The 144,168-nt window shown below is 45.0% G+C and overlaps 1 protein-coding gene across 1 annotated transcript; it reads left to right on the top strand.

Moving 5' to 3' along the window:
- The first annotated feature begins 34,794 nt into the window (after nt 1–34,794).
- On the top strand, nt 34,795–129,258 carry LOC311531119 (uncharacterized protein). The gene is made up of 5 exons (XM_084648235.1): nt 34,795–34,861; nt 35,267–35,390; nt 108,992–109,084; nt 123,628–123,692; nt 129,215–129,258. The coding sequence occupies exons 1-5, from the start codon at nt 34,835–34,837 to the stop codon at nt 129,239–129,241; spliced, it is 336 nt and encodes a 111-aa protein (XP_084504361.1). The 5' UTR covers nt 34,795–34,834; the 3' UTR covers nt 129,242–129,258.
- The last annotated feature ends 14,910 nt before the right edge of the window (nt 129,259–144,168 follow it).

The following is a 144,168-nucleotide window of genomic DNA, read 5'->3' as shown; positions in this document are numbered from 1 at the left end:
GGGTGACCTTGTATGGTCCATGTGTGCGAGGTCACGCTGGCGGGGGTGGGCCCATGCCATTCCCGGAAGTACCAGAATGTCCGGCACCTGGAAATACCTGAGTGGCCACTCTGGCTTATGGTCCCCAGCCCTGTGGTATCTAGGTGCAGAGCTGGGGTGTGGCACTATGGGGATGAACCCAGCTACCATGGTAAAGCAGAGAAACGAGCAATTTATTGAAATAAATGGGCTCAAATAAGACCAGAGGAGACGAAGGCTCCTGCAGCCCTGCCCAGCCCAAGTCATCAGCTGACATGTCATCTCATTATCTTAAAGGCAGTGGCCCTGTCCCCATGGGGTGGCCAGTGGATGCTGATCTCACAGGAATGTTTGCAGATGAGGTTTTTGCAGCAGACTTGGAGAGCAGTGCCCCGGAGAAGCACGGTTTGGCTGGCGGTTCTGCACACAGCCCTGTGTCTTGCTCGGGCCCTGATGAGGGAGGTTGCATGTGTGGCCCTGTGCACAGCGCAGACAGCCACGCTTGCCTAGGCAGAATCTATTCTCTCTCATGCCTGCACAGGCCAGTCCTCCAGCTGCATGGCCATGTGAAATGTGGTGTAACTCTGCCCCCTTGTGGTGAAACCTACCAAGAAGAACTCTGGGTAGCTCAAAAGCTTCTCTCTCTTTCTCCAACAGAAGTTGGTCTAATAAAAGATATTACCTGACCCACTTTCTCTCAGCACAGGCAGAAGCAGACTTTCCCCTTATGGTTGCTAAAATAATTTCCAGCTGGGAATAAAATGCCCCCTTTTCAGTATGAGAAGCAGATCTTAAAACACAGCCAGCTCTACTTAGCAGGCCTGAAGAGTTGGTGTGCATAGAGCAGAATAAAACACTGGATATGCTGCATTTTGTATGAATAACCTGTACGTTGACTGAAGGCCTCTGGCTTTTAAAGGGGATTTGCAAGTAGTGTTTTTTTAATGCACTCCTGAGAGGGTTATACAGTGAATTCTCCAAACAGTGCAGGTAATGGGCATTCTCCTCTGTTTGCCCCACTGTCCCATGGGGCAGAGCGGGAAGAGAAAGCACTGACTGCTTCCATTGTGAGCCACAGCATAATAGGTAGCAGGCCCTAAAACTCCCCAGACCCTACACACAGTATGTAATCTGAAACCACCTCTTAGACAGCAATACGAGAATTTCCCCTGCCACCACTATCACCTTCCCAAAGACTGGAGCTTCTCTATTCAGCCCACCCCTGCAGGGGAAGCAGGGGCCAATAAGTATGCCATGGAGTGTGTCCTGAGGATCAATACATTTGGGCTTTGTTGGACCAAAGTTCTGAAGCTGAGGGCCTTCTGGTGAACACACCCAGCCCCTGTAGACACATCGACCTACAGGGGGTGCTGTCTGCTTGAGCATCTTAGCGGTTGCATTAGGACCTGATCCACAAAGGTATTTAGGTGCCTAACTTCCATTGGAATCAGTGGATGTTAGAGGCCTAAATCCCTTTGTGGATCTGGGTCTTAGAGCACAAAGAGTGAGGTGGTCTCTGAGATACCCACATCCCAAACCAAGTGCCTAGCTTCGTTTTGGGTTCACATATCACCGGTGCCCACTCTGAGCAGCCCCCAGCAAGTGCTACAACCTAACTGCAGATGCAGGGCCACCAAGTCATCTGTGGGGCTTGAACCCTGGCTCTGCAGTTCAAGAAGCACAAGCCTCAGCCTCTTAACCCTGTACAGCCCCTGCCTGCTGTAACAGCAGGTTGTTGTAGCTACTGGGACCAACCACTAGAGAGAGATGAATATTGCATGTCAGTGATGTATGAACAGCTTCTAGATGAGGGACCACCTTAGGACGGCTGCAGCTGGCTTGGCCTGGGAGAGTGTCCCTTGGCTCATCTGCGAGAGATGCTACCTGGGCACAGCCAGGCTCTGTTTCTGAATCTCTGGGTTAGGGACTGCCATTACTGGGTAAAATCATTCTAAAGTCTGGCCCTCTTTCAGGGAAGTCGCTTGAACCCTTTCAGATGTAGCCTTTCTGCTTTCTGGTGGCATTAAAGCTAGTCAGAAAGGTGTCGATGTAACATTTCTTTTAGTCAAATTGGAAAGGTTTGGCAGAGACAATTCAGTTTTGATGAAGGTCTGAGGGAACCCTGACAGGGTTCTGACAGAAACACCACCTGGTTTCCTGCCAGTGCACCCACCTGGGCCATTGGCAGGGGGGCTGATGAGGCACCCACTCTTTGCCATTTCACAGAGAATTTCAAAATATTTGGGCTTTGTTCTAAATAGGAATGAAACTGCATTTTGAAACAGCTAAAACCCCCGCAAAAGTGAATCACCTTTCTTCATCCAGCTCTAGTTAAAATTTTTAGCTTGAGTTTCTCTTGGAGCATTTTGGTTTCTCCTAAGCGCTTGCCTACTTCTTCCTCTTATCTCAGCTACTGGGGTTGAGTCATCATGCAAGCGTTGGCTCTCTTCATATGTGTGATGTGGCACTAACTGCTACCTGCTTGCCATCACTTCCTTGGCTTTCCTCATGGTCTCTTTCCGACCTCCCTTTCCTGCCATACTATCTTCACCAGCTCCCCTTCATTCATCCTCTGCATGTGTCCGAACTAGTGAAGAAGTCACACTTCCTGAATTTTGTCAGCCACATCATGGACCTTGACTTCCAGCCTAATACTTTCATTTTTAAATCTGTCCCTTAATGTAGCTCCTCTTATGGGGTGAAGACATCTCATCTCAAACACCTGTAGGCATTGAACCTGCCAGCTCTTTATCACCCATGCTGCTCCAGCATATAGCATTGCGTGAGGCATCATTGTTCTACACAGTCGAGTTTTTAGTCTCAGTGGCATACACTTGCCATACACAACCCCTGAGATGTTATTCCATGCTCTTCCAGCACTCCCAAATCTAGACTGTACCTCACATTCATGCTCACCATCTTCCATGACCAGCCATCAAGGTACTTGAACTGGTCACCCCAGGCCAGCTTAGCTGGTCATAACATTAGTTTATGATGTCCTCCAGATCTTCTTCTGAGGATGCCCTTATTGTCATCCGCACGTGGCAGCATCTCACCTTTTCCTATTGGGATCTTCCTGCTGATGCAGTCCATCAATCTGATAAGTAGTAGCGGCCTGAGGGCCTGTAAGGAACTGAGGCCTGCAGCAAAGCCAGTCTCCGGGCAACCTAATGAGCACAGCTGGCCTGCAGTAGGCTGCCTGACTGGCTACATTGTCTGGCTGGTGGGAAGGGTCAGCAGACCAACTTTTAAGCCCAGAAAAAGTTCAATGACTGATCAGAGCATTCACCTATGGCTGTTATAGCGCTGCTCTTGCTTGTTCCCTGCCTTGGCCCCAACCCTTCTCCTGCCTCCCCTCACCCCAGGTAACCGGGTCCCTGACCTTGGCTCCGATTCCTGGCTTACGACTCCAGCTCTGACTGGGCTCTGATTCCTGCCTACCAACTCCTGCTTTAACCACTAGACCTGGTTCCTGCGCTAACCACTAGGCATGACCACCTGTTAAGGGCTTTCCCATTGATCTTCCCCTGGTTCTTGCCATGCAGCCAGAAAACAGAAGACCAGAAGTCCAAAGTGCAGGCAAGGCGATGTTTATTGGGGGTTAATCAAGCAAACTTATCCATAGCTCTACATGCCGGTCGAGCCTTTTCCCCAGTGTCCCGGTTTCCCCTTTCTCAGAAGGCATAATTATACCTGTAGTGCACGCCCCTAGTCCCATCCCTTACAATGTATGGTCATGTTCCATTTTGGAGGGTCTGGGGGCTTCGGTATCACCTCTTATGTATCCCATGGAAGGGGTAGGGAGTGAGGATGTGCTTCGGTCAGGGGCAGGCATTTCTTTGGCTTTTAGTGTTTCTTATACCTTACCCTCCATCCCCCTCGCCCATCCCAAGTGGTTGCTTGACCTTCTCTCGGTAGAGGAGTTGAGGCAGGACTGTCCTTCAAGTATATGCTCGTATATTACACTCCCACTATACCCAGCAATACTTTAGCTCTATTCCTTACCTTTTCTCATTGTGCTAAACCTGGTTGTGGGAAAGGCAATACACAGTATCTTTGTTCTTTGTTCACACATATTAGTAAGGATATAAAAGTATCAGAAATCAAACCCAAAATTCTATCTCAGGCTAACAAACAAGGCTATATACTACCACCACCCACCTCCCAGTCACTGACCCCTGGTGCAGTCTGATTTTCCCTCGACTTGTTTCAAAACCTGTCTGGCTCACTGTTTTAGGTGCTCTGCTCTACAGGGCATTCACTCTAGTTATTAACTGCTCAGACATTCCATATTTAGTCAGCAATGGTGTGAGCATTCTTCTGTCCACTTTATCTTATGCCTTTTCTAGGTCTATAAAAGCCCAGACGCTGCCCTGTTGGTATTCTAGCTGCTTGTCTACCCCTTGCCGAATTACAGACCTGGTGTTTGGGGTTCCTTGTCCCTTCCTAAAGCGGAACTGTTCTTGTTCAAGGAGGGGTTCCAGCATTCTCCTAATCCTAGCAGTCAGGACCTGTTCCAGTATCTTCATTCCATGCGACAATAGCTTTATCCCTCAATAGTTTCCACATTGATGGATGCTTCCATCTTATGTATTGGAACCAGGATAGACTTCCGCTGGTCTTTGGGAATTCTCTTGTTTCTCCATATGACTTTAACCACTCTGCTCATCCATTTTATGCCTCTCTTGCCCAAGACTTTTGCCATGTCCACTGTCACTTCCTCAGGTCCTGCTGCCTAACCGTTTTTCATTTCCTGGATTGCATTTCTCCCCTCCGTTTTGTCAGGCTCAGGTGCCACATTAGGCTCGTATGTTGGCAACTCCGCTTTATAGAGGGTTGCTTCATTTAAGAGAGTCTCAAATATTGTTCCCACCTCTCTTTCACTTGATCTGGTGTTACTAGCAGTCCCCTCCGATCGTCATTTACAAATCGTGTTACAATGCCAGCCTCCTTCCCTTTGCATCTCCTTTTTGTAATGTTATAGATCTTTTTGCCAGCCAACTACGGGTCATTTACAAACTCGGCACTCTCCCTGACCTTCTGCACTGCCCGCTTGGCAGCTTGCTTTGCCTTTTTGTATTTGCTTTCATTTCCACTCTATTAATTCCTGCCATTTCTCTTGGTTTGGATTGCTACCTGCACTTTGCTGATCCACCACCACTCCTCTCTGGCCCTCTGTCTTCCCCATCAGTATCATCCGCATACTTCTTCCGCTGCCACAAGCCACATTCTTTTGAGGAGGTTCCACTCCTTGTCAGCGGAAGCCAAATCTGTTTCCACTCATGTATCCTTTACTGCTTGCACAAACGTATCTCTCACACTTCCCTGTCACTTCCTGTACTTTAATTTTGCTTCCTTTGAGCTTAGTCCCCTCCTTGTCCAACACGCTACTGCAATCTTTGCCACATGGGGTTTGACATTTATGCTGCAGCTCTACCATCCCGCTGGGTATCACTTTGCAGTCTGTAATTTGACTCCACTAGGATTTCCTCACCAACATCCTATCAATTTCCCACCCCACCCCATGCCCTTCTCCCCCCACCCCCACCCCGCCATTGCTGTATGTAAGCAAATGACTCACCCGCTTTTGGAGCTCTGTATTGGCTTTCATCCATTGGATGGCTGTGCACGTTTACCAACCCCCTCCTTTCCTCTTTCATAGTGGCTAGGCTGCATTTTCCTAAATGTTTTTCATAGCCCCTTCTGTTTTTGCCTGTGTGCGCATTCAGATTGCTCAGCACCAACAGAAGCGAGTCAGGGGCAGCTGTGGCGGCTAGTGCCCGTGCAATGCATTCTCCTTTAAAGTCAGTGCATCGGCCTTGTGGATACAATTCTGAAATCCCTTCTGCTCCTGTCAGAGGGAGTTCAGCTTTCTCTCTAATCTCACCTAGGATGGTTTATAGCTCCCACCATTGCAATATCTAAGCCTATAGCCACTTGTCAAACAATTGTAAGCCCCATATCTGAGGCCAGGTTCAGAGGCATGTTGTTGCTATGATGCACCTTGCGCTGAGTTCTCATAGGTCTCCTTCCAGACTTCTCTGTTGCGTCCCTTCCCATCCGCCTCCTCCCATCTCATGAGAAGAGGCGCAACATTTAATCAGGACTCACCACTTGCAACCGGATCAGCTGTAAAGGACACTTTCAAATCAAATTGGCTTCGGGAATTTCAGCATGGCCTGCAGCTGCTGGCCTATTAAAACTGAACAATCCCATAAAACAGGCAGTTGAACAGGAGAACAACAACAATATGGTGGGGAGCTGCAAAGAGGGATGGGGAAAAAACGCTATTTGGAAAGTTTCTTTAATGGGTGTCATATCGTAAAAGTAATTATTTTAATGACTTTCCACTGCGCTCAGCAGTAAATATTCTTGCCATATGTGCCGAGAAAACCGTATCTTCCTCTTCCAATAACTACCTCGTAAATTCCAAAATTATAGTGGGAATTAAAAAAATACTTAAGGTTTAGAAAGCACTATTTAGCTTTTTGATTTTGATCAACTTCTAGCCCAGCCAGTTGTAGTCCCTTCCAGGACCACATGGTGGTGCTTGTGAGCTGTGTTTACCCAGAGTAGGCTGTTTCTCCTGTGAAAAGAAAAGGAGTCCTTGTGGCACCTTAGCGACTAACCAATTTATTTGAGCGTAAGCTTTCGTGAGCTACAGCTCACTTCATCGGATGCATACTGTGGAAAGTGTAGAAGATCTTTTTATATACACACAAAGCATGAAAAAATACCTCCCCCCACCCCACTCTCCTGCTGGTAATAGCTTATCTAAAGTGACCACTCTCCTTACAATGTGTATGATAATCAAGTTGGGCCATTTCCAGCACAAATCCAGGTTTTCTCACCCCCTCCCACACACAAACCCACTCTCCTGCTGGTAATAGCTTATCTAGAGCTCACTGAGGTGCATTGGCCATTTAGGGCTTGCTCCTGTGAGAGGCAGAGCACCTGCTGCAAGGTGCTGAGTACCAGTTGCTCCTGTAGAAGCCAATGGTAGCGGCAGATGCTCAGCACTTTGCAGGATCAGGCCCTTAAAGAACTCCAGCCAGTAGCAGGGAGACAAAGGATATTTTTACCACGGTAGGGAGAGGAGAATGGGGTTTGCGGAGCAGCTGGGGTCATATAAAGTTCCCCCTTGAGGCAGCAAGAGATGAGACATTTAAAGCGCCGCAAGGATGTTTGTTTCAGGCATTAACGTTCATGTCAGATTCAGCTTAGCTCAGAGGCTCTAAACTTTATTGTTGGGTTGAGCATGTAGTTCTGCTTGTATTACGCAGCACTAAAACACGGGCGAGAGCTGGGGGTGTGACAGAAAGGGTTAATGTGTTTCAAAGGCAGCTGCACAAGAGGTGATGAATGCACATTAAATGCATTGGAGACTGGGGTCTAAATCTTCATCTCAACCTATTGTTCCCATCACAAATCCATAATCTAGTTCAGCAGGAATGGCAGCCTCGATGCCTGGAACTCCCGGGCTGAGACAACAGGGCTGAGGACCGCGATGTGCTGAGCAATGTGTATGTATTTCTTGCACAGCACATGCATGTACTAGATTGCAGTCAAACCCAGGGCTCTTAGCTCATCACGTTCAGAAGCACTATATTGAATCAGGGCCAGATCCTCAGCTGCTGTAAACCAAAGTCACTCCACTGAAACCAGGTCAAGATCTGGCTCCCAGTTTTTTTAAAAACACATATTTTAAATGAAATTTCAGGTAGAAAAGTGTGTTGACAGACCAGATCTAAGGTCACTACGACCTCTTGGGAAAAAGCCCTCTGGACAGCTCAATGGAAATCTCTGCTCCATGAGTAGGGATGCTTTTAAAAGCACGTTGGACTGCATAAGGAATGGAATGGGCTGGAAAACAATACTGAGACTATGCTAATGCCATTGTATAAATGAATGGGATGCTCTTGTCTGCAGTACTAGATGACCACAACACAGAAAGGGGGGCGTTCAGAAAAGAACAAAGGAAGTGATTCAAGGCTTCCATAGGAGGAAAGCCTGGGATTCTACAGGTTAGGGAGGAGACAAATTTGGGGGGACGGCGGGGCATAACAGAGTGGGATACAAAATAACAAATGGAATGAAAAGGTCCTGTGGCTGCTCTTATTTCCCAGCTTTCATAATACAAAAGCAGGGGGACGTGCGCCATTAGCTTGGACAGTTATGTGAATAACGAGAACCAACCCCGTTCCATTAGCTGTAGTGAAAAACATATAAGGGATTTCGACCAGCATGTTTCAGGGCATAAGCCAGCCACAGGGGTGGGATGAAACTCCCCCCATAGGTGCAACTGTCCATTATGTAGGCTTACACTTTCCTCTACAGCCACTGCTACAGGTCCTTGCTGGAGACAGGATACGGACCTAGATGAAAAGAAAAGGAGGACTTGTGGCACCTTAGAAACTAACCAATTTATTTGAGCATAAAGCTTTTGTGAGCTACAGCTCACTTCATCGGATGTTTTCTTTTTGCACATACAGACTAACACGGCTGCTACTCTGAAACCTGATCTAGATGAGACAGTGTTCTGACCTAGAGGGATGCTAAATTAGGTGGGTCATTGGTTTGCCCAGTGTGGTGGGGAGGAGGGATATTAGCTTAGCTGTATCATTGGTCTGAACTGGTATGGCGATTCCTATGTTCCTGTTTCTGGAGGGTTATTGGCGGCCATTTCATTAGCTTGGTTCCGTTGCAGGATTCTATACGAAGTCACCCTTTGTGATTTTGTAACATCCTTTCTTTGTCTGACTCAGCACTTCTGTACATTAGTGCTTGTGCGAAGAATGGACATTCCATTTCATGGCGGATTTTGTACTTTGTTTTCATTCCAATTAGGAATGAGACCTGAAAATTCACTGCAAAAGAAAATTCTGGGGAAAAAAATGGTTTCAGGTTGATAGGGGCATGTGATTTTGACTATTTAAATGTTCTATTCTATTCTAATATAGAAAATGAGACAAAATGTAAAGAATTTCAAAGTGCACAATCAGTTTGAAAGGACAAATCAAAGCTTCAGATGAAGTAAGCTGTAGCTCACGAAAGCTTATGCTCAAATAAATTGGTTAGTCTCTAAGGTGCCACAAGTACTCCTTTTCTTTTTGAGAATAGGGCTGTGCATCTGATTTCTGCAAGGATTCAAAACGTCTCAAAGACCTCAGAGTTTCAGTTATTGCTTATATGTTTATTAGGCATTTCTGGGAGGTGGCGTGGCTGAAATAAAGTCCGATCTGGCCTCTTCAGGGTATTTCTACCACCCAGGAAGTCAGACATCACAAGGAGATCAGATCTGCCTTTATTTGGGTCTTTAGATGGTTTCCAAGGCTCTACAAATCCAGTGGAAATCCAAATATAAATGCTGGAACCTAAGAATGCTCCTAATGGAAACTCCTTGGTCACTGGACTCAGAGGATCCGTGTTTGCATTACAGTCAATCCTGACTTGCAGAGTCTGGAGTCCAGTCTGAATTTGCACTTTTCCTAGGTGGAGGGAGGGATCGGGGCATGAGTGAAATTTAGCTACTAAAATTATCGTTGCATTCAGAACTGCACAGTGGAAAACTGACACAGGGCATTCTTGCAGTTTTCACCATTTCTGCCTCCATTGACTCATTTGCCTTTCTGCTTGTGCGTTAATAGTACTTATACACATAACTGTGTGTGCATTTGCATGTACAACTGCCTGCTTAAGCTTCTAGCAAACCTAGCTCTTAAAGTGTTGCCAGTAAGTTCTAGAGTTAACACAATAATGAGGCAACTTTGTTCCCTTTACCTGTTACCTGTGTGTCATATACAACATTGCATCAATTTGTATTAGGGAAAGTTTCTTTCATGGCCATAAGGGCTAGTACAAATATCCTTTTTGTAAAGAAATGAGAGGTTTTTAGGCTGCAGATTCTGGGGCCAAGATTTTCCAAGGTGACTAGTGATTTGGGGTCCCTTAGTTTTGGGGTGTCAGTTCAAGACTCCTTCAAGAGGTCTAATTTTCAGAGCACAGCAAATTTCCAAAAAAAATTAGGCCTCTTTAAGGCATCTCCAACTGAGCACCCAAAAATCACTAGTTAGCATCTTGGCCTGAAACTATCATTGGCCAGATAAATACATCAAGCAACCCAGGCCTGGGATACCTCCGGCCTAAACCATTTCCAAACACCTTGCAGCGATTTGGGAGCAATGTATTGAAGTCAATTAGCAAAGCGGCAAAGTTTGTTCGCGATGCATAATTAATAATCCTGACCAAGCTGCATGGAGAAAACTGTGTGATCAAGTGATCCTTTGGTTTGTGCACGAGGCACAAATCAAGCAGCCCTGGTACAGATCATCCTTTTCGTTTTCTTTCCTGCTTTGGTTAAAGTAGCCGCTTACTCTGTTTTTATGAGCGAAACAAAAAGAAGCCCATCCACAGTCATTTTTTATTACTCTCTTTCTGCAAGAATGGAGGGTAAGGGGCACAGATTTTGTTGTTGCCGTTGTTTTATGTGACATAAAATGTTATGGGGGAGCTGACCTTGGACAGGGCCTCCCCACTGAAAACAACCCCAGCCTGTGATCTGCGTTCGGACAGTGGTGTGTGCGGTGGGGGATGGGGAGAAGAGGAGACTCAGGTTCTGCAGAGATCACTCATGTCTTGGACATTTTTGCACCTACTTTGCAACCAGATGTTATTAAAGTGTGTGTAGTTCTCACGAGCGCCCCCAGCTAGGCCAGAAGCAAGCCCCTCTTCTCCTGAATTCCCAGGGGATCGGAATTTTGCAAATGACCCTGACTTTATAATGGGCTCACCCGAAACTGGAGCTCTCGGTTTAGCCACCACGTCTGTCACTCGCGCTGTTCCCCACCATACCCAATCCAGTGCCCTGCCCAGCCAGCTGCTCAGCCCCTCAGCTCCCACCGAATTCAGGGCAAGGAAAGAGTGCTCAGCACCTTTCACTTGTGGGGCTCGCTAATTCATGCTACATCTGATTATATTTGTTAATTGTTAAAGAGACGCTGCCCCGCTTGACCCAGTTCCCTGGTTTGTTTCAAATAGGCCCCACGCAAGTGATGAAAGCATTAAAGTGGCCTGGAAAGCCCATTAACCCACTGGGCTGCACCTGGAGGGGTGTCAGGCATAGCTGGTGATCAGTCCCATCTAGTGAGGGGCTGGGAGTTCATAGAGGACGGAGCAAAGGGCTGTTGCAGGAGGGCCAAGGAGGAGATCCAGACAGCTGAGAGAGAGTGGTAGCTTTGTCTCTTGGGCTGAGGGCTGAGTGAGAGAAGCCTGGGAGGCTGAGTCTGGAGATGGAAACCTGACGGGTGACAGGGGTCAATCAGGGATTGCAGCCTGCTTCAATCCCTGGCTAGAGGGAGAGCGTGACCACCCTTGGGAGGTGGGAGGGAAACCCGGGAACTTGGGTTGCTGTTGGGACTGTTTGAAGCTGGGGCTGGCCTGCAAAGGAGGAGGCTGCCAGCTGATCCCAGCTGGGCTGAAGATGCAGTTGTTGTGCTGTCTACTGGTGAAATCTGTTGAGGCCCTGCAAAGGGCCAGGTCAAGCCCATGGCTGAAACAGGCACGGGAGAAACGGAGGCACAGCTGTCACAGCACCTCATATGGCCCTTCCACCCTCCCCTCACGGGCATGCTGCTGCCGCAACTTTGCCACAAGGCCACAAAACACTGCCCGGTTGCAACAGCTGGTATGTTCATGGGGGCTGCTGGTTCTGATCAAATTAGAAATGGGCTCAAGGTGTAAAAATGAGAAATATAATTTGATTTGCCCAAGTTCAGGAGGAGGGATTGGTTTGCCCCATTGTAAAGAGCAGGGACACTTCCAAGGTTTGAGTCCAGATGGGGATTTGTATTGTGACTCTCCCAAGTATTCCGAAGGGTTTGGATCCAAAGTTTTGCTTTAGGCAATTGGCCCTAGATTTTACCCAAACCTGGAATCAAATCAAAACCTAACCTGAGGTTCAAACAACTTTAACAACAATTGTTTTGTCTGACATTTTCTTTCCACCCCAAGCAAAAGCCAGATGCACAGGATAGGATTTCCAGGCCAATGGTGCCTGGCATCGGAGTGGGTGGCTGGAGCCTCTTGCATCTCCCTAATGACCTAGGCAGGCTTTGAACTGGTGAGGGGAGGTGAAAGGCTCTGTAGTCAGTTTCTAGACCCCAGAACTCTCCAATCCTCCCACCTCTCCAATACTCAAACCTGCCCTCAAACCTCTCCCTCTTGTCTCTGGGCCCTGACTTTGACCCCAGAGTCCTTCTATTTTCACATGGTCAACTTTCATCCCCTGTAATTATTTAATGTGATTATTACCGCTTCCCTGAGCGCTGACTCTTTATGCCTGTAATTTATGGAGCTTGTCTGCTTGCACCAAGTCTGGCTGCTGCTGAGTGTTTTCGGCTCTCTTTGCATGAAGGAAGCTCTGGAACGTGGTAGGGCCTTGAATGAGGTGGGGGATGTTCCAATACGGGGAGATGCTCTGCAGCGATGGCGATGGGCCTCAGGGTAAAACCCTAACGCAGACAGATTCACAGAAGCATGGTGTGCTGCCTCCAGAGCAGAAACACTTAGTGGAATTCGGAATGGGATAATTGCAGGTTCTGATGGCTGCTCCTTTGCCCAGAACAAAAACCCAAACTTTTCTGCTGTGTCCCTGGGCAGATCCTGCTCCCCTGAACTCCTTCCGCGCCTGTCCTTGTCATAGATATAAAGGGAAGGGTGAACACCTTTAAAATCCCTCCTGGCCAGAGGGAAAACCCTCTCACCTGTAAAGGGTTAAGAAGCTAGGATAACCTCGCTGGCACCTGACCAAAATGACCAATGAGGAGACAAGATACTTTCAAAAAGCTGGAGGGGGGAGAAACAAAGGTTCTCTTGGTCTGTGTGGTGTTTTTTGCCAGGAACAGAACAGGAATGGAGTCTTAGAACTTAGTAAGTAATTTAGTTAGAGATGCGTTAGATTCTGTTTTGTTTAAATGGCTGATAACATAAGTTGTGCTGAATGGGATGTATATTCCTGTTTTTGTGTCCTTTTGTAACTTAAGGTTTTGCCTAGAGGGATTCTCTATGTTTTGAATCTGATTACCTTGTAAGGTATTTACCATCCTGATTTTACAGAGGTGATTCTTTTACTTCTATTAAAATTCTTCTTTTAAGAACCTGATTGCTTTTTTCCTTGTTCTTAAGATCCAAGGGTTTGGGTCTGTGTTCACCTATGCAAATTGGTGAGGATTTTTATCAAGCCTTCCTCAGGAAAGGGGGTGTATGGTTTGCGGAGGATTTGGGGGGGATAGACGTTTCCAAGAGGGCCCTTTCCCTGTTATATATTTGTTAGACGCTTGGTGGTGGTAGCAATAAAGTCCAAGGGCAAAAGGTAAAATAGTTTGTACCTTGGGGAAGTTTTAACCTAAGCTGGTAAAAATAAGCTTGGGGGGGTTTCATGCAGAGTTCATACTCTAGAGTTCAGAGTGGGGAAGGAACTTTGACAGTCCTGCACCTAGCAAAGGCCCATCATGCTGGGCACTATGCACACACAGAGACTAAGAAACAGTCTTTGCCCTGGAGACCTTGCCAGGCAGACAGGGAAAGAGGCACACACTCAGAGGACACACCTTCCCCAGAGTCACAGAGCAAGTCAGTAGTAGAGCTAGGAACAGTAGTCAGGTCTCCTGTGTGCTAGCTTGGTGCTCTACCCACTTGACCACACTGCCTCTCAAATGCTCTTCATTACTTAAAATGGCTGAGTATGTTCTGCAGAGACTGCTGAGACACTGCTGCTGCTTCTGTGATTTGGAGGGCCACCCCAAGCCCTCGGCTTTAGATTCTGCATTCGTCAATGTCACTTTTTATCTAGGGCTATTTTTGCCCTTTTCTATTATTTGTTATCTAAAAAATGACACATACACACACTTTCATTGCAGGGATAACAGGCGGGAAGAGCAAAAAGGAAACACAGGAAACAAACCAAAAATCAGTCAGATTCCAATGGGGGCAAGGTGTGGAATCCAAACAGTGCCCGATTCCAGCACCTCCCGGCCGCCCCTCCCCTGGCACTTCGGTTTGAAATTCACTCTCATAATCACGAGCCTCCATCTGTCAAAGGGCACTTTTCATCTCTAGAAAAATGGATTAAAAAAAAAAAAGAAATCTCTGGGAGACAGCCCATTTCATCGGATTTCCAGCCCACCATGAGATAGGTCACCCTGCAATCACTGTGTGTCGGGCAGCTATTTTAAGGAGCCCATTTCAACAGATCTTACACAGCCTCCTCCTGGACAGCTTTGAGCCAACTCAAGCCTCATCGCAAGGTTGGGAGTTTTTGGTTTGGGGTGTTGCAGGAGTGCTCTATAAAAGAGATGTGGCTGTAGCCAGTTAATAGAAATACCATCATTTGCTGGCCCATAAAAATAGGGAGATGTTGCAGGGGGGCAGGCCCCTTTAAGGGGAGATGGGGCCAGCCCCACCTGTGCCATGATTAACTGGATTGTGGCCTGAGGGGGTGGGACTAATGGGTTAGGGTGTGAAGATGGTGAACACCTGGGCGTCCTAATAAAAAGGCTTAAGAGCACATACTCTTAGGAGTGACTCAGGCTTCTGGGGGAAGCCCTGAGATAGGTCTGTAAGAAACAAGGAGGTCACTGGGAGAAACTGCTGGAGTCCCTGCCATGGAGTGGCTCTGGGAATCTGCCTGGAGGAAAGGAGTCTCTGGAGAGACAGCGCTCCATTAAAAGGAGGAAAGAGCTCTGTGGGAGCAGGGGCCAAGTGCAGGGAACTTCAGTGAATTGCAGGCTATGAGAGGGACTCCAGCCAAGGCAGCCTGGGAGTCAGCTGTCTATAACAGAGTTGGAAGGACTTTCAGGGAGCCTAGAAGGGGTGAGAGCTGAGCCAAGGAGGGCCCAAGATGGGCAGACATCTAGTTTGTTTAGATGTTGGCTTGCCCCTTGGTTGGACTTTCGTTACTCTGGAAGGGGACTGAACTTAAATCTGACCTGACTGGAGGGCTGCTTCATGGAAGGTGTAAACAGAGAGGCCATCATGGGGCCAAAGAAGTGGTCACCAGGGGGTGCCAAGATGGGGGCCCCTGCAAGCCTCCCAGGGTGTGCAATCGTGGTGAGTGGCATTGTCTGGAAATTAGTGGATTCAGTAAAGTTGTTACCTGCGACAATTGACTTCCCGTGTACAGCTCCTAACACAGAGCCCTGGAGAACAGCCTGTAGAGCAAAAACTACTGGTGTAGATTACTTCCCCCACAGAACAGGGAGATACCTGGGAGACAGACCAGCAAAGCCCTGGACCTAGCCCTAAATATTGTAAGTGTTTTACAGTAATGTTTCCAAATGCTGTACTACAGTACTGTGAACAGTAGTTGATTTTAGTGCATGTAGGCCAATTCATAGGATCTGACCCTAGTGTTTTGCCATTGATTAGTCCACACTAGAATCTTTCATCAGAACCTTTTAAAATTTTATGGTCTGTATAAAATGTGACCTTAGATATGAACCATCCTGGGTCTGGGTTTCCAGAGCCAAAAACGAATCACACCATCCTCAGCAAACCTCCCCTCTCCCCACCATTAACTGTATTGCCGGTGTTCACAATTTCATTGCAAACCTTGTGCTGTCTGGTGTTTTTCTTAAGGCCCTGACTGCTGGAGTTATGTGAATACATGAGTATCTTAGCTTCCATGGGTGGGGGGAGTTTGTAGTATCATGACTGTGGAGAGACGTTTTCAAACTTGACCTGAGTAGAGCCCCCAAAGGCTCCCAAACCAGAAGCTAAATAAAAACGGCAACTCCTTTTTTTTAAACAATCTCATGATTTTTAAGCCAATCTCAGGAATTTTGGGGGACCTGACTCATGATTTTTGAGCACTTGTGGTTGGCAAAACTGAACTGACCGTTCTAATGTGTGTAGACGAATGCATTCATGAGGAACTTTGTCATTATTTGCAGAAAGTTTGGGAAGAGACAAGCGCTCTGGAAAGTGCTAAGGATTCATCATTCTCAATGCCCCATAGGTCTGCCTGCCTCTGGATCTGTCTTCATTGTTTACTCTGTGAAAACATTCACAGTCCAGTTTAGAGTTCACAAGCCACTTCCCCAGCTAGACTGGTTAAAGGTTAAAAGCACCGAGTTTCTGCTCTCCTTTCCCATTTATTTGCCTCTTGGGGTAATTAAACATCTTTAAACTTTCGCTCAGGGATGCACTTTCTGAGGGAGTCTTTGTTTAGCCATTTGCATGGTGGTTTTATTGCTAGGTTGCTGGTTCTGTGTTGAGACAGGCTTTATTTTAAACTGCTGTGGTGCTTTAATTTCCTTCTTGTTCTTTTTTCTCCTGCTTCCCACCGCTTCTCTTATCTGCCTTGTAAAACCCCTCTGATGCTTTCAGGAAAAAAGGAGTATTCTCCTTACCCCTTTCTCCAGGAAAAATAGATCTGACCCCTGCATATGTCCCAGTGTACAGGAAAGTCTTTGAACTAAATTAAACTAAATTAGTGTCTATGATACAGACTGAGGAACCCCCTGCTGTTTCTCTGGCCCAGCCCTTTACATAACCTTTAACCCCCCTCCCTTGCTTTGCCATTGCCTCTAATTCACCGTGAAGCACCTGGGGGTGATTTGGAAGTGTTCCCATCTGCCCTAGCACATGGCAGCAACTCCCAGCACCTATTCCCCAGCCAAGAAGATGGGACTATTTAATAGGCCTGAGAGTAAGCTGAGATAATGAATTACTTTTCCCTTATTATTCAGTGTCTAATCTTTTTTCCTTTCTTCCCCTTAATGAGAGACCCCCTGAGTGCTGGTGTCTCCAACTACATGGCTGTAGGTGGACCTGCACCTGACCCCTTTGCCACAGAGGAGCAGGTAGGGTGGCTGGGATATTTCAGAAGTGACAGGCTCAGCAGTTCATTGTTAAAGCTCCATGGGTTACCTTTTCCCAATGCACAAGCCAGCCCTGTTGTGTGAGACCCCGTTGCTCAGGAGCAGAGCTTGGCTGTGGGAGATGGGAGGGAGGTATACTTCAGCTTTGGCCACAAAATGAAACTAGGGAGCTTAACTTTTAACAAAAATGCTTGGGCAGGGACTGGATTGTCAGCACCAATAGGCACCTACCTTGTGCATGGAAAATAGGTACACAGGGTTTGCAGGCAGGTAGTTGCACACACAAGTTATATACCTGTAGGTACAAGGAGGTAATTGTATATGCAAACTATGCCTTTGTGGGCGTAAGCAAGCAATTGCATGCAAAAATAAACATGCATGGTATTGAGCAGACAGTTGTCTGGATCCCCTATGCATGCAAAAGCATAAGCCTTGTGCACATGCCAGCTATGCATGCGTGACTCCTCTTTTCTTTGGAGGCAAATTCACTGCTCCCAAAAGGTGCTATTTTCAGAGCCCTGGAGACAGGAGTTGTCTCCCCACAGAACAGAGGTGACTTAGGCTGTGGCAATGTGTGCTTCCTCCATAGCGCCTCCCTGCCACCATAACTCAGCCCTGAGCAGCTCTAGGACTGAATCTCCATGGCATGTTTAACTCTCTATCCTTCTGCTCCTCTGCAGGCCTATTGCAGGGTGGGAAAACTACCTATGATGCTCTATTTTTCAGGCAATATATATTGTGATTATTGTTAATTCCTAAAAGCATTCATGTGGACAGAGCTTTGTGCAATGGAAGCATGTTTTATAAATATAGCTAAAATGAATCGTGGCCAAATTAAATCAAGAGGCAAAACACTCCATGATCACTAGATGTGTTTGGCTGAGGGAGAACATAAGAACGGCCATAGTGGGTCAGACCATTGGTCCATCTAGTCCAGTATCCTGTCTTCCAATAGTAGCTTGTGCCAGGTGCTTTCAGAGGGAATGAACAGAACAGGGCAATTATCAAATGATCCATCCCCTGTTGTCCAGTCCCAGCTTCTGGCAGTCAGAGGTTTAGGGACACCCAGAACATGGAGTTGCATCCCTGACCATCTTGGCTAATAGCCATTGATGGACTGATCATCCATGAACTTATCTAGTTATTTTTGGAATCCAGTTATAGTTTTGGCCTCCACAACATCCCCTGGGAATGAATTTCACAGGTTGACTGTGTGTTGTGTGAAGTAGTACATGATTTCTGTAAAGGGTGATCATGTCTTACTAATCTGTTAGAGTTCTTTGAGGGGGTCAACAAACATGTGGACAAGGGGGATTCAGTGGACATAGTATACTTAAATTTCCAGAAAGCCTTTCACAAGGTCCCTCACCAAAGGCTCTTACATAAATTAAGTTGTCATGGGGTAAGTTTTCATGGACTGAGAACTGATTAAAAGACAGGGAACAAAGAGTAGGAATTAATGGTAAATTTTCAGAATGGAGAGGGGTAACTAGTGGTGTTCACCAAGGGTTAGTTCTAGGACCAATCCTATTCAACTTATTCATAAATGATCTGGAAAAAGGGGTAAACAGTGAGGCAGAAAAGTTTGCAGAGGATACTAAACTACTCAAGATAGTTAAGACTAAAGCAGACTGTGAAGAACGTCAGAAAGATCTAAGTGATTGGGCAACAAAATGGCAAATGAAATTTAATGTGGATAAAAGTAAAGTAATGCACACTGGAAAAAATAACCCCAACTATACATATAATATGATAGGGGCTAATTTAGCTACAACTAATCAAGAGAAAGATCTTGGAGTCATTGTGGATAGTTCTCTGAAGACATCCACGCAGTGTGCGGGGGCAGCCAAAAAAGCAAACGGGATGTTAGGAATCATTTAAAAAAGGGATAGAGAATAAGATGGAGAATATCTTATTGCCTTTATATAAATCAATGGTATGCCCACATCTTGAATACTGTGTACAGATGTGGTCCCCTCATCTCAAAAAAGATATATTGGCATTAGAAAAGGTTCAGAAAAGGGCAACTAAAATGATTAGGGGTTTGGAATGGGTCCCATATGAGGAGAGATTAAAGAGGCTAGGACTTTTCAGCTTGGAAAAGAGGAGACTAAAGGGGGAGATGATAGAGATATATAAAATTGAGTGGTGTGGAGAAAGTGAATAAGGAAAAGTTATTTACTTGTTCCCATAAGAACTAGGGGCCACCAAATGAAATTAACGGGTAGCAGGTTTAAAACAAATAAAAGGAAGTTCTTCTTTCTTCAGCATGCAGTCAACCTGTGGAACTCCTAGTCTTCACAACCTCCTCAAGCAAGGACTAGAATAGTTTAAAAGAGAACTGGATAAATTCATGGAGGTTAAGTCAATTAATGGCTATTAGCCAGGATGGGTAAGGAATGGTGTCCCTAGCCTTTGTTTGTCAGAGGGTGGAGATGGATGGCAGGAGAGAGATCACTAGATCATTACCTGTTAAGTTCACTCCCTCTGGCGCACCTGGCATTGGCCACTGTCGGCAGAGAGGATACTGGGCTGGATGGACCTTTGGTCTGACCCAGTATGGCTGTTCTTATGTTCAAGTGACACATTCTGTGACATGCGGCAACTCATTTGGGCTTTGATCAACACTCCCATTTACACTGGTTTCATTAAATTCATTTTGTGTTATAGGTTTAATTAAAGTGGGCAAAACCCCAGTGTGGACACTGATTTTGGTTTAAGAGTAGTGTGGTGTGAATTTTTTTTTTTGTTTTTGTTTAGCTTAAACCTGTTCTGTGACTTAAGCCAAACAAAAGTCAACCTAAAGGAAATAGGAGTGTCTACACAGCCTTTTGTGCCAGTTTGTCTACATCTGTTTAAAATCACACTGTAATTTACACTGGTGCAGTTCAGTGCATAGAATCTCTTAACTGCTCTGTGCCTGAGTTTCCCCAGCTGTAAACTGGTGACACTTAGCTACCTGGCTGGAGGTGTTTGACCTGAGGCTCAGTTAATTCATATCTGTGGAGTGCTTTGGGATGCAGGCAGAAATTGTGCCATGAATATGAAGTAATAGTTGATTTAGCCTGTGCCTCCAGAGAGACAGATGCACCCATCACCGAGTGCAAATGAAGGGCAAAGTTTTCTTCTCTGGGCCATGCTGCCTCTCTCTTTCCAGCTCCAGGGATTGTCTCTGCGCCTCCTTCCTACACAGAATTCCCACTGACCTCACACTGGAATACTAGGCGACATTCTGCCGGATGCTGCCTGTTTGCTTCTGCACAGGCTCAGACACCGTCAACAGCGCAGAGATGTGGCATAACCTGACCGCCCACTAGGCACTACTGTTGACACCTAAACATGACCAGCGGAGCCATGATACCGGCCCTCTGCACAATGGCAAAAGAAGCCAAACTGCAGCTTGGACTCCATTAGCCGCCCCCCCCCCCCCAAACTGATCCACGTGAAGGACTGTTTGCTTTTAAAAGCTTCTTTGGCTAGAGACAGCAAACTTACTTTTGTTATCTGCAGACTGACTGAGAGTAATACTCCCTGTTGCTGGCAGGTCTGTAGTACAGTTCTTGGACTGAGAATAAAGTTTCTCTTGAGAGTCTGATTTCCCGCTGATAAATTTCACCGTGTCAACCGATCATGGCATTCTAGATGACTGAAATCTCAAGAGTGGCCAAAGCCTTGATTACTGAGGTCCTTAAGCATGGTTGAGATACATCTCTGCTGAATTCTGCGATGCTGTTTGCACAGGTAGAATCCCAGCATCTTGCAGCCCCACGTTGCTCTGTGGTTGGTCCATGAAAAGCCAAATGGTCACAAAGACCGAGGAAAAGGGAGGCTGATGCAGGGCAAAAAAAGGAGGAACCAATAAATCTCTATTAATGTAAACGATGTGGTCTTTAAACAGAGCTGTGCAGAGGGGGAATCTATTAGCCGCAGTGCTGGTGGGGCTGCAGCAGACGGTTTAGTGCTGTAAGGTCAGACTAGGTCAGCTCATGCCCTATAGAGCTAAAGAGCAGACTGTCTGAGCAGGTTTCTATGGCTTGCCATTTCTCACCGCCCTAGGAACATTAGAAATGGAGCTAGAGCTCTTCCCTGCAGGCTGACTCAGGTCCCCATCAGGGGAAATTTAAGGAAGCCCTTTTTAGGAATGGGGCAGTGGAATAAGTGAAGGAAACTAGTGCTAATTGTATGTGATGGAAGGTGGTGCTATTCATCAGGCCTATTACAAATCTAGCCTCACTTTTGGCTGTTCACTGGCTGATCTTGACTTCATCTGAATTTGTTATTCTGAAGGGTTTTCTTTTTGCAGCATTTTTTATAAGAGGACACAACATGCAAGTGTAACCTACTGGGAATTGTGTAAAAAGAAAAGGAGTACTTGTGGCACCTTAGAGACTAACCAATTTAATTGTGTGTTACTGTCCTGGTCTGCAGAGGATATTATTATTTATTTATCTGGATTTCTGCAGCACTTAGGAGCCCCAGTCATGGGCAGGGACCCGATTGTGCTAGGTGCTGTACGATGAATCTGACACACACACACACACACACCTCTCTGCCCTGCCTGGAGCGCCCTCCTGTGGCAGGCCATGCCATGACAAGTGCAACTGCCATGGTTTCCCCTCTCAGGTAACCTGAGGACGCTCTGACTTCAGCAGTACCCTTCTTTGAGGTCAGCTTATTATCAAAACTATAATGCAAATATGTCCCTAACGAAAGACCCCAAAATAGTCCATTTATCACCCAAGTGTACAGAGTCCTTAAAATCCCAGGACAGGATGCCCTGTGGCCCACATGCTGGCACCTTGTGTCACACCTTGGCTCCTCGTCCATCCTCTTCTGGGCCAGTACTGGGACAGCTACCCCAGCCCTTCAACCTGCTCTCCCCAGCTGGACCCGCCACAGCCTCTCTGCTGGGGGATCATCCTTACCAGGGAAGCAGCCCTCATTCCCCCAGACCCTCTTGCTGTTCCACAGCTCTCCTGCCTCTGGCCCTGTCATGGGGAGGTCAGCTGGCAAACCCCTCTAGCTGCTCTCCTGCTGTCAGCCTTAGAAAACTCCTGCTTCCTTCCGGGACCTTCTACTGGCCCTCTGTCCGGATGGAGTGATTGCCAGGCCAAATGATGTTGCAGCCTGGCACAAGGAGAGTCTGTTTCTGTGCAGTGGAGCACAGGGGAGTCTCCCGAGAACTGGACTCCTGGTGGTACCAGCTCATACATTGTGTGGGTGAGAGAGAGGGGAGGGTCCCTAGCCGAAGGATCCCCAGGGTCCCTGAGGCGTGGGGTGGGGGAATGAGCAAGGACTAAAGTGGCATCCCTGCTGGGGCTGGGCCTGGAATTTTCTCCTCCCTCAACAAGAGATGTCTGAATCAACACCACTGCCTTGAAACCTAGCAGCCAGGCTCAGACCCGCTGGCAAGCCCCAGGCGACATCTTTAATGCAAAGCCAGAGAGAAGGCTGGAGATAAAGATCTGCCCTAGGTTTACAGAACTGCTGCAGTGAGTGTAAAGTGACCGAGGAAAGGAAATTACCCCTGGCCAGCCCCCAGAGGGAATATAGGTAACACGGCACAGTCAGTGGTCTTCTGGGCTGTGTCCTGCTTCCGAGCAGCAGATACAGCTGCTCTTTCCTATTACATGAGTAGCCTCCATTGATTTCAATGGGACCAGGCACAGAGAATGACAGAATGTACCCCTAGAAGAATGGTGCTGGGACATTCATTTCAAGAGCAGCCATCAGAGCGTCCTGTCCCTGCAAACCCCAGGCTCAAGGTCTCCACCCTTACCCCAAAATGTAGGTTGTGTGACCATTGTTTTTACTTTTCTACAAATAATGATTGCCTCAAGAGTCCCGTAGTCTGGAACCTGTAGATCAGGGAGCTAGCAAGGAGGGTATAAGGGTTTGTAGTGACTTCTAGGCCACTGGTTTGCAAGGAGGCCTAGCCAGTAGCAATGGAAAGTTGTTATCTTTCTGACTGTTTGGTGGCCACAGTGAAACAAGGTTGGTGGCCTCCATGCAGTTTCTGGAGAACATAACCTTCTATCAAATCTTGCCTTTATTACCATCCCTGCTGCCTGGCTAGTGAGGGACTGGGCCAAAGAGACCGAGGCTTTGTCTACACTACCACTTTTGTCGGTAAAACTTTTGTCGGTCAGGGGTGTGAAAAAACACCCCCCGGCGGATATAAGTTTCACCGACAAAAGAGCTGGTGTGGACAGGAGAGGCTCTCCGGCAGACTCAGCTAACGCCACTCGTTGGGAATGGTTTAATTATGTCAGCAGGAGAGCTCTCTCCTGCCGGCAAAGAGCAGCTACCCAGGAGATCTCACGGCGGCGCAGCTGTGCCGCTGTAAGGTTCCGTAGTGTAGACATAGCCTGAGCTACCCTTTAACACCAAACATGGCAGTGAGGGATGGGGGGTTATTAACAGGAATGGATGTGAACATATAACAGAAGGCTGAGCATAAAGCTTTCTCCCCGGCTTTGACTGTTCCTAGAGTTCCTGCATCAGGACTGTTCAGTCCAACCCCTAGCTCTTCTCTTTCTAGAGGGCTACTTCCACCTCCTTTGTACCTGGCTGTGGTAAAGAGCCTGCTTCTCCATTGATTAGTGCTCATTAAGTCTTGAAGAACATGGCTTCCCGTTTCTCCCCCCCCCTCCCTCCCCCAGCCCCCTTCTCAATAATTATCTTAGCTCATGTAATTGGGGCTATTCGCAAAGGGGACATTTTTGACAAGTCTTGTTTTCAAAGGATATTCTTCCCACCCCAAAGTCCTCCCAGTCCCGTGGTTGTGGGGATCTGGTCGTGGCTGGACCCAGCTAATGTGTAATAAGTAGAACTGGGTGGAGAAAGACCATTCCATTAGGGTTTTGATATGTTAAAGTTTTGGTTTTTGTTCTGATTTGGAACAAAAATCAAAAAATTTGAAATTCTCTGCAAAAGAGGATGGAGCCCTGGCTCCGGGCACTCTGTCTGGTGGGCTGCTCTGGAGCTGGGAGTCTGGGAGCCAGCACTCTCAGTACTTTGACTCCTGGTTCCCTGATGGCCTGCCTGGTGGACTGAAGGGGACCCTGGAAGCCTTGGCAGCTCCCCCCTGTAGCAGCCCACCTGGTGAGCTGTGGAGAAGCCAAAGAGCTTGACTACTTAGGAGCCAGGGTCATTGGCGCCACAGAAACCTGCCTTGGTTCTAGGGAAACTTAGTCAAAAATGACATATCCCCATAGGACATTTTGCTGTTGAAACTGGCATTTCCCATTGGAAAGATCTTCCATGAAGACTTTCCAGCCAGCTCTAAGGAAACTTGCTTCCCATCAGAAGTGACTATTGCTGGTCTACAGGCAACTGGCTTGCATCTCCCCCTTTCGTCCACTGCTTTCTCTCCCCCAAATTAGGGGAAATAAGTCCTGAATTAGCCCCTTTCCAGCGGCTGAAGGCTGCAATTAGCCTCTTTCTGTAAGGCTGCATTAGGAACAACCCAGCAGACTACCCTGTCCTGAGGGCAGCTCTGTAGTGCTCCCAGCTTCTGCTAATGCTGATGCCCTAGAATCCAAAGTTAACTGGCATTGCTCCTGTCTTGGGCCCTCCATATAGCCAGGCAACGCACCCACTGAATCAGCACCCTACCTTTCCCTTTACAGTGGACCAGCCTCGGTTGTGAGTTCAACAGATATAATAAACTAATCACCATACCTCATGGCCAGAATTCTCTCAAGGACCTCAGCAGGTGGGGTGCATGTGGGATGCTGAGCTCTCTTAGGAATCTAAGGATCTCACAGACATTATTAAACTGAAACTGAAAGAGGTTTGTGAGATAGGGCAGTATCCTTGCCCCTTGTTTTACAGATGGAGAAACTAAAGCACGCAGGCAGTGGATAGGGCATGGTCAGGAGCCATGAAACCAGGAGTCTAATTCAGGTTCTGCCACCTCCCTGATGTGTGACCTTTGACGAGGCACTGCCCCCCCGCCTCAGTTTCCCCATCTACACCACATTTATTTATATTACAAATTCGGCAGAGCAGGGACTATCTCTGACTCTGTACAGTACCGAGCTCAACAGGCCCCTGATACTGGTCAGGTACTTCTGGGCCCCAATCACATAGTATCTGAGCACCTAATCATCTTTAATGCACGCCTCCCCAGGACACTCCTGTGAGGCCAGGCAGTGTTCTCATCCTCTCCTGGACAGATGGGGTGCTGAGACAAAATAAGGCCAAGATGCTCAAGTGTGGTTAGGTGGCTAATTCCCATTGATTGATTTCAACGTTATTGATTTCAAGGGGAGTAAGGCACCTAAATCCCTTTGCACATCTGGGCCTAAGTGACTTGCCCAAGGTCAGAGAGGAGGCTTGTGGCAGAAGACCAAATTGAACATGGATCTCTTGAGGCTTGACCCACAGGCCTACCCTCTAGGCAACCCTTCCCTTCTAGGCATTATGCTATTATGAACAGAGGGGATAAGTGACTTGCCCAAGGCCTCACAATCTACCAGTGGAAGAGAATCCAGGTCTCCTCAATCCTAGTCCTGTGCTTTTACCAGAAGACCCTTCCATGCTGCATCTTACTCAGTTCCACGTTCAGCCATTGTCCATCCCGGAGGCTGAAAAGGGGTGATGCTCGCCAGTGGCAAAGCGAAAGATAGAAGGCTGGAAGGAAAAAGGTGGGAAGGGAGAGAGGAAACCGGAGTATTTATTTTAATCACTCTATCTCTGGGAGATAATTCTTTTAATTTTCGTCACACAAAGAACATGTCCTGAACCAGAAGGGGTTTGCCTAATTCATCATGCTTCTTTGCCACACAATACCAGGGGTGACAACCAGAACAGTTTAAAATGAGGGAAGCGGACATAATTAATGCTCATGAATAACAAACGCTTCTTTATTAAAGGGCTTTTGCTTGCCCCTGGACCATCTGCTTGATATCACTGGACCAGGATCCTGAGGCTATAATAATTTGCTGCTTTAATAATTTTACCTCTTAATTAAAGCTCAGCTCAGAGTGCGGCAAAAGCAGGCATGGCCCCAGTCCAGATTTGATTTGAACTGAGTCCACCTTGAAGGATGGAGAATAGAATTTTCCCCTATTTGGAACTATCCCTCTGACCCAGGCAATGGGGCCTGGGAACATGATGCCTTCTGTGTTTGAAGCTAGCCCTGGAAGTTTGGCTGGAGCCATTACGGGGGTCTTTGCACCCACAGCCAGTGTCAGAGGCGGCTGTGCGTGTGGTCGGAGTTCAGCTTAATGCTGACCCTTTTGTGATGGCTGGAGAGAGGGGAGCCTGACACATCCCCGGCCCTGCTTCCTCCCCTATATCCCCACATCCCCGAATCTCTAACCTAGCAGCATGAGCAAGGCCAGGAGAGGAGGCAGGGATGGAGTATGGGGCAGGAGCCGTGTGTGAGTTCAGGGGCTGTGCAACCCCAGGCTTAAAGAAGGGGCAGAAGAGGGCCCTTGAAACAGGAAACTCCAAGGACAGGGACATAGGCAGGTGGGGGACTCACCAGGTTCCCCCTCCCTCCCTGCGTTGCCCTCCAGAATAGAACTCCTTACCCCAGTCCCTTTTCATTAGAAACCTGTGGTTTTAGTTATTTATTTGTATTGTGGTAGTGCCTAGGAGCCCCAATTATGGCCCAGGGCCCCATTGTGCTAGGCACTGTACAACCACAGAACAAAAAGGCCGTCCTTACCCCCAGGGGCTTGCCATGTAAATCTTGCTGTTGTTTCCCCCCCCGCCCCCGAGTGATGGGGCAGCCCCTGTCGGCATGGGTATAGCCTGCCACGGCCTATGATCACATCCGTTCGCACGAGCTGAGCAATACCAAGCTCTGTCCGCGCTTTGGGGGAGACCGCTGAGGAGGTGCGGCAGGAAGCAGTGTGAACGAGGGAGATGTTAGCACTAAACTCGTCCTGTTAGTGGGCCCGAGAGGCTACCTTTCAAATGGACAGTCTGAGGTGCAGGCTGGGACTCTTGGTAAACGGCTAGAAAGGTTGGGATTTTCACACTGGCGGAGCGCGGTGGTCAGTAGAGCGTAGGACTCTGTCGGTGTTAGCAGGCAGTGCCAGATGTGTCACAGGAAGGTACAGAAGGCTGCATAATGGAATGACCTGCCATTGCTGGTCCCTTCCAGCGCTCTCTTTTCCCCAAAGGGTTGGGCCATCTCGGCGACCTTTCAGGAGAAGGGGGCTTTGCTGTGTTTAAATGTGATGAATTGACAATGCGTGAAATATGGTGAATTAATTCACACCTCACTGTTGCTAGACATGAGGCCGAAGGTCGAGGTCCATTAAGAAAACTATGTATGAATTAATACCCCGTAATTCACACATCAGAGAGCCTCTCATGGATAGAACGTTTTATTAAAAAATGTTGTTTTAATTATTTACATGTTAATTGATTGATATAGGTCTGGAGTTGCCAACGGGTCATTAACAAAGAGATGTTTGCTGTTTGCATCTTGAATGACATGCTATTTGAAATGTAAAGGTCAATAAATTACATAAGATGCTGTGAGACATCATGCTATGCTAGGAGACATTATGGGCTTTCTCACTGTCACAAATGTTCTGAGTCATCTGTATATGCCTGTGATTCATTTATTTATTTGTATTGTGGGAGCACCTAGCAGCCCCAACCATGGATCATTGTGCTTGGCCCTGTACAAACACAGAACAAAATGACACTCCCTTCCTCCTTCCCAAAAAAGCTTGCAGCTCAGTATCAGAAAAGAAACAACAGATGGAGACAGCCAGTGCAAGGGAATAGTGGGTCAGCCCCACAAAATACTGATTTACAAAGGGGATGGGTGTGATATAAAAACCAAAACTGATAGCTCAGGTCATTAAAACTCTCTAGAACAGGGAACCACTGTATATCCCAATGACTGGTCTGCATCTAAAACTGTGCCCTTGCCAGGCCACTTTCATGCAGAGTGTTTGGGTGCAGGAGAAAGCAGTTAGTTGATAGCACAGTTAAAATGAGGGAGGTTATTTTATATACAGAGAAATGTTGACATTTTGGATTTGGCTGATCACCGCCACTGTTTTCAGTGTATTATTAATTATGACCTAGCACCCCGAAGCCCTAGTCAGGGACCGGGGCCCCAGTGTGCTAGGTGCTGCACACATGCACAACCAAAAGTCAGTCCCTGACCACAAGGAGCAGCTGGCAAGGCCCACTGTGCTTGGGAGTACAAGGGGATTGTGCTCTGCTACCACTGTCTGTTATGCCTGGTGGTACAACTTGCACCACTTTTCAACAGCCTACTATGGCTGGTGGTATAGTGGGGCATGCTGACATCTCTGACCACTGCTCTTCGTGGCATAGACCATATGATCTGCCAGTCATACTCATTATGCCTGGAGATGCATGCCACAATGCCTGTGCATAATGCATGTTGTCTTCGTGAGCATGACCTGCCAGCCATGCCCACTCAGGCTGGTGGGTCAGCAGAGGAAACTTTTGTACCTAACAGCAGCACAAACGCTTTCAAGACACACTCCTAAAAGTGCAGGGTGGCTGCTATGTATGATTTCATGGCCAGTAAGATTTTTAGTATTATGTCTATTCAGTTCTTGAGTGATCTTGTAAAATTGAGTGCACGGCCTAACTGCAGTAGCTGATCTGACAGAATACAGTGGTTGCCACTAAAATGTCCATATGTGCCAATGGTGACAGCACACTAGTATTTGAGATCACAACAGATTTGAATGGGACAAAATTGGGGTGGTATGTGGTAATGGCTGGCAAATATATACTGTACACAGCAATGCCAAATAAATGGGATACCAAGTAAAACTAGTCAAATAATGCCAAAATGGAAAAAAAGAGGGATTCTTAATAATTATCAACAATTTCCATGAAAAGTTTTTGGTTTACTGACTAAAACTCAAAAAAAGTTGGACTTTGAAAGCTCTTTTCAGTAAAAATGTTCAGGTTTTGGCTTTAAAAAAAAAGTTTTCTATTACTCAAAATTTTTCTGTGCCCAAACTCTCTGTTTTGATGAAAAACCAGAAAATGTAATCAAAAGATTCTTTTCTTTGAACCTTTTCATTTTCAAAGAACCCACTTTTTCGTTGAATTTACATTTTGATGAGAAAAAAAAAAAAACCCGCAACCAGCTGTAATACATAGATCAGGAGGAATCCCTGTATGTCTAGTCAGACCCAGGAAATTAACTCATGTATGAGTCTAATCGGTGACCCTGCAGATTACTGAACACGGTGGGGTGCACACAATTACATGAGGAATATCCCAGGCCTGCTCCAATTAAAACTATCTGGCCGTACGGCTTGGTGTTATCAAACTGCGAGCATGGGAGAGATGCATGGTGGGAAAAGTGCACGCAGATGGACGTGAATGATCTACTCTCATGGTTTCAGAGTAGCAGCCGTGTTAGTCTGTATTCGCAAAAAGAAAAGGAGGACTTGTGGCACCTTAGAGACTAACCAATTTATTAGAGCATAAGCTTTCGTGAGCTACAGCTCAAGTGAGCTGTAGCTCACGAAAGCTTATGCTCTAATAAATTGGTTAGTCTCTAAGGTGCCACAAGTCCTCCTTTTCTTTCTACTCTCATGGATTTGTCATTGAACTTGTTTGTGGTTCAGAACTCATCCTTTTTCCTCAAAGGAAAAGAGCCTTGAAAAAGAAATGGACAAAAGAACCTTTCCCCTTCCTGTGCGGGGTCAGTTTCCCGTGGCCATGGGCACTTCAGCTGCAGGAGTGGAGATTTGCAGCAGCTGGCTTTAGTTCAGAATATCCCTCTGTGGCAGTCGAAGCCTCATGCATTATAGATTGAGCTGTCATGGGAGGGCCCGCCCCGCCCTGGGTGAGTTGTAAAGAAACCCGACGTGTGTCAATGTCTGCCTCTGCCTCTGCGCAGCTTCAATCAAGTTTCAAGGGAAACCTTCCCGCTGCATATATTTATTGTTTTAATCTGCCTTGACTAGCTGGACACCTTTGGTTCATTGTCAGGAGGAAGCCAGAGTGAACTGCTGGGGTAATATTCTCTCCGTGTTTTGTGGATGGAAACTAAATGGAGACAGATCAGCAGAGAGAAGAACATGGTGTATCCCGGTAAGCTTAAAGGTGCAGCAATGGAGGGATGAACAAGGAACCTCTCCCTCCCCTTGCTCAGTGGGCTGGGGTCCCACACCAGCACAGTCTCCATGTTCATTCCACTCTGGGGACTACAGGGGTTACGGTCTCCTGCTTCCCACCATTCCCAGTGAACAGGAAGCTGAGAAAGGAGCAGAGACAGGGAGCAGGTGGGGCTGTGGCTCCATCCTCCATCTGTAGGCTGGCACACTAGGAGGGATAATCTACTGTCATCGTCCCCCCCCAGCGCTGTCTCATGCCTGTCTATGGTGCACTGCACACAGCCTCCTGCTCAGGGCTTGTGGCTTAAAAGACACTCTCTAGACCTTAAAGCTTTGTCCCGAGTTTGAGATGTCTCAGGGATGAAGCTCCCGCCACTTCCCTGAGGGTATCAGTTGAGAGACTGTTAGCTTAGACTGTGAGCGTGCTTTTTTTCTCCATCTTCAGCCTTCATTCACCTTTTCCTTGATTTTCCCCCCCTCCCTTTCCTCTTGGTACCGCTCATACGGAATAAATATGCCTGTTAACATCTTCTCCTTTTAACGCACCCCAGTGCAACACAATGCACTTATAGTTTGCGTGACACTATCCAAAATGAATCCCCCAACTCTTTGCAGCTGCTTTACAGGGGATAGGAAAGAAAGGTGGGCAAGGGTGGGATGAGGTACCTTTTCAGGCTACCTTTCAGGATTGCCTTGCAGTTAAGCCACTAAGCTAGGCCTCGAGGAATCAATGTGCAAATTCTTGCCTCTGCCACACAGATGCCAGGTCCCGTGGCCCTGGGCAGATTATCTAATCTCTATGCCTCAATTCTAGAGTTAGTTAGAAAGTTTTCAACAGAATGTTTTTGTTTTGTCACAAAATGCTGATTTGTCCAAACAAACTTTTTGTGGAAATGGATCAGTTTGGATGGAACTTTAATCAGAAAGCTTTCTCAGATCCAGGGTGGAATTTCTGATCCAAACTAGAGAGGGAGGGCATAGCTCACAGATGCTATCACCTCAGGGTGAGGCTATTCAGCTGGGCTCAGATCCCAAGTCAGCCGGAGCAGAGAGAAAACAATTGGTTTTGGGGTCATCCTGATGTGGAATGAAAACAAATCCCGAAACCTCACAGTATTTTGGGAACCGGAATTCTTGTTTTGCTGCTGGCCCTTCCTAATTCCTCATGCAAAAAATGCTGATAGGACAACCGCCTTCCTGTGTTGTCTGCTTAGGCTGTGAGCTCTCTGGGACAGGGACTGTATGTCACCAGGTGTATGCATAGCACCAAGCGTAATGGAGCCTTGACCTCCCTTGGGGGCCTCTAGGTGCTGCTGCAATACACAGTAGGGCCGACCCCGAATGTTCAAAACTCCTGAGACTTTTGAAAAAGATAAATGTGGGGTTCTCTTTGTTGGCCTTCTGGCTTTGAAGACTTTAGGGTTCCCTGTTTCCAGCTTTTTGTCCACAACCACAAGGGCTAGAACTATGCTGTTGTTTTTTTAAAGAAACTGACATGCTAACATAGGACTGGAAAGGACCTCCTTGGTCAGCGAGTCCAGTCCCTTGGTATCGTGGGCCATGCTGGCATATAATCGCATTTTTAAATTGATAACGCTCCAATTTATAGCTAGGTTGGGTGTTTGCCCCCTCTCCTGCTCTTAGGTGACTGGTCGAGAACCTCTCTCCTCTGGTGATGATGCCAGGGGCTGAAACTTGAAGAAAAACCACCCCAAATCCCAAGACTTGCAACAAAATCATGAGGGTTGGCAGGCAGCCCTGGATATAAAGAAGAAGACCAGAAAAGGGGTGAAGACTCAATGAGGAGGCAAGTCAGAATGCTATTGATGGGAATGGGATTGTGACGTACGCCTCCCGAAAAGGATATTTCCAAAATTATGCTGATAACTGATCCCAAATGGAATGAAAACACAGATTTTGCAACAGCAGAAAGCCAAGACAAACACCTTTCCAGTTTCAATCTTAAATCTCCCCCCTCCCCAAATTTCAGATATTTGATCCCCATCAAAAATGTCCTAAATTGACAATTCAATTGAGGTAAAATATTCCCATAAAATGCAGGCAGCTTTTCTCCAAAGGTTGTCAGTGCGGCCCAATGAGGAAATAGGAACAGAGAAAACATAGATGTAATATATAGAAAATACAGCAGACAGTGGTATCTGCTTCTTGCTTCTGTATTGGTGAATCTTCAAATCCTTGATCAGGCCAATTTGTCTGGACAATTTGGAGATTAAATCTTTCACCACAAGAGGGTGCAGTTGACCTTTGTAGGCTGGTTGAGTTTAAAACTGCGGGGCCTTTCATGTTAAGAATAATCAATGGAGTTAGGACCTGATCCTGTAAAACACTGATCAGCTCATGAGAGCAGCCTCATCTCCCATGGAAGGCAATAGATGCTTGAGGACGCTGAGCAGCTCAAGTGGCACTTGGCCCCTTGCAGGATCAGGGCCTTAATGTCTTTGTTCTCCGTCCCAAACTCACACACACGGGCAAAAATCTGTTGTGGGCTACAGCCCACATAACCCCAACGAAGTCAAGAGAGAATTTGGCCCTATTGCCTCGATCCTGGTGTGATCAGAGCCACTGCTAGGCATAAGCATGCCAAGCAATTGCTTAGGGCCCCAAGCAGCTCAAGGGAGCCCCCTATTTCTTATAAGTATGTGTTGGGGGGGGGGGGGAATGTTCCTGCGTAGGGCCCCCAATGGGCTGGCACCGATGACGATGAGTGGTGTGCTGAGCTGAGTGCATTGCAGCGTGGAGGCCCATGAATATATATAATATATTCCAAAAGAAAAACCGTGCTTTATCCTGGTGTTTAGGTTACTGGGCACTGACTTCTAAATGATGCAAACACTAAATTGACAAGAAATCTGGCACAAAGAGCTCTTCCACCACACTGGAATCGTTTCCTCTTAAGAAATATTCCAATCAATGCACTCACATATAAGCATGCATAAGAAATGCAAACTCACGCACAGCCTTCAGTCTCTGACTACACATATGAATTCTGCTTTTCAGTGCACCCCATTCATTTGCCTTGTAAAGGGATTTGTAAAATATGAGGAACTGCGGGCTTGGGCTCACAGAGAAGAGGCCAAGCATGAAGTCTAGATCCAGACCCCAAACTTCCTGGGAATTTGGGCTGTATTCATATCCTGCATTTTGGTTCAGGCTGGTGGCTCGTTTTTCTAGAATACAGGGCATCATAAAATAACAACAGTTAGCGCCCATCTAACGCTTTTCATCAGCTCTCAAAATGCCTTACAAAGGACGTCAGGATCATTAGCCCCATTTTATAGATAGGGAAAATGAGGCACAGGGAGGTGACATGAATTGTCCAAGGTCACTCAGCAGGCGAGCTTGAGAGCCAACACCTGAATCTCAGTCTAATCCTTTATCCACTAGGCCAGAGTGTGAAAAGCACAAGACCCACTGCCTGCTATGTGCAATGATCCTAACCCCTTGGCTTTCAATAATTCCATTTTACAGGCAGAGTACTATGGCTTGCCCCATTCCTCCTGGCTCTGCCTCTACAGGTCACAACATGAGCTGCCCCAGTGCCTGATCCTTCAGCTTTCCATGCCTTTGAGGTAATCTGCAGTTCCAACAATATCTTAATCATTCTGGGGAAACATGGCTGAACAATTACCTCTTCCAAACAGTGCTGCTTAAATGGGGAAGGGGAAAGGTTTAGGGAACTCGTCTGCAACAGGCTTGGTCAGAGCAGTCTAAAACTGAGCATAGAATTAGAGCTGGTCAGGAATTTGCTGACAAAACCTTTTTTTTTTCAAAAATGCCAGTTCCAGAGAGACAGACAGACACCCACCCACGAATTGTCAATAAGACAGTGGTTAGGGCTAGGGCTACCAGCTTTGAAATGCAAAACACCTGGCACTAATCCTGCCCCTCAACCCAAGGCAAGCCCGCCCCAACCCCAACCACAAGGCAACCCCGCAACCCTCCTTCAACAGCCACGTGTAGGATCTAGAGAGAGAACACATCTAGAGAAGATTGATAACATCACACGTCTCCTCACTCGCGCATGAGTCAAACCCTTTCTCATGCACACGGACGGTGTGCTTGCGTGGTGGCGGGCAGACAGCAGCTGTCATGGGCTGCGGGTATAATAGGCCAGGGAAGGCTCTGGCTGCAGCTGCTCCCATGGGACACTGGGCTGGGGCTGCTCCGGCCGGGGCTTGGGTTGGTCAGCTGACTGGGGCTGGCCCAGGGCTCCTCTGGCGGTGGGAGGGGCAGGCGGTGGGCGCAGGGCTCCAGCTGCGGGGCCTTGTGTGGAAGGGGCGGGGCCATGGGGCTAGCCTCTCTAAAGCGGGGGGTCCACCCACTGCCCATGGCAGCTGTATTTTTGATCTGTTACAGCTTAAACTCTGGCAGTGGGAACACTGCAGCATCTTTAGCTGGACACAGAAACTGTGAACATTAACTATCCCAGTGTGTTGTGGTAATCCTGCAGCTCTTAGACCCACGTTAAAAAAAAAAAAAAAACAGCAGATTAAATTATTTTTCTGGCAACTGGCAAATCCATAAAAAACCTGGCCAGGCCAGTCAAATACTAGCCAGATGATTACCCTAGTTAGGACACTCCCCTGGGATATGGGAGACCCAGGTTTGTAGCTCCTGTTCCCTGAGCTCTGCATTAGCTTCACCTCTGCATTGCAATGTAGGAAGGAGGAGTAAAGGGAGATAGGAACCAAGGGCAACCCCCTCCCTTGCAGAGTGGAAACAGCAGGCAGATGCTGCAGACTACCAAGGGTCTGGGGGGGATTGCAGGACTGTGGAGCTGGGCAGTGGGGCTGGAGGAGCTGGGGGGTGGAACAGGTCTCACGCACCAACATGCAGGGATCAAGTGTGTTCAGGAAGGTAGTTTGGCTTTTTTACATAATAGCTTTATCATTAAGCACTAGGCTGAATGAAATAGAAAAGATCAATCTCGGGCTCACGCTAGACCTACTTGGGAAACGTTTCCTATAAAAAGTTTCTGTGGAAATAGGAAAAAAAATTGTTTTCTTCCAACATTTTCCAGTTAAAACAATCAAACCTACTGAAATTGTGTCAAAAATGGACATTTCACATGGAAACCTCCCTTCAAAAAGCCAGCATTTTTCCTTGAGATAACTTTCAGTGGAACGCTGTCTGTCAGTCCCAGCTCACAGGTTTCGGCTTTTCTCTTCTGAACCATTTGCTGTGGCTTTAGTATTTATTTATCCATTGCAGAGGGGGCTGGGTCCTAAAGGTTCATTTGTAGCTAAAATGTTGTTCTTACAGTTCATTGTTCTGAAGGAATCGGATTCCCCAAATCGGATTCCCCACAACGATTCCCCAAATTTCATCAAAATGGGACAAAAGGACTTCATCCGGAGGATAACAAGTGCCGAGAAATTACAAGAAGGTAAAATGAGTCATCCTGTTTCTTTCTCCAAATGAGTTATTAATCACACCTCATTTACATATTCATTAACGATAATGTGCAGGGTTTTTTTATTAATGGGGCAAAGAAACAATTGCAAGTGAAAAATGGGGGGGGGGTCTGTTTATATTGTACAGTAATCACATGCTTAATTTCCATGGTTTTTAAAACTGATGGTTTTTTATTGTCTTTTTAAAAGGAAATTCAATGTGGGTGAAAGAGGCCAGATTCCTAACTGCAGAAAGTGGCGTTCTGTTTATCCACAGAGCAGGGGCTGTAGTGGTAGTGCAGATTTCTCCCCCAGCAGCCCTTCATTTCTGGGCCTCTCTACTCAGACTGCCAGGAAGGGGGACAATTAGGACAAGGGTTCTGTGCTATGCACACTTGTCCCCCTGGTAGGGCTTGCCAGAAAACAAGAATTCCAGTTTGCAGTTTGGGAATTTGTTTTCATTCCACATTGGAACTGTGCACCAGTGGGGTTTGGAGGAGTCTGTTCAGCATGTTTGTTCTTTATTAATGATATTTTCTATAGACTTCTGCTTCTGCATCTCAAAACTCCCACTGAGCCCTGTAGGTGTCTCAACTTTCTTGGTGCCTAAATTTTTGCACTAGAAGTTCCGTAGGAGCCTATGTTTCTGCCTCTGAGCATGCGCACTGCAGCCCCATGCCAGACATCTGGATGTCTAAGGCCCAGGCGATTCATGAAGTGGGGGAAGATAGACGTTCCTCTGCCTAACTCATCTGTGGGGCCTGATCCTGTTGGTGAGGTTGGAGAATGCCTACCGAATCAGGCCCTGAAAACCAGCTTACACAAAATGGCACTGGGGGAGAAGGAGGGAGGTGGACGACGCTGACAACACCAACAATCTGCCTCATAACATTTTGCCCATTGGTTAGGGCACTCTGGTGGGATGTGGGAGACCCCTGGCTCAAGTCCACCCTCGGAGTGTGGGGCAAGGGAGGGTGTCAGAATATTCCATAGCTCAGAGGATAGAGCTTATGGGTGACCACCCTGTTCAAATCCCTTATCACCCTGGGCGGGAGGGGGCACTTGAATCTGGGACTCCCACATCCTGGCTGAGTGCCCTAGCCCTGGGCTAAAAGCTCTGAGGGGACATCCTGCTGTTTCCCTCTGGGAATCATAAGCAGAGGGAGGCACTTCGCAGCAGCCCGGCCTGAGGTGCTGTCACCATGCCTCTGTGGGTCACAACTGAGAATATCAAATTCAGGACAAACTGCTGAAAAATAAGGTTGACATACCACAAAACTGGTGGTTATTCTCCCACAAGATACATCAAACCCACAACAAAAGTAAACTTCTGTTTCACCACACTGGCTAACAAGACGTCAGAAAAGCAGTTCCTCAGGTATTCCAGTCCTTGTGTCACCGACAAAAACACTAGACTTAAAGATGAGTGGTTCTTTAAAACCAATTTAATCAAATAAAAGGTTCTTCTGATCCCAAAGGACCAGCCACACACCCAGGTCAATATATAACTCAGATCTTACCCACTAATCATGCTGTTGCCAATCCTTTAGTATCTCTAAAATCTAAAGGTTTATTTATAAAAAGAAAGGTGAGAGTTAAAATTGATTAAAGGAATCAAATACGTACAATAATTGCAAAGTTCTTGGTTCAGGCTTGTAGCAGATGGATTAAACTGCTGGCTTAAGTCAAATCTCTGGTTGCTTCTAAATCAGCGGTTCCCAAACTTGTTCCACAGCTTGTGCAGGGAAAGCCGCCGGTGGGCCGCCCCGGTTTGTTTACCTGCCTCTTCCGCAGGTTCTGCGGCCAGGGGCTTTCCCTGCACAAGCGGCGGAACGAGTTTGGGAACCACTGTTCTAAGTCACTGGAAGGACCTCAGTCCCTTGGTTAGAATGCTCCCATTAGTATAAATTCATAGTCAGGAGGCCTGAGCAGGAAAGAGGCAAAATGGAGGGGTTTCCAGGGCCTTTTATACCTTCTGCCATGTGGAGGGAAACCCATTATTTCAAACAAAAGCCCTCAGCACGGCTAGTGGAAAATCACAGGTGACAAGATGGTGTTTGGAATCACATGGGTGAGTCACATGTTCATGCATAATTGCTTAGTCACAGCAGCGGCCATTACCTATACTTCAGATGGAAAGTTCACAGGGAAGTCCATTCAGTGTAGATGGGCGTCTTCCATTGTGTGCTAAGTGTTCTTTTGATGGGCCACTTAGTTTGAATAGTCCCTTCAAGATGTTCAGCTATATACCTTGTGGGCGTTACCCCAGGAGCAAACATTTGAAATACAGGTATAGAGCCAATACTCATAACTTCAAATACAAAAATGATACATGCATACAAATAGCATAATCGTATTCAGCAAATCATAACCTTTTTATAGACACCTTACTTGGCAACCTTTGTACAAGATTTATTGCAATTATATAACAGTGGTAACAACCATGATCTGCGTGGTCATATTTTATCAGATAACGTCACAGGTGTCTATCTCTAAGAGGAGTGATGCTCAGCACACGCCCAATGGCTAACTTAGGTCAGGAGCTGCAGGGTGTTCTGGTGGTTGTGAATCCCATTCTGAGGTGCTGCCCTTGTCCCATTCAGTGTAGAGGGAGCCTGGGTTTGTAAATCCTGGTGAATTTTTTTTCTACGTGTCTGAACATTCGCACATCCTTTGTGAATCTCACCCTTAGTCTCTCTGTGTCTCAGTTCCCCATCTCTAAAAGGAGGATAACAACATTGCCCAGCCTCGCAGGGGGGTTGTGCAGATAAATATCTTAAAGATTGTGAGGGGCTCAAGCGATAGGGTGACAGAAATGGAGGATAGGAAATCTGAGTCTAAAATGAATTCACTTTTGAAGATCTCAGGTGTTCTAAGTGACACAGGTAAGGATGCTCGCATGTGATATTTATGCTAACAGCAAGAGAAAAAAACTTTAAATGGATCTGAGTGATTTAGGAGCTTATATTCCATTCACTTTCAGTAGGACTGTAGGCATTCAAGTTACTTAGGTGCTTCTAAAAATTTTATCCAGCATCTGGCCAATCTTCTGCACAAAAGGTATATTCAAAGGAGCCTGTGGGAGTTAGGCATCTCGATGTCTATCATGATTTGTGCCAGGCTGCCCAAAGGCTTTGTGGGCCTTGTGGCAGCCAGAAACAGCTAGTGTGGGACCACCCTGACCCCCCACCTTCAGAATGCCCCCTGTGAATTATGAAAATCCCCAGAATGCCCTCTGAAATGGCCGGACAGAAAGATCACAGCACCTAGGGTGTGGAGGTGGAGGAAGCCCTCTGTGCCAGGGAATTCCTGGGGGATGCAGGAGTGCACTTGAAAAGAGATGTGTCCATATATCCTTAGAGGCCCAGTAGATGGTGCTCTGTTGACTCCTAGGTAAATGGCGCAGTGTCTGTAAATTAGCCGGTTCAATACAGTTGTCTGAATAGCAAGAGGGATTCAGCTAGTTGCACAGGTTTGCCTGTTTTTGTTTTCCCCTCCCTCACTCCCTCTGCCCTGCCACAATCCGTTTTCTGGCTTGTCTGTTTAGATTGCAAACTCTTTGGGGCAGGGACGCTCTCAACTATACGCAATGGGGCCCTGGTCTTGGGGCTCCAATACAAAACACACACACACACATATATATACAGCATACAAAGGAAATATAAGCAATCTGACTTTAATGCCCATAGTACCTTAGGAAAAACATGTTTATACTACTTTTTATTCCCATTAGCTCTCACAGATAGGAGAGAGGGAGTTACTTTCTTCCCTCTTATGCTTCAGGGGTAGATCCTCCGCTGGTGTGAATTCTCAGATCTGCCCCTAAATTTCTCTCAAAATTTACAACTTCAGGCCCTGATTCAGCAAACTCTCATCTGTTTGACTCCAATGGTGGTATTAACATGTTTCAACACACGTGAACATTTAGCAGGATTAGGGCCTAACTCTAGACATGCGTTTGGCGTGCAGTTTGTATGAATGATGCTGGCAAAGTAAAGAACTGCTAAAGATTTAATTGCTGACTTGTGCCATTCATACTTAGCTGCCGTGACAAGTTGGGAAAACTCATTTATAACACCTTTTTATAATTGTGCTGACTATGCAATAATTTACCGTTAAAAGCAAGACATCTTTACTAAGGTGGCAAGTTGCATTCGTGCACTTATTTCCCCCCTCGTTTTCAACGCTCTTTTCTTTCTCGGTTGAAGCGTTAAACTGCCTTGACTGCAACTAGCTGGCGATCTGCAGAAAGCGCCATCCAGTGAAAATATGGATGCCTTCCCCTCATTTCATAACACATCTGTGGTCCCTTGTGTTTACATATCACCACTGCCCAGCAGGTCTGGCCAAGAAAAGCACAGGGAAGAAAAATAAATGTGTTGACAGTTGGGTTCTTGCAAATGAGTCTTGGGCTGAAGCAAACCAGAAAAAACGAGCATCATCTACAGACATACAGAGCTAGGAAAAATAAAGGGAGAGCATACCATATTCACACCTTTGGGGCAAAGGTCTGCGGTTGTTCCACCCAAGATATGTTCATGTATACCACGAATGTAGGCAGACTTCCTGTCTAATGGGCACAGTCCGATCTAGTGTGCTGCCAAGCACCAGCATCCGCCATCTGGAGAGGACATAATGTGTGTGCTACACCAGCCATGCGGCGCTGTTTCAGTGGAATGTCCTAAGGCCTTGGTTTTGAAGGCAAATTTCTTGCATTCACATACAGAAATTAGATTGACCTACCTATGTGGCTCAGGGCTGTAGGGAAAGTTAGCACCCTGAGCACCATAGTTAGGCTGAGCTGACCCCCACCGCACCGTAGACATAGAATCATAGAATATCAGGGTTGGAAGGGACCCCAGAAGGTCATCTAGTCCAACCCCCTGCTCGAAGCAGGACCAATTCCCAGTTAAATCATCCCAGCCAGGGCTTTGTCAAGCCTGACCTTAAAAACCTCTAAGGAAGGAGATTTTACCACCTCCCTAGGTAACGCATTCCAGTGTTTCACCACCCTCTTAGTGAAAAAGTTTTCCTAATATCCAATCTAAACCTCCCCCACTGCAACATGGCTAGGATGACAGAAGAATCCTTCCATCGATCTAGCTGCTGCCTCTCAGAGGGGTGGATTAACCCCATCGGTGTAGGAAGCATGTAATCGACAGTGGCACAGCTTGCAGTGTCCGAGCTCTAGCGGCTGTAGGGGGGACATGGCCTATGACTCGCCCCGCCATGCTCCAGTACAGCTGCAGTGTGATAGACTTCAGAAGGTACCTGACTTAGGAGAGCATAAAGATCGTTTTCTCGCTGGCTGGTTCTTTGGATAGCAAAACCACGAGAAAGTAGAGCTGGCTGGGAAAAAAATCCAATGTTGACATTTTTTGATGGAAAACGTGTAAGTTTAGCAAAAATGTGTGCAAAATATGGCCCCGGTTTTTGATCCTCCTTTTTAGAAAGGCTCCCGAATGAGGGCGGGCTCAAGCAAGGTGAGGGCTGGACATTGCTATGCTAAAGACCCAGAGCTGATTGTTTGTCCTGGTTTCTTGGCAAAAAAGAGAAAATGCTGCATTTTGGTGCATCCAGCTTCACTGTGCTCAATGCAGATGACTCCAGCTAATTAAGACGTGGTGAAGCCATGCTCTATAGCTCCCGCTTTCCACAAGTGAATGACCGTAGTCAAGGTCACTCAGGTTCATGACCATGAACCAGGGCTTCACAGGAGCAAGTGGGAAAGTTTGGGTGTGTTTATGGATTGAGGGGGTGGGGGTGGGGTGGGAAGCAGGAAGGATTCTCTAAATTCTGAGAGGGACCTAGAGAAAACCAGCAGAACAAAAAGAATCCTGAAATACAGTGCTTCCCATGCTTGTGTTGTAAATCCACTTTGTCAGTGATTCACAGCTTCTTAGAACAATTAATCAGTCATAATTTATGGGCTTGATCATGTGCCCAATGAGGTCAATGGCAAAACTTTCTTTAACTTCAATGAAGATTGGGCTCTGAATGATGTATGGGGAAAAACACAGACAGAATTTGGCTTAAGTCTCTCTTAAAACTAGCTCCCACCTGATTATATGGTGGTAGAAAAGAAAGCTTATGCTCAAATAAATGTTTTAGTCCCTAAGGTGCCACAAGTACTCCTTTTCTTTTGCGAATACAGACTAACATGGCTGCTACTCTGAAGTGTGTGACTTGTGATGAAAACATTAACGAAAGGGAGAATATCATCACACCTGATGCAGTTGCTTGTTTTAACTTCTGGGGGCAGGGGACTGGATTGGCCTGAAGTGTGGGAGTCCTCTGGGTTCAGATCTTTAATAAATACCTCCAAAACAGCCACTTAGAACATTCAGGGGTGTGAGAGAATTCATTGACTGAGTCTTCTGATTCCTGGAATGAGGTGTGGGTGGATGGGAATGGTGCTGTGTTCCCAAGATCCCCAACATGCTAACAACCTCCATCCTTGAGGCACATGTTGGAGCCACCATCTTTTCAGCTGAGGGGGCTGAAAATTACTTTCTGCAGATCCCATCCCTTAGACAACCAGAGAGGTGGCTGTTGTACAAAAAAGACTTGTAGGGGGTGGATCTCTAAAGGCTTGGTGGGTTGTAGTTTGGATAGGGATCCCAATGTGCTCATGTTTATCCAAGCCTTATCTAAAGACCTCTTGGATCTGGTCTGTAAGTGTCCTGAGAACAGGTAGCCTCATGAGGTTGTTGGTACTTCCTAATTTTGGTCAGGTAAAATAAAACAAAAAAAAAATGTAAATCCAAACTGGATTTTTAGAGGTTGGGTCAGTGCTGGCAACAGCTGCATCATGCCCACATTGTCTGAGCTAAAAATGGGCAGGAATCCAAATGTAATTTTGGGAACAAAACAATGCCTGTGCCTTAGGGGTTGGGCCAACTTGCAAAGTTCAGGTACAGATCTTAGTTACCCCTAAATTGTTTGACTGTTCAGAGCTGGGATTTTGGTTCAGGGCCATCTCTCCTTCAGATTAAAAATTATTAAAAATCCTATTTCTGTAACTGTTGCTGTTTGCACCATGACTCCCAATCCCTGATGATCTTCCCTTAAAATTGCCATGACAAATTGACAACCTCAACTAATAGATAATTCATGCACCACATTAAGGCATAAAAGGTGATTTTTGTGACACTGGCTGGAAAGCATCGTGCAGTCCACAAACCTGCAGGGACTCATTGTCAGAGATGCATCTTTCAAACAGCGCCACTTGTCATGTTTCCATGGCAGACTCAGTCAACCTGGGGTGACAAAACAAGGTAGCAGAAGGCAACTTAGTATAGCGTGACAGCAAGACTTGCAAGTCATCACCTTGAAGTGCAGCAAGAAGAAGGAATTGCAGATGCTTTAGTGGAAGTACAGAAATCCCACAAGCAGGCAACATGTGGTGGGATTTATTTTGCAATTTGCAAAATCCTTGTTAACCTGCTAGATTCTATAGTCCCAAATCATAAATTTCAGACCGGTAGCTCTAAAACAGACCTGCAGGGCCACTGATTTCAAAGAGAGCTGGCATGTGCATCCAAGAGGACAGTGTGACCCATAGTGTTTGTTACATAATGTTATTCTAGCAGACAAGCTCTTATCCGTTCTATTGTCCGTACTCTCTTTTTGGGTATGTGCTTCACTGCCCTCTTCTGGATGGAATCAGATTTGCTCTAGTATCTGATTCTCCTACCCACGAACTGGTTTACAAAGGGGCTGTAAGGAGCAGAGTTAGTAGCAACTCACCAATATTCTTTAGCTCAAATGCTAGAAGCCTGTGCTTTCGCAGCAGGAAGTTTGGCGTCTTTCTCTGTGTGATGTGTGCAGTCAAACTGATGACCACAATGGCTGTACACGTGGCTGCAGAGAAGTTCACCATGCTGGTCGCCCGGTAGGCTCACTTGTCCCTGAGTCAGACCACATCCTTAATGGCATGATGAAGAGTGAGGCTGTGAACTGAAAAATCAGGAGTGGAGAGAAACATTCACATTTCCCATGTTTTTGGACCCAGTGGATACCATGCAGCTGAACCATGTGGCTGTGTTCAGAACAGGATGGCTGTGTCATGATTTCATGCACAGGGTGCTGTGTAGGTCTTGAGAGTGAGTGAGAAAGGAGCTATGGGGCGGTGGGATGGAGCTCATGGGCCTGCTAGGGAAAGGAAGAGTAGACAAGATGCAGTTTGCATTCCTCTCAACCCACTCGGAATCATCCCTTTGCGAAAGCCACTGCAAATGCTGGCAAGGGGACAGCCAAGCTTCCAAAGTAGAGTTGCTTGGAAATTTTCTACTGAAATGGAAAGCTGGCTTTCAATGAATCTGCAGTGTGTATGTGTGTGTGTGTGTGTGTAATTTCCATTTTTTCATAAAATGTATAATTTACCAAAAAGCAGAAAAACAAAAACTGGGGAGGCCTGGGGGTTTTTGAACAAAATCCTGAACATTTTCAGAAAAAGTGTTGATGAAAAACAAAATCATTTTTGTCAATTTTTCATAGGAAAGAGATATACTGCCTGATCCGCTCTATTCCACTGATAGTTCTTTCAGTAAACAGAAAGAATTCAAAAGAAAAATTGAGCTCTCAAATCATTCATTATAGCCTGAGCTGCCATCATTTTTTCTTCAGCAATTGAGTCCTGTGCACCAATCTATGTCAAGAGATGACTCCTAAGAGTCTATGCACATTGAATTAAAGGTTACAGACAAGTTTTGCTCTCCCATGTACATGCATGGCTCTTGTTGGCATCCATAGAGTCAGCATGTATATGTTCAATTGCAGAGTTTGGCCCATTTTCAAGGTTTCCTACCTAACTAGTCCTGAGTTTAAGGTTCTCTGTCTGCCTTGCAAGAATTGATTACAAGTGCTGACACTTAAACAGCTAAGGGAAGATGTGTCCAATGTATTTTTTCCAGTGTTTCAATTTTTGGTGGAGTTTTTAGCTACAAAGGAGGGATCCCAGGACTCTGAATGCAGTTTTGGGGTATTAAGTATTGGACAAATAGCATTTCAATGCTGTTTTGCTTTGAACTATATCCATTTGCTTTGTAAAACCGTTGGCCTGGTTTTCAGTGAAGGTGCCTCTGTGTGTTTGGATCTGTGTGCATATGCCCTGTTTTACATCTGTTAATAGTTGTACTGGCAATTCTGCATCTACACTGAATTGCAGGTACAACCAGTAGCACTTGGGGTATGTCTACACTGCCATTAAAAACCTGTAACTGGCCCATGCCGGCTGACCGAGGCTCGGAGAGTTTGGGCTAAGGGGCTGTTTAATTGCTGTGCAGATTTCTGGTTTCGGACTGCAGCCCGAGCTCTGGGACCCTCCCATTTCACAGGATCCTAGAGCCCAGGCTCCAGGCCAAGCCTCGAAGACTACACTGCAATTAAACAGCCCCTGAGCCTGAGCCTCGCGAGCATGAGTCAGCTGGCACGGACCAGCCACCTGTGTATAACTGTAGTGTAGACATACCCTCACACAACCCAACTAGTGGGTCAAAACTGCAGGCATAATAATTTGCGCCTCAACTCCGCCTTTAGATTCATGGGCCCATCTGGAAACCAGATCCTTTGTATTTATTAACTTTTAATATGCAAAAAATATAATATAGAATTTGAAATAAACTCATAGCAATACAAACCATAGCAAAAGCAATGCGAAGGGGGATATACTTCAATGTACTGTGAACTCAATGCAGTGGGAAAATTTCAGTCTGCTCTGTCCCATGGTGCACAAAAAATATACTTGTTACAAACAAAGGAAATCAAATTGCATTGCTCAGTACTGCCTTCTAATAAGATTTTAACTCCTACAGCCTTCTGCTGGGGAAAGCAGATGATACACCCCTCAAATGTCTCACTTAAACAGAGGAAAACAGCCTTCCATTTTTGGTTCGACAGCTAATATCCATAGTCCTCTATATACAGATAATAGGAGGAAAAGGGTCAGCAAAGAAGTCAGTTGTGATCATGGTTTTTGGATGTGTTGATGTTGTAAAGTCCTCAGAATATCTCTTCCATATTCCTGACCAGAACTTTGAAAGAACCTCAGAAAGCCCTTGAGCCTAGCACATAGTCAATGCTGGGAGAAGGTCTGCACACTGCAGACAGGACCAGTATGGCCCGTAGTCAATGTTCCTTATTACCAAACCTTAATGTCTTGATTTAAGGGGCATCTCCCCAATGGAGGATATAATGGGCAGTAGAAACATGATTCAGATCATGAATTCATTTCACGTAGGCCATCCAATGGCTGTTCAACAGTGGAAGTGCTCAGTCTCCTCTGCCAACCCACAGCATGCCTTCTCTTTGCCATGTGCAGCGTCTGGGCACTGGTTTCAACAGAGGGGAAACAGAAATATTTTTGGTGGCATTAATTGCTGGGGATGTTAAGTAACCACAGAGATCTCTGCAAATGGCCTTGTGATTTACTCCCACAGAGCACTCAGCACCTTGACTCTGCTGCGACAAATTGAGCTGATAGAAATACAATGCCCTACCTTCTTTCCCGCCAGTCTCTCTCCGTCTGCTTGCAACATCCACTTTTAAGTACATAAAAACCATTAACATCCATAAGAACAAACCTGTTTTCATCAAGCTGAAAGTGAACAACTTCAGAACAATTACAAGGGTACTGGCCAAAATTACTTGAACATATAGCACTCGTCATTAATAGCTTGTTACAAGCACAACTGATGTATATTACTATCACATACTACGCTGATTCACTGCATAAATGTTTTCTTTAGTATATTTCTAATGTTGCTAATTTATCTGTTGCTGTCGGTGGGGCTGTTAGCTTTGAACAAATGGCTGGTATTAATCACTAGAGAGCCATTAGGTGCCACAGCCATGGCATTAAATCAACTCAGGAGTGGCACTTGTAGGAATATTCAAACAGAAATTAAAAATTGCCTAGGTAATGTTAGCAGAGGTAATGCCTCTGGGATATGAGCCATTTACTGCCTGTGAATACTGATCCTGTGTGCAGAACACATTGCGTGGGAAGCCCATTCATTCGAAAGCTAGTAAAAATCTTATTTATTATTTTTTTTGTTTAAAAAAATACAGTGACTAGGAATTGAGTGTTGTGTTCCTGTCCCTGCCAGGCTGAGCTGGTAACCGCACGGGCAGCCATTCTGCCAGTTTCTTCATGTTGCTCTGCTAACATGCCTGAGCTGGATGGACACCTTCTCTGGGTCCCACGGGAATTCCTTCTCCGTTGCCAGTTCACTTTTTGGCCTCTCAGCTTAGGTGGCCATCAAAGGTGCCAAAGAGTACCACTGATATGGGGGGCTTTGCAATGAGAGAACAGCCCCTGGGAGCTAGACTGAGACCTCCTAACTCATTTCACAGAGGATACTGAGCAGCCCCAAATACTATCAGCATGGGTGTGAAAGTTTTTCTTGAAGGACCAGTGTGGAAGATTGGATGTAAATATGGATGGAGAACAATATCTGTCTTGGCAATTCAGTATAAGAAGCCATTTGCCTGGGAAACTGATTGAGGAATCTTTAATCTTCATTAACCGCTGAGAGACAAATTATACACGCGCATCTCACAGTATCTTGTTGAAGTCAATGGGAGCTGCATACATCTACTAGAGTTGGGCAACATTTTTTTGGACTAATAGTTTATTTGCTGTAATATGCAGTTTTGGTCGACCTGACCCTATTTGTGAATTTGACTCACAATTTCAACTAGTCACAAAGTGGACGGAGCAGGAAGAGGTTGTGTGATTGCTTCCACTACTCCCGCCGTATAACCTTTAGCGTAGTGGCGAGGTCACTCATCTAGGACATGGGAGATGCAGATTCAAATCCCCACTCTTAAACAGCTGTGAAATGTACTTTTTTGATTCACAGAATATTCAGGGGAAAAAAAATCAGATTAGGTGTGACCCAAATCAATTTTTGTTTTTTTCAGAACTGCCTCTGAACTGCAAAAGAACTGCCTCTGAACTGCAAAAGCAATTATTTACCTGTCTCTAGTGCATACCTAAGAGCAGAAATCTGGACTCTAGTCTTCTCTATGAAGCTATCTTCCAGCTATAAGGTTATTCCATGATTGCTTTTGGCCAAGCTGACTCCTGTTGCAAATTTAGGGTCTGATCCAATGCCAACTGAAATCAATAGAAAGACTCACAAGGAGCATTGGAGCAGGTTCACCGAGGGGTAGCTCATAGAAAAAGCAACATGGGGTTGCAATTTTGATGAAAAATGGCTTTTAAATAAAAATGAACATTTCCAGGAGAAATATCCAGTTTGAACAAAATATGTGTCCAAATCCTTTTCAGCAGCTTTGAAGAGCCACAAGATTGATTAAAGGATCAGAACACATGAAGATATAACATGATCCAGCGACTGGAAGTTGAAGTTAGATAAATTCAATCTGGAAATAAGGCGTACATTTTTAATGGTGAGAGTCATTAACCACTGGAACAATTTACCGAGAGTCATGATGGATTCTCCATCACTGACAATTTTAAAACAAGATTGGATGTTTTTCTAAAAGATCTGCTCTAGGAATTATATTGCGGAAGTTCTCTGGGTTGTGTTATACAGAACATCAGACCAGACGATCATAATGGTCTCTTCAGGCCTTGGAATCTAGGAATAAAAAGCTCAGCTCAAAGACTGTACCAATGTTAATTAAGCCTTATAACTAGAGCTGAGCAGGAAATGTCTTTCCCTCCCACAGGAATTTTTGAGACTTAAAAATGTTTGGATTGAGATGTTTCATTTTGATAACTTACAATTGTTTTGGTTTTGGTGTTGACCTTTTTGTTTTATTGTATTTAAATTTTTATCTATAAATTAACTTAAATTTCTAAACAAAAAGTCATTTGGAATAAAAAATGGAAAATATCAAAACTCGGCATTTGGATAGTCTCAGAACTTTTTATTTCAAATTTTTTGAAATGGGAAATTTGTCAAACCAATCCTGCCCCGTGAACAGTTTCAGCTTTGATGGCTCATCAAAAAAGTTCATTAAAAAGTGCCTGACCACCTCTACCCATAATATTTTACTTTGCAGATAGGGACACTGTTGCAGTGGGTGATTAAAGTGATTTGCTCAAGTTTACACAGCAAGTCAGTGCCAAATCCAGGGATCCTGACTTCCAAGCCTGTCCATCTATCATTACATCACATTACCTAAGGCATCCCTGGAGACTGTAAAATTCTTTTTGTTCTGTGTTTATACAGCATCTAACATAGTGGGGCCCTGCTCCACGAGTGGGGCTCCTCAGTGCCATTACAGTAAAAATAATCTATTTTATGCCTACATACTTGGTAGGCTAGGAAGCACTGACCTGGTTAATACAATACTTAATGTTCTGAAGGCTTTGCGGAGTGTCTGTTTTCTGCGCTTGCCCACCACTGCAATAGAATCATTTTTAAATCTATGGTTGGCCACTAGTGGAAAACTCTTAGGGGCTGCAGTTAACTCTCAATGGACATTTGTTCATAGGAAAACAAACCATGGAATTTGGGACAACTGTTTACAGCTGCTTTGGAGGAGTTTTATAATTGACTTTTGGTCTACCATTTATATAAGCACTAACACACTAAACATTTTGAAGTATAAAACCCAGTATTCATAAGGTTGTTCTTTCATTAGAGCACACTGGTCTCTTCATTAGTGCTGCGAGTAGTTTTAAGGGGAGAACTTTATAAATATTACTTTGTTGGCCTAATAAAAAGGCATTATTCCAGGTCTTGCAGTTTGTGGATAGGGATACATTGTAACTTTGCAGTCATTCTTGGCTTGCTGGCAAGGTGGCTATTTACAGACACCTTTCAATGCAGTGCAAGGGAGTTTACACAGAGAAATCCCACGAATGAATTACAGATAATGGGATTTGCATGTGGATAAGAACTGGATAATGTTCCCATAATCAAGCCCTTGGGGCTGAATTAATTTTGGAGGGTTGCACCAATCATTTTGGTTTTCTGCAGAATTTACCGTGGAAGAGTAAGAAATAAACCCCAGGGGAGTAGAACGTTTTTGTAAATTTCCCTTTCTTCACAGTCTTCCCCCACCCCCAGTGACCTGTGTTATGTATGTAAATCTGGAATAGCCATATATGCTTATTGAGGGAAACAAATCACGAGTAACGTTGAACAAATTATTTGTTCTGAGGTGCACTTTGTGCCTTAGATTGTCATCAGCTCCTTCACCATCAAAGCCCTGTTTTCTCCACTGCTGGGCAAAGGCCTCACTATTCTACTGCTGAGCCTCCATTCTTGGAATAAACCTCATTAAATAGCTTCTACAAGGGCTTCCAAGTTTATCTCTAGCGCTGACTGGAAAAATTCCAGCGGAACACTCTTTCAGTGGAAATTGCTGATTTGGCTCCATCAGAATGTTTCACAGAGAAGTTAGATTTCAGTGACGTTCCAATGGAACCCAGGCAGGGTGCAGATGGAAACCTGCTGGGTTTCCTGGAATCCCTGGCTCCTAAACTTGTGGGTCCTTGGCAGCCTGGCAAACCGCCATGTGGACCGTCTGAGAATCAGGGATCCCAGGTTTTCCAGGGTCTGTCTCTCAGGGGCAGCTCACCCTGGGGACTGCCCCAGAGCCAGAGTTCCATTCTCTTTGCAGAGACTTTTGAAATGTTTGGTTTTTTTCCCACATTGGAGTGAAACTAAATGTCAAAATATTGCAATATCCCACAAAATGGAATGAACTTTCTACACCCAGCTCTCTTTATCCCCATTTTAATAAATCCATAGATGCATAGATTTTAAGACCAGAAGGGACCACTGGGGTTATTTAGTCTGACCTGCTGCATAATACAGGCCTTAGAATTTCACCCAGTAATTTCTGCATTGGGCCCACTAAATTGTGGTAGAATGAGAGTGGATCTTTTAGAAAGGCATCTAAACTTGATTTTAAAGACGCCAAATAATGGATAACCCACCACATCCCTTGGGAAGCTGTTGCAATGGTTAATTCTCCTCTAATATCTGAAATCTTCTCCCTATGTAGCTTATAGGCCGTGATCAAGTAACCTCTTCACCTTATCTCTGATCAGCTAAATTGACTGAGCTTCCTAAATCTCTCACTGTCTCCTTTGCTGTAATGACCTTTGACAATGTGTACAGCCTAACTTCCATCTTTTACTGGGGACTGTCTCATTACTACTCTAGATTCTGTACCCGCTTCTTCACTTTTCTTTCTTCTCTCACCTATTGGCTGTTCTGCCATCTCAATTTCATATCTACAGACATACTTTCTGCTGGTCCGGTCCCATTTTTTGAAAGGCTTGTCTCTAGGGCTCCTAAGTTGATATCTTCACTAAAACTAAATAAACATTTTTAGGAGGGTGGGGGAATCTTTCCTTTTGCGTAATGAATAATATGATTTTTCCCCCTTAAAAAAACCCCCAAAACAGAATTCAGTGCTGCTTCCAGAAGCTGTGGTCCTCTCCCTCCTCAGAACAGGCCCTATGCAGACTATTAGCTGGGCAAGTTTTGTCCATGTTGCCCGACCAATATCCCTCAGACTTGCTCTTGATGGGCCTTCTGTAGGGATAGGAGTATAGATCAGACTCCATGGCCAGAATAGTCCTTGGCTGCTGTACTGACAATGCCGGGAAAAGCACCAGCCCTGCTGGGGTATTGGAGGAGGCGGGTTTTTGTGAAATGGGAACCAGGTTGTGATTGCCATAACGATTCACATCATTTCAAATTTTAAGGACAGTTAAAAGCCTTTGTATCCCATACATATGTGTAACCGGCTGGTCAGTGTGTATGCTACATGTCCTCCTCTGGACCTTATCCACAGAGGATAAGAGTCTGCTACCGTTGTGACTTAAGGGATATAGGTCTGGAGGATCATGTGCTTATTTCTGGATGTCCCAGGATCAAATCCTGGTGATGACCAATATAATGGCTATTATACATGCTCTATTAAAACAGATCCTAAACCTGCCATCGTGCTTTTTCACTGTCCCTCTTAAGAGCTGTGCTGGGGAAAGATACTTGGATTTTTGAAGGAGGGAACGTATTCTAGACGCTTATTATCTTTGTGTGTGAAGATGTCCTACTTGTGTTTTCTCTAACCATATTGCTGCCTGGTCTGTATGGTCCATAGCAACAGGAACTGCTTGGAAAAGTTCCGAAGAGGCCAAACACTGGTTCTTAGAGAGTTCACGTTAAAAAAACAACTTTGCACTGCTGCTTGGGCTGGATCTATTCTGTGACCAGGGGACTTGAGTCTCCAACCTGATTCCTCTAGTACAGTGGTTCTCAACCCACGGCCCATGGGCCGCATGCGGCCCAGTCAGCACACAGCTGTGTCCCATGTGACATCCTCAGGGCTGTACAGGTAGTATCGGGTGCAGCCCACATAAAATACTGTGGGCCGCATATGCAGCCCACAATGGTAAATAGGTTGAGAACCACTGCTCCAGCATCTTCCACTAGTGCTAATTCACTCTTCCCCCCCCATGTTAGCATTTTAACAAACTGTAGCCAATTGAATATCTCAAAATCCAAGTAGCCACTGCAAGTGTGACTCTGGATTGATTTCATAGCCCAGATCAGTCCCAGATCTCTGTTCTTCTTGGAGAGAGTGACATCAATGGAGCCCCTACTCTGAATGGTATAGCCACGTGCTCCCTCTGGGGCTATCTGCTGTGCGAGACCTTCATATTTGGCTCCAGGATCACTTGTAGGTGAGTCTGTGTGGCGTAGTGCATTAATTCATTTTTTTTCTCTTTAATACCAAATTCATAACACCTTCCATTTAAGATCTCAATCTAATCTTTGCTGGCAGGCAAGGTGCAAGGTTGGAATGAGGTAAAATGCATACAAAGCAGCTGAACTCCCTCATCCCTTTAGAATCAATCTCCTATCTGGCAGGTAATGGAAACGTAAAGCCTACCTGCCTTTCTCTTTCTTCCTCTCTCAGCTCAGATCTAAACAGTAACTGCCATAAAGCATTAGACTAGAATATGAATCCTGTGTAAAAGATGAAGGGGGAATGATATATTTTTAAGAGGGATCTTAGTGGCTCCTAACTTAAAAGCATCAGTGTAAATTCCTTGCAAGTAATGTGCTCTTAATTATTCATTTTACTTGGCATTGCTTAAAGACCCAAGTAACAGCTTCTGTCTCTTTATATTTAGTCTATTATTGTTTGAAAAAGGACAGGGGGAGGCCAGAGTGGTGCAGAAATGACATTCACTCTTATATATATATGACCAACAGCCAGCGTAAAGGGGAATAAAATCACCAGCAGCTGAGAGACAATGACATTTTTATAGACCTCCTGGCAAATCTGCGGTGCCTGAAAGCTTGACAGGTATTTGGCTTAGTCTCCTGTGCTTTCAACGACATTCCTCTGCAGACTAACTGCTGACAGTTTGGTCTGGCAGCAGGACTGACAGTCTCTCTATGCACAATGGCCAAATAGCAGTCATCTGTTTAGAAGGCGTCATTGTTTTTTACTTATACCGCGCTGGAGGACGAGTGGTGCAAAAGACTGGGCTAGTCCAGTTGCAGGTGGGGACCTTTCTGCTGAAACATTTAGAGCCTCATGTGCAGTGTTCATCTGGATGGCTTCTAAAAGTTGGTCAATATAAAGGAAACTCAAGTAGCGCTGGCTGGATTGGAAGGAGGAGGAGAGCTTGTCTGGAGGAAGCAGGACTATTTCAGTGTACTGTCTGCCTTTCGGATCAGACCACCCCGTTAGCACAAAATATCAATGCTGCGGGTCTCACAAAACACTGTTCTCTTCATAAATTGAGCAGCAGAGCCCCAGATGGTGTAGTGGAGGTTCACTTCATCTCAGGAGCACTTCCTGCAGGCTTCTCCATTCTTTACCAAGACCCTCTAACATATCACAATGTCATAGAAAACGGCAGCTAATGTCTCAGTGGGTCTGGCTGTTTGCTGTAATCACTTGGGCCCTGATCCAGTAAAGCACTTAGGCAAGTGTTTATCTTTAAGCAGGGGAATAGTCCCATTGACTTCTGAGGACTTGAAGGTAAGCCCAGACCTACGTGCTTTGCTCACTGGGTCCTGAGAGGTGAGCAGGGCCTTGCTGAACAGTCTTTTAATAGGGTTTTCATGCTGCACCCCAAATCTCTGGAGGGAGAGAATACTGATGGGAAAGCCTCCATAAAGAGGCATGTCTGAGGTTTGTGTCAGTTCTTATTTTCTCTACATTGTCCATCTCTGTTAGAGATACAAGCCATTCCTATGTGTCCAGAAGCAAACCCAAAGCAGCTGTGGATAGTCTCCAGATTGCACTGAATGTGTGCACACCATGCTATTCAGCTGTGATCTGTGTTCTGCCGTTTATCAGAATTTATTACAATTGTTTATCAAGCGTTGGCAGAGCGCTCAGCACTGGGCAGAGAGGGAAAAGTTTAGTCCCTCAGTTACCTCCATGCCTTCTTTCATACAGACTCCTACGCGTGGTACAGCCTCACCGAGTTCATCCATAGGTCCCCCAGACCATCTTAACAACCCTCTTCTGCCATGCTGCTTACTATGAATCGAGTTGAGCTGTATACAGATTTCTGTCTACTCGTCTGGCTTTGCTGTAGTCTGCAATGCTCCCAGGACATCTTTCTTGGGCATTTTGGAAAGTGCCAAGTTATAATGAGTGCTCCCATAAATAAACAACAACTATTCATACTAAGGAGCTTCACAATCTAAACAGATGCAGATGACACAGCTTAGTTACCGATACATGGATTGAAGGTACAGCCGGTTGGGAAATGTGTTGTTTTGTTTTTTCCTCCCCATAAAAAAATTGGACAAACCTTTTTTAAAAAAAATCATATTATTTGGGGGAAAAAATGCAATTTTTTTGAGTTTTGTCGCCACACCAAAAAACAAAGTCTTTGTAGTTTCTTGGCAACGGGTGAGTCAAATTTTTCAAGCATTTTTTTGGCAAACAAAACTGAAAAATATTGGTTGTTTGGACAAGAGTTTTTGGTTTCTTACTGAAAATTTTCACTCAGCAGGCTAAAATTGGTCACTGGCCAGTTGTTGAAACCTGAACCTTTTTTTGGTTTGTTTTCAGTTTTTCAAGAAGAAGCCTGAAAAATCTCATCAAGATGGACATTTGCATTGTGATGAAAAAATCATTTGTTTGGGAAAAAAGTTTCAAATGAAAATTTTCAACCAGCCCATTGCCAATTCAGGCTGAGTTTCATGTCGTTGCCCCTTTAAATCCTAATTTGGCTCTAGGGTCATCCAAATGGTGGCCCTGGCTCAGGGAATAGTTGGTGTTGGGCAAACATTTCCTGAGTCTGGATTGTATAAAACCCTCCCAATCGACCAGGCAAGTTCTGTCCAATTTCAGGTTTCAAGCCGGAACTTCTGATGCAGCTTTCAGAAGAAGTGCCAAACAATTTAACACTGACACTATTTTCTGTAGCCAGAGCTAGGGAGGTCTTAATATTCACACTTAGTATTCAGTATTGGGGAGCCTTGCAAATGGCAGCTCTGTTTACTAACTGCAAAACCGAGAGAAGGTGTGAAAGCAATACTATGGGCCAACAGGCTGAGTGCTTTGCAGAAAGATACCAGTGTATGGGCATGTGGAGATGTGTTGATGGTATCAATCTTTGGAGACAGTCCAAGACAAAGGGGGAGATGATTTATCCCATTTGCAAGATAAATGTGCTGGTCAATAAATGCTACCACTATGGTGTACTTAACTATACTAAATGGTTGCAAACTTGGTTGCTTCTATGGGATGAATGCATGGCACACACCAGCAGCTCCTTTCATCCCACCATTCCCCCAGCCCCCCTATGTTCCCTTTGTGCCACTTTCCATCCCCCAGCATTCCAGCAGGGCTTGTGATGGGGCCTGTGTAGGGTAGCCTATGGCATTGCCTGTATGGGGTAAACTCTCCCTGCCAGCTCAGGGGCTTTTAGAGCTGCCTGCACAGCAGCATGACAGGGACAGAGGAGGAAGGAGATTCCCTCTCTCACACCAGTAGTGGAGGAAAGTGATGCTGTGTTATAGGAAGAAAAGCATTTCCTCTCCATTTTAAGGTCTGTCCCTGGAAAGTCGTGGCCAGGAAGAAGTATAATGACTGAAGGGAGGGGCCTGATGTTGCTGCAGTTCCTGCATAAGGAAGGGTTGCCGTTGTTGGCTGTATTGTGCTTTGCCCCACAATTCCTGTGAACTATGAGGACCCCTGCACCACAAGTAGTCACTCTTAGTTTTTCTTTGCATGCCGCCTCATGGGCAGACCCTGTCCCACACGTGTGTCCAACATTGCTTGAGCAGCAAAAGGATGCTCTTCACTAGGGAAGCTGATCTTGTTGTGTTGCAGTTCCAGTAGAACGCATTGTTTAGATCAGGGATCTGCAACCTTTGGCCCACGGCCCCCCAGGAAAATCTGCTGGCGGGCCAGGATGGTTTGTTTACTTGCAGCGTCCACAGGTTCAGCTGATCGCAGCTCCCACTGGCTGCGGTTCGCCGTCCCAGGCCAATGGGGGCTGCAGGAAGCGGCGCGGGCTGAGGGATGTGCTGGCCACCGCTTCCCGCAGCCGTCATTGGCCTGGGACAGCGAACCGCAGCCAGTGGGAGCGGCAATCGGCCAAACCTGCGGACGGTGCAGGTAAACAAACCATCCTGGCCCGCCAGCAGCTTTCTCTGACAGGCCACAGGCCAAAGGTTGCTGATCCCTGGTCTAGAGACAATTGGCTAGTGAAAGTTTTCTCGGGGGGGAGGGCACTCCAGTTTGCATTTGTAATCAGTGTCTTTCCACCATCTATCCTAAGGGAACATACTTTTTTAAAAAATCCTTTTCACCCCTGCGGCATCTGAATTGTCCTACAGCTGTGAAAGAGAACACAAGGGGTTAGGAATGTCTCCAGGGTTCTGGGATTAGCTTTCGGGGAATAGACTATGCAAATAAATGGTATGGAGCTAACTCTCCAATTGGCCTTGGATATCTCTCAAATTAAGATCACCTCTTAGGAGGATATCTCATGAGTAGAGGTGGTTGGGAATTGTCCATCAAAATGATTTTCAATGGAAAATGCAGTTTCCACAAAATCAATTTTTTTTGTGAAAAAATTGCTATTTTGCTAAAAAAAAAAGTTTCAATTTTCTGTCAGGAAAATCAAAATGAAATATTGCAATTCGGATCATTTCACCACTAAACTGCATCTTCCTATGGTGCCCCAGTGCATCTTGGGAGTTGTTCAGGTGTTCCATGCCTCCATTCTCTCCTATGGGCTGGGACCTTGACTGGACTACCTCTCCCACGATGCATCACAGTCTTGCCTCTAACCAAGCCAGTGGTTCATCATGGGACTGTGGGACATAATGAAAGCTGTAACTGGAGATTGAAAAAATTGCTCTTTATAAAGAGGTTTCTAAAGCCAGTGCATTATCCTTTAACAAGCTCTTAAAGGATGACTGCTTGAATGGTTAATTCTCCCATAGTTGTTAGAAATCAGCTAACATAACACAAATATGAAAAAGAAGCCTGAAAGATAGTCAACTGCTCCTCCTCTATCCCTGTCCTCAGATCTGTCCTTGAAGTATCCAAGATCGTCCCTCTATGATGGTGGGTAAGAATTCACCACTAGCAAGATCAAAAAAGCGAAAGTGAGATTATCATCTTAAATAATTATATTTTAAAAAATCTTTTTTACATAGTTTTTATTTCTGGTTTTCGGATTGCAAAATATTCAGTATCCTGCAGGGTTCCTTACATAGTTTACCTTTTATGGCGCGTGCGGCAGTAGGAACTTTAGTAATTGGATGGATGGATAATGGGCCCCATTCACTGTTGCAGTTCTCCAGGTGTTCTGACATTTTAAGCTTAAAAAATGAATTGTCCAAATGAATTGTTCGGAGTAAGAAGCTTTGGACCACTGGAAAAAAGAATCAAATCCACTGTGAGCCAAAAATATGTGAGAATTCCGTTCAAGTAGGAAGGGATCAGACCTATTAGAGTTCAGCAGTGTAACTTATCGCTAAGCATTGGCACAGCTAAAGAGCAGCTCTTGATGGACAAGGTGCTACAGAACCGCTGTGAAGAGAAAATTAAGCTTTCTCATCAGACTTGTCTATCCATTATCATTAGGCCAGTTATTCTGTTTATAATAATAGGAATTCCAGCATGAAACAGCTGCCGAGACATGTACAGCTTATCTTCAATGCCTTGGGCCCAGCATACTTAAAACATTGCCTAAAGTTCTGAGATGAGGACTGTGGTTGACAACTTCAATTCTCTGGCACAATGGAACCCTCTGTAATAAGGGTACAGCTGATTGGTACAGGAGACAGAACTTTCCCTGGGGAGGTGGTCCAAGACTATGGAACAAATTCTGCCAGGAACCTCAACACCTCCTGCTCCAAGTGCCAGGTGCATTTCTGAGACCTGCCTTCTCTAACATAAACAAAGAGCAGAGTGGCCCCTCAACCTTCCCCTCCCCCTAAAACCCAAACCAAAATGCTCCATTGCACATACAGTTCTCCCCCGGGCTGGATGAGAGAGAAAATGACCACATGTGACCGATATTAGTCACGTCACATAATGCATGACTGGAAGGTGCTCAGGAACTATGGGGATGAGAGATAAAAGGAACTATATTGAATAAAGTTAATAGCTGTAGATGAATAAAGTCAGACACCCTTTCTGTGAAAGAAGAAAGAAAATGCAAGTTTATGGCCACGTGTAGGCCTGATCTGGTGAGGCACTGAGCATCTCGTGCAAGTTAATTGAATACCTTCAAGTCCCATTGACTTCTGTGGGTGACACTCAACAAACTCCTGACTACCTATAGTGTAGCGCATGTGGTGTAAGGGAAAAGAGTATTTAATTATGCAGTGATTCAGGCAGTGTAGGAAAGAGCCATCCAAAGCTGGCTTTAACATGCCAGGTCCTTGCTTTGGTTTGCATCCTTTGAAGAGCATCTTCTGATAAGACAGAGGGAATTCTGATAAAATAGAGGGAATAAGACAGAGTGTCAGCCCATAAATCTCCCATCTTTTTCTTCTTTCCTTTAAGGCAGAAGATTGGATTCAGATAATATCTCCGAATTGCTGAAAGCAATTTTCCAGAGCGTGTTAATTGCAATCTTCTGCTGAATGCCTTGGAGCTCTTAATAACTTTGTAATTAAAGTGCAATTAACAAATTAACTTGTATACATCAAACAGAATGCTAATGCTGTTGTTAATGAGGAGATAATTAGCTTGTGTCGCTGAGGGAGCCTTGGGGCATCTTCAAGATTAGGAACACTTTCTACACATGTATGAGGTTAATGGTGTCAGCTGAGAATGAGTGAATCAATTGTCCTTTGATGTTGCACAGTTCAGCATGTAAAGATAGCCAGGTAACCACAGCAAGCAAACAGGGGTTTCTCATTTAGCCGCTTTCTAGGCAGCTGGCCAGTGTAATACAAAACTTTTCTACAGCACAACTGGAGTGCTCATTAAGACACATGACCAGGCTTTGAATGGGGCTTAACAGGTGATGAAACCACTCACCACCACTCAGGTCTGGAAGCAATAGTTTGGCTTCCCAATAAAGCAAAAGTCAATTTGTGTGTATTTCATTCAAGCAGGCACACTGGCAATATGGAAATAATATGGTAACTGTGCTCTCCTTTCTTACTAAGGTGTATCCATATCATCTATCATAATGCATTAGTACTTTGCGACTCAAGGGAAAAGGGTATTTACCTCTATGGCATCCTACCAAAAATGAGCATGTCTGCAGCCCACCAATAATAAATGCCACGATCCTTCCAGCGAAGAAAAATAGGTACCGTTGATGCCCATGTATGCCTGAGAAACCACAAGCAGGTCTTGGGCATAAGAGGAGTGAGAGCAGAAAATCTCCAGAGCAGTGTCTGCATATCAAGGATCCATCAAATACCCTGAATTGGGGTCAATCTATTCTACAAGGGAAAGGCTAAGAAAGGGATGAGATGATAGAATGTCCTGGCAGGGTTAGATCAGGAAGTGGAGTAGCAAAGGGAGATGTGACCTGGCGTGACCTGGCATGCGGGGAAACTTGGGTACGGAAGGGAACCTGGGGAAATGTCAACGGCTAAATGTATGTAGTGTGGCATATTGGTGTTCATAAGCAATAGTGGGGCATGGCAAGTTGGTTGCAAATATACATCAATTTCACGTATGCTTATTATGTTTCAGACAATATATTGCACATGTATGTCAAGGTGTTGTTAAATCACAGGCTGAGCTGAGTGAGGCCCGAAACTCAACGTTATGGCAGGGTGCTCCGAGGGCAAAAGGGGTGGTATGTCCTGTTTGAAAGGGCTCCCAAAAGCATGGACTTTGAGGAGTGGCAGTGCAACCTGGCATATGGGGGTCACACTGTCACTCAGATTTGGCCCAGCTGCCCCTCCGTCACGATGGAGGAGTGGCTCAGCGACCCTGTGCAGTAGGTCACAAAGCCCGGAGTGGGAGTCGGGCACAGCCCTGTAGGGGAGAAGCCACCGCTGTGGAGTGAGTGCAGGGCAGGTTCCCTCTCCAACACCCTGTGCTCCTAGGCCCAATTTTGGTCTCCAGGATAACTTTTTTGGAAGGATGGGGGCCTCTGTTTCAGATTTCCACCCCACCCACAACCCTCTGTGCTGCCCTGCTTGATTGATTTCTGTGTCTGTATGTCATGCAAAACCTTTTGAAAACTATCTGATCAATTCCAAAATTTGGGATGCCGTTTGGTCACTTGAGCATGGCTCTAACATATGCAGCATCACCTACAAAACACTCCCAACCATTCACGGTGTTGACACCACCATTTGGATTAGACTTGTGTCAAGCAAGGCTAACCGCCGTGTGGTGCTCCAGGAGGCCCATCTCCACCAGAGCTGAGTGGGAGGGGAATGAGGACTGATGGATTTCTCCAGCTGTGTAAGAAGCCCTCCCATTACCGTTGCACAGTACGCAGGTCACTGCTCATGTGGCCTGTCTACTTTAGCTTCGGTATACAGTTGCTGAAATTCATTTACCTGTACACATACCACTGTACATATCGTAGAGCTCATTCTGGGCATAAACCAGCTATAGCTCCAGCGTGGTTTGTGATCCCACCTGTTGAGATCCATCAGTTCTCTTTGATCATATGCCCTGGCATCACTGTACATATTATCATGCAAACCTCCATGAATCCCACCCCCGATGGTTTTCTCAACTGGTGCCCACCTGACACACAACTGTACGAGGCAGTTGGCTTCCACTGGGTAGTCTCCGCTGCCTTTCCAAGGGGGATCAGAGATTTCATCTCGGAGGTGGGGAGTTGCAATATATTGCAATACATATATTGCGGCCTGCTCCCCACAGAGGTACAGATACGTTTCCTTCCTCATTCTGAAGTCGTGCACCCAGGTCTCAAGAAAAAACCTAGTCCTAGAGGCAGACCGTTGTGCCCCCCAAAATGGTGCTTTGCCCACTTGAAAGCAATCCGCAAGCGCTGCAGGGAGCTGGCTACTCCACAGGTGAGGGGTGTGGCGGTTGCACTGATAAAGCTATTAGCTGTTGGTCTTGATCTCTGGCTCCGCACACATAGGCTCTGCTGGAACATTCGCCATGGCTGTGGTCCGGGCCCCAGGAGCAACTGATTTTCAAGTGCTCCAGCTGAGCCTTTCTTGAAGAGCAAGGAGCCAGAGCTGACCTTTCCTGGCCTCCGGTTTGAGAAAAAGCCTGGGAAGGAATGCCAGTTCCTAAGGATTTCTAGGAGTTTACCCATGGAATTATGGGTATTTGGCTTCTTCTCCCTCAATGCCCAAGACTCCCAGATTGTCCCAGGTTGCCCCCATTAGGACATCACCTGATGTGCTGAGATACTGCTGAACCTGCCTGTTATGCCAGCCTGGGCACCCTTTTTACCTGTCTTGCTGAGCCAAGCTATTAAGCCTCCTGCAGCACGCACAGAGGCAGGGCCACACCCAACTGCAGAACGAAACAGACACTGAGATCAGTTCTGGAAAGGCTCAGCTTAAGGAACGTGCCCCAGCACTCAGATGTGCACCTCCCTTGGAGTGCAGACCCAAAGGTATCTTATGAAATCCGCCTCCTCCCTCAATGTGGAGGAAGGTATGCATAGCCTCTTACCCTCCCACCCCATTGTGAATTGTACAAACGGGGTTACATTATAAACAAGAAACAAGTGTATTTACTACAAAAAGTGAATTTTAAATCAATATAAGAGATAACAGACAGAACAAAGCAGATTACTGAGCAAATAAAACAAAATACGCAAGCTAAGCTAAATTATTTAAGAAACAGGTGACGAAATGTAATTTCTCACCCTAAATATTGTGACAGGTAGATTACAGAAAGTCTTGAAAGGCAGCTGCACAAGCCTGTGGCTGAAGACTTCAGGTATTTTAACTCACAGACTGGATGCCCTCCCATCTTGGGTTCAACCCTTCTCCCCTCCATTCAGTTCTTGCTTCCAGATGTTTTTCAGTGTCTCTTTGAGTAGGGAGGCAGAGGACAACCACGATGATGTCATTCCCCTGCCTCATATAGCTCTTGTATATGGCGAGAACTCTTTGTTTCCCAGTGGAAGAACATTGGCATTCCAAGGGATGGGTCCAGTACCAGGTGACTCAGACCCATGTCTCTTGCAGGGCTGTGGCAGCCATTACTCCTAGGCTGTCTGGAGTGTCCACAGGAAGACTAGGCTCTTTCACAGTCCATTGTCTTTGCTAATGGGCCATTAGCCCAGTCTGGCTTTTCCATTGTTGTACCTGAAGGACTAGTTGGGGGTGACACCCAAAGTAACACATTTGAAATACAGATACATGGTCAATATTCCTAACTTCAGTTACAGAAATGATAGAGGCATACAAATTGGATAATCGTATTCAATAAATCATAACCTTTCCAGTGATATCTTACATGCGCCATTTTGCATAAAGTTTGTCTCGGTTATGTCATATTCATATCATAAGCATATTTTCATAAATAATATGGAGTGAAATGTCACACAGCTGTCCTAGTGAAATTTCCTGCAAGCCAGTACTTTAGGGCACAGAGGAGGGAATGGTGAGACGGGAGTGCTGTGCAATAGTGTAGTACAATGCAAGTGTGAATGTGGGGCAAATCTGCAGCCTCACTAGCACTGCTGGTGTGGACGTGTTGTATTGTTGGTGCTTACACCAACTATCCCATTAGCAGAATTATTGGTGGTTCAGGTCTCTAGTGTAGACAGAGTATCTTATCTGTGCATCTCATTCCTGAGGCATTTGTTCCTGATACGTAGCCTCAATTTTCCTTTGCTCAATTTCATCTCATTACCCATAGTTCCACCCCTCTGGGCCATCTGGCAGTACTCTAAAAGGTATTTAAATGTTGCAAAAGTTGACCAGTTGGCATATTTAAAATACATTAAATGCAATAACCTCATATATTTTCATTGTGCTCAAATTTGTCAGAAGATGTTGGGGCTGAGTTCATTGAAAGGCGAATGAACAAATGCCTGGCTTTCAGTTCGAAGTCATCTGGGCTATGGCTCTCAAGCTACCATACTGATGTGTCCCAATTCTGCAGCTCCTGGTCTGGCCACTCTCCCCACAAAGTTGTACCAGTGCCCCAGTGTACCTGTAAGGAGGGCAAGAAAGGCCACAAGAGGCAGGGAAAAGCAGGAGTGTAGATAGTTAAAAGGCAAAGACTGAAAGAGATGGTAGTGAGATGGGATCCCTGGGGTGCAGCCTGGGACTGTGGGACCGCTGTACCCCCTGAACTCTCCCCTGCCTGGGCTGTCTCTCACAATGCCTTGCTAGTAGCCTCAGCAAGCCCTTCCAGGCACTGTGATCACTCATCACAACTGCATGTGCAGCCCCACTGGCAGCTAGATTGCATGGATGCTCCCAGAGCCACTCATGAATCACACAGAGAAAGGCACTAGAGCCAAATCACCCCAGCTCCCAAAACTGTACCTCAGGAATATACCGTCTTGCCTTGCTCAAGATGAGCAGTGAACATTTATTAATTGGTTCACCACTTTATCAATGGAAAGTGGATATATACCAGCCTTTGCAAAACCTGAGCAGATTTGCCACACAGTTCAGGCAAACTCACTGGTAAAGAAAACAGTAAAACAAATTTATTGACTACAAAAGATAGACTTTAAGTGATATTAAATGATAGGCAAAAAGTCAGAGTTAGTTACCAAAAGAAAAGAAAATATAAGCACGCAGTCTAAACTCTCAACCCAGTTAGACTAGGCAACATCTAGACCAAGCAGTTTTTCTCACCCCACTGGATATTGCAGTCCTTAATATACAGATTTCACCCTTGAAATCTGGGCCAGTCCCTTCAGTTGGAGTCTTCAGAGTGTCTTTGTTGCTTGCAGCATAGGTAGGTGAAGGAGAAAGGCCCAGCATGAGGCCACCCTGGTGTGGCCTCATGCAGATGAGTCATTGAATTGTAACTCCCTTGCTGGACAATGGCTGTTGATGGGTTGTTTGTCACCCCACCTGGGTGTTGGTTACTTTCCTTGCTGTTGCCTCTGGGGAGCTAATATCTGGCTGATTCCCCCACTTACAGTATGTTTTAGTGACACCCATACAACACAATTCTTATAACTTCATCTGCATTAATGATATACACATATGGATAGAGAAATGACTTTCAGCAGATCATAACCTTTCCCCTGATACCTTACCAAGCATGCTTGAAATGTAAGATCACAGTTATATAAAAATGAGGATTATGGGGGTTACAGGATGCTCCCCCAAGCTATAGAATGTCACACTTTCCCCCTTAGTTTATTGCAAGAGGGTTAGTCACCGACTAACTTGAAGGCAGTTTGTGTTATAGTTCTCTGGGTGTCCAATGTTGGGGGCTGGGGCGATTTGGCTCTGGTGCCTTTCTCTGTGTGATTCATGAGTGGCTTTGGGAGCATTCATGCAATCTAGCTGGCTGTGGGGCTCCACATGAGTGTGTTGACTCAGCTAAGTAATTTTTCACTAGGAATTTCTTTAATGACTTCAAGAAGACCTGTTCCCCAGCCCTCCACTGGTACTACATGAATAATGTAATTCTATAATTAATTCTTCCATACACCCCCTATGTCTCCTAGGTCCCAGATGGAAATGCTTTGCAAGAGGGTGATTGAAATTTTAAAAAGAAGGGGCAAATCTCCCATGACATATCTCTCTCTCTCTCTCTCTCTCTCCCTGCCCATCACATTCTTTACTTACAGGATAAACTACATTTTTATTTGCATTCAGAACAAGTTTTAAGAAGTTATTGCTTTTTTTCCTCTCTCTCTTTTTAAAAGGACTCTTTAATCAGCTCAAATGAGGCTTACAAGTGCTGGAAATGTCTGCTTTTTTTTTCCCATTCTCAGCCTGCTCAAAATCAACCTAATGATAACAGACGGGAAAAGCATGCTTTATTTGAAAACTGGGAAAGGGCACAAAGAGGCATGGAGACCACTTGCACTTTTCATTTGTCTGCATCCAGATTAAAATCTTTGAGTTACTGGAATCTTTTCTAATTCTGCAGCAAGCTGGATTGTTGTGGAAACCCAAGGATTGTGCTTTTGTTTCTTGCTAGACCTGGTCCCTGTGATTTACCCCTGTAAGAGTTAGGAGGATTTAAGGATGACCCTTAGAAGCTTTGTGTACCAGGATGACATTCATGGCAATTCCAGAAAAGGGAACAATATCATGGGTTTGAGTAAATATGCTGGCTCTGGACCTATTTAGTTGCATAGACCCCTGGCCTGCAAGGTACTGAATAGCTGCAGTCGCCATTGAATTCAATGAGTGTTGAAGTTATTCAGTATCTCCCACGTGACACTCGATGCTTGCAAGGTTAGGCCTGTATCCCTGGATGCTAAAGGGATGGGTGAGTGTATTTGTTCCATACACATGCTCTTTCAAAGTTGCACCAGAGATTGCACATGTCACGTGGGATTTTGAATGCTCTCAGATGTTCTGGAGTCTGTTCAGCTTGTCAGCCCCTCCCTCTTGTCTGATGTCAGATTTTGATTTGGCATTTCCCAGACTCCATAAAGGCCACCAGCGTACTTTAGAATTCTGCTAGTAGTTGAATCCTCTCTTTAATTACAGTTGCATCTTGGGTACCAACAAGATGATGCTAATTTCACTGACACTCACTGTCACATACTGGGGCACAATCTAGATCACTGTGGGGTTGTGTCACCCCTGCCCTGCAATCTTGGGTGCCTTACAATGCCTTGCTGAAGTAGTTCTAGGGTGCTCAGATGTCCCGATTTTATAGGGACAGTCCTGGTATTTGGGGCTTTTTCTTACATAGGTGCCTTATAACCCCCCCCCCCCGGTCCTGATTTTTCACACTTGCTATCTGGTCACCCTAAGTAGCTCCCTCCAGGGCTGCTCACAAACAACCTTTTAGCATGCAAGCCACAGCCTGAGTGTCTGTGTGTGACTGCAGTTTGCCAGCTACACCATGGCTCTCACCAGCCTGGGTTATACTGCAGGGTGACCCCAACACACTCCCATTTCTGGATTTCTCCCCAGAAATGTATGTCCTATGCTGCCCAGACCTCTGTTGGACAGTACAAATATTTTAAGTTTGTTATTCCTTTAAGAGAACAGTATACCAGCTTATTGTTTTAAATAGAGTTACGTAGACACTTCAATGTAAATGCACTGGATTGGATAAAACAATAAAACAAGTTTATTAACTACAAAGAGAGAGGTATTAATGAGTACAAGTAATGAGGCATAAAAGTCAGAAATGGTTACAAGAATAGTAAAGATAAAATGATTACTAGTGCCTAACTTGACAAACTATATATATAACTAACTTAACAAACAATATTAGATTCAAGCAAAATTTCTCATCACATGCTTCCAGCAAGGTTACTGACCAAACTCTTCAGGTCAGGACCCCTTCCCCAAAGTCCAACTGCTGTTTCCTTTTGTCTTCTCAGGTGCAAAGAATGTGATGGGCAGGGAGAGAGAGAGAGGTGTCTTGGGAGATTTGCCCCTTCTTTTTAAAATTTCAACCACTCTCTTGCAAAGCATTTCCATCTGGGACCTAGGAGACATAGGGGCTGTATGGAAGGATGTTCCCTCAGTTTTATTTTCACCTATTTGAGTTTCCTTTGTTTTCCCATCCTGTTTGGGTGGCTTCATAGTACTAGCTTTCCATGGTGTATGGAAGCTGGTCTTGAAACCAAGTGGTTGAAGTGGGGGAACCCTCTTATACAGCTAATCTAAAATACAGCCAGTCCACCAATGATTTATGTGGATGTTATACCTTTGCAAGACAAAGGTGACTTCACAATGGGTTGTGCTGTTGCTGTCATTGTTCTCCAGGAAACCATAGCACGTATAGCCTGAGAACTCACACCACCCCGAAGGTACAGTCATGATTTTACATTACACCAAATCACTAACTTACATTAATGCATAAGGATCAAATTCTCAGTCCTGACAAGAGTCCACTCTAGATCTCTCTACTTTGGAGTGCCACTAGTTGAGACCAGTTCTTTGTAATATACTCCTTGTAGCCATACCTAGAGTGCACAGGAAACCAGTGGGCTGCTCCGTCTCTCCTTTTCTGTGTGCCATATCGAAAGCTGCTCTTCTCGCTCACAAATTGTCAGTGAGGGCTGATTTTCAGAAGTGCTGAACTCCAGTAGTGCCAGTCAAAGTCAACAGGAGCAGCTCTGAAAATCATCCAGTTCCCAATGGTGGAAACTATTGTATATTGTTTGTCCCACCACCTGTGTGCTGTACTGAAGTGACAGCTGGGTCCTGGAGCACAAGCTTACCAGTAGAGGTGTTTCTTGCACTCTTCTACAAAGAACACTTAGTGCTGGTGACAGGTACCAGATGCACAGCCTTGGAGACCAAAGGCCTCTTGTTATCTGCTGATGAACATGGGGTGGCAGAGCTGGCTTTTGGGCCCTTTTTCATTTTTCTTTTCCAGCCACTTTCTCTGCAAAGATATTTGAGAACATAACCCAATTAAACTGGCACAGAACATGCAGCCTAGTTCCCATTTTGAAGGAGGATGTTGAGGACGAGGGGGGAATAGTCACCCCCTCACACACGCACACATATTCTGTCAAATGAGTCATATAAGGGTGTTTCCCAAAGCCTCATCTCACTGAGCTTCGCCCAACCCCCCAGGCCCGTCCTGTACAGAGTGCTGTAGTGATAACCCTGCCCAGAAATTGGTTATTCGTATAGGAAGAAGAAAAATTGCTCCGCGCCTCACCCCAAATGCTTGTTAAAGTGTTCAGCCCTCCCTGATTGCACCTATTGTTGCCATAACGGCAACATCTTCTGCAAAGGGAACTACCTATTTCTGACCCCACCAGTGCCTCTGGGTGTGTACCATGTGCTAAGCTCCCTGCAGCCCCCTCAATCTTCCCATCTCCCCATTGCTTCGTTCTCCTCCTCCCCAGTGCAGTTCTCCCCTCTCACTCAATCTCTGTCTCCAGCACCTCTCACACAGTCTGGGCTGGGGTCCTCACTTCACAGCTGCTGCAGCTCCTTCTTTTATGGCTGCAGGACCAGTGGCTGAGTCTTCCTCCTTTCTCTTGCTCTCTTTCCTCAGCTGGCTATTCTGATCTGTCCCCTGCAAAGTTAGCCATGTTCCACTTTAGTGGCTGGTCCACATAGTGGATAAGAGCTTTCTACTGCTACTAGCTACCAGAGTTTAGCTCTAATGACAGAGACCTGTCACTTGGTGCTGAAGTGGTTGGGTTCTGTTCCTGCTTATGTCCCTCTGGTCTTTGGGTGTACTACTGATGCTCTGTTAATAAGATAGTGTGAAACTGGTACCTCTATGTGGGCATATCTGGACTTTCATCTTTCCCATTCAGCATAACACCATCATTGGCAAGGTGCCTTAACCCTACTCCAGAAGGAAGAGGAGTCCAGACTCCATGCTCACACGGTCCTTGACCTCTCTGTTGAGGACTGCCAACATGGAGGAATAAAGCAGTACTGGTTGTGATGGCAAATCTGTGGCAGGGACCCCTTTCTGTCAGGAGTTGGACTGAGACCCACCCAGCTTATTTCATGAAGGCCAAACAGCTGTCAGACAAGAACAGCTATTGACCTGGTCCAAATCTGAATGAATCTGGAGGTGAAAGGCCACTTATCTCATGACCAATCTACTAAAACTTCCAGTCCCCTGTGGTAGACTCATTTATAATGTACCATGTTTATCTGTGTGATATGCCTATAGTAAGACCCCATTGACTTATTCATAGATAGTATTGCTTGTTGAAATGCAGCTGAGTGGAATAAATGTATATCCTGAAGAGAACAATGCACAGCATCCGCTGCTGAAAATGACCCAAATCCAGATAACCGTGTGCGCATTTAGATGGTTTTATACTGATGACTGCTGTTTGTATCTGAATAATCTCCCCTTGGATTTAAAACAAATTTTTGTAATCTATTTCCACAAGTGATTTACCAATGCAAATATTTTTCCCCACAGTGCTTTAGGGCTTCCTTGTCTCACAACCAGTCCCTTCTTTATGCTGTCCACACACAATGGCATTATGCTCTACGGCCACTCTGTTGCTCTGTACAGCCTTTGTGGTTCCCGGTTCCCCCTCAAGGCAAATCTTACCTTATTTATAGGACATCTACTGTAAATCACACACCCATGCTGCTTCCTGCTCTGAGGCGCACTCTACAAAAGGGACCTTCAGAGGCAGCATAATTAGCTCTGTCATGCATAATTCCCCTCTCTGCTACCCTGGGGCTGATACAACTCCATCCAAGAAACCTAGGGAGCAGCTACCAAGCAGGAGCATGCTTTCCAAACTGGGGTAGCACGGCCCACACCACCAAAATTAATTGGCAGGGGTGGGGCGGGGAATTTACTGCAGAAACATCTTGCCACAGAAGGGTTGAAATGTACACTCTGGGCCTGATTCTCCATTGACATCAGTGAGATTGTTCCTGAGTTAGAAGTGTATGCGAGATAAGCAACAGGCTTGCCATCTGTAATTTTTAACCAGGTACGCAGAGCAGAACCCCAAGCAGTCCCGGGGAGGCCAGAAGAACAGGGGCAACCCGATAACATCCTTGTCTTTGCTATGCTGGTTCATATTGATACAATCATTTGATACCTGTAGCAGTTCCACATGTCGGGCCTGATTCTGACGTCACACTGGTTTTACACCAGTGTAATGACATTAACATCAATGTGGTTATTCCTGATGTACCCTGGTGTGAGAGGAGAATCAGGGTCACTTTCATTCTTCAGAAACATTAACCCTAATCCTGCAAAACCTCTTGTTCTCTTACAAATACACAACTTCTTTATTGTATTTATTTTGGTGTAAATAATAATGCTAGAGATCCCTATACAAGGCTCGAGGCACCTAACACTCATTGAATATCACAACACAAACCCAGCAACATTTAAACAATCAGGCATACAAGAGCTGGGTGGCATGTGTCAAACAAAACTTTAATTTTTAATAAAAAATGCAGCTTCTGTGACAAATGTTTTGTTAATTTTTGTTAGTTTCACCAAATGGTTTCAATCTGGGAGAGGTATTTCATTGAAACATTTCATTTCAACACTTCTGAAATGAAACATTGTGAGCTGTCAATTTAACTCTTTGTTAAGAAATTTCCTTCCATTTTATTTTCAAAAATGACTATGTTTAAAAATTGCTCGAGATTAAAACAAAATGTTTTGTTTTGAGTCAAATGAATCATTTTGTTTGACCTGAACCAAAAAATTTTAAAGACTTTTTTTGATTCACTGACAATTAAAAAAAGTGTTTTTGGTTCAACCCAGAACAAAATATATATTGAGTTGCCAGCAAACCTTAAAATCCATTATTTGCAGACAGGAGTTCCAGACAGGAACTCAGACAGCCACCTGTGAAAAAAACTCCTTTCGACCCCTTCACTGTTCTGGGAAACGTACACTCTGTCCTCTTCCGGAACCCCTATCAAACAGAAGGTGCTTGCAGTATGCCTGGTGGGTCATCAAATTCAGGTGACTGTGATTGGCATTCCAACGTCACACTGGGCCAGAAAGGGTTAATGAGAGCTTGTGGGCTCAATCAGCCCTGCCCTGCTACACCTGCAGGGGGGGGGGGTCAAGCCTGGAGGGAGGAGTGGAAGGGCTGAATGCAGCTCAGGTGGGGTCTGATGAGGAAGAAGAGCAGATCCCTGACTCTCAGGTAGTGAGGGAAGCCTGGCTGGGGCCCGGGATCTGAGCTGGCAGACAGAGAAGGCAGGCTGGCTGGTGATGGAGAGTCCAGGGGGCTTGGGAAGGAACAGGGTATGAGGGGAGTGTGTCCAGGGTCCTCTGTGCTGGTGGAGAGGTCTGCAGGGAGCAGGAAGACTCCTGCTGAGTCAGGGGCTGCCCTGCCAGGGGACTAGAGAGAATGTGCCTGCAGCAGGGTGGCAGGAAGTGCTAAGAAGCTCTGCAGTGAGCCCTGGGAAAGGGCTTAGGGCTTGTCTACATGGTGTGGCAATGCTCACCACAGGGCGTAAATTGTTGAGCACTTTTAAAGTGCCTTCCAGGGACTGCCCTGTGTGGACCCTGCTGAGGCATTCTAAAGGCTTTTGTTCTGTGAATGCCATCTTGCGTGTGAACTGCTCTGTGCCTACACTGGTGTCTTTTTACCCCCATCTCCAGCTGGGATTCCAAGAGTTGCTGGCACAGGGCTCACAATGCAGAGCAATCAAGTGTCAACCTGGAGGGTCTCCCATTCAGATAGAAGCACCCTGGGACAACAAGCTAGCTGCTGCCCGAGGAACCCGTTCAACCAGGTGGGATAGTAATCAAGCAATGCATCACGTAATGAGGTATTTGAAGCCACTGAGGATAGTCACCTGATAGGGGACGGGGGGACCTTATAAAAGGAAGGCTTTCTTATTTGGTGGCTTGAGAGAGAGGAGACCAGAAGCAGAAGGCAAGACTGAACAGGAGGAGATGAGAGAGAAGATTTGTCCCGGGACCCTGAAAGGGTGGACTGAAACTAAATGGTGGTGAGGATGTTGAAGGCAAGGTTTTGCATGTAGATTTTTGTTGTTTTTCCATAGCTCTCTTGTGCATTGTCTGTGAGTAAAGTGTGTTTGGCTTAGAAATTCCTTCATAAATTCTCCCTTACTTGCTTTCACCGTCAAATAATCCTGAAGGAAGGAAACAGTAATCCAGGAATCCACAGCATTGAGAGTGTGCAAAAGTTACCAAGGAGGCTTGGGGGAGCTGGCACAAGTTTCAGGGCCTAGGCAGTTGGACTGCAGAGTCCCATCTCTCAGGGAGAAGTGCTAGGTGGATGATCTATACTCTGAGAGATGCGTAGAGGCCCAGAATCTGCTCAGACTTAGCAAGCCTAGGGCATGTGGGATCATGGGTTGAATCCAAGTACAGCAACTTGGTAAACATCCACCAGGGGGAGCTCATCCATAGTTGTAACACCATGTGCATTAGGTGCTGAGGTCTTCTGAAAATCTGGCCTCAAATGAATAATCGGTCACCTTCTAATCACATAGTAAAAATACTGTTGGCATATGTGGAAATTACACCAAGGAAAGAAGGCATACAAGTGGCTTGATCTATTTCACAGCAGCCATACTGACCAAAGCACCCAGAGTGAAATTAAATAGATTTGGTTATTTCTGGTGTGTGTGTGTGTGTGTGTGTGTGTGGACATTTATTTTGAAATAAAAGTGCCTAAAGTTGATTTAGGAGTAAATGTGAAAGCCACTTTGATTCTGAAATAGGAGTGTCCACACATTCTTTAGGAAACTTTGTTTTGTTAGATCAGTGTAATTTTGTGTATAGGTCAGCCTGGAGAAAGTAGTGTGGCTGAAAAAAGAGAGTGATTGAATGCTATCCCATTCAAAGCACTTGCTATTTACTTTATAGCAGCTTTTGCATAACTAACCATCCATTTTGAATGTAAAGTATTGAGGTTGTTCTGAGCCTGGCACAATCCATCTGTTTTACAGCAGTGTGAATGCGTATGGCTTGATGTTAATATTAAACAATAGCAACAGTTATCCAGGGTAAAGAATACTTTTAGCTGTTAATCAGGCCAGCTGGGATCCAGCGCAAGCCATCTTCATCTTTTGGCCTCTGACCGTACAAATTCAGAAGAGCAATGTAGTCCACACAAGCCTTCTGCCTGTGGTAGCACCGGTTTATGCTGCTGAGTTGATCTTTAGGACATCCCCATCTTTAGCACACGAGTTTAAATCGCATCTATGCTGCCATCTATCTCTATCTATCTCCACGCCCCCCCAGTTTTCACAGCCCTAGTTCATCAGTTTAAATCACATCTGAGTGTGAACTGAACTTATTCCAAACCCGGCTTCCACCTCCTCAGCCTTGGCTTTAAATTGTATCTAGTCTTAAATCTAGTCTTCATTCCAGCCCTCAGCTGCCTCCTTCTTAACTCTTCCATTTCCATTGCAACTGTTCTTAAACAGGCCCTATTCAAAGACCTCTTCCCTCTCTCAGCAGCTTCATCCTTGGTGTTTCCATTTAAATCCCCTCTTATATTAACTAATTTCTTTCCCTCCCCGCCCTGCTGGGTTATCTGGTCAGTGTTTTCCCTTTTACATCACATCTATTTTTAAACCCGTGGGATTTCTTTAGGACTCCATGATGTTCTAAATTATTTTTCTATTCCTGGTCTCTTCTGAATTCACTGCTGCTCCCTGACTGACACCTTCAATATCTTTCTTCTCAATGATAGTGGTTAGCAGTGATTTATGACACACGCTACGACAAAAACCAGCACCAAACCGGGGGCAGGGAGCGGGGGGAGGAGGGGAGGGTGGAGATCACAAATATTATAGTACAGCAAATAAGATAGAGGGCAACATTTTCAAATATTACCTTGGTGACTGAGGGGGTCAGATCCACACAGGAACTCAAAAGACTATCTGCCACTTTAAGTGCCTCAGAGTCACATTAAGGTTACATCGATGCTGCAAGCCAGAGTTGGCATCATGTGGCTACACGCTATGGGGGGAAAAGTGAGCTGTGTCCATGAGTGGTCACTGCCCCAGCACAGAGCTGGACTGAGGTCATCCCCTGCTCATTTCACACAGGTCACTGAAGAACTGTCCAATGATAATGGCTTTCAGCTGCTAGTGACCTGGGCTGGATTTGAAATGGTGACCTAGAGGTCAAAGGCTTTGTGTCCCATGCCCTGAAGGTGAAGCCTACTTTTCTCCAGGACAAAACTCGTTACACTCCCTTGAGCAACTCAGCATTGTCTTTGGAGGGTCCTTCTTCCACTGGAATTCAGCCTGGCTGAAACTGCGAAGGGCACTCCCACCCTGTCGCTTTCTTTCCTCCAGTGGGTCAGAACAGTCGAAGTGACAAGCAGCATGCCCTGTTTTGTTGCCTGCAATGGACTCCCCTATAATAAGCTCAACCGCCCAATTTTAATTTAGAAAAATGACCCCAACCTCCCATGCAAGACAGAGCGCCCAGCTCAGAACAATGTGTAAGGCAGAGAAGCGGAGGCAGAGCAGACTGGATGTCTCAGGATTGTTAACAGGATTTGGAACCTCACACCCCCCATTAGCAGTAGGGCTGGCTGGAAATGATTCAAATATGATTCAGTATTGGTTGGGGGGAGAGGTGATGGTGCAACTGAGCAGTTCTAATCCCATCCAGTAGAGGGCAGAGATGCAGCTCTGAACCAGTTCATTCACTTCCATAAACCTGCCCTGTGCTTTTAGCTTACTTGCCAAATGCATAGAAATAAAATCTTTTGGTTGCCCAGCTTTGTCCTCACCTGGCGGTTAGAGGGTGAGGGAAGCCAAAGGCCGTGCTTTAGGACTCTGCAGTTCACATTTGGCCCTGAGGCCATTATACAGCAAGGGTCCTTACATAGCCATAATGAAGAATCCCAGAGCCACTGGGGGTACCAGTCGCTACATGAACTGTTGCACAATTGGAGCACTGGACTCATTTCTTCCCCTAAAACTCAATGTAGTGAAAGGAAAGGCCAGACAGTTAGAAATATTTTTCCAACTCCAAGCTGAGGACAGATCACATAAGACCAAACTAACATGGATTGTTCCCTGCCTGGGTCCTGACCCAAAATCCATGGGCAGGCTCCCATTAACTCCAGCAGATTTTGGATCAGGCCCTTGCTGAGCAAACTGGATAGAAACCTTATTGGATGTGTCCTGTGGCTAGCACAAGTTGCTTTATGTTCTCCATGGGTAGTGGGTGTAATATCTGCTAGGATGGAGCGGATTGCTCCCCCGGCTCATCAGCTCTGTTCTGTGGGCCAGTACAGAGGTGGGGCAGAGCTGTGGCCGCTCTTCCTTTCTCCTTTTGGGCAGTTTGCCCCCTGGAGGAAGTAAGGGTCAAGCAACATTTTTGTGTGTGCACCAACCAAAACAAACAAGTCGGGCTGTTGATTAATCGCAGTTAACTCACCTGATTAACTTAAAAAAAAATTAATTGTGAATAAAAAAATTAATCGCAATTGTACTGTTAAACAAAGAGTACCAACTGAAATGTATTAAGTATTTTTGGATGTTTTTCTACATTTTCAAATATATTTATTTCTGTTGCAACATAGAATGCAAAGTGTACAGTGCTCACTTTTTATATTTTAGATTACAAATATTTGCACTGTAAAAATGATAAAATAAAGTGTATTTTTCAGTTCACCTCATACAAGTATTGTAGTGCAATCTCTTTATTGTGAAAGTGCAACTTACAAATGTAGAATTTTTTTGTCATATAACTGCACTCAAAAACAAAACAATATAAAACTTCAGAGCCTACTAGTCCACTCAGTCCTACTTCTTGTTCAGGCAATTGCCAACACAAACAAGTTTGTTCATGTTTACGGGAGATAATGCTGCCTGCTTCTTATTTACAATGTCACCTGAAAGTCAGAACAGGCATTCGCATGGCACTGTTGTAGCCAGTGTTGAAAGATATTTATGTGCCAGATATGCTAAACATTCGTATACCCCTTCATGCTTTGGCCACCATTCCAGAGGACATGCTTCCATGCTGATGATGCTCGTTAATAATGCATTAATTAAATTTGTGACTGAACTCCTTGGGGGAGAATTGTATGTCTCCTGTTCTGTTTTACCTGCATTCTGCCATATATTTAATGTTATAGCAGTCTCGGATGATGACCCAGCACATGTTCATTTTAAGAACACTTTCACAGCAGATTTGACAAAACACAAAGAAGGTACCAATGTGAGATTTCTAAAAATAGCTACAGCACTCGACCCAAGGTTTAAGAATCTGAAGTGCCGTAGAAAAATCTGAGAGGGACGAGGTTTGGTGCATGCTTTCAAAAGTCTTAAAAGAGCAATGCTCCGATGCAGAAACTACAGAACCTGAACCACCAAAAAAGAAAATCAACCTTCTGCTGGTGGCATCTGACTCAGATGATGAAAATGAACATGTGTCGGTCCGCTCTGCTTTGGATTGTCATGGAGCAGGACCTGTCATCATGGACACGTCCTCTGGAATGGTGGTTGAAGCATGAAGGGACATATGAATCTTTACTGCATCTGGCACATAAATACCTTGCGACACCGGCTACAACAGTGCCATGCGAATTCCTGTTCTCACTTTCAGATGACATTGTAAACAAGAAGTGGGCAGCATTATCTCGTGCAAATTGTAACCAAACTTGTTTTTCTGAGTGATTGGCTGAAGTAGGACTGAGTGGACTTATAGGCTCTAAAGTTTTACATTGTTTTATCTTTGAATGCAGTTTTTTTTGTACATAATTCTACATTTGTAAGTTCCAGCTTTCAGGATAAAGAGATTGCACTACAGTACTTGTATTAGGTGAATTGAAAAATACTATTTCTTTTGTGTTTTTTACAATGCAAATATTTGAAATACAAATAAATATAAAGTGAGCTCTGTACACTTTGTATTGTAATTGAAATCAATATATTTGAAAATGTAGAAAACACCCAAAAATATTTAAATAAATGATATTCGATTAACAGTGAGATTAATTGCGATTAATTTTTTAATCGCTTGACAGCCCTACAAACAAGAGCAAAAAAGTGTAACAAACCTGGCCCACATCTAGATCCAAGCGAGCTGGCCATTCACCCAATTTTAAGGCAGACTGTCCTGGTTTTTGTAGGGCTTGTCCCCTTCTCTGTTGTTCATAAAAAAAAACAAAAAAACAAAAACAAAGGTGACTTTGTCCAGTATCACTGTGGATGCACAAAGGACACAATTTTGAAGAATGCTCTGCTCTGCCCTTGCTGACATGACCTTGCACACGCAGTGTGTCTGAGGTCATGCCGGTGGGAGTGGATTTACACTGGTGGGGGCAGGACACACCATTCTGGAAATTCAGGCATCTGAGCTGGATGTCCTATGTTCTGGGGAAGTGGCCCCCCTAGTCAAGGCAAAGAAAAATTGGCTTCTATTTCTGTAGCGGGGTGGTCAAAACAGCCCTGAAGAGTGCTGTAGTTGGGGAAAGCAGCAAATAAGCTGATTGGGGAAGCAGCCACAGCTGGCCCATGCCCCAATCAGGCCTCAGCTGGCCCTATAAAAAGGCTGCTAGGCAGCGGCTGGTTCCCTCTCTCTAGCTTTTGAGAGGGAAGGACCTGGCTGCCTGGGACCTGAGTAAGGACCTGAGGTAAGGCAGCGCTGGGGGAAAGGCAAGATGGGCTGGGGAGCTCCAGCCTGACAACTCTCCAGGCTGTGCGGCCTTGTGTGGGGCCTAAACCAGGTGCTGGGGCTGCAAAAGGGCAGCCCGGGGCTAGACAGAGGCAGTAGGGTCCTACCCCCCCCCCCCGCCCATGATGAGTGGCCATTACAGGTTGCAGTCGGCCCCTGTGAGCGGGGGCTAAATGATGACTGGCAGTAGGCACTGAGGCAAGGTGGGATTTGCGGGTTCCCTGGGGAGGGGAGACCCAGAGGCTGAAGGGATAGTGCTGGGGCAGAACCCCCAGACAAAGGGGCACCGGGGTCCAGAAGGGGCATGGGGGCCAGAGGTGGCGACGACATCGGCCTGCAGAGGGCGCTCCGGAGCTGGAAAATAGCTAATTCCCAGACAGCCAGCAGGAGGCGCGGCAGGGGTGAGTCATGCATCGTTACAATTTCCTAATTAAAACACAAGTCATGTCTTAATCCCTTAATAGCAGAGCAATTTAGACATAAAGCATGGGGCAAGTCAGAGAGAGACATGTAAATGAGGCAAACCAGAAATGATTTTGGTGAAAGAGAACACAGCACACATGCAAGAGGAAAATACTCCGGCCAATAGCTGGGATTCACAAAGGTATTTAGGTGCCTAACTCCCATCGATTTCATGTGACATTCTTCCTGTGCTGTGTGATCTAGAGAAGGGATGTCAAACCTACAGCATCAGAGGTGGCTGTGGCCCACAGGATCGCTTTGTCCAGCTGGCTATTCTCTGCAGTGAACAAGGCAACCCTGCCTGCAATGACTCAGGAACTGGGTGAGTGGAGCTAAAGATGGAGCTTGTTCCTGACTGGACATAATCACCTGGCCCTTTAAACCTCCTGCTGCCTGCCGGAGGATGTTAGTACGCAAGGAGGCGTGCTGCCCCCATAATTTGCCACAGCCAGGTTTGAGGGCTTATTTCATGGCATACACGCAGACACCTTGGATAAAAACATCAAATCCTCTTGCTGGAAGCATATCGCTACTTTATTGCTTAGAATCCAGAATGTAACCGCCAAGAACCAAACCAGAGAGCCAAAGCAGGCTGCTCCCTGAAGGGGAAAGGGGTGCAACTCATCCCACTTTATTCTAGGCTGTCTGCTAACGGACTGTTGCTAGATCCAGATCGCATACTTCTCTACAGAGCCTCCTAGCCTGCAAGCAGGATCAGGAACCCCCTGAGAATTTAAAGGGATAGCTTACAATTTTAATAGTTTTCAGTAAACCACAGAAGGAGGCCTAGAGCACTTAGGAGAGATGGGGTGCCAGCAAACCCTTTAGCACCTCATTTGGGGAAGAGATTTTTTCTCAGCTTCCCTGACCCTCTGTTCTGTTCCTATGCCTCCAGAGAAGAGGACACAAATTAGGGAGACAGAATTGTGTGTATGAGTGAGAGAGAGAATCCCTCTTGAAGAGTGTGTGTAGGGGGCTGGGGAGTAAGATCAGAGAGAGACTCCTCCAGAGGGTTACAGTAGGGGAACAGCAAAGTGGAGAGGGGAGGTTTCAAAAGTACATTGTATAGGGTTTTGTCTGTGTATTTAATGAATAATTTCATTAGCTAAAGAGGCACATTCTGCAGGTGGACAAGACTGCAAAATTTGTCTCTTAGACCTGGTCTATGCTATGAATGTAGACAACGGTATTGCTACATCTCTCAGGGAATCCACAGCCCTGAGAGATGAAGATGTAACAACTTAACCCCTGGTGTAGGCAGCGCTAGATCAATAGAAGAATTCTTCCATCAACCTAGCTACTGCCTGTCAGGGAGGTGGATTATCTATGCTGACAGGAGAATGCCTCTGTCTACAGTGAAGTACGGCTACACCGCTGTAGTATTTTAAGTGTAGACATATCCTTACTGATGAATTTTTGCTCTTGGTCCACAGGCTCTAAAGGTAATTCATACCTCACCACGGGGTGAATATGATACCCTTGTTCAGCAGACGCCCTTTCCACTTGGATTCTCGGAGAGCTCTTCTGCTTCTGAGCTGAGTTCTCGGACTCAGCTGGAAAAAGCCAATGGAATCCATTTCTCCTACCCCTTGTGTCTGTCTTGCTCTGGTGGGCAATGGTCTAGTACATCATCACTGTATGTAATTCTCTCTTTCTATTGGGAACAGTCTCGTTATTATGACCCAGATTGAGAAGGAAAAATGTCCCTGAGATTAGTTATCCTGATGCATCACCAGACTCATCTGTGTGTATCCTTGTCACAGACTCTCCATTCCTCCTGGAATTTTCCCAGTGAGAACTATCCCTTTGGGTACCTCTACACTGCAGTTAAACACCTGTGGCTGGCCCGTGTCAGCTGACTCTGGCTCATGGGGTTCAGGCTGCAGGGCTGTAAAGTTGCTATGTAGGTGCTTGGGTGGAGCCATGAGATGGGAGGTCCCAGAGTCTGGGCTCCAGCCCAAGCCCAAACGTCTACACCGCCACATAACCCAGGTCCCATGAGCCCAAGTCAGCTGATGCAGGCCAGCCTCGGTATTTAATTGCAGTGTAGACGTACTGCTGGAGTGCACATGGAGCTGTGTGAATAATGGAGGTTGTGATTCACTGGGGATTCTAAAAAAATTGTAATATTTAATTTCAAATTCTACTGATGGAAATTTTTGAAATTTCTGGAAAATCAAACAGTTGAAAAAAAATGTGTTTTGTTTTGCGAAAACAAAAAACGTCATTGTGATTTCAGCCATTTCAAAACATATTTGATTCTTTTGAGTGAAATGAAAGGGAATTTTGAAACCAAGTCATTTTGAACCATAAATTGAAACATTTCATTAAGCAAATGTGAAAAGTTTGGGGGAATTTTTTTGGTTTTTGTTTGGGAGTTTTTGTTTGTTGTTATCCCCAGCAAAAACAATTGGGTGAAACCGAGACACGTTCACAAAACATTTTGGTGTTCCTGAATCTGCGGGGGTTTTTTTTTTTTTTTTTCCCCCTTGTGGAAAGATTTTTAGCCAAAAAATGTATCCCAGCTCTGAGCATATAGTGTCTTGCATGATGATTACAGCCTCATGTTACAGATGAAAAATGCCTTTCATTGACACTTGCGCAAGTGTTGAGCATCTGTAGCTTCTATGGACATCAGCTGGAACTAAGGGTGCTCAACAGCTTTGAAAATCGATCCCACTATCTCTGGCCCTTGGTTTCCCCATCTGTTAAATGGGTAAAATACTTGCCTGCCTTACAAAGGATTGTTTTTAGATCCTCTGATGAAAGGGGATATATAAACTCAAAATATGATTCTTAGTGCTGCATTATAAGTAAATCCACATTCATACAATCCTCCAAGCTGGGGAGACATGGAAGCTTTCTGCTCCCTTTGTGCCACTCTTGCAAAAGGGAGATCATTGTGTAGCTGGACACTGGTTTATGTGATGCCGTTGGCTAGGCTACCGTTTTGCTGTACAGACCCTCTTTGAAGCACTAAGCAGACGGTTGCCTGCAATTTCTGTAACCTAAACTGCCGAAGCAGAGCTGGGAATTTTTTTTTTGTCCAAAACATTTTTTAGCAAAGCAATACAGATTTGATGATGCTGAATGTTTTGTGAATTCCTGGTGGGTTTGCGGAATTGTTCATCTGAAAACAAAAACAAAACAATCAAAAGAAAACAAAAACATTCTGATACTTGTGAAATTAAACATTTTGGGTTTTTTTTAAGGACTTTGTTTTAATTTTTTAAATTGTATTAAAAATGCAAAAACATTGCAAAATGGTTGAAATCTAAATGAAACATTTTGATTTTGTCAAAACAATATTTTATTTGACCCAAACAATTTTTTAAAACTTTTCAATATTTTATTTGTCCAACCTCCTGGCAGAAGACACGTGCTCTCCATGATAGATGGATGTAGTGTCTGCTGTCTGGATAACATCCCCAATCAACTTTTGGTCATTCTTCTGGATGCTGCCTTTTCAGTATGAAAGATGAATTGAGAGGGAGCATGTATGTTAGGAGGAAACAGGTTGCGTGATGAGAGATAATGGGAATTCAATAGTTAGAGGGCGGAATCACCACCAACTCCTCAGAGTTGGATGCTATTTGCTTTTAGTTTCTGCTGGAATATGCAGGGACGTTTGATGCTGTGTAAGCAGCTGGCCAAAATAAAAGTGGGGCTATTGGCCAGAAAAGTAACATTTTTTTACTTAACATGCTCAGAGTGTCTTTAAATCTTGATTGTTGTCTTTACTTATGAGAATAAATGTTCACTTTTGCTAGCTCTGTAGGGGCTGATACAACTGTAGAAGAGTGAACTGGAGTCTGTTCTGTCTTTGACATCGCCAGACAAGTTCTAAAAGCAGAATCTTTACTACTAGTGATGTGAGAGGCAGAACCACAGAGTTTTAGCAACATTCAGAGCTTGGCTCTTAGAAAATGTAGAGCCTAATTTTCACACTTGGGCACCTAAAAGTAGGTATCAAAATCAGCATGTGAATATCTAAAACAGCTAATTGGGATATTTCTATTAGGGATATTTGCACCAGTGTAGCTATTTGTGTCATATACATGAAGCTAGTATAAACTGTGTGGATTTAGGGGTGAAATTCTGGCCCCCTTGAAATAAATGGAAGTTTTGCTATTGGCTTCAGCGGGGTCAGGATTTCACCCCCAATGTCTAGTTCAAATGCCATTCCTTTTATTATGCCCTTAGCATATTTGCTGTGGTAAGCATTGGGGGAGATCAGAAACTGCTGAGCGAGAACAAAGATAGAACCCTGTGGTGTGTGTGTGTCACTTTAACCCAAGCCTAATTGTATGGAGGTTTGGTTACCCATAGGGACATCATAACCAGTGAATTAGCCTGATTTACAGTATTGCTCTGTATGTTCTAGGCAATGCATGTTTATGTTGATACTCTTTTGGTTATTAAATGCCCATTATCTACACTAATTCTTATACAGGGAGCCCCCTGTAGAAGGACTGTACGTACAGCATCGTCTGTACATAGCAAATGAATTCATGGTAATTGGCCACTAAAAATAAATCACCTAGTTTTTTCCCCCTTTGGTGGAGCAAGGCTATCTGAGATGTGTTTGAAGGCAGCACAGCTCTGATTTATAATCAGACTTCCTAGAGATCAAATAAAAGCTAAATGGGGAATGATGGAAATTACTCAAGGGAGAATCCAGGCTGGGTAATCGGCTTTCACACTTCCCTTTCCAACCACACTGGGGGAAGCCAAGCTCACCAGCATCTTGCAAGGGTTGAGATGCTGAACTGCATCATTCCACTAGTTCTTTTTGATAAAATAATGAATAACCCTTTGCCCAATTGTAGCTGCCTGGATTGAAGGATCCCCACAGCACTCTACAGATATTGGTGAATTAAGCTGCACAATTATACCCCTCCCCCAAGGAGTTAATAAGTATTATAACAATTCCGGGGCTGTCCAGAAATTCACAGCTGTCACTATGCCACAGGCAAAGGCGGTCCAAAATGTCATAGAAACAGGGATAGACCCCAGATCCTCCTGCTTTTAAAACCTCAAAACCCCACCCCATGTGCTGAAAGGAGAATATCTGTTGGGAGTTCAAGGTTTGATTCCCCTCCTCCCCCTGAAGTGCTCAATATTTGGCCCATTGTGGGACCAAAGTTAAGCCAACTTTGAGTGCTTTGGAAATCCCTGAGTCACACAGTTGAGCAGCTCTGATTCTGTCCAGTAGAAGGCACTGGTGTGCACATACACTCACCAGCACAGTGCACTTGAATGCCTTGTTCTATTTAACTTCTTATAGCTGCAGGCCCTGGTCGGAAATAGCTCATATTTGTCAACTTTCTAAGTGCCTTGCAGGGCTCATTTGGCTGAAGAGATGTCAGAGGGTCGAGGTACAGGTCTGTGTGTCAGGGTGTTGGTATTTAATTGTGTGTTGTGCCTGGATAGAAGAGCAGAGTTGATTGCATTGCACTTTGGGCCTTTAAGGGTATGTCTACTCTGCATTGTAAACCTGGTTCTGGGGACTTCCAAGCTTGTGCTTGAGTGTCCATGCTGCATCGTAAACTTGAGTTTACGATCACTGGACCAGGGAGTCACAGCCATGCAAGTATGTCCATACTGCATGATGCACATCTTCTGACTCAGGTCTGTGGTTTGAGGTGTGTCCGTATTGCAAAATGACTGTAACAGCTGGATTTGGGCTCTGGCATACCCCTGATCAGGGTCCTAGGACTCAGGTCCTGAGTCCTTGCTGACATGAATCAGATGGAGGTGTGTGGATGGCATGGGGGCTTGGACTCAAACCTGAGTCCATACCTGGCTTAGGGTATGTGTGCACTGCACACTAACATTAAATAATTGGTAAGGTGCTCAGAGCCTGTGCATAGGGGCTTTTTCTTTATCCTAAAAGAAAAGGAAATGAATAAATTAGAGTATTTTTCCCCATGTGTAAAAAGGGGTTAATTTGAGGTGCAGCAGGTATCCAAACTGGTCAGTAACTTGGGAGCATAAGCTGAAGGGAAGGTGTAGTAGGATTCAGACTGGACCCACAATGCATTTAAAGGCACTAGCATTCTCTAGAGTAGTGGTTCTCAAACTTTTGTGTATTGGTGACCCCTTTCACATAGCAACCCGCTGAATGCAACCCCCCATAAATTAAAAACACTTGTTAATATATTTAACACCTTTATAAATGCTGGAGGCAAAGTGGGGTTTGGGGTGGAGGCTGACAGCTCGTGACCCCCCCCATGTAATAACCTCACGACCCCCAGAGGGGTCCGGACCTCCAGTTTGAGAACCCTTGCTCTAGAGCAAAGGAGAAAAAGAGAATGTTTTGGAGGGAAAGCTTCATCCCAGTACTCATGATTTGTTGTTTGTCTGGCGCAAAGATGGAAGACTATGATGATCTGGTGGTTGGATATGGCCCATCCTGGGCCAATGATGTTGGGGACATTAGATGGAGACTTTCAAGAATTAATTTAAGAAATTAAATTATTGTTGGTTAACTGGTGAGGGTTCAGAGAAGAGCTACGAGAATGATCCAGGGATTAGAAAACATGTCCTTAGAGTGATAAGCTAAATAGATTGAGGTCTTTGACCCTAACAAAAAGAAGGTTAAGGGGTGACTTCATTACAGTTTAGAAGTATCTACATGGGGAACAAATATTAAATAATGGGCTCTTTGATTGGCAGAGAAAGGTTTAACATGATCCAGTGGCTGGAAGCTGAAGCTAGACAAACTCAGACTGGGAATAAGGTGTAAATTTTTAACGGTGAGAGGAAATGACCATTGGAACAATTCACCCAGGGTTGTGGTGGATTCTCCATCACTGGCCATTTTAAAATGAAGATTTGGTATCTTTACCTAAAAGATCTGCTGTATGGATTTTGGGGAAGTTCTATGGCTTATGTTACAGGAGGTCAGATGAGGTGATCACAGTGGTTCCTTCTGGCCTTGGAATATATGAATCTATGAAATTGGGGGTTCTCTTGAAGCAGGTAACACATAGGGAGATATTGTCAGGATTGTTACCTTTGTTGGGCAACGATGCTAAATTGTAGGGGCTGATTAAGAAGATTAATGGAGCTTTAATGTAGAGACCAACTAGGTTTCTGAGACAGGAGAACTATGTCTTTGCCATGGCCATGAGCTATACTGACTGGGTGGGCTGCACTTTTCCTAGACAGAAGCAGATAGGTAGGCAGAGAAGTTGGGAAGGTGTGTGTGTGTGTGTGCACGCATGCTCCTTTAAATTATTAGGTAATGAGGGGGAAACACCAAAGCACATTAGTCATGGGAGTTTCTAGTGTCAAAATAGACACTCTATAGCCCAGAAAGCTAAAACCACTGGAAATAAATTATTTGGAAAAGGAATTATCCTCTGTAGAATGTTGGGTGGGGGAGGGAAAGAAACACATCAGACAAAAGGGCAGTCTTTGTTTCTGCAGCCACCTTCACTTCGCAAAGTATCTCCATCGTCACATGTACCAAAGAGTGCTATGCTGCAACAATGCTAGAAACCACTGTCCTGAACACTTTATATTTCCCAGTGCTGAATAAAGGAAGATATCTTTTTTTTTCCTTTTAATATGGGAATTTAGTTTTATTCGATGGAGGCCACCCTGTAGGAGGGAAGAAAATAAGTGGCTGGAAGCATCACTAATAAGACAGAGAACTAACAATAAAGGTGTATTAGGTGACGCTAGGCATATGGACCAAGTCTGCAGAGGGCGTAAATCGGCATAGCTTTCTAGAGAATAGAGTCTCACTGATGGATCAGATCTTGATGAGATCAGAAGCAGATGCTCAGCTGGTACAACTCACACCTTTTCCCCCTTGCCCTCAAGGTGAATGTGACACCAATGATGGGCCTGAGTCTCCGCTCACAGTGGTGTAAACCCATACCCAGTGGGCCAGCTTCTCAGCTGGTGTAAATTGGCATAGCTGTACTGAAGTCAGTGGAGTAAAGATGATTGAAGCCAGCTGGAGATTTGGCCCAGCAGAGTTACACAGGGATAGAGAAGAAGAGGATCACATCCTTAGACTCCCAGGGGTTGACTGCCAAACTTAGAGCCTGGCTTTTACAACCTCTTCTCATGCTGAGTGGCACTAAGGGCATTGGAACTACTTGTAGAAACAGGAACTGCACAGCCGGAGTAAAAGGTGGAGAATCAGACTTACACCCTGGTAAGTGCGTGAGAGTCTATCTTATGTTACCACATCTCTCACTGTCACACTGTCACCTCTGTGTTTGACCCTACTCCCCTTCAGGGAGAACAAAGAGCCTTTTTTCTCCTACATCTGGGAGCTATTTGACTTTTTAAATCTGTCTACAGGAAAATAACTACAACATACAGTAAGTAAAGATACAGGAGAGATAAGGAATAAATCTTGGAGTGAATACAGAAAAAATTGTGTGTGTGGCTATGCTAATAACAAGACATGGCTTACATGATACCTTATCACAAAGACAGGGGTATTGTGCTAGGAGTTTATTTTTTCATTGTTTTTCTGTGCCACTGATTGTGGTGTATTTTGGCCCATGGGGTTTAGTCGCCTCTCCCACGCACATGCCAAACTCACATTAACTGTACTGGAAGTTATGCATATATATTGAGAGAACAGATCCCCCTTTATGTCTTCAGGAAGGGCTGGTATATGAATTATGAGCCGGGAGGGGAGTAGAGAATATAGAAAGTGCCAAATTAAAGAAGGTCTGGAAAGCGAAATGACAAGGTGAAACCTAGTCGCCTTCAGAATTAATTACTGAAACAACAGGGCCACAGCAGAGTGATGTGAGCTCGGAATAGGTGCTCCAGCCAGCTTCAGGTGCAAAGGTATATTTGTTCATGGCTCAGGGTTTTCATCTCAGTGCTGACAGGGTGATAATTCAATCCCATAAAGTAGCAAATTTTCACTGACTTTTTAGTATTAATTTCCCTCCACAACAGACAGCATAAAAAAATGAATACCTTTTCCTCAAGGCCTCAGAATAGAAAGAAATTACCATGGTCAGGGAAATTACCATGGTCAGGGTTTATCTCAGAAGATGTCCTATAAATAACACCTGAGGATCTAAAGTCATTAAATAAATCTCATAATTCACCCCATCCAAATTGTACAATATCGTCAGTGGCCTTTATAAGAGCACGTCGTCTTTCCTGTGTGTGTGTGATCATCCACCTCTATCCATAAAGCAGGGTGTGCGTGTGCATGCCAACACCCACTCCATTCTACAGCACACAAAGGGGTGTGTGTGTGGGGGGGTGATTTAGTATATGTTCTCCAGTGCTGATACTTTGCTGTCATTCTTAAAAAGCCATTGTCCTGACAGCTCCATTAATAGGTATAATTTCTCACTCTGATTGGTGGCCTGAGGGCCTGTCGCTAAATGCACATATCAAATCTGTGAGGATCGTGCACTAGCATTGGCCCTTTGAAGCCTAGCAAAGTCCAGCTGATTGTCTTTAAGCTCGTTTCTTCTGTGCAGTTTCCCAATATCTTTCTCATCCCTTTTTTAAACTAGGTTGGGGCCAGAGTTGCAGGCAGTGGGCCTGATTCTCCACTGTTTGGTGGGGTGATTCCCAGCTGTGCAAGCTGGGATGTGAAACACTGCCAGCAGTATGAGTGAGGGGAGAATTCAGACTGGGTAGCACTTGTTACCCCGTTTGGAGGGAATGCATCCATGCCATGGAGTTGAGGTTGGTCAGAAACAAGGTGTAGGTGGCTTGTCCTTCCCCAATTCTGGGGCTGTTGGGAGCCAGCTTGGCTCCAGAGGTGCTTAGGGTGGTCCCAAGGGTGGTCAGGGTGGCCCCAAAAGCTTCCCTAAATTATGACCTGGCTCCTATGGGTCTTAGGGTATGTCTTTGCTGGAATCAGGAAAGCACATGTAGGCATACCCAAGCCAACTGTGATCGAGCTAGCTTGCTAAAAAGAGCTGTGTAGCCACAGTGGGGTGAGCTAGCCACCAGAGTAAGCACCTAGGGTCCCAGACAGGCAGGACTGGTGATGGCTAGTCAGCCAGGTACATGGCTACTCTGACCTATTTAGCAAGCTAGCTCAATCAAAGTTAGCTCTGGTATGCCTATGCATGCTGCAGTCCTACAGCATGCGGTATAGACATACCCTGACACAGCAGGAGAGTGTGGGAAGCCTCTTCATGCCCGTGGTTTGCTCCCTGGCTGCCTCTGACCTGGGTTGGAGGTGTGATGCCTGCTTCCGTCCCAGTACAAAGATGGATCAGGCCTTTTGCATTTGCTCTACACAATGTGCAAAGCAGTGGACCGACTGTACACCTGCAAGAGCAAGCAGCTGTAGCTTTAGCGCCGACGCTCCCCTTTCCTCAGTCTGTTGTGCCCAGATATTACAGCACGTGGCACATCCGAATCTCACCTGTGCGTGCGCCGATCGTCCTATGGAAATGCATAGGGAACATTTATGCCTTTTGACTTCAGTTTGAGAGTCCCAGGATTTGATTTCTGATGACGCATGCATCTGCCTTTCACAGCTGGACCAGATCCCCAGCTTTAGCAGAGCTATGCTAATTTACATCTGCTGAGGATCTGGACCAATGATTCACCAAGGCATATGAGGGACAGGATGGGTGAGCCACAACCAGAGGTTTACCCTGAGTGGTTTAATTCATTAGGTTTAACACATGGCTCAGACTATGGGTCCAGCACGTCTGGTATCAATGTTAGGACTAAATGTGAATCCCTGTGCGAAGGCAGGGTAAGCCGGCTTTGAAGGGATGAATTCCTTCCCCAAGGCCACCATGCACCAGCACAGCTGCTTTAGGGCTGCTACTGCAATTCCCGGGGTTGTGGTAGCAGCTGCAGGCCTTGTGCCCTCTTTTTTTCCCCCCCCCCCCCGCTTTCCCATAGTAAGAGATCCAATGGCTATACCCCTCCCCTACACTCTCCTGTGTGACTGCCTAGCAAACGCCACCATGGAATGGTGCAGGGGAGCACAGTCGCTCTCTGTGGCAGGAACCCCCAGCCATCTGCTATGTTTCTGCTGTCTTTGAGGCTTTCTGCAGCCTTTGCCACGAGCCACAGTTTGGCCCAGAGGCACTAGGCAATAAGGTTTCAAAGAAAAGAGCAGACTGCATTTGATGCCCCCAGCCAATCTAGCAGTGCTGCCAGTTCCCTGTGGTGACCATCCTATGCACTGACTGACTGTAGTTGCTATGCTTTGCATAGTCATCTGTAAGTTTGGACGAGCAATGCTATTTAGAAACCATTCCCCTGCTCCCGTGGCTGTCCAGGCTGCTGTGGCTCATCTAAGACATCGAAGATGAACATAATTTGTTGGGAAACAGTCAATATGGTTTTTGTAAAGGAGAATCATGCCTCACCAATCTACTAGAATTCTTTGAAGGGGTCAACAAGCATGCGGATAAAGGAGATCCAGTGGATATAGTGTATTTAGATTTTCAGAAAGCCTTTGACAGGGTCCCTCACCAAAGGCTCTTAAGCAAAATAAGCAGTCATGGGATAAGATGGAAGGTTCTCTCATGGATTGGTAACTGGTTAAAGATAAGAAACAAAGGGTAGGAATAAATGGTCAGTTCTCAGAATGGAGAGAGGTAAATAGTGGTGTCTCCCAGGGATCTCTACTGGGCCCAGTCCTATTTAACATATTCATAAACTATCTGGAAAAAGGGGTAAACAGTGAGGTGGCAAAATTTGCAGATGATACAAAACTACTCAAGATAGTTAAGTCCCAGGCAGACTGCGAAGAGCTTCAAAAGGATCTCACAAAACTGGGTGACTGGGCAACAAAATGGCCGACGAAATTCAATGTTGATAAATGCAAAGTAATGCACATTGGAAAACATACTCTTAACTATACATATACAATGATGGGGTCTAAATTAGCTGTTATCACTCAAGAAAGACATCTTGAAGTCATTGTGGATAGTTCTCTGAAATCATCTGCTCAATGTGCAGCAGCAGTCAAAAAAGTGAACAGAATATTGGGAATCCTCAAGAAAGGGATAGATAAGACAAAATAAGATATTGCCTCTAAATCATGGTATGCCCACATCTTGAATACTGCGTGCAGATATGATTGCCCCATCTCAAAAAAGATATATTGGAATTGGAAAAGGTTCAGAAAAGGGCAACAAAAATGATTAGGGGTATAGAATGGCTTCTGTATGAGGAGAGATTAATAAGACTGAGACTTTTCAGCTTGGAAAAGAGGCAACTACGGGGGGATATGATAGAGGTTTATAAAATCATGAGTGGTGTAGAGAAAGTAAATAAGGAAGTGTTATTTACTCCTTCTCATAATACAAGAACAAGGGGCCACCAAATGAAATTAATAGGTAGCAGGTTTAAAACAAAGAAAGTATTTTTTCATGCAATGCACTGTGAACCTTTGGAACTCCTTGCCAGAGGGTGTTGTGATGGCCAAGACTATAACAGGGTTCAAAAAAGAACTAGATAAGTTCATGGAGGATAGGTTCGTCAATGGCTATTAGCCAGGATGGGCAGGGATGGTGTCCCTAGCCTCTGTTTGTCAGAAGCTGGGAATGGGTGACAGGATGTATTACTGGGTCACCTGATGATGACCCGTTCTGTTCATTCCCTCTGGGGCACCTGGCATTGGTCACTATTGGAAGACAGGATACTGGGCTTGACAGATCTTTGGTCTGACCCAGTACAGCCGTTCTTATGACTTGTAGCATCTTGCCACTCTCATTGCTTGGCTCTTAGACAGCTGCTGTTAGTCTGCTACATTCAACACAGTCCCATCATGCAACTTTGATAGAGAAATATCCTAATGCTTCTGAAGGTATCCGCTCAGCCTGTGGTAGGCAGCCACTCTGGGGTCAAAGTGATTGCATCACAGCATTTTTGAAGGTTAATAACTTGATCATAACGATAAGAAAATAAAATTAAATACCAAAAAGACATCATCATTAATAATTAGTAATAGATTTTGAATTACGGAAACAACTTCATTACCACAGTTTCACACCGGTATTTCTCTATGAAATTACTAAAACTGGAGAAATGCAGTGATAAATCCAGTATTTTACCTTTTGATTTGCCATGCTATGATCCGAACCAGCTAAAAATCATTCATGGGGGTTGGGGGAACATCCATCTTTTTAAAGTGTTTTAAAATGCTATTAAGAATCTCCTCTCCTCCACTTTTATTCTTCACTTTGAAAGAGAAAAATAAAGACCATTAAGTTTTCTCCTAGATTAATTTAGAATAAATTTCAGCAGGGAGCACACTTTTATTGCTGAGTATTAAACCACTAAAAGCAGGGGTTTACTCTTGAAAGCATCACAGATTTCCAGATTTAGTACCAGCTGGGGAACTGCTGGAATGATAGAAGCACCAGAATAGGGGGTGGAGGGAGTTAAAGGAAAGAAAAGGGGCTTAGTGAGAAAGAGGCTTTGTGCTCCTGGTTTTCCTGGTATGGATTCAAGTGACACTTTCTGCTGAATATGTTAACATTAGGCCCTACAAATGATGTGCCAATTCCCTCTGCCCTTCAAAGGTTGAAATAACTTTCTCCTTTAGAAAGGGGATAACAAAGGGCCAAGCAAACCCCTTCCAAAGCACATCGAATCAGTGATAAACTTCATAATTAGCTTCTGTAATAAAGTACTTAATCTGAATAAATGCTCTTACTAATTACAAGAGGAAGTTTTGTCAGAGCAGTTTACCTACTGCTGAGACTAAGTGTCTCTCCACTGGCTCTGGGAACCAATACCCACTAGGGCCTGTATCTCGACAGGAGCCCCAGGCCTCAATTAGCCCTGGCCATTCCGAGTGCAAACAATTCTCCATTTTCTCATTAAAAGATGAAAGAGGAGGGTTTTTTTTAAAAAAAAAAAAAACACCCAGTGATAATTTTGCTGCTGTGAAGAAGAAGCTGCTCCTTTTTCATGGCCCCTGATTATGAAAGACAATGGGATTAGTTCAAACCGAGTTGAGAGGCCTTGGTGACTCCTTTACCGGCTAAATTGCCAGCGAGGGTGGATAATGGGAGATTGATTAGGGTTAATAGACTTATTTCTACAGGTCAAGCCGCACAGCACTCTGGGTTGTGGCGCTCCAAAACATATTATCGCAAGCCATAAATCAAGTGGCTTGGAGGCAATTCAGGCCAGCCTCCCTCTGAATTGTTGGCTAACAATTGACTTTTGTCTCCCTGTTGCTACTGCCTACGGTTTCTTGCCCCACAACTCCTGGTAGCGCCCAGTCCTGAGCGGTTTGGAGCACCTACTGCCATGGGCTGGGCACCTTCAACACCCATTAAATTAATTGTGGTGCTGGGCTCAGCGCCTCACAGAATCAGAGTCTTCAATACTGCCACAGGATGATTCTGACAGATGGGAAGTAGGGGTGTGGGTGGGGAGATGAGGTTTGTTTTATACGCAGATGTTAATGGGAACCTTCAAAACAGCTCCGTAGAATAACAAGGTTTTTTCTTTCTCTTCATTTCTAAGGCTACGGCATGCTCTCCCATGGCCAGCACAACTGTGGAAGGCTGTCAATCTGTCTTGTGCTCAGTGACCAAAATTACTACAGTTGGGTGAGATTTAGAAAACGAGGAGTTGGTGGTGGAGGAGGAGAAAGCGTTCACACCATGAGGGAATTCTATTTAGACTTCAGCATGTAGACCTGACTAGAGAGTGGTGGATCATACTTAACATTTGGCGTAAATCTGCTCCTGGAATTATTATTTTTTTTAAAAGTAAAACCCACATTAAGCGGAGTGGTTTGTACATCAGTTTTTGGTACTGTATTTTTCATGAAAAGAAAACCAAGGCCACTGCTCCCTTAATAGATGAGGAAAGTAGAAAGAGCTTTCTCTGTGAAATTTAGAACAACAGAGAATTTTCTCGCACAATGAGCCAGATTCTGATCTCACTTGCACCAGTGTAAACCGTGAGTATCTCCATTGCCTCAGTGGAACTAAAAACTGTTTCAAAATGCTAGTTACCTGCATTTACATCAGTGTAACTGAAATCAAAATACAAGCTTTTCCCCATTTTCTCTTTGATCAGAAATAAACACAAGTTCCACAGCACACTATACTGTCGCAACCCAGTTCATTGTCAGACACAAATACCTCCCACCCCTTGCAAAAGAAATACTGCCGTAAAGACACACACACACCAGCTTGCAACAGTGTTGCTGTTACAGCATTTTGAACAATTGCTGTTGCATACCAAATTATTATTGAAGTGCCAGCAGTATACTCAGAACTGTACCAGATCTCCAGACTGTCCCTTTTCTGAGGTGGGAATAATTTAGAGCCCGTGCATGCAAATTCAGTACAACAGTTTGTTCCTCCCCAAAAGGCATCAGTACTTTGAAAAGAAGATAAAAGTCAGTAGTAGCATCTCCACATTCATAAGCAACCCTACAATAACAGAGCACGGTATGCAGCTCAGCACTCATGAATACATTGGACAAAAGAATTACAGCAAACATATTCACTTATTTATTATTCTGGTGGTGCTAAGAGGCCTCCACTGAATTCAGCACCCCATTGTGTCTCTGCTCCAAGGGGCTTATCATTTAAATAGACAAAGTGTGGGAGAAAAGAAATAGCTCCATTTTATAGATAGGAAACTGAGGCACAGATTAAATGACTTGCCCAAGATCCACATTGTCTGTGGTAGAGCCAGAAATGGCAACCAGATCTTCTGAAGCACAGTCTATTGCCTTAAACTGTGAAAAGGAAAAGGTGTTATCTGCAAACAGACCTAGATTTTATGCATTTGTTCATTATTCAAAATGCATTAAACTAATGGCCTATGGAAACATTTCAACCTGTGAGTTTGCTCTCAAGGTACTACTCCAACTACAGTATTGTTTCAGGTATTCAGTGTCTGCAGTTTGTTATGTACACCATGTTACTGGTCACCTGAGTTGCATGCTACTGTAGCTGTTCCTTGATTGGATCCACAAAGAACTTTCAAAATGGCTGCCTACTTCAGCACAAATACATATTTGCATGAATTGTCATTTGTAAATACGTATTGGTACAAGTACGTGGGTGACTCCCCCCCTCCTTCTATGCACTTTCTTGCAAACACCATTTCCTTCATGTGAATGTTTGCAGAACTGAATGAAAAGGCTTTCAAAGGCTGCCTTTGGAAATTTAGTATCTTTTATTCAAATAAGTGATTGAATAATTGTTGGCAGGCATCACCTAGCTCTGCAACAGTTCAACAACACAACAGCATCTGAATACTATAGCAACTCTACAGTAACAAATGGGCATGAATATCACAATGTATGTCTTCACTGAAAAATGAGAGAGCCATCTCAATGTAAAATCCAAGTGGAGACAAGACACAGTTAGTTAGTTTATACCTTGATGTAGCTAGTCAAGGTCAACCTTCTACCTCCCGCCTGGGGTTTACCTTCACTGGCTACATGAAAGTAAACACTACAGTGCCTTCTCTCCATGAGAAACTTACATTTAGATGACTATCAATGTAAAACCACTTATTTTTATAGTGAGGACAAAGCCTCTTCTCATGACACCCTGTAATAACAAACCAGTGTGCACAAGCATAGCACGTGGGGGGGGGGGAGAGGGGGGAATCAGAAATTTCATTTTCAACTAGACAAGCAATTACTTTAAGCATCTGTGGGCGGGGGGAATTGATTTAAATAATGATATAAATGTCTCCACCTCTCGATCCTGGTGCTAAGGCCGAAAGAAGAGAGAGACGGAAAGTGACAACCGGGAACTCTTTCTACATGTGCACGCCTTCCGTTGCTGTGCCCTGCAGATTCAGGCTTTGTAAAGTGCTAAGGCAAGTTAGTACTGGGAAGAGGCTAATAAGCAGCTGCATCACAATGGCATTAAAGAGCTGTCAGGGCCAGCACTGGCAAAGTGGAGTCAATTGTTTGTGGACAATAGAGATCAGGGAGAGGAGAGCATTTCAGGTCATCCTCAGCATCCTTGCAAGACAAAGAGGGGCCCAGGCCCCTCTTTGAAAGGAGCCTCTGAACAAGATGAGGCAGCCCCACTCACGTTGCCGTTTAGCTCTGAGCACAGCCTGCCTGTTGCCCGCACGGATGAGAGGTTGCTGCCATGTCAACTTTTATGGGGCCTGGTCCAGTGTAAGTGTCCATTGTCTTGTCAACAAATGGCACTTCTCCCATAAAAGCCTTGATTGACAATTGCTAGGAGCCAGCCACTCTGCTGTGATCTCTTATGCAACAGGGATCATGGTAACACCAAGGGGAGGAAACAGACCTGAAAAGTGTCTTTAAACTGCAGCTTGTGCTCTGTCTTATCTTCCCGCTGGCACAGGGATCAGGACCCTGGCATGGCTGTTCTACCTAATTCCCAAATGCATGGATGGAATTAAGCAGGTGGATTTGATAGGGTATGCTCCCAGGTTAACATCCAGCTGAAAACTTGGGTAATTGGTGTCTATATTTACAGCCTATCACCTCAAATAAAGGACTACGGGTAAAGTTTTTTGGCTCCTTCCAGAGTTTCAGTGCTGACTTCAAAGATGGCTTTGCATGTGTAATGTAGCAATAGGAGCAGGATCGTGCCCCTAGTTTGGGTTTCATCCTCAGGTTATCAAGTCAGGGTTTGGAGAGTTGGGATGATCCCATGGCTAGGATGTTTAGTCTGGGAACTAACTCCCGGATTTAATGCCCTGCTATAGCTGAGATTTTCTGTGTGCTTTTCGGTATGTCACTTAGGGGCTGATCTTTAAAGGCGTTTAGGTGTTGTGGGGGTTGGGACAGATCCCCACCCCATCCAGGAAGGAGTTAAGAGCTGCTCTGGGCATAATCACAACCTAGCACATCTATGAGGCTTGGCAAGCCTGGAGGTGGGTGGGCCTTTAAAGGGGCGGATCCCTGCTCTCTGAGGGTATGTCTACACAGCCAGCAGCAGCGAGCCTCCCAGCCGGTGTTGACAAACTTGGGGTAGCACGCCAAAAATAGCTGTGTCGACAGCGCGTTAAAGCCGTGGCTCGGGCTGGAGCTCAGGCTCCGAAGGCTCAGGAGGGGGATGGGCTTCAGAGCCACAACACCACAGCACTGTATACACCGCTATTTACAGAGCTCTAGCCCGAGCACCGCTGGCCGGAGTCTGTCGACCCAGGCTGGGAGGCTCCCTGCCACGGGCTGTGTGGAGATACCCAGGAGCAGGACTTCATCTCGGAGCACCCCAGCCCCTGGAAGCAGCTGTTGCTGATTGGGGAAATGGTTTGAGAGGGTTGGCTACCCCCTGTTTCTTTTCTTTCTTTGGCCTCCTGAAGGCCTAGGACTCTGCTTTTTTGGGCTGCAGAGGCATATTGACTTTTTGTTTGCTCTACATTAACTGTCCCCTTTCTCCACCCCCCTCAGGGGGGGCAGGCACCCTGAATAGCACAGCCAGGAGCCTGCCTTCTCCCCAAGGGGGCACTGGAGAGGCATAGCTTGCTACAAATGCAGAACATGGGCATTCACTTCCTAACCCAGACCTGCAGTTGTGGCATCTCTGTAGTTGCCTTAATAAAGAACCAGTTCATGTTTCTAAAAGTAGAGTCCTCTCCTGTTATTACCCAGCACTGGGGACATAAAACAGGAGTAACTTCCCTGGGGGGCCCAAAGGAGCACTAGGCCTGTCCATTGACCACATTTTAAAGACGCATAGTCCTCCGGCCGGGGCTTTCCTGCTGCTGGGTGAATCCATTGAGTTACACCAAGTTGTTGTATCAAAGACTCTTCCTTCCTGCAAAATGAGTGGGGTTTTATAGTTGATCACTGGGGAGGTGAGTGCACGTGTGTGTGATGGTGGGAGGTTAACGCTCTTTGTACTGCCAAGTCAGAGGCACAGTCCATAGCTTCAGACAAGTCTGCTGGGCACTCTGAGATGGAGATGAGCCAAGCAATGTCTGGAGCGATAGAATATCTCCATGGAAAAGCTCCTTAGTCTGCCCCATGCTACTTCACACTCTAGGGGACATTTGTTTTGGCTTTCCTTTGGAGGCTAAGGGGCCTGTGCTGGCGTTGTGCCTGGGACGAAGGAAACTAGACACTTCAGGACAGTGAGTACATTCAGGGGGAGAAAATACTGGGTGTTAAAGGCTCAGAAATCAAGTGGAGGAAGGCCTATCACGAACCAACGGCTGGAAGTTAAAGCCAGACAAATTCAAATGAGCACTTAGGCACAATTTTCTTAACAGTGAGGGTGATTAACCACTGGGAAAAAACTACCCAAGAGTAGTGGTGGATTCTTCTTCCCTTGTCTCCAGATCAAGATGGGATGCCTTTCTGGAAGAGATGCTTTAGTTATACAGAGGTTGTTGGGCTAAATACCGGGGTAACTGGGTGGAACTTTTATGGCCTGCTTTATACAGGAAGTCGGACTAAATGGTCTAAGAGTGGTGCCTTCTAGCATTGAAACCTGGAGGTTAATTTCACAAAGAATGGTAATGAGCCTATACTTCCCCATTCCTTTCTCTAATGTAGCTTCTACACCATGTGATGGGGTGCTCTGCTGGGTTCTCTCCCCAGGGAGTCTGAGGCAATTCCGTTCAGGTGTTTCCCCTAAGGTAGTTGCGTTCCCGAAGGCTGTTGCGATTCCTAATTATGAATTAAATGGCCAAAGGTTCACGTTGGTTTCTGAATCACTATAAAGCCTTCCAAGCCAAGTGCCATGTGCAGGATGTAGGAGTTGCGGGGGGAGGAGTGGCTGTGAAAATGATCTTGTACTCTTCTTCAATAATCGTCGTTAAACACATTCAGCTTTTGTGTGGATTTCAACCATCTCAGATCATTCATCAAAGAAGAATCTTGTGGCCAAACTCCCCTTGAAAAAAAAAATACAATAAAAACAACTCTCACTTGTTGAGCAGGGAGCCAGGACTAATGAAAGACGAGATACGGGAAGAGTCATGTGCTTCAAGCACTGTCCTTCATTAATATCTTCAATAAACAAACAGCCGTGCCTGGATAGTACTTTCTCTTATGCACCCACTGTTATCACTTAACTAAATTCCCCATGAAAGCACACTTGTCATAAACCATTTTGACTACAAGCCAGAGTTAATATATTAGCACTCATTTCATTTGCATTTTAATGGCAAGACTACACTTTCAAATAAATGACTGCACTTTATCAAAGAATTACTTCAGTTTGACTGTAATGCTTCTTTATCATGTGGGAATCATGTGGAGAGAAGCTTGAAACAACCACTCCAGCAGCTCAAACAGAACCTTGGGGTTCAAGAATATCAGCCTCACTCTTTATAATTTAATTTTTAGTAAGGGGAAGAAAAATAGCAACATAAAAATATATATGTGATGTCTTTCTTTGCATTGGAGGGTGACATTGATTATGTAATTCCAGTTCATTTGTTTGTTATTTACACTGACTCCTCTGGTTCACATAGAACTAAGAATTATAGGTGGCCTTGGAGCAAACCTGTGAGAACAAAACATTGGGGAATTCTGGATCTAGACAATTCTGAACTCAGCATTGTAGCTCAAGGCCCTTCCCTCTTTTCAAGCTGGCTTCCACAGCAAGTTAATACCCAAAGTCTTTCCACCTTTGACAAGCTGGGATGGCATCCAAAGTGCCTAAGTGTGTGGATGTGCTATTCTGATAGCTGCCATCTTGGCTAATGCTAGGGTTTGAACTGAAGGCTTTCAGAGCTAAAAAGCACTGGTCTTCATAGCTTAAGCCAAAGAGACAGGCTCCTATGCTCTGTGGATCAGGCACAGTGGACCTTAAATTCACACTGACCTGTGGGTTACACTGTCTTCTCAGGGCAAACGTAAGAGGAACTAAAAATGCCTTCTAAAAGGGAAGGAGAAGCAGCCTGCAGCTGTCTCATGCAAAATGGCCACCTTACCCCATTTAAAAAAACAGATTCCAGAAGGGGAGGCTGGAAGAGTCTCTTTTAAGACAAAAACAATGAGGAGTCCTTGTGGCACCTTAGGGGCTAACAAATTTATTTGGGCATAAGCAAGGTGCCACAAGGACTCCTCGTTGTTTTTGCTGATACAGACTAACACGGCTACCACTCTGAAATCTTTTAAGACAGTGGACTACCCTGGATGATTCTTGGGGATGAAGCCATCACAGAGGGCCTGATCTATTTCCCTCTGAAATCAAAAGACAGGTCCAGGGAAACTGCTCCTAGAGAAGAGGCTGATTTCTCATCTTTTTGATGGTCAGAGATCAAGAGGGAAGACACTAGGAGGGTCTGAGATAGTTATGGCCTTAGATACGATGTTTCTGCAGGAACAATCTGGATACGTTTTGAACATCAGCTGCTTCCTGTGTTTAAAGTTACCATCACTGTTCCCACTCACCAATAAGCTCCTAGTGAAAGACACCCAGACTAAACCACTAGACTACTTAGTAGAGCCAGCAGCTCCTGGGGGCCTGAAAGGAAGAGACGGAAGAACTGCGGATCTGGTCAGGTGAGACGTGATGCTCAAGCATAGGAGGCAGGTGATCTTGGAGGTCAGGAGCAAGAGCAAGATGCATTAGAAGTTTATGGAGAAAAACTTGCACAGAGCACGGCAGAGCTATAATTAGCTGTAGTTAGAAATGTTAGCTCCTAATTTTTTGAGGTAGCACATTTACCATTGGGGAAAAAAGCCCCTGTTTTTAAAATATTAGGTTTGGAACCAGCATGCAGAAAAGGGAAACAAACACAGGGAGCTCATATGCAAGAGGAAAACTTCAGAGCAGGCAGGCACTGTATTTCCAGGTGCTTATTACTATAATAAGTAATAATTACTTATTATAACTTACTGGTGAGTGTGTGTTATAGGTCCTGTTTGTGTGTCCAAGCCACAGAGGATATGAATTTGTTCCAGCCACAGTTAAGGAGAGTCGCCTTTTTAGCCCGAGTGCAGCAGTTCCTGCTTTCAGCTCTGGAAGTCCCCGGTTTAATCCCTGGTGTGGCAGCCATGACACATCTACACTGCTTTGGGTGAAACATTGGCTAGAAGTGGCAGGAGTTCAGATTCTCAGATAATAATTCAATTACTCGTTTTTCAGCCTAGCTGGAAATCCTTGAAGAACAGCCTTTCTTATGGCATTTCATTGTTTCTGGTCTCAGCCTGATTCCAGAAATGCAGAGGGGAATAGTAGAAGAAAAGGTAGCCATACTTTTTCCAGCCTCTAACTTTTCATTTGCAGTTTTGATCCTTTCACAACTGGATTACCCAATGCTGGAGTTTCTTTCTGATGGATTTGAGGTACTGAAGTCACTTCTTTCCTTGTATAATGGCAATGAAAATCCAGACAGCCATTGCACTGTCCCTAAGTGCTACTTCACTATCACTCAAATGAAATAAATGGCCAAGCAGATACTGATTATTGGGAGAGATGCTACCAAGCTGCAAAGCTTGGATCTAGGTTAGGATCTGAAATTCACTGTAGTTTGGATCTGGTATCTGATTGGGGCCCATCTCTATATGAAAGAAAATTGCAAATGTAGCCTTTCCCACAGCACATAGAGATCCTGCTTAATTGCCATTGGGATTCCAGTAGCTGGAAAAACCTGCAAAACATAAAACCACAGGGACTAAATAGACAACATCAAATTGCCCTTGAACAAACAGCAGAATAAACTTAAATCAATTTCCAGTTCAAATTGGAACAAAACCGAAGTGTCAGCCTGCATTTGTTGACAGGAATGATGCTGGGATGAATGACACGTTGTACAAAAAATTTCATGTGTATTAAACCCTTCATTAAATAAAGACAGGGTAATGTGGAGAGGTAGAGCTATTGTTTGCTACACAACCCAGTGATAATGAAGGATGCCAGGAAATAGTAAAGTGTGAAATGTTAGTGGAGATAATAGAAATCCCTTGCAGCATTTTTCACCCTTTGTTACAAATTAACATATTGTATTGACAAACTGAATAAGGAGTCTCTAAAACAACCCTCACCGCCTGTTTGCAGAAGGCCAGCGTTGAGGCCTAAGATTTGTGAGTATCTGCCGGACAAACTGGTTATTGATTCAAAACCACTTTATTTTAAAGGGAATTTTTAGTGCTGGAGAAATGCACCAGGGTGACAGCCTCAGATACTGGTATGGACCAGGGACAGCATAGACAGCAGCCCTGAGAGCTCCCTGTATGCCATCTCACCACAATGCCCAGCCCTATAGGAGTGGGGTACTGCTGGGGGTCAGAGGACAGCTCATGTTCTATGCCTGTTGTTGATTGCTGTTGGTCTCATAAAACACCAGTAGCAATGGTGAGGTTTTTGTGCTGCAGACACCTGACCACTAGGAGCTGGACTCTGACCTTAAGCCCATTTTACACAGGATGTAGGTTAGATGCAGGGAAATAATTACTTTTAGCACTACTGCCAGTGTCTGGCAACAAACCAGTTGGTGCTGCTTGACTTGGAGGTTCACGCAAATCTCTAAAAAGTATGGTATCTTGTTTCCTTCCATTGTGACCTCCTCAAAGCACCTCTTCTTCTGCCCCTCTCATTCTTTTGCCTGATCCCCTCCCTTTCCCATTCTCTCTCAAAGGCATGTGCCCCCACCTATGGTCTTCAGGGAATGATGGGTGGCTACATCCCCATCTTTATGCTTTGTCAGGGCAGCAGAGGTACTAGAAAGGACAGCTGCCTCTATTCTCATTCCATTATGATCTTTGAAGGACAGGAAGTGGTCTGTTTTCCCAACTACCCCTGCCCTTCACTCCCAGTAGGAGAAGGGGATATGCTACTAAGGATTATGGGTATGTAGTATAGGTCTGGCCTAGTCCAGCAGCTGCTCCATGGTGGTAGAGATAGCTGTTGAAGGTTAAGCCACTTTCCGTCCTGATGGGTTGTGGAGATAGCCATGGTGGAGAAAGGTGGAGGATAAGGAGCTGCCAATCAGCACCCCCTGCAAGACTGCAGGGAGGAAAAATGTATCCCTATGAGGGAACAGGGCCAGGGCAAAGAGGACCAGCGGCAGGATGGCCAGACAACTTCCCTATGCAGCTGATATACAAGGTGGGGCCTGAGGGGCACTGAGAGAACCAGCTTTCTGCTGGGCTTGCCTGCTTTTATGTACTGGCCATTTGATCTCCTTTCACGACTGCTGCTTGAAGATGTCCGGGGGTCCTGAAACATCAGTGTCAGGTGTTCAGTTCAGTTTGTAGCAGGACACAGGACAGAAAGGAGCTCACAATAACTTGTCTTGATTTCCAGTGGTAGGTTGGTCACAGCCAAATGAGCTATACCAGCTCAGTAGAGAGGTCGAGGATTGAAGGAGCATGAAGGCTGTGTTACCCTCCCAACCCTAAGAGGGTTGGGGGCCTATCAAGTAGGGGAAGCTTACACTACCACTCTCCATACTGAGAGCCTCCACACTTCTCAAGGGTCACCTTTTATTGGCACGTCCCATCCGTTTAATGCAGTATTTTAATTGTTATTCATCACAGTATTTTAATTGTCAACTTAGGCTTCGGATATTTCTTAAACACCATCTTTGAATCCCTGAAATGTGTTACAAGTAGTTCCTTAGGCATGTCTGGAAAGCTTTGTTCCACGTTCTGTCCTGGTTATATGTAATTCCACTAAAGTCTAAGATGAATATGGTGGATTGACCTGACTAATCTAATCGCCTTTTATGATGAGATTACTGGTTCTGTGGATGAAGGGAAAGCAGTGGATGTATTGTTTCTTGACTTTAGCAAAGCTTTTGACACGGTCTCCCACAGTATTCTTGTCAGCAAGTTAAGGAAGTATGGGCTGGATGGATGCACTATAAGGTGGGTAGAAAGCTGGCTAGATTGTCGGGCTCAACGGGTAGTGATCAATGGCTCCATGTCTAGTTGGCAGCCGGTATCAAGTGGAGTGCCCCAGGGGTCGGTCCTGGTGCCGGTTTTGTTCAATATCTTCATAAATGATCTGGAGGATGGTGTGGATTGCACCCTCAGCAAATTTGCGGATGATACTAAACTGGGAGGAGTGGTAGATACGCTGGAGGGGAGGGATAGGATACAGAAGGACCTAGACAAATTGGAGGATTGGGCCAAAAGAAATCTGATGAGGTTCAATAAGGATAAGTGCAGGGTCCTGCACTTAGGATGGAAGAATCCAATGCACCGCTACAGACTAGGGACCGAATGGCTAGGCAGCAGTTCTGCGGAAAAGGACCTAGGGGTGACAGTGGACGAGAAGCTGGATATGAGTCAGCAGTGTGCCCTTGTTGCCAAGAAGGCCAATGGCATTTTGAGATGTATAAGTAGGGGCATAGCGAGCAGATCGAGGGACGTGATCGTTCCCCTCTATTCAACATTGGTGAGGCCTCATCTGGAGTACTGTGTCCAGTTTTGGGCCCCACACTACAAGAAGGATGTGGATAAATTGGAGAGAGTCCAGCGAAGGGCAACAAAAATGATTAGGGGTCTAGAACACATGACTTATGAGGAGAGGCTGAGGGAGCTGGGATTGTTTAGCCTGCAGAAGAGAAGAATGATGGGGGATTTGATAGCTGCTTTCAACTACCTGAAAGGGGGTTCCAAAGAGGATGGGTCTAGACTGTTCTCAATGGTAGCAGATGACAGAACGAGGAGTAATGGTCTCAAGTTGCAGTGGGGGAGGTTTAGATTGGATATTAGGAAAAACTTTTTCACTAAGAGGGTGGTGAAACACTGGCATGCGTTACCTAGGGAGGTGGTAGAATCTCCTTCCTTAGAGGTTTTTAAGGTCAGGCTTGACAAAGCCCTGGCTGGGATGATTTAACTGGGAATTGGTCCTGCTTCGAGCAGGGGGTTGGACTAGATGACCTTCAGGGGTCCCTTCCAACCCTGATATTCTATGATTCTATGATTGTATTTATACCATTGAATTCCCTTAGCAGTGCTTGGGCTTTTAGTTATGTAATTCCCACAGGACGTTACAAGGGGCTGCTGAGCTGAAACACCCACAACACTTTGGAAACCTGCCCTATGGCATTGCAGTGAGATGCTGTTTCCTATACACTGTATGAGTTTAGACCTAATATCCATCTCTTTATGCGCTGGTGGCTAAAACAGCTCTCATCTGTGAAGAAACCCCCATAAAAGCAACACATAAAACGTGAGCTACCTTCCCATTTAAATGCAAAGACAGTGCAGTGCAATCATTCAAACCCAAGGCCTTGTTAGGTTTGAATGATTGCACTGCACTCCTCCCACGTGAAGAACCTTGGAAAAATTCCTTTGCCGTAGCATTTTGCATGTATTCAGGGGCTGGTTGCTCTCTGGTTGCGGACTCTGACATATGCAGAAATTTGCCTTGCTATGCTGTATTTGAATACTACAACTCCCTGGGATTTCTGGGATGGTCTCAGAGCTCAGCACTTGCTCGCTCTTGGTTCAGCTGATGTCCCAGATTGGCAACAGCTGGTGCCATCTTTCTTGCCCTGTCCCCTCTTAGACCACTGATTTTTAGATGCCACCCATCTTCTCCTGAGCTTGACAGGGCAGAGGGAAGACAGGCTGGGAGTGGGTAACTCATGGATGTTGGGGGACTTCTCCCACGTTCTCCCTCTCTGCTAGACCATTCTAGAAGAAATAGACACACTTTGTTTAGAGCACTGAGAATTGAGACTAACTCTCCATGAGCTTCGAGGTGGGCATGGAGGGTTGACTTCCTATTTTCCCCCAAGTGAACCCATCCTTTGCATATTCTGCTTTGGTAGCTGGGACTATTGCGGACAAATGTATGGAACCGTTTATCCTAATCCAAGAGAGGAAGAAATACTCAGGGAACATCAGATCAGTATGGGGGAAGCTCTTGCTCAGCCTGCATATATGTCCCTCTGTGTGTGTGATCAATTATGAGTTTGGAATCTGTTATGAGCCTGTTACTTTTCTTGTTACATATAATCTAAAGGAAAACTGTAATGATTAGTGTTAATATTTTAGATAGCTACATTACTCATGGGGGAATTCTGTGCCAAAAAATTAAAAATTCTGCACACAATATTTTAAAATTCTGCAACAGTTGGCATACAGATGCTCCCTGGGTTATGCAAGACCCGACTTACACAAATCCACACTTACAGAAAAAGTTCCGTAAGCTAGAAATAGGAGGGTTGGGGTTTTTTTGTTTGTTTGTTTGTTTTTTTGCGTAATGTTCGGGTATGTGTTTCCATCTTATGCAAAATTCGAGTTACACAAGGCGTTCCGGAACAGAATGATTGCGTAAGTTGAGGAGGGTCTGTGTTTTATTTGTCAAAATAACACAACATAATCATGCCAGTTTCAATTGTTTTGGTAATTTATTCCAAAATATCTCCCAGGAGCTATGTCTGTAACAATATAGAAAACAAAAAAGATTCAGGAAATGTTTTTTGACAAATAGATTCCTTACTAGGCATATTAATACAGAATTATGAGTAAAAATTCATTTAAACTACAATACAGAAACATATTTCCCACACCCCTCAGAAGAAGTGCAAAGGCTTGGGGGAGTCAGAAGTAATGGAGGAGCTGAGGGAGAGGGAAGTAATTACTGGTTAGGAGCCTGGCTGTGAACTTAGAGGGTTGTTGGGTGTGGGTGGGAGATGTATGGAACAGGGGATTTTTTGGAGCAGGGAGGGATTGTCAGGGAGCCTCCACCATGCAGACCCTGGCTGACCTATAGCCTTGCTCATTCAAGCAGGCACATCTTCCCCGGTCCCCATGTGTCCCTGTAGCCCCCCATCCTCATGTGTCCTTGCACCCCCACTCAACCACCCCCTCCCCACATCCCCATGTGACCCTGCACCCCCTCCCTCCTGTTCCCATGTGGCCCTGCACCCTCACTCCCATTCAGCCATCACCCCAGTCTTTTTCTGTAGACCATGTATAGCTGTTCGAAGTGTGGAACTAATACAACCAGTGTCAAGAGTAAAGCATTGGCATGTTCATGGCCACTTATGAGATGAAACTGTTAGCTGTCTAGTGGACGAGATATTAATCATCTCCAGGTCAGAGGTTTTAACATTAGAGTTAGGACAAGGATTGTCTTGTTTCTAAATTTGTATAGAGCCTAGCGCAATAGAGTACCAATCACAGTTGGGGCCTTTGGGTGCTACAGTCACTGATGGATGAAGTCATTGAAGGGTGAAATAGTTGCAGCAAATTAGGATCTCAGTTCTGATCCTCATTGAAGCTAATGGGAATTTGACTTCAGTAAGGGGCAGGAGCTGACCCTAGCTCTGTAATGATACTTGTTTTAGTAAGAGAAGTTATGAGTTTCTTGCAGTAATCACTTGGTGAAATTCTCTGGCCTGGCTTATGCAGGAGGTCAGACCAGATGATCATGATGTGTCCCTTCTGGCTTTACATCTATGAATCTTCGAATAAATAATTCTAGTAGAGGTAAAGAAAATGCAAGAAAATGGGTCAAAAGGCCCCTTTTCTTTAAAATAAAACCAGGCCCATCAGTTTGAAGGTGGTATTTTTATTATCCCAAAAAATGAAGGCTACAAAAAATAAACTCAGTGACAACCACCCCCATTTTGCTTTTGAGCCAGACTTTAATCCTAACAAGGCCTTGGGTTTGAATGATTGCACTGCACTGTCTTTGCATTTAAATGGGAAGGTAGCTCATGTTTTATGTGTTGCTTTTATGTGGGTTTCTTCGCATCCTTAATGCCTAACCATTCAATAATACTCCACTTTGCAGGACCCAGGAGACAACCTTCCAAGCAGTATTAGTTCTTTTATTTCCAACACAGGAGTAGTTAAGAAACTGTCTACACATCAATGACAAATTATTGCAATCTAACAAGAAATAGGGCAATAAAGATCACACTGGCTGAAAACTTAAAAGAAGATACAGACAGAAAAAGATAAAAAGAAGAAGAAGAAAAATCTCTAACTCTCTCAAATGCAACAATGTAACTAATTGGTACAAATGAGAGAAGCTTTAAAAACAGACCTGGAGATTAATTGCAAAGTTCTCGTCTTTCTATCATTCGTTCCAGTGGCTCTAAACTCAGTGCTGCTAGGGATCCATCAGCCCTTTCCTACAAAAGCCTTTCATTTCTGAGCACTGGTAACTCAGCTGTGAAAGTGCACAGCTCTGAGCCAAGGCTTGGTGTGTGAAATCTCACTCCCGCAAAAGCATGTTTCTTTATATATTTTGTATATTGACCAAAAACACCTAGGTGGACTCACACTCTGACTATGGTGGACTGATCTAGCCACTTCTTAGGATTATAGTAAAAATAGGGGAGGGAAGACTTCACATTACACTGATTCATCCCAGGGGTGAAAGTAAGTTAGAGGACTACCAGTATGCCGGAGTCCTGAGCAGGGGGCGTGGCCTCAACCGGAAGAGGCAAGGCCTTAAATCCCCGGGCCCTTTAAATCTTGATTTAAAGGGCCAGGGCTCCAGCTGTCGCTACCGCAGCGGAGCCCCAGGCCCTTTAAATCACTGAGGAGCCCTGGGGGCTCCTGGCTGCCACCGCTACCCCTGGGCTCTGGGCTCTGGAGAGCTTTAAAGGGCCTGGGGCTCTGCTTTGGTAGCAGCTGCCAGAGGCCCGAGCCCTTTAAATCCCCACCTGAGCCCTGCTGCCCGAGCCCTGGGGTAGCGGCGGCCGGGCTCTGTCGGGGATCTAGCAGTGCGGTAGCAGTGGCTGGAGCTCCGGGACCCTGTAAATCCCCGCCGCAGCCTCGCTGCTACCCCAGAGCTTTAAATTGCCTTCTGGCAAAGCCAGTCCCGGTATGGCACACCGGCTCTTACCGGTACTTACCGGCTTACTTTCACCTCTGATTCATCCTTCCTAACACATCCTGTCTTGGCAGTCCCTTCTGAGGCTTGGTAGGGCTTGGTTATGAAGTTGGGAAGAATAATTGCCTCCACTGCAGGAATTGCTGGGTGAAGGTCTGTGGCCTGTATTATGCAGGAGGGCAGACTAGATGATTGTAATGACCCCTTTGGGCCTTAAAATGCATGGATGAAATTCCAGCCCCATTGAAGTCAATGGCAAAGCTCTCATTGACTTCAGTGGCACCAGGATTTCATCTTGTGAATTTATTAATCCTGTTATCAGGGTAGGATACAGCCCTCCAAGAGACAGTGTGTGAGATATTAAACTGACACACTACACTCAGTCTTCTCCTGATCTGCCTCTCTTTACTTCCTTCAATACCGTGTCTTTTATTTCACCTTGGAGTGTGTCTGGACGGTGTTAAGCTCATTGGGGCAAGGACCATCTTGTTGTTCTGTGTTTGTACAGCATCTAGCCCAATGGATTCCTGCTCTATGACCAGGTGCTACAGGAATACAAATAAATAATAATAATGGTGAGTCATGGCCTGTGAACATTTACAGGTTCAGAGGATTTGTTCAAATAAGCACTCAGAAGTCCAGATAAGGCTCTGGAAAGTATCTAAACGATTCCACCCTCTTGGGCCTATCAAATGAGGCAGGGAATCTTATGTGAATTGTTTTGCTTGTAAGATTTCTGGTTCTCCTTGGAAACAGTAGGGCGAAATCCTGGGCCTCTTGAAGTTGAGTGGAAGCTTTGCCATGGACTTCAGCAGAGCGAAGATATCACCCAGGAAAATAACTTTACTGCTGCGGGAACCAGATATTTCAGAGGCAACTTGAAAATGAAAAATAATGAAGGGGAGGAAAGATATATAAACTTTTTATAACCTCAACAAAAGTTTGGGGGAAATTTTCAGGCAAAGGTCTGGGTTGCCTCTTATTGCATTCATACATGCTGGTTTGCTCACCCCTAGTGGAGAGTTCCAACATGGTAGAGTTCTTCCCTCTGGGTACATAAAACAGACTTGAGGGAATCCACTGCCCTAGATGCTCAAATAAATTGGTTAGTCTCTAAGGTGCCACAAGTACTCCTTTTCTTTTTGCGAATACAGACTAACACGGCTGTTACTCTGAAACCTGCCCTAGATGAACAAGTAAATATCTGCCCCTACCACCGGTTCAGCCCTGTGGGTGTGATTTGACATGCGGACATGCACTCTAATGGAAGATTCAGTGAGGGGAGATTGCAGGGTGAATGCCTCAAGCATTATCCTGAAATGGAGATCTCCAAAACAAATGTTTGGCTCAAAGTATTAGAAACGTTCCGTAATCCTGGATTTGAACATTCCCTATCTTTGGAGGGGTTCAGAATGTGAGCCCTGATTTTGATCCAGATTGTGCAAAAGGTCCCCTGTCTTTATAATGGATTAAACCAGAACTCCAGTGCTGAGTCTCTAAACTTCGGAGAGCTTGAGACCTGGATCTGGATCTGACTTTTCAGACTTAATGCCTATATTTAGTTGTAATGACAGTTACAACTCATCACATATCCCTTTTTGTTTTTCAATGAAATCTTAGATCCACTGGGAAATGGACATGAGACTAAAACACTTATAGAAGCAATAAAATACCTTGGCAAGTACTTGATCTATACCTTATATGAACATTCCCTGCTACAGCTAAGGAGGATTCTTTGTTGGGGTTTCTTTTCTGTTTATGAAACATAGAGGACTCTGTGTACATAAAAGAAATAATATTTGACCTGATGGACAACAGAGGGTGTGATTCAATCTTTCTTGTGTATTTTCTTTCAGGAAACAATGAGTATGGTGGCAAAACTGATTATGTGTCTTGCAACAATTCCCCTTGGGCCTTCACAAGGACTGGAAGCCATGCTGTGATCACAGGTAGAAATATTCCAGTTGACAAAAGGGTAGCAGCCCGCTTCCTTTTCTTTTGTTCTGATGCGTTTTAAGTATGGCAGTGTAAGACATATGTCAGAAATGTATGCCACATGAGTGCACAACCTGAAGGCACTCTGGGGGTAGGGGATCTGTGTGAGACAGTGGCATGGGGAAACAAATGAAACCACAAAGCAACCACATCATTGCTCAAGACACTAACTGTGCATTTCTGCTGACAATTGGGCTATTCAGAGTCAAATTCTAAGCCTTGCAAACAACCCTTTGCATTGCAGTGAACCTACACTGGGCTGGGGAAAGGAAATCCTTGCTCCTGACATGGAGCCAGGGTTCAGAGCTGCAGATGTGGCTGCTACTGCAGCCATGGGGCCATAGAAACTAGAGTTGTGTGAATAATGGATATTTTTTGTTTTTTTGGCAATTCAACCAAAAAATCATTTCTGTTCAAACCAAAACCAATTTTTTCCAATATCTTCAGTGAATCGAAACATCATTTTAAAATGACATCGTTTTGACTGGGTTGAATTAAATGTTTTCTTCTATCCAAACTGACACATTTTGTTTCAATTTTGAGCATTTTTATTGTTTTTTTTAATTAACAAAAATAAAATTAAAGGAAATTTTGAAATGGAAAGTCATTTCAAATAGAAACATTAAAACACTTTGAAACAAACTCTTCTGATTCTTTTCAGAATTTTGTTTTGCAACCAAAACAATTTGGCGACATCAATACAAATTTGGGAAATGTTTCGGTGTTGCTGAATCTGCATATTTTTACCCAAAATATTGTTTTGGTCATAAAATTATGTCCAGCTCTAATAGGCGCAGATGTTGCATTTGAAGCACCCCATTTACAGGGATTTTGGCCAATGGAAATTCAACCTGAACCTTCAAGTTTTGTTTCACTTGGGTATGAAACCCTGAGATTTGTATTGTAAATTGCCTTGGGGTCCCTTGGAACTTGGCCCAGTTTCATTCCAACACTTGCAGAGCCTGATCTGGGTTTTGGCTTGGAAACTAAACTGAAGCTGGGCAAGTCTAACTTGGCCTTGGGTTTCATTGCAGAGCTCTAGCTGTGGACTATAAATCAAATATGTCATAAGTTTACAGAGGATCTGGAATGTGTCTGCAGATAATAAGGATGCCATTATATAGCCCACACATGTGTGACAAGGTCATCCCAATCCAGAAAGATACTATACATTTAATATTCTCAGTGCACACAGAGGAGTTAGAGATGTTGGAGTCATTAGACTGATCAAAGCATATAGAGATTCCCCGTGCAGTTTATTTACTGCCCTAGAGTTCTCTGTCTCCCTTTTAAATCTTTTAAATGGCCCAACTTGATTATCATACACATTGTAAGGAGAGTGATCACTTTAGATAAGCTATTAGCAGCAGGAGAGTGGGGTGGGAGGAGGTATTTTTTCATGCTTTGTGTGTATATAAAAAGATCTTCTACACTTTCCACAGTATGCATCCGATGAAGTGAGCTGTAGCTCACGAAAGCTTATGCTCAAATAAATTGGTTAGTCTCTAAGGTGCCACAAGTACTCCTTTTCTTTTTGCGAATACAGACTACCACGGCTGTTACTCTGAAACCTTTTAAATCTTCAGTTCTATACTCCAGGAAAGGCCTTGGGCTACTAACTAGCATAAGGTCTAATCCTAAGAGAGACCGAACAGCCTCATCTTCTGCTGAAGGAAGTTATTGGACCTCAGCACTGGCAGAGGGAATAGAAGTCACTATATGCAGGGGGGCAGGACAAGGCCTATGTACTTTATTAGCCATCTTGTGAGGTCTTAAGTGACTCGTAGGCCCTCTGCACAGGATGAATTTCACCCAGAAGGAGTTCAGAACTTTGAAGGTTCAGGTCTTTAGAACCCAATATTACTCTCAATGAAATCAATGGCAAAACTCCCAGGCCCAGATCCTCAAAGGTATTTAGGCACTTAAACTCCATCGATTTCAGTGGGAATTGGGCACCTAAATACCTTTGAAGATCTGGGCCCCAGTGACTTCAGTGAGAACAGGATTATGCTGACAGTTTGGACTTCTTTCCATTTTACTTGATTTCCTGCTGCATTGTTGCAATACCTTTTGCCACTAATATTATTTTAAGCGCTGGCAATTTCCTTGGGAAGTCAGTTTTCATTGACTTAAGGCCATTATTGCACATTCCTCCACTGGCCATCCAAGCCTGTTTCTCCAGGTAGCAGTGAAGTGATGATGGCTGGAAGGTTTGTTCTCTCCTGAACTCTGTTGTGTAGCTGCCCAGCTGCTTCCTGATGACCTAATTCCTCTGTGTTGACTCTTTCAGCAGGAAAGAGGAATAGCAGTTCATAAATTCAAGGTATAAAGACATTCAATCCACTTCACATTCCTGCACTAACACTTTGAATCAGAAGTCTACTTCTCTCATTTTTAACCCCACCACAAAGATTTTTTCTTTTTTTGCAATAGCAGGTTTTGATGTTTTCTGAAACACAAGAGAAAAGCCACACTGTCCACTATTGCTAGCAACTTTCTATACTGTACTAGATCTGACCAACATGGCAAATACAAAAGTTTTTAATGATGCAAGGGACATTGATGTGTTTGTTTTATTCATAATGGGCCAAGTCCTGAACTTCCCACTCATGCTAAACTCCTGAATTGAGCATGGTCTTCAGGATTTGGCTTAATCACGTTACCAGGGGCAAAATGAGGTGCAGTGAACTAATCAGCTAGTCATTTGCCTCTGGAAACTTGTATTCAAATTCTGATTGAGTGAAAAACTGCTTGACGATCTTGCCTGATCCTCTGGTTAACATTGATCTACTTCGCAAAATCCCCACCCTGTATTGAAACACCTGGGGCTAGATTCTACCATGAATTCAGCTGTGCTGCACAAAGTCAGAACAGATCTGGTTTTGGCTTAAGAGAAGTCTATGACAAGTCCAATTATTTCCAATCTAAACAAAAATTATGTGAACTTTTGGACAAGGCAGCAGATGTCTTTCCGGGCGGTATCGAAACCTTAAAACATATGACAGCAAAAATTGTGGTGTAGCTACCTGTGCACAGTACTGCTATTGTAGGGTTCTGGTGGCTTTTGAAACACAAGACAGTGAGGGCCACTACAGGGCTCACAAACTATTTAAAGGCATACCACCCAATTCCTGTACCCGATAGTGGAGAATCAGGCTCATTAACAGCTTCAGTGCCAAATTCTGTGGTCAATTACACCAGTGTACAAGTGAGTGGAGAGTTAGTTTGGAATTACACCAGAGTAATTGAGGGCTGTAATGTGCCCTTCTTTGTGTTTAATAAAGAACAAACCAACATTCATCTGTTCTTGATCTTGGGCTCCTTCTGACACTAATTTATATGGTCTCTTTCCTGCTTGGACTGGCTTTATTTTGGGTCTTGATTTGGAACACTGATCGGAAAGGCTTCATTATTGAAAATGAAAAGTAAAAACCAACATGAGACTCACCATAAGGCATTACACTGAGGCTGATGTTAAATAGGCATGAAATATGGAGGAGTGATTATTGCATTCCTGCCATGATATTAAAATAGATACTTCAATAATGAATTAGATCTTGTACTCAAAATGCCAATATCAATTTGGGGCCATTTGCTTTCTTTTTATTGCTCTGCAGCTGTGCTTTTCTTGCTCCTAGGGCATCTTTTTAGGACAAGAAGAAATTATTCAGCATTACTCTGTCATCTGGCTAGATCGCTGCCAGCATGCTGTGGCTTTTTGATATATTTTTGTGCTAGCTTGCATGCTGTCCAACTATCAGCAGCATGTTCAACCTCTCCCAAGGCAGCAGGTTGGCAGAACATTTGGAAGGATGCTGTTAAAGTAAAGCTCAGTGCACTTTGGAATGTTCATGCCAAACTGCGTACACAGAAGAAGGCCTAAAATTTAATTAGGTTTGGAAGGTTTATATTTTTATTGGTACATGTAGATTTCACCCTCCATGCACCGACAAAAAAAATTTCCAATCAAAATTCACAGATAGGCAAAGTAAGGAAAATGCCACTTGAGAACTTGTTTGAGTTTAATTTAAGGATATTTACATGTGGTATTGACAATTTGTGTTTTAATGGTTATAAAGCTTTAACATTTTGTATTTCAACATTTTGTTGACCTTAAATAATTATTGTCTGACCACCTCCCCCATACTTTTGAGCAACTGTGGAAAACTTAAATAGATTTTTTTTAAAAAAATCTTAAAAATAAACAAAACTAAAAAAAAACCCAGCAAAAATGTGTTAAGTACATCAGAAGCAGGATGCCAGCCAAATAATCCGTTTGGCTACTGGATGATCAAGGTGCTAAAGGAACACTCCAGGTAGACAACGCCCTTGCGGAGAAGCTAAATGGATTTTTTGCATCGGTATTCACTGCAGAGGATGTGAGGAAGATTCTCACACCTGAGCTATTCTTTTTAGGTGACAAATCAGTCCTATATTGAGGTCTCAGTAGAAGAGGTTTTGGAACAAAATTAATAAATTAAACAGTAATAAGTCACCAGGCCAGATGACATTCCCTCAAGAGCTCTGAAGGAACACAAATATGAAATTGCAGAACTACTAACTGTGGTATATAACCTATCGCTTAAATCAGCTTCTGCATCAGACGACTGCAGGATAGCTAATGTAATGCCAATTTTTAAAAAAAGTCTCGAAGCAATCCTTGCAATTACAGGCTGGTAAGCCTAACATCAGTACCAGGCAAATTGTTTGAAGCTATCGTAAAGAACAGAATTATCAGACAGAGAGATGAACATGATATGTCGGGGAAGAGTCAACATGACTTTTGTAAAGGGAAATCATGCCTCACCAATCTATTAGAATTCCTTGAGGGTGCCAACAAGCATGTGGACAAGGGGGATCCAGTTAATATAGAAAGCCTTTGACAATGTCCTTTACCAAAGGCTTTTATGCAAAATAAGCAGTCATGGGATGAGAGGGAAGATCCTGTCATGGATCAGTAACTGCTTCAAAGATAGGAAACAAAGGGCAGGAATAAATTGTCAGTTTTCATAGTGGAGAGAGTTAAATAGTGAGGTCTGCCAAGGATGTGTACTGGGACACATATATTTATAAATGATCTGGAGGAGGGCGTGAACAGTGAGGTGGCAAAGTTTGCAGATGATACAAAATTACTCATGATAATTAAGTCCAAAGCCTACTGCAAAGAGTTAGAAAGGGATCTCACAAAACTGGATGACTGGGCAACAAAATGGCAGATGCAATACAATGTAGATAAATGCAAACTAATAAACATTGGAAAACATAATCCCAACTATACATACAAAATGATGGTGTATAATTCCATGGTACCCCTTGAATACTGCATGCAGTTCCAGTCACCCCTTCTCAAAAAACTTATATCAGAATTGGAAAAGATATAGAGAAGGGCAACAAAAATGATGAGGGGTATGGAACAACTTCTGTTGAAGGAGAGATTAAAAAAACTGGGAGTGTTGATCTTAGGAAAGAGACAGCTAATGGGAGATGTGATAGAGGTCTATACAATCATGAATGGTGTGGAGAAAGTGAATAAGGAAGTGTTAATTACCTTTTCACATAACACAAGAACCAGGGGTCACCTAATGAAATGAATAGGTAGGAAGATTAAAACTAACATAAGGAAGTACTTTTTCACACACTGCAGAGTCAACCTATGGAACGCATTGCCAGTGGATGCTGTGAAGGACAAAAGTATAACTGGGTTCAAAATAGAATTAGCTAAGTTCATAGAGGATAGGTCCATCGATGGCTATTAGCCAAGATACATAATTGGTTAAATAACTGCAAACAAAGAATAACTATTAATGGAATGATGTCAGATTAGAGGAAGGTCTCATGTGGGGTTACACAGGGATCTGTTCTGGGTCCAGTGTTGTTTAACGTCTTTATTAATGACCTGGATGTAGGAATAGAGAGCAGACTGATCAAATCTGCAGATGACACAAAGCCGTGGTGGGAGGGGTGTGTATGTGTGTGTAGGGGATTGCCAACACTTTGGAGGACAGAGCTAAAATTCAAAGGGATCTTGATAAATTGGAGAACTGGGCTATAGGCAATGAAATGAAATTAAACAAAGACAAATGTAAGGTGCCACACTTAGGGAAGAAAAAACAAATATACAAATGCAGAATAGGGGATAACTGGCTTGGCAGCAGTACTGCTGAGAAGGATCTGGGAGTTGTGATGGATCACAACCTCAACATGAGTCAACAATGCTGTGTTGTAGCAAAAAAAGCAAATGTGATTTTAGGTTGCATTAACAGAGGCAGAGGTGATAATATTGCTCTACTCGGCACTGGTTAGGCCTCAGCTGGAGTACTGTGTCCAACTTGGTCACCAATATGTAGGAAGGATGTAGAGAACCTGGAAAGGATCCAGAGATGAGTGAAAAAGATGGCCAAAGAGGTGGAATGCAAGCTATATGAGCAAAGGTTGAAGGAACTGGGTATGTTTAGTTTGGAAAAGAGGAAATTAAGGGAGGACATGATAGCAGTCTTTTAATACTTGAAAGGCTGCCATAAAAAGGTAGAGAAAAATTTTTCTCTCTTGCCACAGAGGGCAGGACAAGAGGCAATGGGTTCAAATTACAGAATAGCAGATGGGGTGGCTTAAATTTTAGGAAAAACTTCCTAACTGTAAGAAGAGTAGAACAACAGAACAGACTGCCAAGGGAGGTTGTGGAAGCTCCTTCCCTGGAGGTTTTCAAAAGGAGGCTGCATAGCCGTCTGTCTTGTATGGTTTAGACACAACAAATCCTGCATCTTGGCAGGGGGTTAGACTAGATGACCCTTGTGGTCCCTTATAACCCGATGGTTCTATGATCAGGGACACAACCCAATACTATGGGTGTCTCTGAACCAGGGCTGTCCCTAGGGAGGTGCGGGGCCCAGGATATAGGCGCCGGGTTTCTATCTGCCATGGGGTGCTCCCCCCAGCTCCGCCCCCACTCCACCCCTTCCCCAGTGTTCCCCGCCTTTTACCGCCCTGCCTCTTCCGCACCCAGTTCTGCCCCGTACCCTAACCGTGCTGCGCCCTCACTCCTCTCCCCTCCCCCCCAGCGCCTCCAGAGGTAGTGAAACAGCTGATGGGTCATAGGCGCTGGGAGGGAGAGGGAGGCACTGATCGGTGGGGCCTGCTGGCGGGCAGGAGGTGCTGGGGGAAGGGGGAGGTTGGTACGGGGGCTCCTTCTTGCCTGCCCCGCCCGCCTCCTCCTCATACCCCGCAGGGCCCAGGGCAGTTGCCCCAATTTGCTGTACCCTAGGGATGGCTCTGCTCTGAATCTCTGATTGCTGGAAGCTGGGACTGAACAACAGGGGATGGACCACGCAATAAATTGCCCTGTTCTGTTCATTCCCTCTGAAGCATCTGGCACTGCCCACTGTTGGAAGACAGGATCCTGGGCAAGATGGACCATTGGTCTGACCCAGTATGGCCATTCTTATGTTCTTAAGATTGATATTATCTGTCACAATTATAAAAATAATAAAAATTTAATTCTGCCAAGCCTAAATACAATGCAGGGGATGCAAACCTGGGCTGTGCAGCTTTTAACCCAAGCACTATATATTCTACCCATTTTTTATTTTTGGAGAGAACTTTGTGTTGGCAAACCAAATCCTGTATTTATCTACAAGAAAGGTACAAGAGAGATAACAGCAACACAAGCTTCTCCCTCCAGCACAATACTACCAGTGTAGCTGAGTGCTTACCTGAAAGGATCCTATCTAGGACTGTGCAGAATTCACTCAAAACAACATATTCAGCTCTTGGCCTCTCTGGTGTGCTTGTTAAGAAGGAGATGTAGCCTAATGGATACAGTAGGAGGCTGGGACTCGAGAGACCTGGGGTCTAGTCTTGCTTTGCCACTAGTTTGCTGGGTAAGACATAGAGTTTAAGGCTAGAAGGGACCATCTGATCTGACCCTGCCTGCAACCCCTGCCGGGATAACTATTTGGAGAATCTGTCTATGTACACTTTATGAATTCTGTGTGAGATTATGAACCTGTATGTGTCTTTATCAAGCTGCAAACTCCATTTTGCACGTTGGGTTTGTTTGCCTTCTCTGTTGTCTTTTTACCTCCAGGTTGCACTAAAATTCCAAGGGGTAGGGCTAACAATGGAGGATAATTGAAAACTTATGCTCAAATAAATTGGTTAGTCTCTAAGGTGCCACAAGTACTCCTTTTCTTTTTGCGAATACAGACTAACATGGCTGCTACTCTGAAACCATACATCTTGATGGTCCTCTATTCAAAAAGAAACGCTTTGAGAAAGGCTAACTCCTGTCGAGGAGAACTAGTTGGTCAGGGGAGAGGTTGCCTGGCAACAAAATCACCAGCTAGGGGTCAGTGATCACCTGAGGTGGCTGATCAGGAGGTCACATGACAGAAGGAGCCTGCCAGGTTATAAAAGGGCAGGAACTGCGGTGCTAGGGATCTTTGGCTATTTTCACCAGCTTGAGCTGCCGCAGGAACTTGGTTCTAGTGCCACACAGCTGGACTCCCAAGAGAAGGGTGAGGGGCACTGTGTTTAGGGCGTGTGGTGTTTGCTAACTGGCTCTCCTGTGGTTTATCTCTGAAGTAAAGTGCAATGGTGTTTTAGAAGCCTGTGCAAAGTCTGCTTCTGAGTGTCTGTTGGCATTTACTGCTGTGTACCCTGAAGAGGTAATCTGTACACCAGAAGGCTCACATCTTTGACTCTGGGGAGCAAGCAAGACCTCCTGAGGAGGCTTGGAGGAAACAGCACCAGTTTCTGGGCCTATGCAATTGGATTGGGGCTGCCAAGAGAGGTGTCCGAGCTAAAGTCTGCACTGGGAATGCCTGCCTAGAGGCCCAAAATAGGGTTGCCAATTTTCTAATTGCACAAAACCGAGTGCCCTAGCCCTGCCCCATCCCAGAGGCCATGCACCCTGTCTGGCCCCTTCCCAGAGGCCCTGCCCCCCTGGCTCACTACATTCCTCCTCCCCGGTAGCTCACTCTTCTCCCCCCCACCTGCCCCAACTTTCACTGGGCTGGGGCAGGGGGTTGGGGTGTGAGGCGGGTGAGGGCTCTAATTGGGTGTGTGGGCTCCAGGGTGGGGCTGGGAATGTGTGGTTTGGTGTGCAGGAGGGAGCTCCAGGGTGGGGCAGAGGGATTCAGGATGTGGGAGGGGGCTCTGGGCAGGGGGTTGGGGATATGGGAGGGGGTGAGAGCTCCAGCTGGGGGTGGGGGCTGTGGGATGGGGCTGGGGATGAGGGGTTTGGGTTGCAGGAGGGGGCTCTGGGTTTGGGGGGGCTCAGGACTCTAGGCAGAGGGTTGGCTCAGGGTTGGGTTGCAAGTTTACCTCGGGCAGCTCCTAGTCAGTGGTGCAGCGGTGCTAAGGCAGGCTTCCTGTCCAGGCTTCCTGCCTGACTCTGTGCTGCGCCCCGGAAGTGGCAAGCAGGTCCAGCTCCTAGGTGGGGGCGTAGCAGGTGGGTCTGCGTGCTGCTTTCTCCCCCAGGTTCCCGGCCAATGGGAGTGTGGAACCAGTGCTCGGGGCGGGGGGCAGCCCGTGGAGCCCCATGGATCTACTGGTAGGAGCTGGACCTGCTGGCCATTTCCGGGTCAGAGCTAGGACATGTAGGGACTAGCTTGCCTTTGCAGCACCACTGACCAGACTTTTAATGGCCCAGTCAGGGATACTAACTGGAGCTGCCAGGGTGCCTTTTAGAGTGGGTGTTCCAGTCGAAGACTGGACACCTGGTCATCCTAGACCAAAACCAGGGATATGTAGGGTGGCCATGTGTCCTTCTTTTGGCGTATTTGTCCTCTGTCCTTCTTGTATATTGAGGAGGACACTTAGGTGTCCTCCTTTCGACACTTTTGGTTTTGTAATTTAGAAAATGATTAATAAAACTTAAAAAATAAAAACATTCACAACCCTTCCCCCAAGCTCCCTCTCTCACTGGGGTTAGGGCCCTGGGTTCTCTGAGTAGCATCTGGTACCGTGCCTTCGCTCTGCTCCAGTGAGGGAACAGGCCTTTTTTCCAGGTCAGGGGTGTCTGACTAGGCCCTCTCTCTCCCCAGCTCAGGGTCACACTGGCTCTAGGCTTCTTTTTCATTTCCCCCTCCCCTCCTGCTCTGGGTGGAGCAGTCCTAGTCAGACATTAGCTCCATCGCCCATCCAGGAGCCTCGCTCATTGGCCCCAGGATGCAATGGCTTCTAGTGCTGGATATCCATGCCCTTTTCTTCAACCACCTGGTTCTGTGTGTGTTGAGTTCTGGTGGCCACCATACTTGAGCTCCCTGAAATTGTTGCCCAGTGCCAATGGGCACCTCCCTGAGAGGGCTGAAGGAACTGGGAACTCCAAGGTTGTTACAAAAAAACCCCAAACTTGGGTGACCACTGCCAGTTTCATACCGTGTTGGTGGTGCCTAATCTCTGTGCAGCCCCTGAAAAATTAAAGGCACATGGGATTCAGTGTTTGGCTCCCCTGGTGAGTATACAGCAGGGAGGAATTTGACCAGATCTGAGACACCTTGGGCAAGTCACTTAGCTGCCCTGTGCCTCAGTTTCCCCATCTGTAAAATGGGGATAATGATACTACCGTCCAGCATAAAGCTTTGAGACCTACTGCTAAATAGTGCTATATATGAACTAAGTATTATTACTAGCTTCAGTCGTGGAATGATGGGATTTCTGTAGGTAGCTGCCTTGCCACTGAGTACAGCTGGTTGGAAAACAGGAGCTTTCTTCCACTGAATGTTTTGAGGAAAAAAAAATTTTTGGTCAAAAACACTTGTGGAAAATGTTAAATTTGTCTGGCAAAATATCAAAAACCAAAATATCATGACCAAAACTGTCTCCTGGTGATGGGAAAGGGTGCATCATGGGAGCCACTAGCTGTGGTCCATCATAGGAGAAGTAGTCTGGCCAGAAAGTCTGGCCTATGGAGGAGAATAGAAGTGTGAAGCCCCAAACCACAACTCCCCATAGGCACCGCAGCGCTATTCTGAATCAAAATATTCCAGTTTTCATGTGTTCGGTTTTCCAGAGAAATACATTTTCCACTGAAAGATTTTTCTTGCCAAAACCCCAATTTTCTCTCAAAAAGCAATTGTCATGGAAAATTTTTGACCAGCCTATTGGTTGCTCAAGGCCTGGGTTGCTCGCTTACCTTAAGGCCCCTTTACGCCATTCTGGCAGTGTAAAGGGGGTCTTAAAGTGGGTGTGACTATAATATACTCCAACTATAAAGCCCCCTTTACACTGCCAGAATGGAGCAAAGAGGCCTTAGTATAAATGACAGTCAGGCCCTCTCTTCAGAATAATCCACTGAGCTGCTGTCACATTGAAAAGACCCTTCCTTGCCGAAATATTAAAAATGATTCTCCTTATAAATTCAGGGTAAGTCAGACGTCATCAGTCAGATTTTAATGTGTGTGCTACCTGGAGCTACAAAAGAAATACCTCCTGCTAGCCACAGTTTGAGGGAGGAGAGAAAAGTAAAAATCTCCATTGCCATAAACATCATCTCCTGTTGTACTTTAACACTCTTAGAACACTTACACATGTACCTTCAACACATTCAGGTGTATGGAGCAAATCAATTCAAGTACCTACCTGTGATGAAACTGGTCATTACTCCAGGCTAACTCTGAATGTGTAGAAGCTACTATGGTAAAATAGGGATCAAATCAATTACATTTAAACCTGCCCAAATAAAATGTAATATATGATTTTAATAGCTCCCCACAATGCTAAAATAATGCATGTTCTCCTTTTAAAGCCATTACCTAGGTAATGGGAACAGCAATAATGAGCAAAGATCATAGATGAAGTAAAGATATAAAAGTTGCATCTATTACACCAGTAACAGCTGCCATGGCTTTTTCTTCTACATTTCTTGCCTTTAAATTTCCCCAGCAGTGAAGGAGAGTCTTTCTGGCCTCCAAGTTGCCCTGGTATATTTCTGCTCTTAAAAAAACGTTTCTTCTCCCCCAGTCTGTGGAAAATAAATGTCTCATTCTAAGATGTGCTGAACAGATCTGGGGAAATACTCTATAAAAATAATAAATAAATCTGGGACTATTGCCTTGGATTTTTAAACAAATCACTTTGAATGAGTTCATGCCCCTGTTAGATTCCCTTAGGGTTTGAGCCAAAGACCATTGAAACTGATGGGAGTTATTCCACTGACTTCCATGATCTTGGGATAAGATCCATAATAGTTGAAATCCACCCCTGTGCAGAAGCCTATGCATCGCTTAAGCTCTCAAAATGGAGCTTATGTGGTACATGGGGGCCTTGAACAGGTCCCCCAAGCAGGGATGCATTTCACCTAGTATGGGTGTTCCAGACTAGATCCTGCCACTGTATCCACCTATGCACACCCCTGCAGTTTCTTCCAGAGTGACCCTGTAGTTAATTCCTTGTAAATATTCTAACTGGGTCCTTACATTGCTCCCAAACTCTGAGTACCTTCCAGTGATGCATTAACCAATGTGACTAGAAAAGAATGATACCAGTCCAAGCTCCTATTTCACATGGATAAGAACATGTAAGAAGTAACTCAGACATCCAGATGCAGCCAGATACTGATCTACTTACTCACTTTGGGCCAGCCTGTGAATCCCTTATTCCTGTTGGCTAGTGGGTTATGCCCAAAAGTAGAATAGTCCCATTGAAGGGGTTTAGTCACAGAGTGACTGCTCAACAGTGGGAGGAAGGAGTTCACAGTGTGGGCCTTTGTGTAGTACCTGTCACAGTGAGTTTCCTCACATAGATCTATTAGCACTATTTGTGGAGTAAGGTACTACTCAGAGCTAGTAATGTATCAGAACTGGGTCCATAGCCATCAGTCCCAATAGAACTCTTTGAAATCCTCAGATGAAAAGGATTTAGCCCCAGATCCTCAAAGGTGTTTAGGCACTGAACTCCCACAGGAGGATCTGGGGCTAAGGGCAGAGTATGGGCCAAATCCTTGGCTGGTGAAATCAGCATAGCTCCATTGACTTCTCTGGAGCTATGCCAGTTTACACCTGCTGAGGATCTGGCCATGTTATTTTTAAACAACAAAATGTGTAGAAGCAGCAGGAAGACACACCCAGCAGCAACACCTGTGGCAAGTGGCCGGTATGTTCCAAAAGTTATTGAAAAGCTTGCTTAAAGGATGTGCTGCCTGCCAGATTTAATTTATTTTTAAAAGCCCAATCGAAATTTGATTTGCAAGTGCAATCCTCCCATCTGCTTTTGGGCTTTATCTCTGGAGTTCAGGAACAAAACATATGTCTTGTGGTTAATAAGAATTTGTTTAAATGGGTCATATGACCAGGTGATTAATAATCCCTAGACTCTGATTGTACTCATTATAATGATAACATATGGACCTGCCATCCAACCCCAATGCATCGCTATGAAAAGAGCTCATAAAAGGGAGATGAAAATTCCTGTGGTTTAGATTAAAGCAAATGGGTTGAGAAACTAGCCACAAGCGAGCTAAAATTTACTGCACAGTGAAATGAGCTTTTTGCAACTCTATTTATCTCTGTGGGTTTGTGTCTATGGCCAAAATCTTCAAAAATGGGTGCTCAGATCAAGGTGCCCAGTTCCTTATTTAGGCCCTTAGCTAAGTGGCCTGACTTTCGAGGTCTGGGAAGAAGGATGATCTTTTAGTTAAAGCAGTGGGCTAGGAGGCTGAAAGCCCAGTTTCAATTCCATACTCTGTGATCAGACTCCCTGAGTGACAATGGGGAAGTCACATAGGTGAAGGATTTCAAAAATAGGAGCCAAAAGTTAGGCCCCTCCTTAAGGCTCAAAAGAGCTGAGCAACTCCAACAGCTCCCATCGACCTGTTATCAGATGGTAGCAACGTTTTAGCATTGTTGAGCTGGGCTTGATGAGGAGCTATACTGGGATAATTGAGAGCTCATCACCCTTTATACTCAGTGAATCTGATTCTGATCTCATCACACCGCCATAAATCTGGACTAATTCCACTGAATGCTATGGAATTTCTCTAGACTTATATCAAGTGTAATTGAGACAAGAATCTGACCAAGTTAGTTTACCTACTTGAAAGTCTCTGCCTCCTTTGAGTTTCCTCACAGTTCTCCCACTGCAAATCCTCATTAAATCCTTTGATTTCAGTAAAACTGCTCCAGATTTCTGCCAGGGTGACTGATAGCAAAACCCTACCCCTACAATTTACAATGAATTTCTCAATGGCATTTTGTTTAATGCCGAATTCTAATTCAAAGTGGTTTACAGTATTTGCTTTCCTGATTCACTGGCTGTGTATTAAAAAATGTTGTGAACTTTATTGCTTGGCAGATATGCAAAGTAGTTACTTAAGAGGAAATTCAACCTTTTAAAGAGACCTGTGATTATGTTATCATCATTTCCACTGCTTTATGTCTTCTCATTTCCCCAGTTCATAATGGGAGCTTAAAGAGACAGCAATTTATTTGGTTTATTTTTAAGAACTAAGTTTGTTTCATGGCAGGAAATAATGAAACATTATTGCTTCATGTATCCCCAGGGGAGATGGTGGAGTTGATCAGGTGTATGGTCCCAAGAGTCATAAAGGAACACAAACCGGAACAGGTAACTGGTGTCATTTCAGCTTTGATCTGCTTTTCCAATGTTAACATCATGCTAATATTTGGAGTGAGAGGTCAGTGAAAGGTTACAGCCTCAGACATGGCAAAGTTGCTTGAAAAGGAAATCCTGTCTGTCTGTCTGTGCATGTCTATGTAGGGGCATATGAAATATTGATGATAAAAAGCAAAAACTACATTTCCCCCTCATCTTGTAAAGACTCCTCAACTGGGTCAATTTTTGCAAAAGGTTAACTGGGTAGGTAATATTTTTACAGAGAACTTGGTGCTTCTCTGGGGCAAAAATGGGACACTTTTCAAGTGCAAAGGGCCCATTTTAGAGCAAAAAGGGGCTTCCAGTTGAGAAGGTGAAAAAGTTGCGTTTTTACATGTTTTTGCTGTGGGGGAAAAAGTACATTTTCTTGGGGTGAAATTGCAAAATGGAAAACAATGGCAATTTCCCCCAAAGGTGGCTGGAGCAGGGGGCGGGGGAGGGGAAGAAATGGTGAACTTCTCAAAGCACTCCTTGTATCCTGCATGCATCTGTGCAAAGCCTGGGAAAGCTCAGTAGCTGGTGTTAACATAAAGTGCTAAACTCTCCAGATAGAGTGGTTTCTGTTTATCAGAAACCTTATTACTTTTCCTTGTAGAAAACTAAACATAAGCTCAATTAAGACTGACTTACCTTGAGAGTGTCCAAATATTTATTGCTAGGATGCCTGTGAGGTTTATTACTTTTGCTTTCAACCCTTCTTAAGCACTCTCAGCCTCCCTTATCTGCACACCCTACAATATCTTTCATTCCAAACTGAAGATTCAGACTTAAATTAGTTTCCCCTCCTTTATGGAGCAGTGGTGATCTTTCTCAACCCCGGTGGCAGGGAGATATTTGGGCTGTAGGGTAGGCTGCAACTACTTGGCTGAAGTAGCCTACACCGTGGGGCTCCCTCTGAGCCTTCCTTCCCTCTATCTCCATCCTAGTGCACTGTCTGCTAATGTGAGCAGGCCCCCAGGAGTTCTCTTGCTGCCCACTTTTGGCTGTTAGTGTCCTAAATTCCCTCCCTTCCCCAAGAGGTATCTTATTCATTAACTTAGAGGGTAATTTTATCTTGAGGGAGATGCCTTGAAAAATAAGGGCTGAGTGCAAAGACACTGACTTCAGATGTGGGTAAAGCGTGTCTGAAAATGAGGCGGCAGTTTTCTGATTGGACGGGATGTTTATACCGTTTGCCTACAGTGCAATCCAATAGTCTTAAAAATGGAAACAGAGAAAGAGCACACAGTAGATTTTTCCACTGGCTTCGTCATTATCATCACAAGGGGCAGACAGATGGGGATGGTTTGATCAGCCGAGGAAATGCTGTGCCAAGTTGGATTCCTTCATCTGCTCTGAAATATTACATGGCATATGGCAACTGGTATTTTCTGATGTATTCCTAAGATGGCATTGCGATGACAGCATCTCTGTGGTGAGAGATATAAAATAAAACAGGCTGTGTGGCCGAATTCCAGAAAGTAATTTGAATGAAAGGTTGGGCTGACCTCATTGCCAATCAGAAGCATGTCACTGAGATGGTTTATTAATGGGGTGAAGGATTGTGAGGCAGTTACTTATTTAAATTACATGGCCCATATGGTTATTTTTCACTATGCAAAGAGCTCTCTGCTAAACAGAGTGGTGGCTCCATTCCTGAGCAATGTGCAAAAGTAGCTATTTTTGTTGGGGAAATATTCCTACATTAAAATTAGGGTAGTAATGAGAGCTGGGCAAATTTTTTCAGTGGGAATTATTTTTCAGCAAATATGTAGATTCAGTTTGACAGAAGCATTTTTTAAAATATGTCGATTTCTGTGAATTATTTGTTTCAGAGTAACAGCCGTGTTAGTCTGTATTCGCAAAAAGAAAAGGAGTACTTGTGGCACCTTAGAGACTAACCAATTTATATGAGCATGAGCTTTCGTGAGCTACAGCTCACTTCATCGGATGCATACTGTGGAAACTGCAGAAGACATTATATACACAGAGACCATGAAACAATACCTCCTCCCACCCCACTCTCCTGCTGGTAATAGCTTATCTAAAGTGATCACTCTCCTTACAATGTGTATGATAATCAAGTTGGGCCATTTCCAGCATAAATCCAGGTTTTCTCACCCTCCGCCCCCCCCCCCCCCAACTCACTCTCCTGCTGGTAATAGCCCATCCAAAGTGACCACTCTCTTTACAATGTGTATGATAATCAAGGTGGGCCATTTCCAGGACAAATCCAGGTTTTCTCACTTCCCCACCCCCATACACACACAAACTCCCTCTCCTGCTGGTAATAGCTCATCCAAACTGTCCACTCTGCTTACAATGTGTATGATAATCAAGGTGGGCCATTTCCAGCATAAATCCAAGTTTAACCAGAACGTCTGGGGGCGGGGAGGTAGCAAAAAACAAGGGGAAATAGTCTACCTTGCATAATGACTTAGCCACTCCCAGTCTCTATTTAAGCCTAAATTCATAGTATCCAATTTGCAAATGAATTCCAATTCAGCAGTTTCTCGCTGGAGTCTGGATTTGAAGTTTTTTTGTTGTAAGATAGCGACCTTCATGTCTGTAATTGCGTGACCAGAGAGATTGAAGTGTTCTCCGACTGGTTTATGAATGTTATAATTCTTGACATCTGATTTGTGTCCATTTATTCTTTTACGTAGAGACTGTCCAGTTTGACCAATGTGCATGGCAGAGGGGCATTGCTGGCACGTGATGGCATATATCACATTGGTGGATGTGCAGGTGAACGAGCCTCTGATAGTGTGGCTGATGTTATTAGGCCCTTTGATGGTGTCCCCTGAATAGATATGTGGGCACAGTTGGCAACGGGCTTTGTTGCAAGGATAGGTTCCTGGGTTAGTGGTTCTGTTGTGTGGTATGTGGTTGTTGGTGAGTATTTGCTTCAGGTTGGGGGCTGTCTGTAGGCAAGGACTGGCCTGTCTCCCAAGATTTGTGAGAGCGTTGGGTCATCCTTCAGGATAGGTTGTAGATCCTTAAGGATAGGTTGTAGATCCTTAATAAGGCGTTGGAGGGGTTTTAGTTGGGGGCTGAAGGTGACGGCTAGTGGCGTTCTGTTATTTTCTTTGTTAGGCCTGTCCTGTAGTAGGTGACTTCTGGGAACTCTTCTGGCTCTATCAATCTGTTTCTTCACTTCCGCAGGTGGGTATTGTAGTTGTAAGAATGCTTGATAGAGATCTTGTAGGTGTTTGTCTCTGTCTGAGGGGTTGGAGCAAATGCGGTTGTATCGCAGAGCTTGGCTCTTTGTAGACGATGGATCGTGTGGAGTGGTCAGGGTGAAAGCTGGAGGCATGTAGGTAGGAATAGCGGTCAGTAGGTTTCCGGTATAGGGTGGTGGTTATGTGACCATTGTTTATTAGCACTGTAGTGTCCAGGAAGTGGATCTCTTGTGTGGACTGGACCAGGCTGAGGTTGATGGTGGGATGGAAATTGTTGAAATCATGGTGGAATTCCTCAAGGGCTTCTTTTTCATGGGTCCAGATGATGAAGATGTCATCAATATAGCGCAAGTAGAGTAGGGGCGTTAGGGGACGAGAGCTGAGGAAGCGTTGTTCTAAATCAGCCATAAAAATGTTGGCATACTGTGGGGCCATGTGGGTACCCAAAGCAGTGCTGCTGATCTGAAGGTATACATTGTCCCCAAATGTAAAATAGTTATGGGTAAGGACAAAGTCACAAAGTTCAGCCACCAGGTTAGCCATGACATTATCGGAGATAGTGTTCTTGACGGCTTGTAGTCCATCTTTGTGTCCTCTAGATGTAGAGGGCTTTGTGTAGAGAGCCCTCTACACCAACATTCCACACAAAGAAGTCACCTACTACAGGACAGGCCTAACAAAGAAAATAACAGAACGCCACTAGCCGTCACCTTCAGCCCCAACTAGAACCCCTCCAACGCATTATTAAGGATCTACAACCTATCCTGAAGGATGACCCAACACTCTCACAAATCTTGGGAGACAGGCCAGTCCTTGCCTACAGACAGCCCCCCAACCTGAAGCAAATACTCACCAACAACCACATACCACACAACAGAACCACTAACCCAGGAACCTATCCTTGCAACAAAGCCCGTTGCCAACTGTGCCCACATATCTATTCAGGGGACACCATCACAGGGCCTAATAACATCAGCCACACTATCAGAGGCTCGTTCACCTGCACATCCACCAATATGATATATGCCATCACGTGCCAGCAATGCCTCTCTGCCATGTACATTGGTCAAACTGGACAGTCTCTACGTAAAAGAATAAATGGACACAAATCAGATGTCAAGAATTATAACATTCATAAACCAGTCGGAGAACACTTCAATCTCTCTGGTCACGCAATTACAGACATGAAGGTCGCTATCTTACAACAAAAAAACTTCAAATCCAGACTCCAGCGAGAAACTGCTGAATTGGAATTCATTTGCAAATTGGATACTATGAATTTAGGCTTAAATAGAGACTGGGAGTGGCTAAGTCATTATGCAAGGTAGACTATTTCCCCTTGTTTTTTCCTACCCCCACCCCAGACGTTCTGATTAAACTTGGATTTATGCTGGAAATGGCCCACCTTGATTATCATACACATTGTAAGCAGAGTGGTCAGTTTGGATGAGCTATTACCAGCAGGAGAGTGAGTTTGTGTGTGTGGTTTTTGGAAAGGGGGGGGTGAGAAAACCTGGATTTGTGCTGGAAATGGCCCACCTTGATTATCATACACATTGTAAGGAGAGTGATCACTTTAGATAACTATTACCAGCAGGAGAGTGGGGTGGGAGGAGGTATTGTTTCATGGTCTCTGTGTATATAATGTCTTCTGCAGTTTCCACAGTATGCATCCGATGAAGTGAGCTGTAGCTCACGAAAGCTTATGCTCAAATAAATTGGTTAGTCTCTAAGGTGCCACAAGTACTCCTGTTCTTTTTGTGAATTATTTGGGTCAACAAAAAACCTACACAAATTCTGAAAGTCCCTACATTTCATTTCAACAGACTTTAAATTAATCAACTGTTTGATTTTAAATGAATTTTCATTTTGAGATTATCTTTAGTTTTATTTTTAAAAATTCCAAGGAAAAAAGGTCAATGAAAATGAAACATTTAGTTTTGGGTGGAACAAAACATTTTGTTTGACCTGAAAAAATTTTTTTTTTAAACTTTTCTGTCATTTTGGCTGAAAATTCTCAACCAGCTCTGCTGGTAGGTCTTGCTGAACAAGGCTCTGGGCATTTGGAGACGTTGGCTGCTGTAGTCAAAAATTGTCTGGGGCATTTGGGCCATGTGGCAAGCTGGATTGGGTGCACAGCTTGTTTGTGTTCACAGCTGTGCAAAAGCATGATTGTATCACTGTTCCTAGAGCGGGTCAGGAAATAATTTCCACTCTCCCCTCTTCCCGCCCCCCAAAAAAAGTTTTGACAAAATTGAAAAGTTTTTCATTAAACTCTTTATCAAAAAATCCCAACTTGATTTCTTTCCCCAGGTTTTGATAGCTGAACGTTTTGGATGAGAATGGAGTTTTGTTTGGGAAAATGTGTATTGTATTTTGAAAGCTAGTTTTGTCAAAATTAAAGTTTTGATGACAAACTTTTGACCAGCTGTACTGTTACCCTGTTCTCAGTCTCCATGCAGCCATACACGCACACAGTTTTTCATCCACTTCTTGGGTCTTGTGTTATAACACAAGTTTATAATCTTTTGAGGTCGACCTGTCCTTTTTATTATAATACAAATACATCATCATCATGGCAATAATGAAGTAGAACTGCCAGCTCCCATTGATTCCCATAGTGACTCAGTGGGGACTGCTCTCCCAACCACATAGTCAGTGTGCAGGGAAGTAATGGGCTCCCCCCGCTTGTACCTGCTTACCCCCTTGCCTGTGTGGGAAGGGACCCAGGATTTTGTTTTCTTTCCTCCTTTTCCTCCAAGCAGACACACAGCTCTTTTCTATAGCAGGAAATCAATGTGGGACATGTCAACAGTGCTGTATTGACTGTCCTGGACACTGAACACCTTCATTTACCCACAGAACAGACCACACCCATACAAGCAATTCCCTGCCAAAGTGCCCCAGTTCTGCCCTGGGGTGAGCAGATAACTCAGTCTCCATGATCCGTACAATCCTTGCTGTCGAGACTTCCAGTGACAGAGCCAATTTGTCCCAACTGTGATGGTGGTTTTTATGATGTGGGTGTCTGTCCACTAGGAAGGAGACGGTGTCCCACCAGTTCATTTCAGTGCAATCCATTGATGTACCACAGCTCTATGCAGTACATAAAGACCTGAGCGGTAGGCAGAAAGATCCCATCCAGGGCATTAAATAGCCTTCAGGTGGATGGATATTCAGTGCCAGACCGACCTGCCCTGGATTGGAGCCAGTGACCAAGGAGTGAAAGGCTTTACTGATCCATGCAGTCCCCCATCTCCATCTTAGGTATTTTTATGTCCCTCCCACACCCCTTATATGTAGGAATGGAACCTTTCACTTTTTTTAACGTTTATTTCTCCTCACAACAACCCTGAGAGTAGGGCAGGGATATTAACCCTGTAGTACAGAATGTGACTTGCCCTAGGTCTCATGGGGGTCTGTGGCAGAACAAGGAACTGAGTCTCTTAACGCCCAGCTTCTCGCTTTAACCACTGGACCATCCTTCCTCAGGCTTTTTCTTATAAGCTGGCATTTCTTAAATTTCCCTAATATCTCACTTCAGGAGGCTTACTGAGGACTCTTGATGCCATCAAAGCACCAAGGTATGGGTGGGGGAAAGCTCCATGTCTATTGTTAGGCAATGCACTGCATTCATCCTGCATGGCTGTCAGATTCCTTCTTTAAGAGAGAGCCATTTTCCATGAGAAAAACACAGCACGGTCCCCTATGGCTCCTAGATGATAGCAAGTTTAATATACATCCATAACTTAATATAAAGGGGGATAAAAAGGGAGGAAAGTTTCATATCCAGGCTGTTTAGGGTTAATCAAAAAGCAACAAAATAGTGCTCTGCAGATAAACCCGTCCATCATGCAAGCTGCAAATGGAATTTATTAAAAGGTAACAACCCTGGATTACACTTAAAACTCTGTATCTAATTCACAAAGTAAAGAGGGGGTTTTCTCCCTTAAGTTGGGCTCAGTAATAAATTCTCATGTCCTATAAACTCACCACATCTAATCAGGCGAGAGTTCTTTCCTTTCCTTGGTTATTTTGTGTAGAGTCCTAGCTCACTGGGCAATAGGGCACAGAGGAACTCAGCAACTTGTCTTGACAGCTAATTCCGGTGTATTGATCTTTCATGGAATAATATCTCTTGGAAACAGACTCCTTGTTTCCGTTAAATTGGGTCTTTTCATCGAGTGAATAGGCTGGAGAAGCTGAGTGAGGCAAAGGGGTTTTCTTCTATAGATTTTGCAGTTCCCCCAAGAGACGATGTGTATATTTCTTAATGTGATTGCATTGGTGGTGTTACATTAATCACAAATTGCCTGGAACAATGATACTAAGGACCCAATCCTTTCACCCACTGAAGTTACTGGCAAAACTCCAGTGGCTTCAATGGGACCAGGATCATGTTCTGGTTTAGAATCCTGTACTGTTCCAATTCACTGAATTAAATAGGAACTACGGATGCTCAGCATCTCACATGAGGCCATACTGTGCTATCAATTTTTAAGCAGAGCACAGCTGAGCCGGAGAAGTAACCTGTTCCAGGCTTACATCTGGATGGGCTGTTGGCAGCAGGGACTGAATTTAAAACCTTTGGATACTAAAGCATGAGTCTCTACTGCCTGAGCTACTCACCTCTGTTAGTTAAGCCAATAACAGCTTCATCATCAGATCGACGTGTGTGGAGGAGTCGTTGGTCTTGGGACATGGTAGGTGCCAATGACATAGGGAAAGGTAGGAATGAGATCCTAGAAACCAAATGTAGGCCACTAGGTAAGAGATTAAAGTCTAGGACCTCCATGGTAGCATTCTCTGAAATGCTTCTAGTTTCCCACACACAGGGCCAGTTAGACAGGCAGAACAGCAGGGTCTCAATGCGTGGATGAGATGATGGTGTTTGGAGGAGGGATTTAGGTTTATTTGGAACTGGTGAACTTTCTGGGAAAGGAGGAGCCCATACAGAAAGGATGGGCTCTACCTAAACCGACTTGGAGCCAGATTGCTGGCATGTAAAATTAAAAAGATGATAAATGAGTTTTTAAACTAAAGGCTGGGGGAAAGCCACCAGCCATTGAGAAGCACACAGGCTCCAACAGAAACATCTCTTAGGGGAGGATTTATTAAAGAGGATAATCTATATCCTAGTAAATAGGAGAGGATGGAAATTGTTAATGTACAGAGGGGAACTGAAAAGAAACAAACGAATAAGAGTCCAAATCAATTACATCACATGAAGGTAGACAATTCAATATTGTCAAATTTTATAGGTGCTTTTTTACAAATGCTAGAAGTCCTAAATACTAGGATGGGTGAACGTGAGTGCCTGCTATTACATGAGGATATTGATATAATAAGCATCACAGAAACTTGGTGGAACAATGATTATCAGTGGAACACAGTAATACCAGAGTATAAAATATGTAGGAATGATAGAATAGATCATATGGGAAGATGGGGGTGGAGGAGGCATTATATGTGAAAGAATGCATCGAGTCAAATATATAACAAAATGTTAAATGACTCAAACTGTGCCATGGTATCTCTAAGGATAGAAATTCCATGCTTGAATAATAAGAGCATGGCAGTAGGAATATACTACTGGCCACCTGACCAAGATGTGGCGATGATTGTGAAATGCTCAGGGAGATTAGAGAAGCTACAAAACAGAATAATGGGGGATTTCAACTATTCCCACATTGAGTTGGGTATATATCACTTGAGGACAGGATGCAGAGATAAAATTTCTAGACCGTCTTAATGCCTGCTTTGTGGAGCAGATAGTCCTGGAACCCATAAGGGGAGAGGCAATTCTTGATTTAGTCCTAAGGAACTGGTCTGAGAGGTGAATTTAGCTGAAACGCTCAGTAATAGTAACCATAATGTAACTACATTTAACATCCTTGTAGGGGGGAATATACGAAAGAAATCTACCACAGCAACATTTAACTTCAAAAAGGGGAACTACTCAAAAATGAGGGGTTTAGTTAAACAGAAATTAAAAGGAACAGTCACACTAGTGAAATGCCTGCAAGCTGCATGGAAACTATTTTAAAAAAATTTAATAGCGGCTCAAACTGAATGTATACCCCCAAATAAAAAAGAAAAAAACAGTAAGAGGACAAAATAATGCCAGCACAGTGAAACAACAAAGTGAAAGAGGCAGTTAGAGGTAAGAATACTTCCTTTAAAAATTGGAAGTCGAATCCTACTGAGGAACTCTGGCAAGTCAAGTGAAAAAATATAATTAGGTAGGCCAAAAGGAATTTGAAGAGCAACTAGCAAAGCCCACAAAAACTAACAACAAATTTGTTTTTTAGTATATCAGAAGCAGTAAGGCTGCCAAACAATCAGTCGCGCCACTGGATGTTTGAGGTGCTAAAGGAGCACTCAAGGAAGACAAGGCTGTTGCTGAGAAGCTCAATGAATTATTTGCATCAGTCTTCACTGCAGAGGATGTGAGGGAGATTCCCACACCTGAGCCATTCTTTTTGGTGGAAAATCTGAGGAACTATTCCAGATTGAGGTGTGAATAGAGGAGGTTTCGGAAGAACCTGGTAAATTAAACAGTAATAAGTCACCAGGACCAGATGGTATTCACCCAAGAGTTCTGAAGGAACTCAAAAATGAAATTGCAGAACTAATAACTGTAGTCTGTAACCTATCATTTAAATTAGCCTCTGCACCAGATGACTGGAGGGTAGCTAATGTGATGCTGATTATTTTAAAAAGGCTCTGGGGATATCCTGGTATGCTTCTGGGGCATCCCTTTAGTGGGCTGCCTTAAAATAAGGGCTGTGGCAAAGTCACTATGTAGCCCTAGAGGAGCAATCATTGTGCTCAGTACAAGTTTGACATGATTGGAAGTGGAGTGAAATGATGAGTAACTCTGCGATCCATTTTATTAATTAACACTCTTGAGGGTAGAGCAGGTCATGTGCAATAAATGGTTACGAGCACACAGAATATCAAAACAAACCTAATAAGGACCATGGAATTTTCAAGCTATTGACTGCTGAATTCTACTTCAGCATCTGTGCTTTCCTCCATAAGCAAATGCTCCAGTACCCTCTTTCCCCTCTTCTAACTAAATAAATACCAGTGCACTCACCAGCAACCCTGCAGCAATACGAAATAGCAATAATATGGCAGCACTTTTCTTCTGAGCATAGTCAGAGCATTTTACGAACATTAATGAATCCTGCCTCACAATAGCTCTGCAGGGACGGTATCACTAGACTAAATTTATAGATGCGGAAACTGCCCCACACAGATGTGAAGTGACTCATTCAAAGCAAGGGAGCTGGAAATAGAAACCAGAATGCCTGTCTTCCCATACCCTGCTGTAACCAGACTGCTGTAGACAGACTTATCCCCATCAGAAAGCTATGTGCAAGTTGGGGGTGGGGGATAAACTTTTGGTGAAGGGAAAAGATTTTTAGTTCCCAGCTTCCCAGGGGTTATTACAGACCTAATGTGGGCGTGCATCTTAAACACTATGACAAACACCTTGACAGTGTCCCTTTCAAGTCAAAGCCCTAAGTAAGGGAAATTCACTGATGTATGTTTTTATCAAAGCTCTTCTCTGTTATGGAATGCACAGTAGCCTACAGAAGTTAAGAAGTTAATGGGGGAAGCAGGCATTAGATAGAAAGATCAAATACATCAGCTCATAGCCAAAGGGATGAAAATGATACGGCACCTGAGAGTGGCAATAAATGTAAAATGCTTATCTCTCATTTCAGATGTATGATTAACCGTTTCTAAATATACTGTGGATTGAACAATAAAGGGGGGAAATGCAGTGGGCTGTAATGCAGTCAAAATGTTTCACAAATTCTGACTAACAGCCCATAAAAGCAGGACTCTGGGGCTCTTAACCACGGAGGACACGTTTTCTCTTTAAGGCTGAAAAGAAAAATAAAGATGTAGGGGTTTATAAATAATTGTTAGGATAGTGAGGTTTCAAAGATAAAAGATAGTAGTGGGGATAAACCAAAGCAATGAAATGGGAAGGAAGAATTATTGGGTGGCGTGTATTGGAGCACGGGGAATGGAGCAGCATTGAAATTCCATTAGAAGTCCCAGGACTACTACTTATTACTCCTGTTTTATTACGGCAGTGCCCAAGGGCTGACCAAGAATGGGTCCCCATTGTGCTAGGCGTTGCACAAACACAAAGTAGCAGAGGAGCGTCCCTGCCCCCGAAGAGTTTATAATCGAAATAGATCAGACAGAGACACGGTGGGGGAAGGGGTAGAACACGTAAGCAGAGTGAATAGTGTGATGGCTGCAAATGGGGTGTTGATTTTATAGGGACAGTCCCAATTTTTGGGTCTTTTTCTTATATAGGCTCCTATTCCTCCCCCCGTCCTGTTTTTTCACATTTGCTGTCTGGTCATCCTAGGTGAAGAGACTGGGGATGGGGAAGGATGGAGCAAAGAGTCAAGGAGCACAGGGCAAAGAAAGTCTAGTCAAAACTACAGAAAGTTCTCTGAATACCCAGAGGTCCCTGCTTTAGCTGCTTCTGTCTCTAGCGGCTGGGGCCTCTGGCTGGCTTCTCTGGAGGCAGAAGTTTTTATTTTCCTTTCTTTCCCATTCTGAACCTGTGCTTTGTAGAGCACAGGATTAAGGTTGCGGAGGTTCCAACCTCACCTGTCCATAGAGCCTTTGATCTCTCGATAGCTTGTTTGCAAATGTTATTTCACAGTGTGGATCTCTCCTGCATCTCTTTGAGCTGATGAGTCTCGTCAAATGGAAAGCAGCTTGTTTGAAATATTTTTAAATCAACATTTTCAGTTTGTTGCAGCCAACTACTTTGACATTTGCATTTATATTGATAATGACGACACGTTGCACTTCTGTAGCACTTTTCATCTCCGGACATCAAAGGGCTGAGCAAACAATTTATTTAGCTTTTCAACACCCCTCTAAAAATATTTTCCAGGCGGAGAAAAAGAGATACTGAAAGCTTGATCTTCCATTGCCTCTTACTTTGCAATGTCTAACACCAGTGCAAATCGTGTGTAATATGCTACAAAGCTGGAATTCTCCACTCAGCGGCATGGCGGTACATGGTGCTCATATTGTACAGGGATCACCTACTCAGTGAGGCAGAAGAGAACAGAATCAGGAATTAAAAGGGCCATCAAGCAATGTGATGGCCTTTTGCACATTTTGAATTAGGTGGTGGGGAAAGCAGTGCTGGTGTTTATCCCACTTCAGTCACCGATCTGGGAGTACAAGCTTTCTGGAGGCTCTGGGCCTGATTCTGAGACCTATTTATGCCACTCTGGCAGTGGAGAGTGGCTGGAAAGTTGGTGTAACTTACTCCTACTCTAAGGCCACTTTACACTGCTATCATAGTGTAACAAGGCTGTGGTGTCAATGAGAATTCAGGCAACTGACTCCAGCTGTGTTCTCAGCTGCCAGGATTTTCAGAAGGCAGCTATTGCTGTGCCCACCTGTTACAAAATGCCAAAGTGTCCCTGTGCTGCTCTGGGCTCCAGGCTATTAGCAGCAAGGCATATGGGATGAGCACTGGCTAGTAGGAAGAACCCGCTATATGCGCCGACTCCGTGGGTGCTCCAGCCCTGGAGCACCCGGGGAAAAATTAGTGGGTGCTCTGCACCCACCGGCAGCCAAGCTCCCCTCACTCCCCGCCCTACCTCACCTCATCTCCCCCCCCCCGAGCGCTCCTCGTCCCCGCTCCTCTGCCTACCTCCCAGTGCTTCCTGCCGCGAAACAGCTGTGCGGGGGTGGGGACAGGGGTAGGGCTGGGTTGAGCACCCAGCGGGAACAGTGGAGGTCAGTGCCTATGGAACCCACCTAGACCCTGGTGTGACATCTTGCTCAGGTCACCCACTGGGTTACGGCTCTGCCTCAGCAAGAGTGAGCTTTGCTGCTGCTAAGCTCTGGGTCAGTGCCCTGAAGCACCAGCTTGTCTGCCTTGCCAGCAAGCTCTTCAGGATTCAGTCAGTCCAAACCTTGCCTTGCAGTGAATGCCAATTCCCGAGCTCCCCAGAGATGTCCTTCTGCAGCATTCAGTCCCTCTCACTGGACACTCACAGAAGTTAAGTTTGCTGCCTCCAAAAGAGAAGACCACACATCAGGCGGGAAAGTTAGCTGAAGACCCACATTTCACTTCAGTATCTTCAGTAAAATCTTTGTCTAATGGGGTTTCTCACCTATAGTCAGCTCCCAGAGACGTTAAGTACCTTGGTTGATGGACCCACCTTTCTCCGATGCCACGAGCTCTGGCCTCTTTTGTCCCTCAGATGATGGATGCCAAAATGACTTTGTTTCTGCTTATATTTCCCAATGTCCATTTGATTAGTTTCCAGAGCCAGGAAAGCTTCCCGGCAGTACAGCCTCCTTCCCCTGTGGTGATTGTTAGGTGATTCCCCACTTGCTAGTTCGATGCCTTTGTTTATCTTTTATGTAAATGAACTTCCATTGTTTTTGTCCTTTGCTTGCTCAATTTCCATTGGAAACACAGTCAAGCAGGCAAAACTCACACAGGCTGGGCTTATGCACAGCTGGCCAAACACATTTTAAGAGCAGATTTCCAGCACACCTCTATAATTCTTTATACTCCCCCTGTACATCCATCACACAATAATAGTACTGACCAGCGTGTCATCAGTTTGCATGTGATGCCTTACTTGAGACTTTTTAGATACAGATTATGACAATAGTGAGTTGGGGCAATGAGTGTGTCAGCCGGATGTGAGTTATGATATAGTGTGCCCTCTGCCAGCTGGCACTGAGGGGCTCCCTGGCTCACACCAGAAAACATGCATGATGCCAGAAATCACAACACTGCTTGGATGGGTAAGGGCAATTCATCACATCCTCCCACTATACCCACACCTGCTAGCGGCTGAAGAACTATTGCAGGAAGAAAGCTAAGGAGTTGCTGCCCCATACTTTGACCCAAAATTGATGCATTTCAAATAAAAATACAATGAGCCATCCATTGCCAGAAACGTCTAGAACAGAGGTGGGCAAACTATGGCTCGCGGGCCACATTCGGCCCATGGGACCCTCCTGTCTGGCCCCTAGTACCTCCCCTGCTGTTCCCCCTCCCCCGCAGCCTCAGCTCACTGCGCTGCCAGCACAATGCTCTGGGTGACGGGACTGGGAGCTCCTGGGGCAGCGCAGCTGCTGAGCCCGGCCTGACCCGGTCTCAGTGCTGCATGGCGCGGCTGCCTGTCCTGGTGCAGCCGTGCTGCCAACCACCAGTGCTCCAGTTAGCGTTGGAAGGGAGCAGGGAGCGGGGGGCTTGGATAGAGAGCAGGGGAGTTCGGGGCATGGTCAGGGCCAGGGGTGTGGATAGGGGTCGGGGTGGTCAGAGGGCAGGGAACAAGGGGGTTGAATGGGAGCAAGGGTCCCGAAGGAGAGGAGGGGTTGGATGGGGTGGCGGAGGGCAGTCGGGGTGGGGGTTCCGGGGGCGGTCAGGGGACAGGGAGCGGGGGGGGTGGATGGGACAGGAGTCTCAGGGGGGCAGTCAGGAAGGAGGGGCTGTTGGATGGGGCAGGGGGTCTGAGGGTGGTCAGGGGACAGAGCGGGGGGTGGATGGGGCAGGGGTCGTCAGGGAATGGGTGGGTTGGAGGGGGCCGTCAGGGGGGCAAGAAGCCGGGGAGGTCGGATAAGGGTCGGGGGCTGGGCTATGCCTGACTGTTTGGGGAGGCACAGCCTCCCCTAACTGGCCCTCCATACAATTTCAGAAACCTGATGCGGCCCTCAGGCCAAAAAGTTTGCCCGCCCCGGTCTAGAATTAGTAAACAGCACAGAAATCTAGGCATACATATGTGATTTGCAAATGGACCCTGGCACAGGAGATGAAACAGCTATGGAAAACAGGGTCCTCTTGTTACAGCCTTGCTGAGACCCAGTTAGTGCATCCAATAGTCCACTTGCTTTTGGAAACTTGCCCAAGTCACATAGTGAGTTAGTGGCAGAGGGGGAAACTCTTCAGGCCATTACTCTTACCCTAGAGCCTGCTTCCTGCCATTATGAAAATACTGGTGTATGATGCTGGCAAACCAAGTACCAGCTCTGGCCAAGGCCTAGGCATCAGCTGAGAACTGGCAAACTCACTGCTGGAAGCCAGGCCAATTCACTTGTGTATTACTATAGATCAAAGTAATTGTTAACTATATAAGAATGTATTTGGTGTTTTAAACTTCATGAAAAGTAATAGGATGCTGAATGCATTGTTTTCACTTCTCTGTCTCCTGTTAGAATGGAATAGCAAGCATTTGCATTTTATAGACCCCTGTAACTAAGTAACTCATCAAATGAGAAAGAAGCCTTTTGTAAGGCAAATGAAGAACTTTAATAGAAAAGTGCTAATTCTTGCACTTTGGAAGGCAAATGGTCATTGGGTGTGGTGATCAGAGACTTTAAATGTGCTACTCCTCTCTCTCTCTCTGCCCTCAAAGAAAGAGCTAATGTGGGTAGTTACCCTGCCTACTTGTTTATTGTGAGAAGAAGCTATAAGTATGGACACAAGTAAAGATTCTTCATCTCTGGACTGTTTGGATTCTAACAGGGCAGAATAACTGAACGAGAAGACAGAGATCCCCGGAGTTATTTTGGCTAGTCCTGAGAGACTTTTGGGAAACTGGCAGGTTACTACTTGTCTGCTACCTTTTGATATTCTAGACTGTGACTCACCTGTACATATGCTTTTATCTGCTTTAATCTCTCAGCAACTCTTATTTCTTTTTCTTAGCTAATAAACCTTTAGTTAGTTTACTACAGAATTGGCTACCAGCATTGTCTTTGGTGTGAGATCTAGGATGGGAATCGACCTGGGTGAGTGACAGCTCTGTTAGGACTGGGTGTAACCTGGAATATTTGTGATATTTGATGTAAATGACCATTTATCACATAGTCCAGCTTGCTTGAGTGGCAAGATAGATTGGAGTTTCTAAGGGGACTGTCTGTGACTCCATGGTAAGACAAGTTATAGTGTTCAGGAGTTCACATTTGGTACTGGCTTGGTGAAATCTAATTATAGAAAATACCACCAGTTTGGGATGTCTGCCCTGCTTTTGACAGTCTGTCTTGAGGTAGGCAGTCATGGCCATGAGCTACTCCAGACAGCGTGACAATTTATGGCACTCGCAGTTGCCTCCATAGCTTTCAGGAGCAGGTCAGCATTCCAGAAAGTGACAGGCGGGCAGGCCCTTCTGAATAAGGGTGCAGCGGGGAAATAAAGCTGATCTGACTATGAATATAATGCTCAGTGGATGAGCCTATCGCATGCCTCTCTAATTTTTATATCAGACAAATCCTGAATCACTTAGATAGGAAAAAGGATGACACCACAAATAAAAATGTGATTTCCATTTTCATGTCCTAGCCAATAGTCTCACTAAGGCTGTAAGGACATTTAAGTGGTGGTGGCAGGGGGCGGGGGTTGCAAGTCTTTGGTAGGAGGAGGAGTTAAATATTTAAGATGAGTTTGGCCTGGTACTAAAAAGCAAAAGTGCCTGTGTTCTAAGAGGAACACAGGGATTGCCAGGCTGGATTGGACAAGGGCATCCATATAGGTCAATAGCCTGCCTCCAATAGTGACTTGCACCAGCTGCTTCAAGGGAAGGTGTGAAACCACTGTAGTAGTAAGTTATGGGATAATCTACCCCCAGGAGAAGTTTCTTCCTAACACCCATTACTCAGATGTTGCCTTGTCCTTTGAAGCACAAAGAGAGTGGTGTGAACAATAGCATGACCAGTCTTGGAGAAGATACCAGGTAATGAAACAAAATGCAGTACTGATAGCCAAAGACTCACTGGAGACTCTCCAAGGCGTATTTGTCATAGCTTTCATTGATTCAGTGGTTTGTGGGCATGCAATTTCACCTGAGCTTTGAGGCACTAGCTGAGCAGAGGAGACCTGACTGCACTGTTCTAGGTAACCAAGAGGCTCTTCATAGGGAGACACTAATTCTAGCTCTATTCATTGCTTCCAGGGCACTATAATCCTTTTTGTAAGGGAAAGAATGACCCTTCTTAAGGAAGGGGGTCTGAGAGGAATGGGGAGCAGGCCAGCCAGTGAGGAAGTGACCCAGGTGGAGATTTCTGAAACTCACCAGTTTCACCTGCACCTTCCCTTCCTCACAACTTTCCCTGTCTCCCAACCTTGTTGTCTCCTGGAGGAGCAGCTGCCTGCAATTCACCCCCTCACTATAATCCTATTTCCAGGGAAGCCACGAATTTTTCCCCCTCTGCTTGGGATCTTTGTGGGGCAATGGAACACCCGAACATTCAAAGATGCCCTCCGGTGTAGCTGCTACACCTTCCCAGCCTGAGTCCGCCGAGAGTCTTGTTATGGGGAAGAAGGGAAGCCAGGGGCTACTTACCCGTTCCACCACACCTGGCCCAGTGGGGTAGGAAATGGTCCTGCTTTTATGGCAGCTGCCAGCTGAGGAGCAGGACCAAAGCATGTTGATGTCAATGGGGCTCTTTCCATTGACCTCAGTAGAATTTGTATCAGGCTCTCAATGAGCCCAGGGGCCTGAGATGCCTCCCAACCTTTTCATGATAAAGGAATTCCCTAGCTTGTCCATAGACAGGACACAAAGGAAGGAAAGATATGACCTTCCACAGAGCCAAAGAAAAAGAGAAGGGGTGTCCCTCCCCCTTCCCTGGAAGGTCATTGTAGCATCACTTAGTGGTGGTAGAGCTTCGCATCCAAGCATCTCCAGCCACTTTGCATTGTACAAATGGGGAAAATGAGGTGCAGAAATGCAAAATAACTTGCCCAAGACCGCACAGTGAGTGTGTCGGTGATGGATGCAGGAAGATCAACTCTTCATGCGAAATGCTTCAGAAGGCTGCAAATTTCCTAAGGACTAAAGAATGAAGATGCCTTCGACTGTAAGTTCTTTCGAGCAGGGACTGTCTTTTTATCCTGTGTTTGTACAGTGCCTAGCACAATAGGGTCCTAGTCTATCACTGGGCCTTGTAGATAATACCACAGTAGAAATAATAAATAACATGAAGAGCAGAAGAATAAGTTTATGGGCATCTTATCTACGATATGTCAGAAACAGGCCAGACCTGACCTGCTTTCCACCCACCTACCTAAATAGATACATATGCTGGGAACATGCTGTGATGGTGTACCTCATAAGGCTTTATGGAAATATGCTTATGAATGTATATATGACATAACTAGAATATGTTTTATGCTACATATGCCATGTAGCATATCTCTGTAAAGGTTATAATCTACTGAATCTATTAATCCTATTTGTATGCATGTGTCATTTTTGTATTCGAAGTTATGAATATTGGCTGTGTACTGGCTTGATTTTAAGTAGCCTTTGTAAAGCATTTGGTCAGCTTCTTGAGAAAGGAATGTGCAAATTAAGTGCCCAATCAAGAAGCACTTAAGGGACAATGGATCTTGGAAGGCTCCAATCCACATAAGAAGTCTACATGAGGACGTTCAAGGTAGCAGGTAAGCAAAGGCTGCTGCCTGTAAAAACGGACTCATGCATGGACATGAGACTTGCTCATATGACTCCAAGACTCCATCTTGGAGCTGGACTTTGCATAGGTGAGAGAAGGGGGTTGCCATCCACAAGAGAAAGTCTGTTTAAGACTAGGTCCATTTTGTCTTCAGCTGGCTCAAGAAATAACCTCTCCACCCCCAAGGATACCTGAAAGAAATGACAGTAACTACAGGGGGTGTGAATGAATTCTGGACCCAGATTAGAAGGAGACTAGTCTGTAAAAGGAAGCTTACTGGAACACCACTGAGGGTCAGATTTTGTCCGTATTCCGTTTTCTTAGACATAGACTTGCAGGTTTTATTTTATTTTACTTGGTAATTCACTTGGTAATTCACTTTGTTCTGTCTGTTACTACCTGGAACCACTTAACTCCTACTTTCTGTATTTAATAAAATCACTTTTTACTTATCAATTAACCCAGAGTGTGTATTAATACCCTGTGGGGTGGGGGGAACAGCTGTGCATATCTCTCTATCAATGTTATAGAGGGCGAACAATTTATGAGTTTACCCCGTATAAGCTTTAAACAGGGTAAAACAGATTTATTTGGGGTTTGGGCCCCATTGGGAGTTGAGCAACTGAGTGTTAAAGACAGGAATACTTCTTAAACTGCTTTCAGTTTAAGCCTACAGCTGTTAGGGGACGTGGTTCAGACCTGGGTCTGGGTTTGCAGCAGGCTAGTGGGTCTGGCTCAAACCAGGCTGGGCGCTGAAGTCCCAAGCTGGGAGGGCAGGGAAAGCAGGGGCAGAAGTAGTCTTGGCACATCAATTGGCAGCCCCAAGGGGGTTTCTATGATCCAGCCCGTCACACATGCTGCTTCCATTCATACCAATTTGATGCTATTGATTTCAGTGGGGAGGCACCACTTTAAGGGAAGTCTGAATGGGCCCTAATGAACAATCAAGGAAATGAAATGATACATGATAGTCCGTAATGGCTGGAAGAGTGGGAGTCCATTAGGGGATGCTGTACCAGTTATTATGTGGAGACATGGTGATAGATTGGACCGATATGTAAAATAAAGTAAACCAGAAATTCAGATTTATGACAGGAATCCCAGCTTGGCACTTCAGTCTTTACTCCTGTGGGTCCTTTGATTTTTTTCCCCAGCACTGTGAATTAGGGATGAAATATGAGTCGTAATTTTTTGCCTGAATTTCCCTGTCCTTTTGTGGTTTTAAGTCGGGTTCTTAATATGACCTTAATGTATTGTTTGATGGTTTAATACATGGCACAGTTACTGGGCAATGATTAACAGTGGTTTGCTATGACAATGCAGGATGTCTTTAATCTTTGCAGACTTGGCTTTCAGATGGGAGGTGAGCTGGTAACAGATCCCTTAGTATAGGGATTGGAATCCCACAATTCACCTGGGGCGTGGTCTCTGAGCCAGCCATAGAAATTACAGAGGCAGTCAGGGATTGACAACGAAAACATGCCCGAGCATTTGATACCATTGATGCCAGACGTTAGATTCACTGCAATTACCCACTTGCCCTCAGAACAAGCCCCTGAAACATTCCTCTCCTGCGCTGCAGGAGTATTAGATTTCTGAGTGTTAACAGGAGGTGAAGCCGATAACTGAAAAATTTGTAGTCCTCATTAAAGCCATTGGCTGAGTTTGGGTTCAGGCTGGAAACAGAGGTGGATTATGGTTCTGTGGGGCCCTGAGCCAGAGCAAGTGGGGCTCCCTCCCCACCCCTTCTGCCTGCAATCCCCCCCCAACCCCCTCCTCAGTGCTCCTTC

This window comes from Lepidochelys olivacea (assembly GCF_965140295.1).
Source record: "Lepidochelys olivacea isolate rLepOli2 genome assembly, chromosome: 14".
Classification (NCBI taxonomy): Eukaryota; Metazoa; Chordata; order Testudines; family Cheloniidae; genus Lepidochelys; species Lepidochelys olivacea.
Note: the sequence above shows the minus strand (reverse complement) of the source record. Positions and strands in the feature narration are given on the sequence as shown.

Excerpts from the sequence above, each read along its gene's own strand:
- LOC311531119 (XM_084648235.1), top strand. The coding sequence starts at position 34,835 with ATGCAGGGATCAAGTGTGTTCAGGAAG. Across the intron at positions 34,862-35,266 it reads GATCAAGTGTGTTCAGGAAG|TTCATTGTTCTGAAGGAATC; the intron begins GTAGTTTGGCTT and ends TTGTTCTTACAG. Across the intron at positions 123,693-129,214 it reads AGGAACACAAACCGGAACAG|GTTTTGATAGCTGAACGTTT; the intron begins GTAACTGGTGTC and ends TTCTTTCCCCAG.